Consider the following 144179-nt stretch of genomic DNA (forward strand, 5'->3'; position numbering starts at 1 on the left):
GTACAGGATCGGACTAAGAAAAAAAAATCAGTCACAGAGAACCTAAAGTATTAGAATTAATGAATTAATAAATTGTATTATTACTTCAATTTTTTGGTACGTTTGTTTTATAAAACTTATCACTTCGGCTTTCGACATCTTCGATGTCTTTCGCGACGGCATAATTATAATCGATGGTTTAACCCGTAAGACTGTTGTGTTTAATATTAATTCTTATAATAGCATTAATCTTAGCTCTAGGTTTAATATTGTACTAACCGCGGAAATCTTTTAGAACATTTTATTCGCCTCTACGGGGAGGAATTTTACCAGCTTACTAAATCATATAGCAAACTGCTGCTACGTAAGAATCGTCTTCTTTGTGATTTAACATTCCTAAAAACCTGTCGAGACCATACAGTTATTATCAAATTTGTAAAACTCAAATACCATACTTCTTTTTCTTCTCTCCCAAATTCTTAAAAAGACCAATTTTTCGCTTCTCTTTAATATCTGGCCATCTATTCATTCTTTCAATGTAAATCCTATCTTATCGGACAGTTTCGACAGTATCAACATACAGACAGCAATAAATACTTTCAAATCTAAGACTGAAACTCAGAAACACAAATTAGCGCATCTAATTGCCGAACAAATTCCAAAAATAACAACGATGAAACCCACTACACTAGTTCATAACTTTTCTGATACTCTAATTTTAGTCATTGCCACTCAAGCTTTAGCAAAAGGCGACCATCACCTGTCAAACTGAAGAAGTAGAATAACTCGACAAGACATAAAGTTTTTAGAAACTCAAAGACTCCTAATCCGCACATTAGCCAATCCGAAAAAAAAGCCCTGAAAAACCTTCAGTCAAATCCAAATCTAGTCATTCTTCTTGCCCATAAAGGCAAAGTCAACGTCATCCAACAATTCTTATATTAATAAACTCTCCAATCTCATCAATACTTTAGACTACAGACAAATTCCTAATAATCCAACAACCTAACTGGAGAAAACAATAAAAGCCATCATCAATAAAACGTCTCTTCAGTAAATATTAAAGTTAATATTAATGGTGATATTTTATATGTGTGTTATTAATGTTGAGTGTCATAGCTTTATATAAATAATCTCGACGACTAGTAAGTTGCACTGACAATTTCTGATATATTGTAAATATTTACACATTCTTCTAATTACAGTGTCTTGAAGAAGGAATAAAAACAATTCCGAAAGCTAGACCAAAAGTCAAAAGAGTGTTTCTGTAAAATCCCGGCCAAACTTTCTGACTGCAGCCCTAATAAACTGTGTTGTTTGTTTATATCGACAGTCAATAATATCCAGTATTTCTTATATATATATATATATATATATATATATATAGTATTATATAAAGTATTTACATATTTTTTCCAAACTAGTCAAAAAATTTTGGACTACTTTTTCTTATTTTTAGTATGGGTTTTTATGATGACATCAGACTCCAATACGAACCATTACTTGTGTCGTATCTAAAGGAATGGGCTAATGTGAACACCAAACTGGCAGCGTTAAGGAACAGAAAGACTTTTTTAATTAAGTGTCGAAATGCAGATTGTTTTCCGAACAATATCACGAACAGTTTGACAAATGTGAACTTACTTTGGTTTGGAAAAAATATTCTCAATTTAGAAATTAAGATTACTTTTGCTGATATTAATCATTTAGAAAATAAGTTAAAAGATCTCCAGGCCAAATCAAAATCTATACTTAATTGTATAAAAAATGTACTAATATAATCACTAACTTTCTCAACAAAGATGAAAAAGACCATTTCTCAAATAAATATTATATCAAATGCAAAACTTTTTTGAAACATCACCCTGAGATCAAGATTGTCCAGAGCGACAAAGGCAATGTCACTGTAGCAATGTACACTAGGGACTATATACAAAAATGTGAAGATTTACTCACCGACACTAAATATTATAAAAAGTTGAACAACAATCCCGTGTGTACTTTGCAACAAAATACTAATAAACTAGTTTCTGATTTGGTAAAGGAGAATCAAATAGATCAATCAGTTGGTAAAACTTTGAAAATTTACAATGCAATTGCTCCTAGATTTTAAGCTCTCCCAAAAATTCATAAACCTACTCTGTCTATGAGACCAATAGTATCCTCAATAGGTACACCTAATGGCCCCGTAGCAAGTTTTTTAACTAATATTCTCACAGAAACGTACAGTAATAATAATGAGTTTTACATTCAGGACTCTTTCAGTTTCAGTTCTTTTATTAATAATTTAAAATTACCTATCGACTATAAGCTCGTTAGTTTTGATGTAATGTCTTTGTTCACTAATTTACCACTACACACAATCTTGGTTAGTGTTGAGAAACACTGGGATGACATATCAATGCACACAACCCTTAACTTAGCTAATATCAAAAAACTCATTTCTTTTGTTTTTGACTCTAATGTTTTTATTTTTAATGATTGTTACTACAAACAAGTCTTTGGTACTCCAATGGGTTCCACTATTTCACCAATACTGTGCAATTATGTTTTGGACGACTTGATTAAAGACTGTTTGCAACAAATTAATTTTGAAATACCGTTCATAAAGAGATACGTAGATGACTTAATCTTGGCACTACCTGCAGACTCTATACAATCTACGTTAAATGTTTTCAACCAACGAAACCCACACTTGCAATTCACGTGCGAGGAGGAGCGGGAGGGATCTTTGCCTTTCCTTGACATGAGATTGCATAGATGTGAGGATAATATTGTGAAAACACAATGGTATAGAAAACCCATATGTTGCAATAGATTCATAAGCTACCATTCTTACCATCCTCCTAGTATGAAAACTAAGTCCTAGCGATGAAAGAACGTGTCAAAAGGTTATCACATCCGGATTATCTCCAACATGATATCAACCTTTTACGTAATATTTTTGTTGAAAATTCATATCCTCTAAGACTGATTAATAAATTAATTTTTAATGTTCCTTTTGTTAATAGAAATATCATTCTCACTGTATCACAATCAGTGCCCTCAGGACAAAATAATCCTGCTTCAACAAGTGTGTATTTTTATGCTCTTCCATATATTCCGAAACTAACCGTTGAACTCACTAAGATTTTCAAAGAATTTAAGAATATCAAAATAGCTAACAAGAACATCAAAACCATACGTCAGCTGTATAGTAAAATAAAACAACCCCTAACTACTTTAGAGACTACAAATGTTGTTTATTGCATTCAATGTACTGAATGTCCATCCATGTACATTGGTGAAACTGGAAGGAATCTGTCTAGTCGTATCATTTCTTGTAAGAGTGACTGTAGATTAAACAAATATACTTGTGCTTTGGCAGAGCATACTATCGATCTAGACCATAAGATAGATTTCAACAATGTAAAAATATTAGTCAGAGGGAAAAATAAATTTAAGAGAACTTTCTTAGAGATGGTACATATCAGCAAGAGTGATAATAACAATCTGAATAAAAGATCTGAGATCCAGAATCTTAGCAAAATTTACAATTGTATATTGACTTTTGACTGAGCTATTTTGCATCTCGGAGTTTTCTTTTCTCTTTTTTAAAATTTCGTTATTAATTGATTTTTTTTTTTTTGATCAAACTTAAGTTATTAATTCAGTTTTGTATTGTTTGGTTGTTTTTTCTAAACCTATTTACTAAATACTATTTTCTTTTTATTGTTTATGTTATAAATAATATTTGTAATTTCCGGCTCAATTTCAAGTTGGTAATACAGTTGGTAGTACTCAAAATTCATAAACAGTATTTTGTTAGACATTAGTTTGAATTTTTTTTTGTATTTTCTTCAAACTATTAAACAATAATTGGCCTATCACTTTCTCTTTCTGCTCGTGATATGTAACTCAAATCAAGTTTGCAACGACGACTGTTTTAACATGTTTTTCATTTTGTTTTTTAACTTTTTAACGTATGTATTAATTTTCAAAGTGTCTTTTTAAACAGTAACATTTTTAAGGTTATTTGCAATTTCAGTACATATGTTATTTAACGTTGTTATTTATGCCACGTATCTTACATTCGGGTAAGTTTTTTATAGCTTTTTTATTACATCATTCAAATTGTTACAACATAGTAATGTTCTTTGTATACCTTGATAAATGTGGCAAAAAAACCACCGAAAGCTTGGATTCAGAATAAATAGTACGCCTTAGCAAATTAGTAAAAATATAACATATATAGCAAAATATAACTTTAATTGTTTATGAACTATGGATATTGAAATGGTAGACATTTCATTGCGCCATGAAGATATTCCGGTCCTGAACCGACGTCTAGAATGGTTAATTTCGTTCAAATTCAAAGCAGATGCTAAGGAAAGTCAAGTATTGGTGAAAATTTAGAAACGACCGATATTATTTAAAAATATAATTATCCAAATGTGTATGTCCTGTATCAGATTTACTATATTTGTCGACATAATTACCAATTTGCGGTCGAAACGGTTGTGTTATAAACAATCAATGAAATTGAGTTATCATGATCTAACTTTCCTTCGACCACTTTCGATTTTTCAACATTTTATTTGGTAGATATATATTTACTGATTAATTTTTAATCAACGACCATTATAATATTATTTTTATGAACTGAAATAAACATTTGTTCTCTCTTAGATAATTAATTCTGTAGGTCAGGCGGTATGTTTTGAGTTGGTTGAGAAGTATATAAACGTAGTTTTTGCATAAATCGCTTGCAATTACAGTCCATTCGGTCAGCTTGGGAATATTCTGACAGATTCATTGTCGGAAACAAGACAAAAATTCCTAGGTCTCGTTATTAAGAATATATACCAAGAAAAGCAAAATCTTTAAAAGAGGCGTGTACTTCAGTAAAATGTCGAAATTCCAAATTAATATATTGCAATTAATTTACCAAACAGTGCAAAAGAAATATATTTAAGAAATTTTGGGGTATGATTTGGGATAAACTTAAAGTCTTTGCAGCATCTCATGTATGTAAAACTCCAACGTTTAAATCAAACAAAAAAAATCAAGAAGACAAGGTATATACACTTACTACTTCTATGACGGGAATGAAAACTTAAAAGTATGTCGTAGCATGTTCAAAAGTACATTAGATATAGGTTATAAAACCATTCACTATTGGGTGGATAATAGTTCTTGCGGTATGACTGATGAAGCATCACGTGTTTCTACCAAGAAAATGGTAAAGACTAGGTATACAGAAAGTGTTAAATACTTGGAACAATTTTTTGAGAGTTTACCTAAACTTCTAACAGACTATTATAGTAGCGAAACCCAAAAATTTTATTTAGAATATTCTTTACACAGTATGTCAGATTTGCATGGTGTGTATGTGAACTGTTTATGTCTAGAAAAGTATGTAACTCCTTTAGATCGAAACGTATTCTCAAATTAATTTAAGGTGAATACTTTTGATTTATATACACCGAAAAGAGACCAATGCAATATTTGGTTTTCATTTAAATATAAGAATACGACTGAAGAAGAATATAGAGATCATATAAAAAGAAAAGAAGACGTCAGAAAAGCTAAAACGTTGGACAAAGCCATGAGTAAAAAAAATGAAATAATAGCACTTACAATGGACCTACAAGCCATAAAGTTGTGGCCATATGTACCAGCGAACAAAATGTATTTCAAAACCACTTTGTCCTGCCATAACTTCACAGTTTACAACCTAAAAACACGCGATGTTATGTGCTATTTTTTTTTCAGAGAACGAGAATAACCAGCTCAAAGCAACCACATTTATACATTATTTAGAGCAGAACTGTGTTACCAATTCCAAAATGCCAGTCGTTATGTATTCTGATGGATGCGGATATCAAAATCGCAATAAAGAACTGGCCAACGCTTTACTAAACTTTACTATTAAGTATAATGTGTCAGTGTTCCAAAAATATCTTGTACCGGACCACTCTCAAATGGGATATGACTCGGTACATAGTGTGATAAAAAGAAGCCTTAAAAATAAGGAAATTCATCTACCCAGTGACCATGCTTTCATAACAGTTCAAACAAGGACAGGAACTAAGCTATATAGATTATTCCTCAATCCGTCTACGAAAAAAAACGTATGACTCAACCATTACTGATGTAAAATGTATCAAATACGATCCAGCTGGGACCATAGAAATAAAAACTGACCATAAAGGAGAATACTTACAAATCCCTATCAGGCCAAAGACTATGCTAACAATTTTGGACTATCCACCTATATTTCTATCGCCTCCTAAAATAAAAACGAAGAAATGGCAACATTTACAATATCTAAAATCGACCCTACTGAAAGATACGCATTTATTTTATGACGGCCTTTTACAGGAATAGATCTTTTTATTTTGTTCGTTTAGACATATTTACCTATGAATTAATTTTCATTTGTTGTTTTTTGAAGTTTAAATATTGTGTTTTATAATAATAAGTATTTTATATTACCATGAATAAAATTGTTTAATTTCAAAGAATTATTTAGTTTTATTTGGAAAAAAGGGCATTTATGCTTAATTTTAATAAACAACAACTCCTAACTTCACATTAAATGAACATCAATATCTCCTATGAGTAACATTATTTAAAACAATACCTCCTATCTAGCTTAACAAAACTAAATTCAATTAAATACTACCATTGTTCATAAGAAGTAAAAATGTCGCTTTCACACAGATCATAAAACACAAACAAAAAATTGAAATATATTAAAATTTTATACTTATAAAGTTTTTTGTCTAACCTGAAAAGTTTAGGTGAAGTCAGATAGGAGATATTGCCAGGTCACTGACGATATGATGAACTCAATGTTTTCTTTATCTACTATTCATAAGTGATTTAACTAATAATATTATAAATAATAATGGTTGAGGTCAATCTGTTAATACGCAGCAGAACAACAACGAGTTGCACGATAGCCTGGTAAGAGAAATGGCACGTGCTGTACAAGAGTTAATGGTACAAACCCACTTAGCAGACCACCGCTACCAAAAATAAACTCTTGTAAGAAACTGGGTGTGCTGTTACAAATTATGAACACTGAAGTCCTACCCAATTATATCGTGGAAGCACATACATTAGAATATTTGCATATGCTGATTTACTGTGCAGCAACAGCAATTGCTAATGTTATGGGCATTAAGATTAGAACACGACGGGGAACTAATATCGGAAGGACTGAAAACAGAATGCAACCTTGGGAAAAATACTGCTGAGGAAAATTAAATTATTGCGCAGGGATATTGGACAAATTACCAAACACATACGAAGAGTAAGAAATCGAAAAGTAATTAGTAATTAAAAGAGCTGAAGAAATAATTCTGAACACTCCAAGGCACTCACAACATGATCCAGAAAACAACACAGCTCAACACTGCCTAGACACATTAAAATAAAAACTCTCAATTTATTCAGGTCGCCTAAGGAGATACAAAATTAGTAACAACTATAGGAAACTGAATGCCACTGTAGAAAATGTTAATAAATCCTACCCAAGCCAAGAAGAAATTCATGAGTTTTGGGGAAACCAACTTTCGACGCCAGCTACTCGTAAGAACAATGCTGGATGGATTGAAGACACGACGAACAACTGTCAACACTACAAGAATATTCCTTATGAACTTTTTACCACTAAAGTAGTCTCGAACATTATCAAAGAGTTTTATAACTGGAAATCTCCTGGACCAGACGGAGTTCAAAACTTCTGGCTAAAGAAGTTTTGGAGAATTTATGAGGTATTAACAGTATTTATTAATAATATTATTATAATTCACAGGAAATACCATCATTTCTTACTCAGAAAACTATTTATCTAATACCGAAGTATCAAAATAATACCCAAGATCCAGCCAAGTATCGCCCAATTACTTGTCTTCCAACTTTGTACAAATTGGTCACATCATCTGTGGCCCGGCGTATCTACCAACACTGTGCTCTGAAAAATATCATAGAGCCTAAACAGAAAGGATACGATAAGACCATGGGCTGCAAAGAACAACTTATTATCGACTCAATCATTTCTAACCAGGCATACACCAAAAAAAAGAAACTTTTTTACTGCCTTCATTGACTACAAGAAGACTTTGGATTCAGTGCCGCATGAATGACTTATAGATATATTGAAAATATATAAAGTCGATGATAATCTCGTGACCTTTTTAAAGCATATAATGGCAGAGTTGAAGACTAAAATTCACCTTCAAATACCTGGTGAAACTAATATCGGAACTAAAGATATCCCTAGTAACCGTGGCCTTTTCCAGGGGGACTCGTTGAGTCCACTTGGGTTCTGCCTAGCGATGAACCCACTATCTCAGCTGCTGAACTCTACTGACTTAGGATTTAGCATCAAAAATAACAACACTGTTGTGGCGAAGCTTAATCATCTGTTGTATATGGATGATTTAAAATTCTCGAAACTCGAAACCACCCAGATCAGATGCTAAAGACTGGAGAAACTTTCTCAAATATAGTCAGAGGAAAGGTTCAGCCCGGAGGTTTCGATATGCAAAATGGTCAAAGCATCGATGCAATGGGTGAAAATGATTTGTACAAATATCTCGGACTATAGCAAATGCGAAAAATTGACCATAAAGTAATGAAAACCGAACTTACTTTCGAGTTCGTACGAAGAGTAAGACAACTAAATCGGTCATATCTTAATAGTAAAAATTTGTTTAAGGCATTAAATACATACATATGTTCCGCGCTGAGCTACTAATTTGGTATTATAAAGTGGTCAAAAACAGATATAAAGAGTCTTCAGCGGAAAGTAAGAACACTTCTCACAAAGGCGCAAAAACACCATCCACGCAGTGCAGTAGAGAGAACAACATTACCGCGATATCAAGAGGGAAGAGGACTTATGGACATAGGTGAGTAATTTAATAAACAGGTTGCAAATTTAAGAACTTATTTTCAGGTGCAGGCTGAGACATCTACCTTACATCGAGCAATTTGCGCAGTAGATGATACAACGCCGCTTAAACTGAGGGAAAAAGAATTGCGCATAAACCATCTGACTAAGCAAGAAAAAATGCGCACCTGAATGAGTAAACCTCTACATGAGCGACATCTCAATGAGATCAGCTAAGAATATGTCGACAATACAGCATCGAACTATTGGTTGACATCAGGAAAGATGTTTCAGGAGACTGAGGGCTTTCTACTTGCCATTCAGGATTAGGTTATTCCAACTAAAAATTATCTGAAATACATTGTTAAAGATCCTTAAGTCCAAAATGACAAATGCCGATATGGATGATAAGCCCAAGAAACCATCCAACATCTTACCGGGGGCTGCCAGGCTCTTGTCCGAACTGATTATAAAGAACGCCATGACTCACTAGGAAAGGTTATTCACCAATAACTAGCTGACAATTCTAACTTCTCCAAACCGACCATCTCCCTTGCTATCAATATGTCCCTGACAGAATGATTGAAAGTGACAACTACAAGCTATATTGGGATCGCACTGTGCTCAAAGACCAACCAGTGGCATATAATAGACCGGATCTCATACTAGTTAATAAACTTATCAGGCAAACAACACTTATTGATGTGGCGATACCTAACACTAATAATTTGCGTGTTAAATACAACGAAAAGATCGCCAAGTATAAAGATCTAGAAATACAAATCAGGAGACAGTGGAGAATGGAAAGTACCCAGACAGTACCTATTATTCTATCTACTACTGGTGTTATTCCCAAAAACCTCCTAGCGAACATAAAACGGCTGGGTCTAAATGAACATGTTTATAAGGCCATGCAGAAAGCTGTACTCCTCGCGACATCCAGATGTGTACGAAAATTTTTTTGAGATACTCCAGCAAACCAAGTCACCTAGGGCTCGATAACACGGAAAGAGTCCCACCAGAGCTCAATCCTTTTGATACCGTGGGTATCTGCAATGAGTGAATTTTCCCGTTAGAGGGAGTGTGAGCCGTATTGTTAAATCTGGATAATGGTTTTAAAGGTAAAACAATCTTTATGAATGAATACTAATATTGTATTAAGTGTTGTTAGACATTAAGAAACCAGCAATACACGATATACGAATATCGAGACTTCTTCGAATATATTATCTGTAAATTCTATTTTTCATCGTTAATCCCTTGCCATCACTAGAGATTTTGAAAATCACCTTCATTTGTTCAGAAATTGTTCCAGAAATTCCAGAGAAATTGTTCCAGAAATTCCAGAGGAATGGTTTTAGAAATTTGAAAATCACCTTCATAAATCTATACAATTTACTCTATACGACCTTCGAATTTAAATAAACTGTTTAAAAAACCATTTAAATGGTCCACCGGGATATTAATCATTTTCTAATTCTTATAGTGATGACATGGCACACTTTTGACTGAAAAAGTTGTAATTTAAATCGTGTAAATTGAATAAGGATGCATGTACCAAAATCACCAGAACAGGTATGCTGAATTGTTTGTATACAATTAAATAAAATTTATAACTATCAAATTATTTAACGCTATACTTAAAAATGGTTTTATTGTAATCCAACAAATCTACCGACCATTTGGAACTCTATGACGTCCATTTAATACCCCCCAAAGCTTTAACTTTTACCATTAAAAAGCAATAAATGATTAAAATATCTAAAGAAAAGCTGTAAATTAACTTACAAACCTTTTTATCCAGTACGATAGTAACCACAATGGTTGAATGGTAAAAATGTCATATTAGGAAAAATGTTAAAATTGTTTATTATCTAAATAATGGCCCTTAAAATTGGTTTAAGAAGGAACTACGTGGGAGTGAACAGATGATTATTTAAATAAGAGCTTTATGAAGGACGCCGCTTTATGAGCGTAACCTTCGGTTACTTTCACTATCAGCGATATTGTCTAATAGCATTTGAGGTAACAATAACCACAAATAATATTATATCGAGCCCTCAATTAACAATTTCATTATTAAAATGTTCATAATGTCAAGATGATAATCCGATAAATATGAAAAGTATAATGAATATTAAAAACACCCTTGAAAACATTTATTTATTTATTTAATTATAGAATATTTATGTAAAGTTATGTTTATATACAGTATGGTAAAAGTCCTGCATAATGCATTTATTTTTACAATCTCTGGAAATATATATACTCCGTTTGGAAATTATTGATAGCATGGGTTTCATAACATTTTATAATATATAACAATAATGTATATTGGGATTTCAAAAGAGTTGACTGGTTCGGTCAACTCTTCTACCCTGCGACCTGTAAAATCTTTTGTATATACACTACATATAACTACTGCATGTATATGCAGTTTAACAGATATATGCTTCTAAGGAAGCCTATTATCTGTTTAGAAGACATATTTCTTGAGGTCAGCCTCCTATTAGGTGTTGTCGGCGAACAATTAAAGAGTTTATTTGAAAAACGACACTTGTTCAAAAATTAAAATTTTGACATGTCAAGAAAAACTGCTTTAATTTATTTCAAATCTTACTTTTACTAAGGTATCCATTGGAAGGAATGTGGATATTAAAATAATTGTACAAATTAATTTCATATTTTTATTGATATTTTAAACAAACACCAGTAGAAGCTTAGCAAAATATATTGAAAAGTCAACATACAATATCCTCGTAGAAATAACAAAAAATTCTATGATGTCCCACCACTGCTATTATCATTGCTAAATAATTCTACGACTGGAGTATGGTCCTTTGTTTCCCCGGATTCTGGTTCTAGATTAAGATAAAAAAATCTTTATTAAGAGTATTCTTGAGATATTTATTTAACTCCATTAGATCGCGAAACTTTGAATGACTTATTTTATTTTTCGATTTATTTGGCATGGAGTTATTTGTTCTGGTGTTGTTTTTCCAGTAATGGTGTAAAACGTCCGTGGACCGTGGACCAGATAATTTTGACGTATTAAAACTTATCCAGGATACTTTTCAGATATTCGGTACATTCTTGCTAGTTTCGTCCTAATAAATCCTTAAAACTTTCGTCAATAAGAAACCAGTCAGTTTCTTTCCCAGCATTAACCACTTTAAATGGAGGTTTAGACCTTGACTGCCGAATAAGATCATTCCATTCTTCTGGAACATCAACAACTAATTTTTTTGCACGAGAAATGAGACTAAAATCACTATCGCAAGGTAGGTATGAATGTCCTTGTATTGGGTATAAGTGTGTTATCTCTGATGTTAATTTCAGTACATGTACCAGGATATATGAAAAGCGGATAAAGATGTAGTTTTTGTTCTGGCTCGGGCAACCATCAGAGAAAACCATATTTCATCCATTTTACCGAGTATATGATCTTTTAGATAATGAAATATTATGGAAGTTACTTTATTTTGACCACGTTTAGTCATTCCTTTGTGATAGGTATACATATGGACATCATTGCTTCCGATGTCGTGTACACCATATACATAGTACCAAAGTTGTGTACTGTAGAAAACTTTATTTGTAGTCAAATTGGGTAGAGGAAGATTTTGCATAAAGTCAAAGGCTATTGCAGATACATTATTATTATGCTGACATTTACGTTCATTTTTTTGTTTTATATCATAAAATGCCTTTGCTTTAGCGTGATGAAGGTTTCTCACTTGAAGCAGTTCCTATTTTGTTAATTCATTGATATTCGGTAATTTGAGTTGGCTTTCAGTTTGATCACATAATGTACAAGTGTCACATTTGGGGTAAGAAAAAGATATGCTAAATCGAGTTTGAAAAATGCTATACTAAACAAAGTAAGAAACCTTGGACTGTGGGCGAAGTCCTTTAAAGGCTCTGTACATATTTTTTACATTTAACTCTTATGGTAGATAAATTTTCTTTTTATCCAGTCTCCGTGTTTAATAAGTTTGGCTGACTTCGAATAAAAAAATTTAAGCTATTATGTTTTCTATATCAGTAGGGTGTATCTTCTTAGGCCTATTTGTATGCTTGCCCTGGGCATCTTTTGGAGAACATCCACTCATTGCTAAGCTATTTCTAATTCGACGGATCTGCATTTCAGTAACATCAAAAATATTACGAAGAGCTTTGGCACAAATACTTACGTCTTTTCCTGGTACTCGAAATTTATACATAAAAGATACTACATCTGGTGGACCTTGTTGATGTCGAAATTTGTTTTTATCTTCATTTCCACGGTCGCTAGTAGTACTGTGGTTAGGTAAAGCAGCTTGTGGAATACAACTGCGTCGTGTCTGGACAGGAGTAATGCTAATGAGGCATTTAGCTTTAAAATAGTCTACTGTAGAAGAGTCTAGGGCTAATTTCAAGCAAAACACGGTCCCTCAAAGTTTTCTATTTTTAACGATTTTTGCTGTTTACGGCAAAATGCAAAAATTGTATACGAAAGCTGCACTCTTCACTTTTAAAACCCATTTTAATTTTTGTCGAAAGGATACTCTGGTCAAAAGCTATTGAATTTTCACTGTGGAGTTAATACAAATATTAGTTAAAAAATTGATTTCGCACGCGTAACACATTTAAAATCACCGGTCGCTTCAGTCGTTTTTTCTGAGAAAACGGTTAAATATACAGAAAAAGTGCTAATATACATTTTTGTTCAGCGATATCTAAGCTACATTTCTTGTGTTAAACATTTTTTTCTCCGACGTACAGATTCTTGGCAAATCGATGTATTCCATTTCCCACCCCCCTACGAGGGGCGGTTTAGGGGAAGTACAGGTGCTACGTCAATATTTAGAAAGTTTTTTTTTGGTCTTTCTCGGTCTTGGTTTCTTTTCAATTGTCTTTGTAAGGTCTCAAATTTTGATGTTTTTTAAAAACTATAATAATTTTTAATTGTTTACTTACAAAAATAATTGATGCAGAATGAAGTACCATTACCATTATATTGGCAATATCCCTAACTTATGCCGCGTAGTGTATTTTGTAGAATATAAAAAAATATTATCTTCGTCCATCATAGTCAAATACATTAAAGTTTGGACGTATCTAAGGTAAATACCAATATTCTTTGCTTTCGGTTTCGTTTTATCACTTCCTTGTTTGATATTCTAACCTACCAAAACGACTATTTTTGCAAACGAACTCAAACAAGAGAATCAAGGATTTAAAAAATAGCAGCAAGAGATAAAAAAAATAATGTCGATTTCTGTTAACGAGCAAATGTTAAACTGTTCTCTTTGGAGTACGCTACAAAAGTACATTTAATCATAATACATTTACATTATTAAAAGTACATTTAAAAAGCGACTACGCATTCCGCGGCTGTCTAGATAATCAAATACCAGACTGAAAGTGAATTTAAATCTCTACCCCACGAACGTATTTTCTTAATCGCTCGCAGGTAGTACCTCAGCGCCCAACTCTGATGGTACCCCTATATGGGTCACCGCTATAAAACATCTTCTTAACTCTTCACAGTTTATTTGATAGCCTGAAGTCGGTATAACACTGTCAGGCGCCATTTCTTCTCTTCTGCTATTTTCCCACATCGCTTCGCGATCGTTTGGTGTTGGTGATGATGAGCTTTCACTAGCGGATTGTTTTGTGTTTGCGGATTTAAGTTGTCTATAAAGATTTAAATGCTGTTTGCTACTGGTTGCTGAAGACTAATAATTGCACTGGTCAGTGATACGCGCGTCGGACGGTGCAGCTTTATTGTTGGATTTAAAAACTTTTAGTTAATTAGTGTATAGACGTAAGTAGTAAATTGATTAATATTTTATTAAAATATTTTTAATAACAAAAACTCTACAATAAATTAATCCAGAATATGACCGTAAAAATAGTAGAAAAACTCTGAATTTTTTATATGCATCGATTTGCTTGAAATTTTGTCAAAATCTAAGCCATCGTAAAATGTGTTTTTCCTCTGGGGGTGGTCACCACCGAACCCAAAAAACGTGTTAGTCGCTAGAATAGTGAATTTTAAGATACAAATTTTCTCTTGAGTTTTTTTGAAAAGTCAATATTTTTGACTTAATTTTAGTTATTCATTATTAAAAGTTTACAAATTACACGTTTTAAACGGTTTTTTGCGAATAACTCCATACATTTAGATTATATCAGGAAAACTGTTTGGATATAAAGTGAAGCTTTATAACAAAGAGATTCGTTTTTTATTATTGTTCTGAAGCTATTTTCTTGTGGCACTCTTTCCACTTCGGAAATCGTTATCAAAATACAAACAATACCAACAAGATTTTTTGTTACTTGGTGAAAAATTCTTCTAATAATTTAATTTTATCTGACTCATTTATATTAACAATTCAGACATACATTAAACATTTTTATATTTTTTATTTTTAAAACATAATATTATTATTTTTGTTTAAATTAATCAATTTAATTAGTAAATTAAACAGTTTAATTTACTAATGTTTCTATTTTGAAAACGATTTCCGAAGTGGAAATTGAAACGTCAATAAACGTACTTTAACCTTTAATTGTGGCTTATTCCCATTTAAATAGTAATTTCGTTTTTTATTATTATCGCAAAAATTAATAAATATATAATTATATTAATAAATCGCGAAAGCATACTATTATTCATTGGTAAGTCTTTTATGGAAAACTTATACAAACTTTTTAAAAAAATTTAAATTAACCTTTAAAATGACTAGGGATAGTCGGGGCAAATCGATACACTTAACATTTGGAAATTTATAAAAACGTTAAATGACGTAATGTAGCCAAACTTAGACTACTCTTAATTATAATGATGTTGTGGACGTCTTGTCACTTAAAATGATCAAGATCAGATTTATAATAATTAAATATAAATAAGTAAAAAAAAGCTTTTTTCAAATTAAACAATTGTTTCACTTTACCTCATATGCTAAGTTTTTTTACATCTCAAATATGTATATAAAAAGATCAACTAAAACTCATATGTCGACTATTAAAAAAAAACTAAAAGTTCACTTTTAATATTAATAATAACTATTGTTGGTGAAACGAACAATATTTCTTATTTTCTACACAAAACGAATTTTTCCATTTTCCAAGTGAGTTAGGTGTATTAACACTCACAAAATCTCCTCTTTGTAAACAACAGCAAATTCCTTTTTTACTTTATTATTCTTTTTTGTATCCAATGTAAAATTTTCCATCTCGGAGTTCTCATCTTAATACCTGAAATCTTAGACTGGACTGGATAAGTCGACTCACTAGAAGATGACAGAATTTTCTCTCTTTCCTTACTTCCTTCTTACTTTTTTCGTTCTTTATTCTTTACTTTCAAAGTTTTTTTGATATGCATTTTTGAGGATAATTTCAGTTCATTTAAATATAAGAACAAAGTTATTACATATATTGTACCGGTTCTTCTTCTGGTTTTAGTTTTTTGTTTTCCAAAATCTGCTTTTGGAATAGGAATAATTTCAGCTGGTGACCAGTGTGATTTAGATTATGTCTTAGGAGGAGTTAGTTGAGAAGATGTGGATGGAAGTGTTTCATTACTTAAGTTGTTTGAAATTTGATTTTTCTTCGTTAATCGATGTAGAGGTATGCGTAATGACACCTGAAGACAGTTAATGCATATTTTGATTCTTAGTTGTTACATGATCCGCTGTAGATGGAAGACATTGGTTACTATCGTGCTTTGCAGTTCTAGATCCTGATTTGGTGTCCCGTCATTACATGTTGTTTTTCTGTTCTTCAGCTTTTCAAGTACTTTACAAACTTCCTATATATTTATACTAAGTTCTTTATTTGTGGTAACTTCTGATGTTTCCGGCTCTAGCGTCTTTTGTTCTTTCTCTGCATGGAGCTTTTTTAGGTAGGCAATCCATATATCCTTTCTATGTCTTTGGGTTCTATTTAGTGTTTCCTTTACCTCCGATCTTTGACCTCTTATAAAGCGTCCCATTTTCTTTTGTAGACTATAAAAATCATATTCCTTTTCTTTCGAAAAGCGTTTCCAGTGATCATTTTTTATTTTTCTTATGTGTTTCGTTTCTTATTGTCTTGTTGTTATAGTATGCCTCTTGTGTTTTGGTTGACATGTATTTCAGGTAAGCTTGGTTCTTTTTTTTTACATTTTCCTTTACTTCTGTACAAAACCATGAAGTTCTTCGCCTTAGGAATGATTTATTTTTATTTATATTTCTTTCACCAAGAACTTCCTTGGCCGAGGCTAAGATATTAGACTTAATTTTTGCCTAGCTTTCTTCGACTCCTTTGACACTTTCTCAAATCAAGAAAATGGTGATAAATTGGAGGGAAAGAATAAATCTGTGAAAAAGTGAAGAGGATTCTTCTACTAATAATTAGGAATATAGATATAAGTGGAAAAGCTAGTTCTCGCCTGTACAAATGTTTTAGGGCCTAAACCATTTCTCGTTTCTCAACTTCCATAATTTTTGGTCTAGCTCCTTTGCTCTTCTCCATTGCTTATTTGACATCTGTTTTTCAGCTTCTAGATAACCGACCTCGTTTCTTTCTTGTCGTATCTTTTTTTGGCCATCTAGTGCCATTAGTTTGTTCTAAATGACCGTATGACATCAGTCTTTACTGGTCTGTTCATCATTATCATTATTATCATCATCCAGCCTTTTGCGTCCAAAGTTAAACATAGGCCTCCCTTAATGTAACTTGTCTGTTGTTTCTGTTATATTAACATTTCCATTCATAATTCTTCTAGTAGTATTAATTTTTTCTGTAGCAATAAGCTGCTTGTTTTCATCGCCAATTATCATATATTTGATTTTATGTACATTTATTTTCAATTCCCATTTCTCGTATTCCTCATATAAACAGTTTCCTTACCATATAGCTTAAGTCGTGACTGTCAGGAGCTATCTACTTGATCGTTCGCGAGCAAAAAAAGTATATTGTGTCATGGTCCACTATTATTCCTTTTAGCCACATTTCCGTCACCATATTTTAAGTGCTTCTTTCAGGTTTTATTTTATTTAATAAAATAGTTGCCACTGGCTGGTTAAAAAAAGACCTCATACCTGTCGTAAGCCTTTACTAATTCGAAAATCTTCAGACGTTGCGCCGTATTGCCTACTTTGACTGCACTGGTACATACTGAGTATAAAGCGTTTACAGCTTAATATAAACTTTCAGATACAGTCACAACTTAATGGTATTTTTGGTAGTTTTAAACGTATCGATATGGAACCCCGGGGCCGTTAATGTGACTATGAATGTGAATAGACCACTAAATTATTGATAACATTAAGAAAGTACTGTTACTGCAGTCCTCAGGGACGAAAAAGCCACTGAAACTCTAAAAATTATACAAACATGCTGAATTTTGCTAAGAATACCAAGTTTGGGACCCCAAAAAGACACAAAAAAGTTCCCCCTGGCTTCCTCCTAAAACGCTACCTCGAAGGGGGGGGGGGGGAGCGAAATCGATTTATCAAGAATCTGAATGCCGCACAAAATAATATTTCAAATAAAAATGTTTATTAGCACTTTTCACTGTCCTCTCAGAAACAACGCTTGAAGCGACTGGTGATTTGGAATGTCCAGTAAAGACCAGTAATAGCCTCGAATAGTTCCTCCACAAACAATGTCAGCTCAACTAATCCGGTGATCTTATTTATGAAGACAGCTGGTTTTGTTTCAGCTTACTTGTTAGCTTTAAAGATTTTTTTCTCCACCAATATACACTCATTTGTATATGTTTTTGTTTTTTCATCGATGATTTAAATCTTCTTAACCTAGTTTAAATTCAAGTTTTTCTAATAATAATAAAAAATAATAATAAAACTTTATTCATCCTTGCAGATTATTTATAATATATGTAATATTTGTAACGTACTCTCTTCAATTAAGATAAAATACCAAAAGGGCTGTAGTTTATTGGTCAATAACCAAATAATAAATCATTCAATCAAATTAATAAAAAAAAAATTAAAAAGAAAGCTTCCAACTTGCAAATACCTTTAATACTATCATTAAACATAATTATATGGCGGAATAATTACATACATTATTAATAAAGAGCCAATTTCCAACATTAATAAGATTGAACCCGCATATGAAGGTTCAATTTTTAACCCGTTCAGATACGTACAAGTCATGTAGTCGTAATAACTCTCTCCAGGCCTTAATGCAGACATAGAGAGAGATAGTATAGAGAGTTTCGTTACGTAAAGTATTAGGTGTCATTATCACCATTACTTGCACTAGCAGTCCTTGCGACTAATTGATTCAGTTTTTCCGGTACGACCTCGACGAACAGGTTAACTGGGGCATAAGGAAAAATATTATTTTTAAATTGACTGGTTTTAGTTAATTGAAATTTGAAAGTGGAATAACCTAGTATAATAATACCTAGTAAATGGGTCACGTAATATTGAAGTATGTAAATCTAAAAAAAAAATGTGTACTTTGCGGGAAAAGGAGGCATATTTGAACTGTGGTACTTTGTATCCTCTGATACATAGGCTGTAGTTTAGATTTGTATAATAAACCTAAATAAATAATATATTTAGATATATAATAATATAATAATGTCGTATAATAAATGGCTAGCAACAAATGATCTTTACTATCGGCAACAGTACAACAGTTTAAACAAAGAAGTAAAAAAATAGGTAATTAAAGCCAAAAATGGGATGTAGCATAAAGTCTGCGATAACGTAAAACATTTTATGGGTAGCAGAAAAAGTAAAGGATCCTGGAAAATACCTTGTGGTAATAGAATAGCAAAGCATGCAGTATTTTAATTCTAATATACTATAATATACTGTACTTGGAACACAATATCTTTTTCTTCTTCTTCTTCTCCTTCTTCTTTTTATATAGAAACGGCTCTATCTGTTTTTCAATGTGCCTCCACTAAGTTCTTGTTCCATCGTTTTCGTGATCTTCCTACTGATCGTCTTCCTATTGGGGAACCGTCTCTTGCCTTCTTTACTACTCTATTTGTTGTCATTCGGCTTACATGATCCTTCCATTCTACTCTTCTATTTCTTACCCAGTTTTTGATGTTCTCTACCTTGTATCTACGTCGTAGATATTTGGGAAAATATTTGGGAACAAATATCAATAGTCAGTGTAATCCAAAAAAAGAAATCCTATCAAGAATCGAACAAGCAAGGAAAACATTCATGAGCATGAAAACATTTTTTACAAGATCAGACCTTAGTCTACAGCTTAGAATCCGAATGATCAGATGTTACGTTTTTTCTGTCTTACTGTATGGCTGTGAAAGTTGGACAATGGACTCTGAAATAGAAAAAAGAATAGATGCCTTTGAGATGTATATATACAGACGAATGTTGAGGATTCCATGGGTACAAAAAGTTACCAATGTTGGGGTACTTCATCGCATGTGTAAACAAAAAGAATTACTAAGAATAATCAAAGAGAGGAAAATGCAATACTTGGGTCATGTGTTGAGAGGCGAAAGATATGAATTACTTCAAGTTATATTGGAAGGAAAAGTACAGGGCAAAAGATCAGTAGGAAGACGCCAGAATTCGTGGCTGAAAGACCTGAGGAGATGGTTCGACCGCTCATCCGCAGAGATCTTTCGCGCAGCAGTTTCCAAAACTACAATTGCCATTTGGATCGCCAACCTTCGAAAGGAGACGGCGCAATGAGAAGAAGATCTACGTCGTATATCTGTACTTCTAGCTCTGTCCCATAGTGTCTTACCATCAATTTTTCTAAGTGTTTTCATCTCTGCTATTTCTAACATCCTTTTTGTCCTCTCTATGCCAGGTCTTGTTTCGGTCGCATATGTCATTATTGGTCTGATGACTGTTTTGTAAATTCTGCCTTTCGTTACTTTCCTGGTATTTTTATATCTCCATATTGTTTTATTCAGGCATCCTGAGGCTCTGTTTGCTCTATTCACTTGATTTCGACGACTCAGGGAATCTCCCTGTCTCATCACATTGCCAGCTTCAATAGGGTCGGTTAGTTCTTCTTCTACTTTTACTTTTATTGTGTTGTTTTGGTAGATATTTTCTATCGTTTTGATGATTCCTAGAGGTATCTCTCTTGCGTACAGTAAGTGGATAACGTCTTATAATTTAACCCGGCCAAATGCCTTCCATGTAAGGTCCACGATACATAGATATGCCGGTTTGTTGTATTCTAATGATTTTTCTTGCACTTGTATCATTATAAATATAGCGTCAGTGCATGATCTTTCCGACCTAAAACCTTGTTGTTCTCCTGCTAGTGTTATAATTTCATTCAGTTTATTTGCTATTACTTTCCTGTCTGTCTGACAAACTGTCTGTCAGTTTTAAAAACCTATTTTTTCTCAAAATTTTTAATATCCGGATTTAATAAACCTTGATGCATTTTGTTTGACTTGGTTTTCTCCATAATAGTTTACCACAATTTCATAAAAAAAATACTAAAATTTTTATGACTGAAAAAAGGTCAATCATTTTTTCAAATGTCCGCCATTTTTTTGTTAATTTTTTTGGTAAACTATCACTTCTTTTTCAAAACCCTTCTCGAATTTTATGTCTCAGATTTTCCATTCGAGAGATTAACTATCCGCCTTGGAGCAGTACATTTTAGACGAAAATTTTTTGGCACCATCTTTAAAATGCATGAACTGTGACGATTATTTTGCCTACCAGGTTAAGATCATTATAGGGGGTTGAAAATTGGAAGCAGAAATCACTGGGGTGGAGATAGGGTAAGCAAAACAAGCCAAAATGTTTGCGAACGGCTACTCAGGGTTTTTTTGGAGAGCTGGGTCGTAGATGAGTGAATGAAACAAGGTGACTGGAATGGGGTAACTACAAAAATGAATCAAAAAGGGGTATTTACATGGATCTCCTGGACAAACACAACACAAGAAGGTTCTTAAGCTATTTAAAAAATGGACGCCGATTACAAGAATCTTCCTGCTGGATGAAAGAAAGGCTTTTCTTTCCTAAAAAATATAAAAAAGGTTAGAATATTTTTAAAAGAAAATAATAACTTGGTTTAAGAAAAAAAATTACATATTTATTGTTATCTCAACACAAAAAGTTACAAATATAAATAATAATAAAACACAAAATCACAAAAATAAACTTACAATGTTGCTATCGGTTTACAAACTACAGAAGTTGGAGATACTATAAGAACTTAATTTATTATTGGCGACATTTTGTAGCAGAAATAAATTATTACAAATGAAAAATATCTTTTTAAAAAAGGAACTATGCATAGAGGTTAACCTTTTTTTTAAAAACAAAACAAAATCTCAATTTATGATTATTTATGTACCAATTGTCAAGAAAATAGTGCTAACTGTCATATGTCAATACTAAATTTTAAAACTTAGTATTAGTACTTAAGAATAATTAATATGGCAGCTAGCGACTCCCTAACATTTAGAATTCTACTTATTACAATTTCTTAACTGGTCATAAAAGCAATTATTGATGGAAAATGTCTATTCTTACTTTAAAAGTCCACCAAAAAAAATTACCTGAATTTCACTAAAATGTTATTTCTTCCTTTAAAAGTTTTGGGGTTGGAACTGGAGTCAAAATTCACTGCAACACAAATAAATGCATCTCACAAACTGCTAAAATAGTATGAATTGACCTGGGACAAACAAAATGAGGATGGAAGCAGGGCTTTGGGATGCAATCTTTAAAACTTGGCTTTAAGAACACTCAAGCCTTGGCCTGGAACCATGTGGATATTCATAAAGTTGTTTGGAACGCCGTTTTACAAATCCCTTAGGTGAGAGACGGCACGAAACAAAACAGTGATTACTCTTACGAAAATTGACACATTATATTCGAGTATAATTCACTTTTCTTCTAACAAATTTGCCGGTTGTTTTTGAAAATTACATATAACCTGTTTTTCCGTCAAGATTTCAAACCGCTACCGTCACTTTATACTATATTTCCATGACAAAAAAATGAAAACGACAAGCCATTATGAAACAATGAAACGACCACTTAGGTGATCTATTGCAGAGTGATAATCTTTAAAAATCATTCGCCTAACTCGGTATATTTGACGTGCAAAATATCTTAAAGCGGCATCTCGATCAAAAGAATACTGAAGAAATACGCATCTGTGATATATAAAAAAACTTTAAAATGTGTTTATTATCAATTCCAGCGATGCAAAAGGATTGAAAATATTTTTTCGGTGTTTTAACATATACGATAGGAAACAGAAATACATTGAAAATATTCTTTGGTGTTTTAATACATACAAGGTGATTTCAATACATAAGAAAGAAAATAAAAATGCTACAGAACAATAAAAAAACAGAAGTTGTATAATGATATTAAAGAAGTTTAATTGCAATATACAGGGTGTTTCAAAAAAAGGTAACCCCGTCTCTAGGGTAGGTAAAAAACTGAAAAATAATTTGAGGTTTGCTTAGTAAACAATTTTTTACGCATTTTTTACGATTTTGCCGAAACTACTGGCAACATTGTAATGAAATTTTATACGAATATGTTTTGGAAGCTGATACATCCCATGAATTTCTTTTATATCTGATTCTCATAGAGGGCGCTAGTTACACGGATCGTACTAAGTATTAGTCAATATAACTTTTTTAAGAGTATAATTATTAATAAAAATTTCAAGTAAACTTAAACATCATTCAATTTTACACGAAAAAGGTACTGTTGGTAAAACTCGATACTGTGTACCGTTTTCGGAATATTTTGATTTAAAAATTATGAAGTAATAATTGATGCTGGTATAAAATAGTTAGTAATTAAACAAAACTTAAAAGAATAAAATTAAATTAATGACTAAGAACATAAAATAAAATTCAATTACAGTAAGTTTTCAAAGTGCCCTCCGTTTTCGCGAATACACAAGTCTATTCTTTTTTCTAAAGATTCCATTAACCTTCTAAACGGAGGGCATCAGCTATGATGTCATTAAATTGACGTTGAATTCTTTCTCCCAATTCTTGGCGTGAATTTACCTCTGTAGCATAGACTTTTTCCTTAATATACGACCAAACTGCGTAGTCCAAAGGGTTAAAATCGCATGACCGAGGAGGCCAATGCCAATGAATCGGAGCTTCTGCACCTCTACCAATCCATCGATTCGGAAAATGATTACTCACCCAATTACGACACCTTCTATCAAAGTGTGGTGGAGCTCCATCGTGCATAAAAAATAAAGATCTTCGCTCGTTTAGCGTTAAATCTTCTAATATCTCGAATAAGGAATTGTTTAAAAAATCAAGATACATATCACCATTTAAATTTCCAGGTAGAATATGATAACCTATTAATTTGTTACCTAAAGTTGCTGCCCAAACATTAACTTTAAATGAGTGTTGGTAATGTGCCCTTTTGACTCGTGGATTCTCATCACACCAGTAGTGTACATTATGGGAGTTAAATATACCTTGTCGCGTAAAGGTGGCCTCGTCCGTAAAAAGAATGCATTTTAAAAAATTTGGATTGTGGGCTGTCCTTTGTTGCAATGTTTTACAAAAATCCACTCTAACCGGTAGATCATCCGGAAAGAGCTCTCGGACTTGTCTGTAATAATAAGGATGTAATTGCTGTTTTTTCAGTATCCGCCAAGTACTTGAAGAAGAAGTATTTGTTTGTCTTGCTATATTCCCTACGCTAACTGTTGGATCTTGATCAAGTAAATTTAAAATATTATTTTCTTTATTAATTGTTCTTGCTGTTCTTGGTCTACCAGAATTTATTTTAATTTGGTCTCACATTCGCAGTTTCTCGACAACGTCGTTCAACGGCTCTAAATGTTTTTTTACTTGGTAAGTTTCTTCTAGGAAACTTTTCTGCATAACGTGTCACAGCTGCACTGGAACATCCTAAACATTCGCCTAAGGTTAATAACATGTCAGTGTATTCAACATTTGAGTACATTTTGATTTGATTTTACAAATAACAAGGTTTCAAAACTCTAATTATTGTTGATTTATCGTCATAACAATCAATAAATGTCAAATTTCCATGGCACACTTAGAGAAAATAGAGGTATACCCATTAGAACTTTATCATTACTACCAGCATCAATTACTACTTCATAATTTTCAAATCAAATATTCCGAAAACGGTACACAGTATCGAGTTTTACCAAGAGTACCTTTTTCGTGTAAAATTGAATGATGTTTAAGTTTACTTGAAATTTTGATTATTATACTCTTAAAAAAGTTATATTGACTAATACTTAATACGATCAGTGTAACTAGTGCCCTCTATGAGAATCAGATATAAAAACAAATTCATGGGATGTATCAGCTTCCAAAACATATTCGTATAAAATTTGTTGCCCGTAGTTTCGGCAAAATCATAAAAAATACGTACACCCTGTATCTTGAAAACGGATGGCGTTACAAAAATTTTTTACTAAGCAAACCCCAATTATTTTTCAGTTTTTTACCTACCCTAGAGACGGGGTTACCTTTTTTTGGAACACCCTGTATAATAAATAAAATACAAAAAAATTGTTGAAAATGGGCCATCATTTAGCATTCCAGACGGTAATAATACCTTAAATATTTATGAAGAAAGACTAGCTCCAAATGTTCTTTTCTGAAAGATCTTAAATTAACTTTTGTTTATGGGCAATAATATTAACTTTATAAAATCCAGGTCAAAAACCTAAAAATGTAGAGAAATATGCAGATTTATTACAATATAAATTTTGTATACTGAATATGAAAATATTGTAATTTTTTAATGAATGAATTTGTTTTTTAGTAAATAAACAAACCATAAATAAAGATTTCCAAATTTTAATCTAAACGATGTGTAGGAGAATACTAATATTGCCCGCAGTGAAAAACAGACCGAGTATATCATTCTTGTGTCTTGTGAGGTCAACGAATCGTACAAAGATTTAGGTTAAGGACACATTCTTATGCTTTCAAAGAAATGCATAAGGATATTGGTTTTTTGTATATAAATCAATAACAAAGAATCGATATCCAAGTTGGGATATACTTCATTTCAGTACGTGACTTAATTATCTGCATAATTAAGCTATTACATATAAAATTGTTTAATTTTTGAAAAGTATACCTTAGCCCGGTATCCGATAGGGGAAATCTTGTAACGCAGTTTGACAAGTGGGGTGTGACAAACCCCAAGTTGAAAATATACTCGTTCCTATATCTCGTAGATTTTCATAATAATATGTAATGCTATAGCTTTACTTTAGGATGCATTAAGGTAATGAATTCCAGAAGAACTTTTGCCAATAATAGTTTACTATTGAACATATCAGGAGCTTGGAAGCGTAAAGGCGAACTGAAAAAACACGTTTCTAGAAAACTGAGTATAAAGTTTAAAAACATGTTAGAATAGTAAGGGCGGACAAGTTTTTATTTCATTAACAAAACTTAAAAGAGGATAAGTTCTGAAACTATTTATTTGTGACATTTTTTTTTAAAGAAAGAAAAATTTTGTTTAAAAAAGTGTAAATATCATTACAACCAATTGTAGCTTAATCCCATAAAACTATACTGTTTTCTTTTTGAGAGGATTTTGCAAGATTTGCAAGATTTTTATAAAATGAAAAGAAAAGGGGTTTAATATTTTTTATTCCATAAAAATAAACATAGTTTTGGTAACAAAGTATGTAGAAGCTAACAGCAGTAAAGTAATTTGAAACATTCACAAATAATGCTTCAATTAAACTCAATTTGATTTTCATCGTCTACAGTTTCTTCGAATTCAGTTGTACCAATTCCTCCACTAATAACTTCTTGTAAAGCACGCTTGTGAGGCATGGGTACATAATCAAGAAGATCTTGTAAGTCCTTTTTCTTTTCTTTTGTAAGCTTGAGAGCACCCTGGTATTTGAGAGGACGTTCTAGAGTATCTAAGTTAAAATTTATTACATCCTGAAGTTTCTTTCGTCCCTTTTGGAGTATGACATTTGTAGGAATATCCATGTTATATGTGATTTGAAGTTTAAAGCCTATCTTAAAATCTTTTGAAAATTCGAATATTTTGCCATTCTTGAAGTTATAGTTTATTTTTATGAACGAGAGAGTAATTAGCATAATTTTAACTGGTACCTCCGACCACTCCATGGGCGTGCTCAAGATTAATTGAAAAATTACTTTGAATAATTGTAAAAAATAAATGAATTATTTCAGTGTTATAAAGTGTTATGTGTATGTAAACAAAAGTGACCTCTTTTATCACACACTATATTAGAACTGACTGGCCTACATTAAAAAGGGTTTTAAAAAATTCACATTTTTTTTAATTTTTAAAAATTACAAAAGAGAAAAAGAGTTTTTAAAACCGTCTAAGGTATGTTAAATAGATGAATAAAAATATTAACATAAAACTTACAGCTACTTGTTACAAATCCAAATCAGATTCAGAAGATGAACTTTCAGAACCAAGATTTATAATAACTGGCTCGATCATTTTATCAGTAATATTGTCCAGCTTCCACATTTTTTCCTCTTCTTTAATAGTGTGATTTACTGCCTTTTTCCAGTTTTCAGGTTTTACATTATTTACGGCCTCCAAAAACAACTGTTTAACATCATGAATTTTAAAAGTGGTATTTTTTCTTGAAACTTCACTCTTTATCTGTGCCCATACCAGTTCAATCGGGTTTAATTCACAATGATATGGTGGGGATCTAAGTACTGTCATTCCACGATTTTTGGCAATTTCATCAATTTCGTATTTTTAAAATTTTTCTTTATGAAGGGCACACAACGAATAAAGTTCCTTTCTTATAGATCCGGGATGGTACGTAATATTTTTTGAACTCAGCCAATTCTGCAAGTCTTTTTTTAACCACTTGGTTGTGGGCAGTCCTTCTATAAGTCTGGAGTGATAACTTGCATTATCCATTACTATTACACAGTTCTTAGGAAGAAGATCTATCATTTGTTCGAACCATTCTTGAAAGACATCAGCGTTCATGTCTTCATGATAGTCACCGGTACGAGTTGATTCAAAAGTTAATAAACCACCTTCAACAAAACCGTCTGAACTGCCAATGTGTACTATTATCAGCCTGCGTCCCTTTCCTGATGGTGGATTTAAACCAGTAGATAAGTTATTTACAAAAGCGTGCCTTTGACTTGTAACAGTTTCATCCTGCCAAAATTTATTTGGTGTATGACCCTCGTTGATCCATGTTTCATCAAGATAAAATATTTTTCTTTTTTGGTTTCTCATTTCCTTTATGGTTCTTAGAAAATGTCTTCTCTATATGACAATATCGCTTCTTTCTAATAAAATAGACTTTCTGGGATTCTTTTTCCAGCGGAAGCCTATTTCCTTTAAAAGTTTCCATAACGTACTTCGACTCATTTCTGGGTAATCCTTATCATCTCGAACTGAGACAAGAACTTTATCCAATGTTGGAAATTCTTGTCTAAAGAAGAATTCATGCACTTTCCGTCGAAGTCCTTTGTTAAAATGATATTCTATTTGAAATTTTGGTTTCCCTGGAGCATTACGTGGCATTTGAAAACTACCACATTTCTCTTCTTTAATAACTCTGTAAATCGTAGATTTCCCAACACCAAGTGTACTGCTAACTAACTCAACGGTCTCATCAACACTTGCACATAAACGTTTGTCTGTAAATGATTTAAAACAATTAAATATTAATGTTTTTTCATTAACTGTTATAGGACCAATTTTTCGGCGTTTACACGGCACTTCCAAATTTTCCATAACACTAGTATACACAATAAACTGCACCTTGCAACTGAAGTACCTACTTTTAGTGAACTGTTAAGAATTTTGAATACGCCACTTGGACCTTCTCATATACAAAATGGAAAAACCCACTATCACATTTTCTGTGGAATAAGTTTAGAAGGTAATTATCTAGTCAATTACTGTCGTAGATTCCTGGAATTAAAGAATTAAATGTTTGATTGTTGAAACCCTTACTTCGTGGAATGCACTCATTTCAGATAAAATAAAACGTTTTATTTTATCTAAAGAATTAAAATTTATTTTGCAAATAGGTAGGTACTTATTAAACTTTTATTGGTTATATATAACCAATAAAATAAACATCTTACATTTCTTGCAAATTCATTAGTACCTGTTAACCTCCATCACTCCGACACTGGCAACCTTATTTAGGGATTAGTAATCCTCACAACTATTGTATTCTATTCTGCTCCAACCTTTATACCTGGTGGTCATAGTCAATTTAAAATTGTTTTTCTATATACTTCTGTAAACTTGTTGACAAATATCTGTTTTTCATTGAGTCACCCGTATCAACAGTTTAGGGATTTGCATACATATTTTATTGTTTTATTACTCTCTCATACATAAAAATATACTATAGCTCTCAACATTTGAGATTAAGTTACTGTTTTTTAAAGAATACTAAAATCCTTAACCATTTCCCTCATCACATTAACAACTTGGAATTTGTTCTTTTTTTTTTAATGCGTGTAATGAAATGGATACAGTGTTCTTTAGAAAATACCTCACAGTCCTTGATCTTTAATTTAATTGAACCAAAATCTCGATCACACCCCATCATCGAATGCCCTGACATTAAAAAAACGTGCTTAATTAGATCAAAGCGATTTGCATGAATATGGCGAAGGTTAGGCAAAACAACGTTTATGTTCTTATTTTGCCCGGCACAGTTATCACTAAAAATTATAACTTTTCTCACATACTTATTAACAAAGTTCTCTAAGTAGTGACTAAGAAAAATGGCTATTTCGCACGATCCGCATTTAGTGATGGTTTCATCCCATACATACATTATGGCTGCTCCTGTTTTAACGTTGTGGATTCTTAAGTTGTAAGTCCACATTTTTCTTTTGTAGTATTGTACGTTGCAGGTAAGTTTAGGCGTGGGTAATGCTTGCTGTAAATCAATACATACAACTTCAGTATTTTCATCCTGGTTGCTTTCGTAGCTTTTCATCATATTCTGAGCACCTTTCTGCTTTGCTAAATAAACCTTCGGTTCAGTATCCAATTTAGTTATTTTGGAAGAATTCGGATTGCTAGTCTTTCACCCATCAAGTTCAACTTTAAACTTAGAGCAGGTATTACAACCATCAACAGAAGGAGGCTGAACACCTATATTCAATTCGTTGACAAAGATATTCCGATAGTAAGACTCTATCACAGGCTGTTCTTCAGGATGTGTGTTTCTTACCCATTCCATATCAGCTCCATGTACAACAGTAATTGACGAACCTGGTGGCATATATTTTCGAAAAGAACTTTTGGCTCTGCTATAGTGACTGGAAGCGGTAACAAGTGAATCAATGTGATCTCTGACCAACTGCTTTCTATATCCAACCATTTTATCTCCTGAACTTAGCTTCCCTCTGTTATCACCCAGCACAGTTCCTGTGGTGGTCTGCTTGTCTAAAACAACGCGAAATCCTTTTTCGCTTATCCCATGGATGCTAATAAAAGCCTGTCCAATTGTGCGCACAGATACAGTTTTCTTTGTATTTCTTGAAACGTACGCTTCACCACATTTTCTTTTGGTTTTACACACGTTAACAAGCCAATGTTCCGTTTTCTTTTGCTTCCGCCTTGCCATTTTCTCTGCGTTCATTTCAAAAATAAATCAAAGAAAAACAAAACAACTTTAAGTAACGTCGGTTTTTTCTTGAAATACGAGTAATTAAAACTAAAAAAAGCACATTATGGTACCCAAAAACTCAAGAACAAAGCATATATCTCAGATTATCTCTCACCAACTACAGAAACACCGGCGCGTTGATACGGTTACAGAGGAGAAGGGGCGAATCTTGAACGAAAACGCAACGAAAGCCTGCGGGTTCACCCTTGCTTTTTTAGACGATTATGTAATTCAATTTCTGACTTCAATCGATTGGTATATTATTTCTTACAGAATTTTTGGAATACGAAGGGAGAAACATGCTTTTATAATATACACAAGCATTCTTTAAATGTTTGTGAGAAAGATGAGACTGTTTTTGAAACGTCCACTTTGCAAGTTCGCCCTTACTCTTCCAAGCTCCTGATATGTATAGCCAATTATATGAAATAACAATTTTTTTTTCGAGCAAAAAAAGTGTATTATGACCGCAGAATTAATATATTTCTATCGAAATGAATACTATGAAAACAAAAAAAAAGAATAGAAGGAGTATCTAGCTAATCAAAGTTAAAAACAGAATCAAATTCTACAGATTAATTATTGAGTTATCAGTTATTAAAGTTGGAACAATTTTCGCAGTATGTCACACAGTGTTCTAAACACAAAAAAACTTCACATGCCTCACAAACGTATCTAGTTTTGCTGTCTCTATTTCTGGGACATTTTGAACATCGTCCCTGCTGATTAGGTTTCCTCTTCCTTGCAGGCGGTTCGGAATTTTTACCTAAAATCTTTCGACTACTGCTTCTCAACTCTCTAGATAATCTAGGGTTACTCATTCTTTCTCTTTGATGTTCTTCGATCAATTGCAATCCCAGTTTCTTCAGGAACAGACTTCTAACAATGTGAGGACTATCGTTGTTTCGTCTGTAAATGATCTGGCTATTGATTCCTGCAGTATTCATTAGAGAGAAAAAAGACCAGCGACGACAGTTGCGTGCTACATTATAGGTTGCAGATAGCTCGTCTACTACGTCAACTCCGCCTTTGGTCGAATTATAAAAGGAAAAAATTTCAGGCAGCTTATTATGAGTATCTGTTACTGTTGTATCATGGTGGAGAGAAGATATAAGTAAAACAACTTTTCTTTTCTTTGGTATATACGAATGAATAGTGTATCCCTTCTGAAATTAAAATATTATACTGGAAAAACTTTTCTTCCTTTTCCTTGCAGGAATTCTATGGGCAAATCAGGCTTATTTTTTTCTGATAGTACCTACTGCAGTTACATTATGAGTCTCACGCAACTTCACCCAGAGATCACGACTAGTGCACCAGTTATCAAACGTTATATTGCGTTTGGTCCCAGACACGGAAGCAACCCCCGACAGCACGTGTAGCTGACACGTGCTATAACTGTCTCAATTTGGGCCTTGAAAGTAGTGTGGTGGAAAATTATTTAACTAATAGTTTTTAGTTCGGGTTCCTAGAAAATTGAAAAACAGATTTACTCATAAACTATAATAGCTTATCCAGCTTTTAAGATTTTTGTTTTGAATAAAAATTGAATTCTATTGTTGGTCAATGAAAACAAGTTTAGAAGTCGTTTTCTAATTTGTATTTAACAAATTTAAAAGAAACATTCATAAACATTAAAAAATGCATCTTTTATTCCTAGTAATGAAAATTTTTGATTGGCGGCAAGTGACTTTTGTTGGAAATGAGCTATTTAATTCTATCCTTTTGAAAGAGTTAATATGGTTAATATTTTTATTATTTTTTTATATATTAAGCTTTATTGTTGCTATTTGGTCCCTCCTTAATTTCTTTCTATATTGATTAAAATAATTTTGTATAGCCACTACAGCTTTTTATTATTTAACAAATTTCTTACTTTTATACAACATTTGTCTAATACTGTTATTTCGTTTTCCTGTTGGTCATGTGTAAGATTTTTTTATTCTTATTATAGTCTTCCTATAGTAAAACTGAATATTTTAACAGTTTTGATTGCAACTATATTTTATACTCTTTTTTTAGGATATGTAAAGGATAATGCTGGTTGAATAAGTATTAGAAGATAGATATGGTTAGGCATAGGGTGAGTATAAAACTTTTTAATAAATTTAGAGTACAAGCCATTGAACCATTACTGTATGATTTGTGACTACAATACCTACAAGTATTTTAATGAACCGAAAGAATCTATTCTTTATCTGATACTACATAATTCAAGGAAGTAAGTACTTAATTGCGTAACTGATACGATAGCATTTAAATAAACTTTGAGTAAATAAACTTTAAAAGTGAAACTTTTGACCAGTGTCGATGCGGGTTCATAGGACATTTCCTCTTCCTGATTAAGTAACCGTTACTTTTTGTTAACATACGTGTCATAGTAGGATAATATTTAAACAATTTTTACAACTATTTAGAGAGTGCGCCATTTATTTTATTAAAACTTTAAGAATAAAGTTCCTCGACTTTCAGTTGAGTCAATGAACAGACTAAATATTATTTTATACGGGATTAAACCCCAATTAATTGTGATTAGAATTACGTTTCATATTTGTTTTGGCGTTTTAATTTGTAATGCCAAATTTATGTAAAAATAAACATTTCTAAGTTGTTAAACGGAATTTAAAGGGCTATAGAAACGTTACAAAGAAATAAAAGAAGAATAACTTGAACCTAAATAGACAAACATTTGGAATAATTAGTGGTGTGCAAAAAAGTTATAATAAAATAAAGTTTATTGAAATGAAAATTCATAAAATGGCACAAGAAATAGATGCCCATGTGATTAAAAATGATAATTTTTTATTTGACTTATTGCTGGGACAATTGCTATTAAATAGTTACGATAACTACAAGATAAAAAATTTAATATTCTACATCGAAATGTACAAAGTTCAAAACATTTTCAAGAAAACTTCTGTGACTATTTAAATAAAGTAAAACTTTTAAACTTAAACTTAAAGTAAAAAAAAAACTTTATATACTTGGGATCCCTAGTCACGTCTGATAATAACGTTACGGAGGAAGTGAAGAGGCGAATATTTATTGCAAATAAATGTTATCATGGCTTAATTAGACACCTAAGATCAGATAACGTCGCAAGAAAGACAAAATGCCAAATATATAAAGCCCTAATAAGACCGGTACTCACATATGGCTCAGAAACTTGGACACTTACTAAAAGAGAGGAAACGTTGTTAGCCACCTTCGAAAGAAAAATCTTGCGACACATATATAAGGGCACAAAAGAAAACGGAATATGGCGAAGAAGATACAACTCTGAACTATACAAAATATACCAGGATCCGGATATTATACCATTCATTAAAATAGGACGGCTACGTTGGATGGGACATGTAGAAAGAATGGAAGAAGGCGAAATATCAAACAAAATATTCAAACAGATGCCAGTAGAAAAAAGAACAAGAGGAAAACCGAAACTGAGATACTTAGAACAAATAGAAAATGATATAACAACCTTAAAAATAAAAAACTTTAGAAAAAAAGCACGAAACTGATCAGAATGGAGAAGAATCCTGGAACAGGCCAAGACCCAAAAAGGGGTGTCGAGCCAGTGAGGATGATGATGAAAACTTTTAGACAACATTAAAATCAAACAAATTTCTAAAATATTAGATAAAAACTTATCGATATTTGCAAAACACAAGTACGATATCGGAGAAGTAAAAAATCAAGAAGCTTACTGTTAGAAAATAAATATATTTCAAAGAAGCCTTATCAATGTTCCATTTTGGATGATGAAATTGAAACTCAACCATTAATGTCAGGGAAATAAGTCTTCTACTCACAATCCGTAATAGGTTTTTATTAAAATTAAAAAAGGATTGGGCTACCGGTTTGGTTGTTTACAGACATTTACAGCATCTTCAGTCCCTCAAGAAACTAAGGATATTATAAATATAAATATATATATATATATATATATATATATATATATATATATATATATATACAAATATGAAATAAAATAAAATAACTTCACATTACTGAGCACATGCACGGTCGCTACCCCTTTTTGGTTTGACAGTGATAAACTTTAAAATTTATAAAAGGTTGATTTTAGATCTTATGTTTTAGGGTATAGGGTATTGTTTTTTGTTACATTGGTGCGATGATAGGACTGCCAAGTCACATTCAATTTTAATAAAAACACATTACTGATTGTGAGTAGAAGACTTGTTTCCCATGAATATGTGCTTACATAGGCAACCATTTCATCATTTTAAATATCCATGTTACTTCAAGCAGGACTGATAGAGGAATCTGAATCTCCTTTTGCTGCACACCTTGACGTATAATAAAGAAGGAGGGAAAACAATCTAGGCTTTGTGTTAATTTTCGTGAACTGAACAAAATTTTGGTACCGGAATCGCAACCGTTCCCTCGAATCGAGGACATCATAATAAAGGCTCCAAAATTTTAAAATGTCTTTTCTAGTCTTTTCTTCTGATTTTGAACAACGTCTCCATCACATAGAACAATTAGTTCGTGTACTCAGACACGAAGGGTTTCTGCTAAACCTATCAAAATGTAAATTCGCTCAGTTTGCTGTGAAGTATTTATTTATCAAAACTTATGTAAGTTTTAGCTCACAATTCTGTTGGACCACATCATGATAACTTTAAATCTATTAAACATTTTCCCAGACTTCAAAATCAGAAAAATATTCGCCAGTTCCTGGGAAAAATAAATTTTTATCATATATTCCACATGATACGAGAATTCTTGTGCCCATCCATTATCTTATATGTAATAAAACAGGACAAATGAATGCGATACAACTATCATTTAAATTACAAAATACCTCTGTCAAAGTCCAAGTTTGTCAATGTTTGACCCAAAGAAAATAACGTTTTTATTTACAGAGGTGCTTTAGGAGCAGTTTTGAAACAGATACAAGACAATGGTAAGTTGCACCAGTGGCCTATTTTTTTAAAAAAATTTACGCAATCATAAACAAAGAAAAGAACAGTTTATTTGGAGTGTCTCGCAATACGAACAGCGCTACGTTATTGGCAGCGTTAGCTAATAGCGCCAAAGTTTCAGGTAATTACAGATCATAAGCCATTAGAACATATTAAAATAAAAGTACCAATGGATGAAGAACCCTGTTTTGGAATCTTTTGACAATACCAAGGACCTACTACAAGTAGTTAATTTTATAACCATCCACTACCTAAAAGAGGATCAACAAACTAATAGCACTATCTTTTGACAAACGTACATTTAAAAAGGGTGAACTTTTTTACAAAAAACTAAAAAACAGAAAGAGTATTTTCATATCAAATGACTTTGGTATACAATTGGTAAAAAAAATCATTCTCACTATAGCCACATTGAAACTGGTCACATGATAGTAAAAAATGCGACCTTTATATTGTTTTAACCATATGGATTAACTTCATCTTTTACTAGATCACTATACTAGGTTTTTATATACGTCTTTCATATATGTCTTTCTAAAGATCTTATTAAGTTCTTACGTCCGCCCTATTTTTGAGGGGAATAAAGTGAAAGTTCTCCTTGCTGATCGTTATACAGCCAATAATTCAAACGTGTTCAAATCTTTCATACGAAGCTGTCGTATAACTTTAATTTTTACGACGGTTGACTGTCTTTTTCCAAACAACACATTAAATGAGCGCATCAATCAAACACTACCTTATTCGCATCTGCTGCGAGATTAGCGAGAAACCACGACATCCATGATCTAATTTGGCTCAGAACAGAATTCTGTCATACTAAAATTCACAGAGTTATCACAATAATAATAAAGTTAGAGTTTACCGGAAGATGCACGTCTATACATTTAAAGTCGTGTCTTAGGTTATGTCGTAAGATAAATACTATTACTGGAATTAATAATAAACTCAACAGTTCTCCGGGTTGAACCGCGTCGATTATCATTGCGCTGAGCTTTCGACATCCTCTTCGATGTCTTATTCAGAACTCTCGAGGTCTCAGTTTTCCGAGTCCCCAGACACTACTACACTGATCACTAACCGATGCATTACTCTTACTGGGAATAGAGGACGACTCATTTATACCGTCGATGGTGATGTGGTTTGGGTGGTGGTTGGCGTGGTGGTTAGCGTAAAGATTGGCGCGGGAGTTGACTGACAGGTTTGGTTCTGACAGTAGGATTTTGATTGAAGGGTGGAGCGGACGATGTTTTCTATATGAGAGCTCTCCAAGTCGAAGGTAACCGTATGCTGTCAAGTCTTTTATTGAGACAATTTGGTCTTTTTTTAATTTTAATGGCTTCTCGGATAATTCTTGGTTTATGGGGATGGAGGCTATGGTTCTAGAGTTTTCAAAGCCTATTTTGTGACTTGTATGAAGATGGTGTTGACCTAGAGCTGAAATTGGGTCGGAATTGCGAACAAAAAGGGAATGTTCATAAATTCTATTTTGGATTCTACGATTTGTTTGGCCTATATAGGATCGGGGGCAGTCTGTACAAGGAATTTCATAAACTCCGTGTTGTTCATTTGGAATGTTGTCTTTGATTGATCGGACAAGAGATAAAAGTTTTTGTTTTGGAGTAAATATTGTCTTTATTTCTCGTAATTTAAGAATTTTGTCGATTTTGTCAGTGACACCTTTGATATAGGGCAGAAAAACTTCGTATGATGAGGGTCTTAGTCTTTAGGTTGAGATTGAGTGGGAGATTGATGTCTGCGGATGCTCCTATTAATGTGATTTTCGCGGTAACCGTTTTGGATGAAGGCTTGTTTTAAACTAGAGATAAAAAGAGAACTTTTCTATATGATAACGTCGAGAAACGGTAGGGATGAATTAGTTTATACCTCCAACATGAACTGAACGTGAAATTTTCGCAAGAGTTATATGTGTTTTCTGTAGTTTTCCGGGTTTGACTCCGCATTGAATAATTTTGGTTTTGACAAAAACCATTATTTTGACGACGTTTCGGCAAGGTCGCACTTACCATTGTCAAGTCAGGTAGTAGCGCTTCTCGCTGATCAGTTAACTGACTCTTCTATAATTCATTGTCAGTTGATACTCGCTGTGGGTGTTTTCTTTGAATCTGGAGTTTTGTTGTCCTGTTTTTGTCCTGTAGGTTTTCCACCTCTTCAGAACGTGGTTTGTTTTTTTGTGTTGGCTGCTTCTTTCTGGCTTCGTAGTTCCACTGGTGTTTTGTTTTGACTTGTGGTCTGAGGAGCGTAGTTGGACAATCAGAGGCGAAAGGGGCATTGGTTAAACGGTACTTTTCAGAAATTATTGTTCTAAAAAATAAATTAGTATATATGTGAATGTATATGATTACAAATTGTAATTAATAAATGTGTTGAAATGCGATCGCGTGAGGGCAGCTGTGGCTGTATTTTTTTCAATAGACAGGTATCGTTGTGTAATAAGATCGGGAAACAAAAGAAAAAAGGATCCCCCTGTCTACGCAGGCTCGAAGTGAGCATTTAAAAGTTAATTGCGAAGACGATAATAGAGGGTTAGGTTTTCTTCTGAATACATTGCCGATGGATGAGCAGGTAGTTTTTAAGGTGCTTTTTGCTCTAACGTTTTGGCCGCGGATGGTGCTGATTGTGTAACTCCTGCTCAGAGAGGAAAGCCTCTCATTAATGGGCTGGATGTTCGACAGGTGATGTATGAGGGCGGAGGGGTAATCGTGTCGCTTGTTATTTACTCTACCCAGGATTCTCCTCTCCAATCCTAGCAGTTTTTGTATGAGATGGTCGGGCACCATAATATAGATATTAGATCTATACTCGATGACCGACCTAATAAATGTTTTTTATATGTGTATGAGTGATCGTGGATGTGTTCTTCCGAATTTACCACAAAGAGCATTGAGTAGTCCGAGTCTGCTCCTAGCCTTGTTACAGGCTATGTCCACATCGGTCCTTCAGTTCAGTGTTTGAGTAAACACTACACCGAGGTATTTGATCCGGTCACGAACCTGTAGTCGGTCTCCCCAGTGTCTAAGGTTGTGTCTTTCGGATATTATGAGTGTAATGAATCTGCTGCGATGTGAATGTCTGAACAGAATCATTTGAGTTTTATTTGGGTTGGGCGTTACTCTCCATCTCCGACACCACCTGTCGACCAGGTTAATGTGATTTCGAGCAAACTCAAGTACTACATCTACATCTCGTGATGTTGTTACGAGAGCTGTGTCATCTGCGTAGAGCTAAGTAATTGTGTTAGTGTATTAAGGGTTGGGGAAGTCACTGTTGTAGATTATGTATAATATGGGAGCCAACACAGAATTTTATGGTACTCCTGCTGTAGAAGTAAAAGAATCAGAGAAGTGACCCCGCTCCTTTACCGTGATTAGACGATGAGATACATAGAGTGGATAAGTCTAACGAATGAAAGGGACAGGCTGATGTTCAACAGTTTCTTGGCCAGTCCAGCATGCCAGACCTGGTCAAAGGCTTTTTGAACATCGAGAAAGATGCCTAAAGATACTTTTCCGTCGTTTAGACTTTGTGTGAGATTTGTTGACTCTTCTGGTTGATTCGTTTAATTTATAGAGCCGCAAGGATTCTTGAGATTGGTCGGATAGTCGGTCTTGTGGTCTGATGTATTTTTGACTTTTACTTTAAAACCATTTTTCATGATGTTGGAAACCTTTGAGCATCATCTCTTTGGTTTCGACTGCTGAGATTTTTTTCTATTATATATATATATATATATATATATATATATATATATATATATATATATATATATATATATATATATATATATATATATATATATATTAGTTTAAAATGTATGTTGCGGTCTTTATGCAAATACAGTACTCGGTATGAATATTACCAGTAATTAAATATTACTATTAGTGATTTGACAAAAGACACTCTTTCTCTTATTGACTCACACGTTAAGCAACGCAATTGTCAATAAACATTCTTCCTGCGATTTGCAATATAATTTCACTTGAATTCGTTTTCGAACTTCACGTCGCCGATGAAATCGTGAGGTGTTAACATAACCTACTAATTTGTCTCGTAACTGCAATATTTCATGTACGTGTCACAGGTAAATAAGCAAACAACATACTTTTAAAGGAATAAACAGAGTTTTCTTCGAAGTTCATTGTTATCTTTACGACTTTTTCCTGTTGTCGTTTTGTGTAGTATCAGATTTTACGATTAGGTGCACCGAAGATGCGACGAAGGAGGAAAATTCTTTAGGAAAAAGTGAAATTCATCTAGTATAACATTTCCTGTTTCTTAGTCATTATAAATACAGTCTTTAAAATGCTTTTGTAGTTATTTACGAAGATACTAAGGATTTAAAGTAACAATATATTTCTAAAGTTTCTTTATCGATATATCTTTCCTTATTTTAGATACTTTTGTAGCACTTTTTAGGATCCTAGATATAACATATATGTATATCATTATATATGTAGTTGTATGTAATAAAAACGGCAAGATCCATTTCGAAATATTTCAGAATTCAGAATTTTTCAAATATCAAAGGAAAATGACTTTGTATATAGGACATAGTGAGTTTTAAGTATGCAAAGCCTCAATTATCTCGGAAAAATCTCTCACAATTTTTATAGATGTTGGTGTGTAAGAGTCTTGTGATACGGCAAATAATATGGTGCACTAATACGTCGCTAAATAATTCTGAAAGGAACTGTTTTTTTATATAAATGCAAATGAAAAATCTAAAAATTTAAGGAATAACGCAGAAAATACAAAAAATCGTCGATATAAATTTTGAATTTTAAAATTTCATAAAGGTCATTAGTGTCAAAATGTCATAATTTAGTGTAAACTTGCCTTCGGTTGGGTCAATTACAAACAACCATTACGGCGCGGTAAATTTGAATAACTCCTTCTGGTTAAAAAACAAACCAGAGCTATAATACTTGGGATTATGAAAAGGCCTTTGACACCATAAATTAACAAAAAATGTTGCCTTAACAGAATGCCGAATTGACTATCGGTTTATAAATATAATATACCAAAACGCAACAGCAAGTGTTAGAATGGGTGATCGTCAGATCAAGAAAGTCAGAGATTCCCTATACAACGTGAAGTACGTCAGGGGAACACCATATCAAAGCTTAGCCAACTGAGGTTTGCAGATAATATTGTGCTAATAACTAATAGGGTAGAAGAGGCTAAAGAACTTTTAAATCAGCTCTATCTTCAGTCAGTGAAGATATATGCTTAGGAACAAGATCCATAGACCGGGTAATAGCCTATAAATACTTAGATCATGAGATTCGCATTGGAAAAGATAACCAAAACGTTGATCTCGTTAAAATATCTACCAAATTAATACTTTGATGGAAAAATAAAAATTATCTAGAAAACTGATAACATTAGGTATATGGAGTACTTCATAAAAGTAATATAAAATACAGGGTGTTCTATTTAAAATTACCAAGAAAATAATATACTTGTATTTTGACTTACCCTGTATTTGATTTAACGAATATTATAAAAACGAATATGTTTTATAATTTTCAACAATTATTAAAAAACTATGGTTGCAATAGATCAATGTTCCTATACTCCTTTTTAATTATACAGGGAGTTAAACTTGATACGATTTTCAGGTAATATTGGTTAGAACTTTTTAAATACCCGGTATAACATAATAAAACTTTACATTTTTGTGATGTGGAAATGAAGTACGCAACCTACGCTATGCGGACGACACAGTGATTATAACTGATAATTTGGAAGATCAGCAGTTATTACTTGATAGGGTGAATAGCATAGGTTAAAAAATATGGCCTCAAAATCAACATTTTGAAAACGAAATATATGGTCATTAGCTACAGAATGGTCAAGTGCTACATATCGTCCATCTTGCTTTATGGCATGGAAACGTGGACTTTGAAAAAAACATCTATCAACAAACTTGAAGCAATTGAAATGTGGTCATTGAGAAAAATGATGCGCATACCTTGGGTGGATAGAGTTCGAAACGATGACGTCCTTAAGAGAGCCGGCGTGGAAAGAGAACTCTTTGAATTGATTAAAAAACGCAAGATTGGTTACCTTGGTCACATATTGAGAGGAGCAAAATATGAAATATCACAGTTAATCCTACAAGGGAAGATCGAAGGTAGGAGAGGAGCCGGCCGCAAACAATTATCCTGGTTAAGGAATATTAAAGAATGGACAGGAATACACAATACAGGCGAGCTGTGTCACGCCGCCAAGAACAGAATTCTAGTAATGATATAGTCGCCTACGCACTTTGGTGTATGGCATGTTAAGAAGAAGAAGGAAATGAAGTAGATTTCAAATTTAAAATAAAATACAGGGTATTCCATTTAAAAAAACATAAGTTTGGTCTGCCACCATCTTATGGAACATCCTGTAAGATTGTAACTAATTGTTAAATGTTGAGTTTTAAGCTGCCTACAATTTTTGTCAATAACTTTTTTTTGTAAAACACTCCACCACTAAACTCTTAAAAAAACATCAACAGCTTTACAATTTTTCAATAAATTCCTAATAAGAGGGGAAAGCACGACGAAACAGCTTTTCCAACAAAAATTATCAATATTGTTTAATGGTGTCATTATCTCTACCAATCTAAAATTTTGTAGTTAAATAAAGTATTTGTATAGCATTTTTCTTCTTCTATATTTTTTCTCTTATAGTACATTTTCTAAACAAATACAGATGCTACATAACAATGATTGTTTAATCTAAGATATTTTGTTTTCCTGCGGCTAGTCCAGAAGAAATTAATCTTGATGACCGCTGTTATCACTTCTTGTTCTACTCGTAGAGATTAAAAACGACTAGTGTTGAATTTCCAATTAATTTATTTTTAATTACCATGATTTACATTAACATCATTTAATATTCCGCATCGCTATCACTTTCTGTTTATTCGGCTAATTTATGGTAGTAGTTATGGAGTGCAATTAAAGATTGACGTTTCGTATTTATTTTATGACAGATTATTATTTGCCCATCTGTCGCTATTAAAATCGGAGATAGAAACATCCATGTCGTACTTGTACTTTCAATTTCACTTTATCAGATTTCCAACTTTATTTTGAGTCATTCGTGGGAAGGATGTTTGGCCTAGATTTTATACACTTACATACTTTATCTATAAAATATGCTCTCTGAATCTCTACATAAGAATTATTTAAAAAAAGTCTTGAAAAACTATCAAAAGTAATCAAAGTTAAAAGTATGTATTTTTATATTTTATTGAAACTTTCGTTACTTTCAGCCCTTCACAATTTTACTTTTAGAGTACGTTGGAAGTCTTTTATCGTTTTAGTTTAGCGTCTTATCCATTAATTTTTCTATCCATCTTGCTTTATCAACCAGGACGTTTTATTAAGAATGCAAAAAGAAAAAGAGTTGTTAATCACAATAAGAATAGCCAAAATCGAATACCTTGGTCACATCATGAGGAACAGCGAAAGATATGGGTTGCTACAATTAATTCTGCAAGAAAACGTAGAAGGAAAACAACCGCAAATCTTTCAGAGCAACAGTTTGCAAAATACAAATTGCCATAATGGTCGCCAACATCCGAAACGGATAGGCACTACAAGAAGAAGAATCTTGCTTTGGCTGTCTCAAAGTTGTTCTTGGTATATGTCCATGTCATACATGAGGCGCATAGTGCAAGAGTGGCCTAACTGGTAAAAACTGATTTTGAGAAAAAGACGATTTAAGTTTTATTCCATTTGACCGCTCTCTGTTTCTCCAAGAATTATTAACCTTAGTTTTCAATTTCAACACCTTAAATTATGTTAGTAAAATTTTCAAAATCTTTTTGGAAAAAAAATTGTAGGCCACTCTTGCACTAACATTATATAAATACAAAAAAATAAAGTGCGTTTTTGCATAAAATATATTTTTACAATACTTGTATACAAAAAATGAACAAAAGTCAAACCAATGCCCTTAACTAATTTTTTTATAAACATTTAATCCATCATTTGCTCGGAATCTTCTATAGCGTAAAACACATTATCTTCTCCATCACCATTATTTTGTATAAGTTTATCTAAATTTTTAACATTTAGATTGTTATAAAAGTAATGTAAATACACTAACAAATCTTATAAATTGCTAAATTTAGCTGCTTTCTGCCTTTTGTGTATAAAAGAGAAACTTTTGCAATAAACGTAGATGTATTGCGCTTCGTAATGTCTATATGTTTAAAAATAACCTCTGGATTGTTAGATTCTTTATAATACAATTGTAGTGGTTCAGTTAAAGTTAAAGAGTATTGCAACCATTGCATTTTTAACCAGTTCACCGATTCACCCTCGACAGTCTTTTTTCGATTAGTAATGGTTTTCTCTAATGGAACACTACTCACGAAATCGTTGCCGGGCATTTCTACTACTGAGAACGATTTTTGTTTTTTGGCTGTCCTAATCACTCTGGTCCAATCTCCGGATACATAAATATCATTAAAATTGTTCACGGTCACAGGCTAAATATGAATGCCCCGACACCAAAAATTTTTGGTCAATTTGATGCGCTTTTGATATCTTGTTTTGTATAATTTAATTACAAAATAGAGACATTTTAATGTTCCTATTCTGCCCTCCGCATTGGTCACTATACATAACGTATACATATACTAAACATTTTGACGTGTTAACTTAGTTTTTAACATAATGCTGTATACAAGATCCAATCTCTTGATGTCCTCTAGATGCTATGGCTTCATGCCAAACGTACAGGTGGGCCTGATTACTTGAAAAGTTGTGGATACCTAAGCAGTATGTCCACAACTGTCTTTTGTAGTAACATACCCCAGTTGAAAGATGAGGTGTAGGTAATGTAGACATGAGATCAAACGCTATTACAGTGACATCCTTTTTTAGCTATTTTACCCAATTCCGAATCCAATACCATTACAGCACGTGCGCTTTCTGCCTTTCGAAGAAACAATTCTTTTTCTAACTTTAAACTTGAAAAAGTTACTTCAGAAGTTTCTGTTTTTATTTTTTGTTCAAATTCGCCACATCTTCTACAACTCTTTCTTGTTTGTACAACTCTTACACTTGTTTCTTGTTTGTGTAAGGAATGCACAGTTGACAGATTTAAAGTGGGAGCTAAATAACAAAAGATTGCGATTTTTTTTCTAGAATAATGTGACTGATATTTTGGGAACCTCGAAATAAAATAAAAAATATTGTCAAGTTTCTCCTGACTTGTTTTATTATGAGGGTCCTTTTTTCCTCTTTTATCCTTAGAAGGTGTACCATCTTGCTCTTTGTTACGCAAAGCACTTGTAGGCATGCAAAACCGACCATTTGAAACCCTCAAGACTTTTTTAAAAAACTCCTTGCAAACTGGAATATCTAGCCCTGTTTCTCTTGTCAAATAATATTGTCTTGTGTATTTTTTGGAGTCACTTTGAGCAGTATTGGTTAATTTTGAAGTAAGTTTGATTCGGCCACAAAAGTACGATGGCTGTAAATCATAATAATTGGCGAGTTCATAAAAATCTTTAAACATAGTTTCACGCTGTTGAAGAGTAATGAGTTTATGGCATTCTTTAAAACAACGACAGTCGGATACATCAAACTGTTTGGCAGCAACTACATTAACCTTAATGTTTGTATACTCACATCCACTATTTCGTAATTTTTTTCTTATATTACGTTGCCATTGACTTTTATCTGCAAATTTTTAGCAAAACCACGTTTCTTACTTATTAGCATTTCTCCAGGATTTGCAATATCGTTAGACTGAAAATTGCTTTGTAAATTCTCATCAGTCACCAATACATTTTCATTTTCACCTAAAACAAAGTATATTAGTTTCTCGCAAACGATTATAATAATAATAAAATACCTATAAAATACCTGTACTTTTTTTACTTGATGATTCTTCCATATCAGAAGGATTGTAACTGGAACCTGAATCTGCATATGGTTCATCAATACTAGAGACATAATTGTCATCAAAGGTATTATTGCTTTTGCCTGAAAGAGATAAGTTACAATAATTAATATATACTTTTTAACACCTTATTCCAAAATATCTACTTTTAATAATTACTTAAGAAAATGATATGGATAATATATTTCCCTGATGTGGATGGAATATCCATAATACAACTTACAAATAACTAAAGACAAACAATTAAAGCGTACACGAGCTGTTAAAAATCAAATAATAATTTTAAGGTTAAAAGATAGGCCACTAGTCCACACGAGAAACTGAAACACATCGACAGTCATGAACGTTGGGCTATTACTGCAAGACCATTTGTCAACAAATCCTAATACGTCAAAGCATGGTACAATGAATACTGTACCATGACGCCAAAGTGACCTTGATCATTCCTCTACCAGCATTTTAATCAAATCGATGTGGGCCACTATTGTACACGATAGATTAATACAAATACTAACGCTTGGTATTATTTTTACGCTCAAATATCATTTTTTTTTAGTTAGGCCACTCTTGCACTATGCGCCTCACATATAGGTCAGACAGGAAAAAGTTTTAAAATGCTGATAACAGAACACATTTAATTACAGAAGGTCGTGTATTCGACCAGTAGGAAAGATCCTTGTACATTACGACACTTTTCTTCAATACTACACAACTATTTTAATTAGCTTGAAATATTGATTTTTCACATATCACATCTTTATAATAATATTAATAAACAGTCATACATAAAACTACTAAAAAATACCTTTTTCAATATTAAAAAAATGAGAAATATTTTTGTGATTTTGTCCTAAGGTACAATCACGTCTTATACTTTGAGACAGTGGTGTTTATACCTATGTTTATACAAGAATTTTATTTTTTTTTACTTTTTTTTAGAATAAAGGAATAATAATTACAAAACTAAAAACATGTTTGATAAATATTCCTCATTTGTAACAATACTGATAATATAATACTCTAGCAACTAGTAATATTATATTTTTAAGTTTAAGAACATTTAGTAATCTTTGGAACACATCTTTAGTTTTAGTCGTTTTTGGACTTTTCTGACAGTAATTTCCATAACTGATGCAATCTTCATGGACCCAAAAGCGACAAATTATACATTGAATCCAGTCTTCTGTCATTATTGTAGTGTAATAATTTACTCCGCATCTTACACAATTATATTCTTCTTGTACGGGCACATCGATCATCATCGCTTTCTAAGGTTAGATTAATGTCTTCCTCAGAACTAGTCTCTCAATATTTTTTTTTACAAAATCGCTTTTTACCAGTCTCTCCATATTTCTCTACTTCGGTTTTGCTTTTTCTTTGCGGCCAGCTCATCTAATTCCTGTTTTTTAGGTGTATCGTTTAATACCATAGACTTGCCTTTTCTGTTTCGAGACTTTGGTTTTCTTGGCAGGGCCTTTAGGTAGAGTCAAACAAATTCTGGTGACAATAGAGTATCTCTTTTAGCTACAGGTGACGCATTTTCAACAGTTTTCCTATCCAGCAGAAGTCTATCTGTGACAAAAGATCTCATAAACTCGTTTTTACTAAAAGTATTATCATTAAATGGTCATTATCCCATCACTTTAAAACCAACTTGTATGTTAGAAGGCGTAAACGTCATAGGAAAAGCATTTCCAAAACATTATGCGACGTTCTAAATAGTCGGTGACGTTCCTGAGCTATAGCTTGTTCTTGTGGCTTGTATCAGAAGATAATGTAAACATGACTACGCCATTCTCTTAAGCCAAATTTATAATTTTAATAGACAATCACTCTCGTGATTGTCCATGATTATGAGCATCTTATTTTCCACATTGGGTCAGACATGTTTTATAAAAAAAAAATACATACGTGATACATTTGTACAATACGTGATATATTTGTAGGTTATCCTGGATCTGTTCATGATAGCAGGGTTTTAAGAAACTCTCCTTTATATGATTCCTTGCCCGAAAAATGCGGACGCAAATACATTCTTGGGGACAGTGGTTTTTCCTGTCTACCAAATTTATTAACACCTTTTAAGGACACTGGCCGCCTTACTACAAGACAGAGAAACTACAATTATCTTTTATCAAAAAACAGGTATGTTGTTAAACATTGCTTTGGCATTATGAAACAACGATTTAGAAAATTATATCATCTAAAACTAAGAAATATTCGAAAAGTAGTTCATTTTATAAGAGCATGTGCCGTTCTTCACAATATTGTTTTTGACGACAATTTCATAATGCCAGAGCAGCTGAACATACTTGAAGAAAATGTAGTTAGAGATGAAATTGTTGAGGATAATTTCCAAGATGATCAAAATGGTTTAGAAAAAAGAAATATTGTTATGAATGACTTACCTTTTATGCTACCTTAAATATATTTTTGTTAAAACTTGCGGTGTTTTCAATTTAGGAGAGGTTGATTTATATTATCAATTTTTATTGTTTCGTTTTTAATTTTGGGTTTTAACCTGCAGTAATAAGTATTTCCTTGGTCGCATACATTGAGTATTTAATTTGTGACTTAAATTTTATAGGCAATAAGAACCTCATCTTTTTTTTATTATCAGTTTGCTTTCATGAACAATGCTCTGTAAGGAGGTTTCAACCAACTTTGAAAATGCTTCTTTCCCATATTATGTTTAGGGGTAGAATATACAATAAATTAAAAAAAATCAAATCTTTTACTTATAAATATACTTCCATACAATTTACATAAATTTATTGATCTGGTAGGTACTAAATGAAGGGTAGATTCTTTCTGAATATTGTAGTATGAGAGAGTGTGATCATCTTCCAACTGCTTCCCAGCAAAGATTAATCTTTGTTGATCTGGCGGTACACCTTCTTTGTCTTGAATTTTGGCTTTGATAATGTCAATTGTATCTGAAGGCTCTACTTCAAGAGTAATGGTCTTACCAGTTAAGTTTTAACAAAAATTTGCATACCTCCTTTAAGACGAAATACTAAATGTAGGGTATTTTCTTTTTGAATGTTGTAGTCTAAGAGAGTACGGCCATCTTCCAACTTTCACCAGATCAACAAATGTTAATATTTGCTGGAAAGCAGTTTTTCTTGATGGACCAGTTACATTTTCGTCGGCACTATTTTCGCCTTGGGAGGGTTCCACTAATGCGTTCACCGTCTCTATGGACACAAGCACTTCTGGATAAATATTCTTCCCCCCCCCCCAAATATGTTATTCATCTCCTCTAAGTACTCGTAGTCTTTTCTGGCAGCTCCAGTTTTATTTGAATTTTCAATATATTTTTTAAAAACTCTCTCCAATACTCTCCAACGATAGTCGCAATTAGTTGTAGGCTTACATTTTTCCCAGTCTGCCTCTTCATTTCTTTTGGGATCTCTTCATACATTTTTTTCATAGATTTCATTTGTAGTGTTCTAACCATCTTCCTAAATCTTTTGTATAGATTAAGGAACAATATAGTGTCTCCATGAGACCATCTGTGGAGCTCTTCTTCAGTGGATCTCACCACTACAAATTCATGTAATTCTAAAATCAACAATTATCAGAAAGTAAATTAAGTATTTATTTTTTCTTGCCTGTTTAAATAATTTAATGATGTGTATAAAAATAAACTAAAGATAATTGACACTTATACTATAACTCTTCTTCTTCCGTCAAAGTTGTAAAGACGCTTGGTTCACTTGGGAGATCAAACACCTTTAAAAAAAACTGTCAGAAAACTGTCCGCGAACGCGCGAACTGTCGTTCGCGGAGGTCATCTTGTCGTGGATGAGTCTAACTTCAAGCATGCGCTGAAAATCTACTGATATCTTATCACTGACAAGTCCTGGAGAAGTCAGAGATAGGCTCCGCACGAACACAACTAATGTTCAGCAGTAAATGAGCTATGTTGTAAGAATATCTTACCATGCATTAAAGCATATCATCGTAAACGCACAGAATAACTTCTGCATGTACTTCTACAACAGTATACAGTTTTTGTTACAAAGTAATAAAAAAAAAATGATGGCAAGTATTTTATTTAAATACAATACTGGCAATATTCTCAATTTGTAACGGTTTATTAAAACAGTTTGTTAAAAATTGAAAAACTATAAAATTTTGGATCTTTTCTATGTAGACTATTATGATAAATAAGAAAAATGAGAAGATTTTATCTTACGAAAGTACATATTTGCTTAATTACAATTGAAGATATTACAAATACCTTCAAGCATTCTCTAAGGTCATTGGCAGAGTAATGAAACTCTCTTGACAATTATGGTTGTTTACCATTGGAATGAAATAAACTCGCTATTATTTTTTGTCTGATTCTGGTTTAGAAGTATAAGTTTACTTTTACTTTTACTTTAAAGTGATAATTCTAAGATTTCTAATCAATGTGAGCACGTATGTCGGTGGTTTTTCGTATGACAATTATTACTCGACTGTGAAATCACAATTTACACACAAACATTTTAATTTTGGTAAAAGAAAAACGAAATTTAGTAATGAATTCTACGTAGCGTTGAGTCTATATGCACAAAAATTATCAATTTAATTTAATTATGTACAAGATATTCCATAATAATATATATAAGACCACATAATAAATACATAATAAAACAATGACTAAAAAGGTAGCTACAATAAATATTTCCATAGTTGTTATTCTTACCCAAGACTAAGTGTATATCTATCATTTCAGAAAAATAATTTGACTACTCGAATAATAAACTTGGCATTTGTATTGTATTGACTTCCCACTTTTAATTAAATATTATTATACTACAAAAAAGTTGGAGGAACGGTTAGGACACCCTTCTAAATATCTAGAAAAATCGAGAAAAAGTATTTTTGCTATTTATGATTTATTGGCAATAACACAAATACAAAACATATACAGTAGAGCGTTGATGATCCGAACGTCGATCAACCAAACGACCGCTTATCAAGTATTTATCTAAGTAACTTTATGTCCCAGCTTGACTCTTCTGACGGATCCACAAGTCGTAAAACGATGAAACTTGCCTCAAACACGGATTTGGATGATGTTGTATATGAAGTGGTTTACTTAAAAAAATCACAAATATAACCTATTTCTGATCTGATTCTGTGTGAAAGCAGTTCAATTCAACAAAAAACCTAGAGAGCTATCAAAGTTTCAACCAAGCACCGGTTAGTTAAGACGATTTAAGTCGAGACATGGTATTCATGAGCTTCAAATATAAGCATAAAAACTGAGCTGATTGATCAGCAGCAAATTAAATCTAAATTAAATTAAAGTAGTTAATAAAGGAAGAAAATTACGTCCTCCAAAAGGTTTACATTGTAGACGAAACTGGGCTCAATTGGAAAGCTTTGCCACGAAAACCTCTTGCGTCACGTCGTAAATTGGCAGCATCTAGACGTAAAATAAGCGAAAATCGTACCACAATTCCTATTTATTATTAAAGATATAAATACATACATATATAGGTACGTAAATATGGCTTTAATTCACCCGATAATAAATATGTACTGCTAGATCAATACCAACACGTGCAACGTGCACGTGCCAACTTCGTGAAAATGAAAAAGATTTTATGCAGCAAAGATCTGATATTGGCGCTCAGAATCTTCTTCTTCTTCTTCTTCGTCTAGCCATTCACGTCCACATCTGAACATAAGCCTCTTCAAGTCTTCCTTTCTATTGTTTTTTATTGTACGCTACTTGTAGCCAATTTTTCCCGGCAGTCCTTTTCAGATCATCTGTCCATCTCATAGGAGGTCTGCCTTTAGGTCTTTTGTGTTGGTATGGTCTCCAGGTTAAAATTGATCTGTGCCATTTGTTTAGATCGCTCCTAGCTACATGTCCAGCGTATTCCCATTTCAACTTTAATGATTTTTGCACCACATCGGTGACTTTGGTTTTCTGTCTTACCCATGTGTTTGTTTTCTTGTCCTTAAGTGATATACCTAGCATTGCTCTTTCCATCGCGTGTTGAGTGGCTCTAAGTATATTCATATTCTTTTTTGTAATTGTCCATGTTTGTGCCGCATAAGTTATGCGGCACATAAGTATCGGAATAATGTATGCATCAAAAACTTTAGATCTAAGATGTAATTGAATTTGTTGATTTCTGAGTATATAGTTCAGTTTACCGAAAGCTGCCCAAGCTAACTTTCTTCTTCTTTTTATTTCTTCAGTTTGAATTTCCCTATTTAGTATTATTTTTTGTCCTAAGTATATATATTCTTCAACTTTTTCTATAACTTTATCGTTTATTATTGTCACGGTGTCTTCGGAGTGCATGAATTTTTTTTTGTTTAAATTCATTTTCAGTCCTATTTTAGAAGATTCGGTATGTAGTTCTAAAAGCATGGTTTGCATTTCTTGTAGGTCAGTAGCTATCAGAATAAGGATGATTAAATGCTATGTTCACAGTGTACTCTACTATGGAGCTGAATCATGGACATTAAACCGGAATACAATAAATCGACTTAACGCGTTTGAAATTTGACCATTTAGAATATTGTTAAGGATTCCATGGGTAGATAGAGTCACGAATACAGAACTGTTAAGGGGAATAAGCAGAGAGAGGTAAATGGAAAATACAATAAAAAAAGAGGAAATTGCAATATCTCGGACAACAAAACAGTAATTAGACCAATGATCACATATGGATGTGAAACGTGGACCCTCTCAACCACTAATAAAAATCAACTGAGCGCAAAATACTAAGGAAGATATTTGGATATATGGTTCGTGGAGAATTAAAATGAACCACGAGCTGGATGAATAATACAGAGCGCAGATATTGTTAGATTTGTAAAGTCATAAAGACTAAACTGGCTTGGTCACCTAGAATAAATGCCATAAAATCGAGCTGTAAAAGTAGTCCAGAGATGGAAGCCCCAAGGAAACAGAAGAGGAAGGCCCGTAAAAGCTGGATAGACGACGTAGACAGGGATCTTAAAACCATGAACATCATACAGTGGCGAAGGAATGTATCCGACAGGGCAGAATGGAAGAACATTGTTAAGCAGGCCAAGACTCACAAAGAGTTGTAGCGCCATTAGAAGAAGAAGAAGAAGACTCTAATACCTACAAGTTTTCATAAAAAAGTTCTAAACTCTTCTGGAGCTATATTAAAAAGTTCGGTTTTTATTTTGTAACTTTAACAGCTCTTACCTTTTTTGGATGTACTTTTTGATATAGGTCTTCTTCTTAGAGTGCCATATCCCTACGGAACGTCGGCGACTACCATGCTTATAATATTTTTATACTGATCTCGGTCTTGCGCTTCGTGTAGCAATTGGTCCGCTGTCAAACCTGTCCACTGCCGCAAATTCCTCAACCAAGAGAGTTTCTTCCGTCCTATCCATTTCTTTCCTTCGATTTTACCGTTGAGAATTAGCCGAAGGAACTCATATCTTGGTCTTCTGATTATATGTCCAAGATATTCTAGTTTACGCCTCTTAATAATATTTAATAGAGTTCGTTGATGTCCCATTCTTCGAAGAACTTCTTCGTTTCTGGTTCTGCTAGTCCATGGAATTTTTAGTATCCTTCGATACAACCACATCTCAAACGCCTCGATTTTATTCATGATATCGGCGTTTAAAGTCCAAGTTTCACATCCATACAAAAGTACAGACCACACGTAACATCTTGTAAACTTTTCACGGATTTCCAAATTTAATGAGTTATTGGATAATAGAGGCTTGAATTTTTGAATTTTTATATTTCATATAGGTAACTTAGGCCAAATCGACTTATTTTTATCTCTTAAAAATATGGTATAATTTATGATACTCTGACGTCATAAATATAATAAAATAGTGGTATAATTCAATTTATTATCAAACTAATTTTGAGAAAAATTTATGGGTTATCAAAGATATGCATTAATAGAAAATTAGATTTCAAATAGTTTTCCCACAAATAAACAATTAAAGCTAGGTTGCTGTGTGTCACCAAACTTGTCTATAATTTATTTCTAGACAGAGAGTACCAAAAGGAAATGCCTAATTATATCTTAAATGGATGGTTTTAATTATACAAAACAGGAATACACCTATTCTCGCAACATGAAAATCTGGTAACCTTGCAAGCATAAAATTTGAAATCTCCATAATATTACAGAATAGGGGTATTTCGGTATTTGCACAATTCGGACTATTCATTTACGAGATAATTAAGCATTTCCCACGGTTCGTAGACTTACTACGGTTGCCTCTTCCGATTGGGGTGGGGATGCTTGAGTTACGTCACCAGAGTACACAAGAATACAAAACCCATTTATTATCACAGTTTGTTCGTGGTAATTATCTTTCTGTTTAGTATTTGCTTTATTATGTATCGTTTCTTAAATATCTCAGTTTACTTTATATTTTTGTATTTGAAATTTTGGTGTTGTTTTCTATAAAAACTTATTTTGAATTATCGAAGAAACGTTATTTATTGTAGTTATACATCGTACCTATTGTCTTCGTATCTTTTTATAAGCTAGGTTAAAACTTTAAAATTTCATTGTGTATTAACGTAATAATAATGTTGATAAAATTTTAGAATGCCAGGCACAGGTTGTAGTGTGTAGGAAAGATATTAAAAAAATGGAAAAAATAGTTATGTAATTCGGTAATTCATTTAATAGTTAATCCAGTATTGATGGAAATTCAGTATACGCGACAAATTTTCGGAGTAAAATGGAGATTGAAGTCCTAGATTTACGTAAATACTGCATTAACATTGGATAAACGTTAACAACCGGTTCTGATTAATTTTTAGTACCAAACTGCCTACATATCAACAGTTTTCCATAATTAGGTATTATAATCCACTAGACATCTTTATTTCATAACTATCTTTACTATTTTCCACACATCAAAGACATAAAAACGAAGATTAACAATGTTAAGATTCAAATTACTGTACTCTCGTGACGTAATTTCGGGCTTAATGTTCATTGGTTAGTCGGAAGAGGCAACCGTAGTAAGTCTACGAACCGTGGGCATTTCCAGACTTTTGTCAGATCACGTTCTGTCAGATCCTGGTTTTAGAGATTTTGTAAGGTTTACATTTCATTATTTTGTATTTGAAATATGAGTTCCTTCGGCTAATTCTCAACGGTAAAATCGAAGGAAAGAAATGGATAGGACGGAAGAAACTCTCTTGGTTGAGAAATTTGCGGCAGTGGACAGGTTTGACAGCGGACTAATTGCTACACGTAGCGCAAGACCGAGATCAGTATAAAAATATTATAAGCATGGTAGTCGCCGACGTTCCGTAGGGATATGGCACTCTAAGAAGAAGAAGATTTTGTATTTTATGAAAAAATTTGACATAGCAACATATAGTTTTTACCACAACAAAAAGTAGAGATTTCAACGAACAAAAAGCATACCGGCTTTTTTAAAAAAGCAGATATTTTGACGTTGAAGTTTCGTTATGGTGCTTTTTGGATATTAAATCAAAATAAAAGGGAAAAAATAAATATTTCAAATCAACAAAATTACAATGTGTTTGAGACATAAAAATATAAAAAGGTTAATTTTCGCCAAATTTCACGAAAAAAAAAACAATTTTTTTCCTAAAATCTTTTTATTACTTACAAATGTGCTATTAAATTTTTTTTTTTTTTCATATGACTCATAGTTTTGTCGGAAATCGTGATAAACTGTTTTTACCGTTGAAAACTCCTCCCCTTCCACTTCCCGACATTAGATCGTCTGTAAATTGTTTTCACACATACAGATACTCAAAAAATATAGAATTTAATGTAAAAATGCCATAAGAAAGTAGCTTCAAAACATAAGAAGACAGACGTTTGAACGCATCTTCTTCTTCTTTCAGTACCCTGTCCGATTATCGAACGTTGGCGATCATATTGGCAATAATAACCTTGTTTACAGCGGCTATAAATAAATTAGCGGTGGTCTCTTAATACTATTCTAGGATTCCGAAATTTCGGAGCCGGGATGTTCTTCTTTTGTCTGGGCCTCTCCTTCCGACGATCTTACTCTGTATTATGAGGTGTAGAAGGTTATACCTCTCTTGATGTCCCATTTCATGACCGAAATATTATAACTTTCGAATTTTTATCGTTTTTGTTATTTCCGTGCTCTTTTTCATTCTGTTCCGTGCTGTTATTTCATCATAAAGTTTTAGCCCATATTCATCACATGCATTGGTTACCCTGTTTATAAGTCGTTGCGGGTCTTCTTCATCGGAGGCAATAAGTAGCGTGAACGCATAACAAGAGAAAATCCTAGATATGGGACTATCGGGGAAAACGGAGGGTAACATCAAAAATACAATGTAGCATAAACATAGCATAACTTTTGTATTATCCTTAATATGTATCCCATATTATATCTATACATGTGTTCCTATTTATACGTTACGATAAAATGCACTCAACACAAGAATTTACACGCATGTTAATTTATCTAATGACTAATTGCAACATTTTCTTGGAAGTAATAATAATAATTATAGTAATTTTTAAGAGCTTCGGTCTTGAAATGAATATAATCGGTTGATTTACTTTTTCTACTAACAAGTTTACAAGTGTATCTAGAGTACTTACTCATTGGAAACTTATGGAGTTCAGTAGCACGCAGTTTTATAACACATCATAACATATGTTTTATAGTATATAAAAGATTTGTTGTATTTAGCATTTTTTAATAAGCAAAATCAACAAAAATCATAGAAATATCTTTTACAGAAAAAACAACAACAAACAAATATAATTTGTATATAACCTAAAAAACAAAATTTTTATTGAATACAAGAAACTCTTTCCTAGAACACGGACAAACACAAATCGCAGAATATAAAGAGCTAAACAAAATTATCAAAAATATTAATGAAGCTAAAATGAGGGTGTGAAATGACAAAAATGTGCTATAGAACAACATATGAATATAGAATACTTAAAACCACAATTACGAAAAATAGGAATTAAAGTGATATTTTAAACGACAAAGATGGAATAAAAAAACGACAAAAGAAATTAATAAATTATAACGTTAACATAGGAGTATTACTTAAACCTCTATGACTCGAAATAAAAATTATTACGAGATATCTTTACAAATTTACAAATAAAAAATGTCAACTCTTGCCAATAACCGGAAAACCATCTCCATCACCACCCTTCCTCTATTTGCGTCCATAGTCACATAAGCCTCCTCAGTGGGTTTCCTATTTATTTTTATATTGTTCCGTTGCAACCTAATATTTTTGAATCTCCCTTATCCATCTTCCATCCCGCAATCGAACTACATGTCCCACCCATCTCCACTTAAGCCTTGTAATGTGTTCAAGATGATCATCCATCTTGGACTTTCTACGTATCTCCTCATTTCTTATCCTGCCTCTTAGTGTATTATGCCAAGCATTGAGCGTTGCATTATTCTTTGTATTATTTGTAAGTGTTTGTCTGTTTTTGATAAGCATTTCCGATTTAAAATTCTAATCTTTACTCCTCCGTGATATCGATTTTATTGGTGATCTCGTAAAGATTTATAGTAGCTGTTGTATGAAAATGCAACAACCTGAAATCAGTAAAATAAAACCAGAAAAACACTGAAAAAATGTCGAAAAATTTATAAACAAGTTAAAATATAGAAGAAAAATAGCAACTGATGTCTTGTATATTTTCAGGAATAAAATTTATGGTGAAAAAACCATACTCAACAACTTAAACGAAGTAGTAATAATGTGGTGATCTAAAGGAGACAGAAAAAAATTAAACAACTAAATACCCATAACCCGACTGAATATAATATATAAATTATTAATTAATATGGAAAACAATAATTACAATGAACAAAAACTTTGAATTTTAGAACGTGAAAAGTCCAAAGTTGATACCGAATAGGAGCATCCATACACGTAGTAAAACAATTAGAAAAAGTAGGAATGGACATTATGGCAATATAAGATTTAAAATGACTCGACACTAAAGATACAAAAACAGGAAAGGCGGTGATTTTCTACACTGGAATCCAGAAGTATTTGGTACAGGTTAGTGGGTCCGAGAAGAATATTTAAACAGCGTTATAAGTTTTACGGCCATCAGTGTAAGACTGTATTATATTAGACTGAAAAGAAAATGGTACAATATCTTAATTAACTAACACACGTAACTAACGTAACGTAACTAACAATCAAAACGACTTCTACGAACAACTCGAAAGAACGCTAGAATGAATTCCCCAACAAGATATTTAAATAATCTGTGAATGCTTCAACGCAAAAAGTGGTAAAAATCCTAAGCTAAGACCGACAAAGAATAACACAGCCAGCCAACAATAAAATGGAAGTAATGGTCAGGATCTAGAAAGCCTCGGTACTTCTTATAGGATGAATACCTATAGAGACAATTACCTTGTAAGAGCATAAATGAGGCTGAGAATATCATCACACAAATTTAAAACAAATGAAGCATTGGGATAATGCAACATCGAAACACTACAAAATAAAGTAAACTGAGAAAACTACCGAAACTAATTGAGAAATCAAACAACACCTAAATACAGTAGACCAGAACAATGATTTCGATAGGCTCTGGAAGCAAATAAAAAAAACAATACAGAAACAGGTGAACTAATAATAGGAAAAAGTAGGACTAATTGGAGAGAAAAAAGGAAATATGTACAAGAGTCAAACAGCCGAGCATTTAAAAAATCGGTATTAAATGAAAAGAGAAGCTTCAGACCTAACTGCGTCTGTACTCAGGATAATCAATGAAAAGGAGTGATTTCAAGCATGGTGACGGGATATATCTTGAGGGGGAGCCACAGGTAGAGTACCCAAACATACAGGAACTATTGATAGCAATTGACAAATTAAAAAATGCAAAAGCTCCAGTCTCCGACAATATTGCGGCCGAATTGCTTAAATACGGAGGGGGGGACTTTAGATATAAAGGGAAAACACCAAGAAAATAACAAGAAAGTGTAATAAGTCCTATCCATAAAAAGGGGGAGATAAAACCAAGTGCTCCAATTATAGAGGAATCTCCCTACTTAATACGGCTTAATATTCTAGTAAGTAGACTTTTACCTTTCGTATAAAATTTCATTGTGGAATACCAAGCCGGATTCAGGAAAAATACATCGACCATAGATCAGATTTTTACTCTAAGGCAGCTACTTAAAAAAAGGGTGGAATAATACAATACATATATCCATAATCTCTACTTAGACTTCTGATATGCATACGGCAGCATTAAAATTGATCAGTTGTGGAATGCAATGGCAAAACTTTATATTCTAAAAAAAACTGATCTATATTGGTAAAATCTGTGTAAATCTCAGTAGATCCAGAATACGGATACGGATCTCCAACGAACCAACTCACAGAATCGTTTAAAATAAACAGTGGCCTAAAACAAGAAGACGCTTTGTCACCTCTACGTTTTAATTTAATCCTGGAAAAGGTAGTAAGAATAGCACAAATTAGAACAGAAATATTGACAGTAAATGGACCAAAACTACTATTAAGATACGCGGTAAACATTGATATGGTCGGAAACACTATCACCAATGTAAAGGAAACTTTCAATGAAATAGGGATAGCATAGAGATGAGAAAGAATAGGGCAAAATTTAGCAATATACCCATATTACTTTGAAAAAGTGAAGGTTTATAAATATCTAAGGGTGACAATCACCGCAGATAACATTATCGCAGATGAGATAAAAAGAAGAATTCAGGCTGCAAACAGATGTATGTACAGTCGGTCCGCCGGATCTTTGCACAAGTATGACATTATTCACGAATTATTTTTTATGTTACGTCTCTTTCCTACTCACAGAAACTAAAACTATTAACTTAAACCGCCTGTCCATACACAAAACCATGCATTGAACAAAGACAGCCATAGAACAATGATCCCTGATTGATTCGTCTACTGACAATTGACATGACAATTTTGTTTTGACAGAGTTTGTAATATTTTTATAATTATTTTCGTTTGATTTAAATAATCAATTCTTTTTCATACTTTAAATATACATATTAAGGGATAAAGAAGTTGCATTTATTGGCAAAACATCTGTTAGCATTTTGTTAAAAGAATTGGGATTTAAATATGAGAAGGACAATAATCGAAGAGCATTAATTGAGCGCACCAGTATTGCTGCTTTAAGAGCCAAGTTCCTTCGTAAATATATGGAAAATATTAATACTGTGCATCCCAGAGACCTTGTTTTTTTGGACGAAACGTGGATTTATTTAAAGGGAAATAAAACAATTTCCTGGCAAGACAACAGTGTTAAAAGTGTACGTAAACCAGAAGGGTATGATGGTAAACTCTTTATAATTGTTCACGCTGGTTCTTCGAAAGGATTTGTTACTGAAGCAAGTTTATTATTTTGCTCAAAATCTAAAGTAGCTGATTATCATGGGGAAATGAACAATGAAATTTTCACTAAATGGATAAGTGAAAAATTAATTCCCAATTTAGAAGAGCCATCATTAATTGTAATAATGGATAATGCTCCAACTACAGTGTGCTTTTAGAAAAGCAACCTTCCACTATTTCAACTAGAATGGAAATTATTAGGTTGAGGTTGACAACTCACAAGATCAAGTATGAGGCAAAACTCACAAAACCTGAATTATTACAAATTGCGAAAATGAACAAAAAAGAGAATGTGTATATAATTGATGAACTACTAAGAGAACACGGTCATGAAGTGTTGAGACTACCTCCTTATCACTGTGAATTCAATGCTATTGAATTAATTTGGGGAAACTGCAAGTCATATTACATTAAGCATATTGGTAGAGATGGACATTCTGATAGTGCTGTTATAAATATGTGGAAAGAGGCACTAAACCAATGTAACACAGAAATTTGGGAAAAATATGTGAAATATACTCATGAAATTATTACAAAGTGGTATATCCGAGAAAAAAATATGGTTGACACTAACATTCAACCAATCATAATAGACACTGGTAATAAGAGTGACTCAGATTCTGAAAGTGAAGAATTCTTAAATTTATGATTGGCTACGTGGCTGTATAGTGTATGAGGCTTCAATAAATATTTACCCAGCTCAAAAGTTTTCTATTTTTTAATTTATTATGCATAGATTTCTTTATTTGAAGTTCGTTGTGTTAATTTTTGTATGACCATTTTTTAAAACAAAGTGATTACTTAAGTCTGAAAACCATATTTAACACTAAATAAACAAAATTATCAAGATAATGGAGCCCTGGAGTAGATTTATATTCAGTTTTTTAGATCTTCTTGTAGTGTCTACCCGTTTCGGATCTTGGCGACTATCATGACAATTTGTACTTTGCACACTGCTGGTCTGAAAATGTTTGTGGTTGTTGTGTTGAACCACATACATAGATTCTTCAGCCAGGAAATCCTTCGCCTTCCTTGGCCTCGTTTTCCAATCACTTTTTCCTCTAAAATTAGTTGCAACAATCCATATATTTTGCTGTTCTATTTTGGCTGTTTTTATTGGTTTTTATGGTTATCAGCTGTTTTTCAGCTGTGTACTACGGCTGAATTTTTCTTCGCACAGTCTATATTCTTTGATGTATGATTTTTAGAAATAACTTCTATTTTCTGACTGTTCTTTTTCTCTTTTTTCTATTAGATGTTCTTCTCTGATCTTTAAAAACGTCTCTTTTATTTACTTCTTAAATCTAAACCGATATTTACCAACAACAGGAACATCATCTGACGATATGTCAGCACCATATATTTGCTTATATTCAATAAAAATACTTTAATTTCTGATTGCTATGGTTTAAATATTTATTTATTGTAGATGTTATTGGACAACCTATAGGTTTCCAAAAATTGAAAAATCACGTTCATAAATGTATACGTACCCCGTTTTCCAAATGCAATAAATGAAATAAAAGAGAAGTATAACAACGTCAATTGTAATATTAGCCATTTTCTAATTTTTATAATAATTCTTATAGCCGACATACGTTTGACTCACCTGTTTTGATTTATTTCCTATAATAAGAATGATGACGATGTGCAAAAAACCGGCGGATCGACTGTATAGCCTCCACAACAATATTAAATCCAAGAGCCTAACACGAACTGTAACAATCAGGATATATAAAACTAATTAGACAATATATGAGTGTGAAACGTGGACACTAACAAAAGCAATGAAAATAAAACTCAGATGTTTTGGGAGAAAAATCCTCAAAAGGATTTTCGGATCTTATCACGATCCGAATACTTACCAATACTGAATGAGAACAAATGCCTAGGTCAAACGCCTAAAATGTGCTGCAAATGTCCAAAAGCTCCCTAATACTCGCCTTGCTAAGTTAATCTGGGAGGAGGTTCTGTCAGGCAGAAGGCCTTTAGGACGCCCAGGAATATAGAGACGTATGGTCAGATTTAAGAACAACTACCCACCAATTTAACTATCATGGACAACCGTGTAAGATGGAAACAAGTTCTGCAGCGAGCTAAGACCCATCCCGGGTTGTAATGCTACGAGTAGAAAAAGAATCAAAATTCGATAATTACCGGGCAATGATGCAAACTGCATTAAGCAAAAATAATCCTCTAATAATAATAAAATTATTTATCAAAAAGCAAAAGAATATCGTTATATACCGTTATATATTGTATATATTCGTGGAATTTGATACAGTATTACACCCTATGCAATATGGATTAGAAAAAAGTGTTTTATGTAAGCGAAAAATCGACTAACGATATCTAATCTCGAATATATAAGAAAAGGCAATAGCATGCCAAACTCTTGGATTGGATTAAACCAATTAAAATAAACCAAAGAGTCAGATAAGGTGATAATATTATCAAAACTATTTGACATAGTACCGAAAAATATTAATAACACTCTAAAATAAAGTAATAGTTAGATCGGTTTGCGATATGCTGATGCTATTTTCCTATCCAGTAAAAAACAGAACTACAAAAGTATTTGAGACCTAATAACGAATCAATAAAATAGGATTAAAGATGAACTGTGAAAAAACGAAAATCATAACTAACCAAGAAGAAAATCTTAAAACCATACTAAAACAAATAAAGAAGTAACTGAATAAATATTCTTGGGACAAATTAGAAAACTATGTTATAATGGTATGTGTTATGCTATGTTATAAGAAAATCACAATAAAGAAATAAAAAGAAGGAAAAATCTAAAATACATGTTCAAAAATGGACATTTTTGGTTGTTATGGTAATGGCTGTTAATAGAGAATCATTTTAGGACCTACCGAGTTTGTTTGTTATTCTTGTTTAAAATTTCTGAATTAGAAGTTAGCTTACAAATAAAATATTATAATTCTAAAGGAAAGAAACGTAACGAAGAGTCAAACGGTTATATTTTTTATCAAAATGCATTTACGACATATGCTTTTTGTATTTTTATACTAAAAATGTATATTGAAGATAATCGATATGTTTTGATTTCGGCGTCTTACCTCGTAAGTTAAATGAAAACTTCCAACTTAATATTTGAAAGGAGTGCAAGGTTTAGTATGTTTTGAACTCCATATTTTATTTTTTCTAATGAAAGTTTTAAGTATTTCATCTCATATTATCTCGTTACCTTTCTTTCGGAAATCTGTTATTCAATGCGATCAATTGACTCGCTATTTAACAAAATAAAAGAACAACTTCACGCTACTGTGAGTTCGCTCGAGCGATAACCGGAGTGTGATAATTTTTCTAAGCGCGAACCATTGGATTCTGTTACGCTCACTGCCCACGTAATATGCTTATGTTATTACAACAATTACGATATTTGTTACTGATACAAAGTACACGGTCAGTACAGTGTATTTATTGCAGAGCTAAAAGATAGTTAAATAAAACGTCGAATTACTATAATTGACCAAAATAACTAGCTAAAATTGAAAAGGTAAAGCTTAGTTTAAAATATAAAATTCATTATTATTTATAATAAACCCTACGACCAGTATCAGAAGTGGGATTATAAGTACATTAAAAAATAGCAGAGTTTTTGGTGATTTTATTGGTGATTCTATTTGATGAGTGTATACGAATTACACAGGCAAATAAAAACCAAATCGAAGGAAAATAAAGTGGGAAAAAATAAAGAAATGAAAAAAATGATGACATTTATCAACCTGAACACTATTATCTGGCTGTTGACTTCAATTTACTAAACTGTGAATGGTTTTAAAATGTGCTCTACAACAATTCCTCTACCAGCTACCACAGCATCTGAAGTTGAAGCCTTGCAGGTTGTGTCTGGTATTTATGCATAGCACAATTTGTTTCAGGACACTCCTGCTTCAGTACACAACACTATCTTGAATTTCACTTTTAATATTCTCGATTTGGTGCTGGTTGATGATGCTGATGTAACTGTGTCCAGGGCATCTGAAGCTCTTTTGAGGGAGGGTATGCACCACCCACACCTGGAATTTGAGTTAAAGATAACCAAAGGTTGCTCCAATAATAGTGGTTTGCTTTCTGAAGAATTGTTGTTTTATATTATTCAGACCTCTTTTTCGCATATTTATTCTATCCTTAAATAAGGGTGAATTTCCAGAATGCTGGAAAAATAGATTTTTAACACCTATTTTTAAAGCGGGAGATAATTGATTGGTGAATAAGTACAGGCTTATTAGTATAATTAGTGTAATACCAAAGATATTTGAATGTTTTGTATGTGACTATCTTAAGCTCAAGTTTCACTTGAAAAACAGCTAGTAGACCAAAAAGTTCGATTTCGGAATAGCAGATCAACTGAATATAATATACCAGTGTTTGTGGACTGTCAGAGGAAGACCATGGAGGGGGGCTATAGGGTACATGTACTATAGACTGATTTCTCCAAGGCCTTTGATCGGGTCAGCCATAATATTTTAATAGTTAATTTAAAAAAAAGGGTGTTGATGGGCCAATTCTTAGATGGCTAAGAACATATTTAATTGACCAAGTTCAGAAGACGCGTATCACGAATTTTGTTTCCAGTGAGATTAAGGTTCATTCAGGAGTACCCCAGGGTTCTCATTTGTGACTCCTGTTATTTAACATATTCATCAACGATACACACCACTGCTTCCAACACAGTTCACCTCTTCTTTTTGCGGACGATCTAAAGTTCTACACAATTATCAATAATACAGAAGATTGTGTTAATCTTCAACACGATCTCGATCGGTTAAGTAAGTGGTGTGTGTTGAATGCCATGGCCCTGAACGCATCCAAGTCTCATGCTGTTTGTTCTGGACGATCGAGAGACCCAATGGAATATAATTATAATATACAGAACATTCTTGTTGACTGGGTTACCAAAATTAGTGATCTGGAAATAAATTAAGACTCTAAACTCTTATTTGAATCGAATTATATGTCAATAATTTCCAAGTCTTTCAGAATATTGGAGCGATTAAAATTACTATAATATTATTCTTTAGTCAGACCCCATCTAGTGTATTGTTCTTGTGTATGGTCTCCATCTTGTAATATTTACATATCAAAAATTGAGACAGTTCAACACAAGTGGTTGGAATATGTAACATATAAACAGAGTATACCTTTTGAATTAAATCAAGTAAATGATAAGCCTATCACAAAAAATAGCTCACGCAAAGAAAAAGAAAACGCTCCTAGAATCAAGAGACAACTCAATATCTCGACCGTCCCATAGGGAACCTAAGAGAAAATTCGCTCGATTTATGGGAAGAAATTAAGGCAGTATACTAGTATGTTATATAAGGTAGCACAAAAACATTTTTATTGTATCCAATTCCGTTTCTAGGGAACAGTTAGTTTAGAAGGCAGGTGCAGCGAAGAACTGCTTAATAGTTTAAAAAAACCGATGCTTTTTTTAATTAAAATAATAAAGGATTTTTATATGTAAGTGGTTTATTCTTAAATTTTATAGAAAACCTTAACGTTTTATAAATTTATTCTATCATATGTTTTGATATAACAATGTAGGTATAAATTTTTTTGTCATCTTTTTTTTTTTGTAGGTCTTCTTTACACGCTTTGAGCCACTTCTTTCACGGTGGTTCTCCCCTTTTGTTTCCCTTCATCTCGCAGAAGAAATTCCTTTACTCATCTTGCATTCTTGCTACGTGGCCCACCCATCTAAGCTTTTTCAATCTAACGATCCGATTAATTCTCGTATACAGTTTACTGATATCTGCACTTTTTCGTCTCCTCCAAATGTTTTGTCCATAGCTACCTCACTCGAAAAGTTTTATTAAAACGCTTCTCTCCCAGATATTGACCACTTTTTCTGATTTTTGTTCATAATCCAGATTTCGCTGCCATAAAGGATTGTGGGTTAGATTACTGTTCTGTATAGACTTAATTTCGACAAACTCGAGTTTTTTTTTGCTTCCAGTAGTTTGTGCTGTGCTCCAACGGTTCTTCTGTCTTACGCAATCCTCTTCTCGATTTTTTGGTTTTATTTATTTGTCTGGGTAACCCCTAGGTATTCAAACTACTGCAACTGTCTGAAATTATACTCTTTACCCTCATTATTTAAGACAGTCTTCAGTTGTGTTTTCCCAGTTAGCATTTTGCTTCATTTCCATATACTTTCTGTTTTCCATCTACTTTGTAATCCTTTATTTTAAATAAAGATTGATGATATCTCGTACTAAAAGTAAGGAAATCTTGTAACAGCGACCCTTTTTATATATGTACTTTTTACGTTGAAAAACTTTATATTTCTCAATTAATTTCAAATGATATATCTCAAAATTAATTGATTTATCCACATATAGTTAAACCGAAGAATGCAAGAAGTGAAATTATTAATAAGGCATCTAAGAATCAGAGAACAAAAAAGTATATGTTCGCTTTTCCATTCACTTTCAATTTGTCTGAAAACGTTATATTTGTATATTTTAATTTGACTGCAGTGGCGGAGTTAAAGTAACAATAGCGTAAACAAATTAGAAAATCTAATTACTGGAGGAAGAATTACTATAATGTAGAAATATTTTTTTAATTTAAAAAACAAATATCATCTTGAGAATATACCACAATAAGAAAATAAAATCCTTATTTGACATTCCAGAGCAAGATTTGGAATATCTAGTTGACTAAAGAGTTTTTTTTTTATAAATGTATGAGCAAAGAATATAGACGCTAAGCGTCTATATTCTTTGGTATGAGTATATACCTTCTCACTGTAATTTACCGGCGGCCGATAGGCCCGCGGGCCGGTGCGCCTTTGTTAGCATCTGTCCATAAATTTTTATATTTACCCAAACTTTACCATTATAATACCTGCACATTCATCAAAGATGATGCAGCTACCGTTCTCGTAAAATTTTTTTAACTTGCTCACGATTTCGCCGTTTGATTGATTTATTTGTACAAACATGAATTGAGTATGGTTTTTTGCAAATTCAGTTATCAGATAATCAATGGCCAGCACACATAGCTCGAAAATAGCACCCAGGGTTTTGTGTTAATAGCTTAGATGGGACGTTTAACGCATTCATAAACCATTTGTATGGTTCGGGTGGCGTTAGTATCAATATCCGCTGATTCTGTTATAATATGAGTATTTTATCCCACAATTGGTCTAAAATGTACAGATGCAGTGTCCAGCGCTTGCTAACTTCATTATACATATAGAAGTGGGTCCTAGGATCAGTTGCGCCCTAGAAACCTACATAACGGAGCGAGTAAGTACAACAAAGCGCGTAGTTACACTTTAATTTGGGGCAAAATAATAAGGACCAACTACATTAACAAAAACTGTGGACCCAACAAATGGCACTCAAGTCTATGATACAAAACTCTCTTAAAGTCCTCATTGGATCGTGTGCTTGTATTTGCAAGATAATCACCTGGTTTGACAGTGTAACAGTAAAATCATTTTCTTCTTTTTCCTCTTCTTTTTATGTGGAATTGACTTTATCTGTTACAGTGAAATGTGTACTTTATTTTATACATTTTGTGTTCTTTACTTTTTTTATAAAAAATAATTCGCAAAATAGACGAAAGTAAAAAGAACAATGCGCTGTTCCTAGCAGTTGCAGATGCATATTCGCTGCTCTATTTTTGATGCCGCCCTTTTTGAAAGAGCTTAAACCCAATCAATTGTGGTCAAAAACATAGATAAGTAAATCAATTTTACTTATCGTGGCTCACCGTAAAACTTTTGACTATTTTTTGGGCGTCTTTAAAAAAAATACTATATTTTCACTTTAATCCCCCTTAAAAGAAAACATTCTTCAAAATATAGATGACAGTATTTTTTTCTTTGTTTTAAATAAAGATGTCAAAGAAATTGGAGAAAAGGTGTACTTTTAACAGTATATATAAGCTTTTTGAACTCCTAAGTGGAGCATGAGCTTCAGTGAAAACGCCCAAGTTTGTACTGGGAGAACTCTTTTTCTTTTTCCTTGGGGGTTCCACTCTAGGACTATTTTTGCAATACTGGAATTATTTTTTTGAGTGTGTGGTCAATTCAACTCCACTTTCTGTACTTTATTTAATGTTCTACCCTTTTTTGTTCGGTCAGTTGTAATAGATCTTCGTTTCTGATGATGTTGGGCCAGAAAATACAAACAATTTGTCGTAGATATTTATTAATAAAGACCTGCAGTTTATCTGTAAGGGTTTTTGTCACTTTCCAGGTTTCACATCCGTAGAGTAGAGCAGACATGGCATTTGACATTTGACTGGAATATGCGGATCTTTGTCCTTGTACTATACTCGCTAGATCTCCAAACAGGGTTGAGCATGCTGAATGCTTGTTGAGCTTTTCGTATCCTCATGCGAATATCGTTCTCTGTACCTCCGCTTTCTTTTATAACACTTCTAAGATACGTAGTTTTCCACATTTTCAATCTGCATGTTGGTGATAGTAAATAGCGTGTTGTTTCTTGCATTTACTCTTATGGATTTGGTTTTATTAATATTGATTTTCAAACCTACTTTATTCGCTTCAATGGAAAGTGTTTACAATTGATCAGCCACATCTTGGAACCTTTGTCCTAACAGGCAGATATCGTCGACGTATTCCAGATGGCTTAGGCGCGTGGTTAACGTCCATTGTATCCCTCTTGTGTCGGAGTCTAGTTAGGAGAGAATATAGTCTACTACTATGTTAAAAAAATGGAAAAAGCGGGCAACCCTGTCTGACTCCAGTAACTATGTAGAATTCGTCGCTGTTGATTCAATTGTGTGTCACTCTGCATTTCGCCTCAGTGTACAGTGACTTTATAATTGAAATTATTTTATGCGGGATGTTTATTAGCTCTAAAATTTGCCATAAAGCAGCATTAGATAAGCTGCCAAAGGCACGCTCGAAGTCAAAAACCATGTATAGGGGTGTGTTTCATTCAACCGATTGTTCCATTATTACCTTCACATTATTAATCTGGTCTATGCAGGAGGATTCTGGTCTAAAGCCTGCTTGACCATCTCGAAATTCAATCTTGTTTGTTAATCTTTTAAGTATGACGGTCGTGAAGATTTTATTTATTGCGGTAAGTAAGGTTATTCCTCTCCAATTTTTGCACGGTGTTTTCCTTACACCCCTTTTCCATCCCGCTGGAATGCGGTTTGTTTCCCACACCTCTCGGATTATTGGGAGCAAAAGTTCAGCAGTTAGATGCGGATCAGTTTTAAGTATTTCGGCAGCAATGTTATCGATTCCCGGAGACTTGTTATTTCTTAGAGATTTCATAGCTGTTATTATCTCCGTTTTGGAAGCGGCCTCGCAAGATATACGCAAATCTACATTCTGCGGATTTTAAACAATTTCATCTGCGCTTTCCCTGGGCGTGCCTAGGGTCTCCTGAAAATGCCCTTACCTTTTCGCTACTTGGTCATTTGTTGTAGTAAGTAATTCGCCTATCTTGGATCTTACAGTGTTTGAACAGTTCGGCCCATTTTTGTTAGTCGTCTAGTAATTTGGTAGGTATAGCTGCCTAGTTCTGTTGTGTTTTGCAGATGTTTCAGCTTGTTTTGCCAGTTTTTCAGCCCACCTTCTTTTGTCTCTTCTTGTATTTCTTTTAACTGCTTTATTTATTGTTTCATATTCTTGCTGTCGGTTCGCTCTTTTTTCTACAGTTCTTGCTTGCAAAATATCTTTCTTTTGCTGTTTTCTTTCCTCAATAAGATTCCATGTTTCATCTGACATTCATTCTTTTCTATGTTTCTCTTTTTTATCCAGTTTATCTTCAATTATTTATGTCAAAATATCTGCTAAATCTTTCCAAATATTTACTTTACGTTTTATTGTTTTGAGTTGGAGTTTCTCCCTAAACATGCGTGTGTCGTCCTGAAGCCGCTTTTAACAGTTTATTGATACCAATTCATACAAGGAAAGTTTGACGAATTGTGTTCTTTTCGCCGTTTATTTTTAAATATTCGGCGTCTCAATTGATTAAAGCCGTAACAAAGCTCTTGCTAAAATTTATAATTCTTTTACACATTTTGTATAACTTAAAACGATAGAACGACAATCGTTTTTGTTTAAAGCTACCAAAATAGGTGGCGCTTTTTGCACTTTACACTAGAATAGTGAAAATACCAGGACACATTCGCTGGCTTTCCGTGTTTGAAATTGTATCTACCCGACTGTCTGAAGACGTAGGGCATGCAGACATAACGTTATAACTGTCTATTGATACCAGTTCATACACGGAAAGCTTGACGAATTGTGTTCCTTTCGCCGTTAATTTACTTATAAAATAAATATTTCCCAAATAAATAAAATAAAAAATTAAAAAGAAAAATTTAATTATAAAATAAAGAACAACAAAACTGTTAGTCAAATGATTCGAAGAGTTGTCGACCCTTCGAATTGCGAATAGTCGTCACCACAGCATCCGGTCTAAGTGGGCGCTCACAACGGAGCGCCGACACTCGCTCCGAACATAGGATCGTACCATATTATCGATCTCCAGGTAAAATAAATGCATTATGTTAAATGCGAGCATTCGCTGTAACTTCTATGCTCTAAGCGAGGATAAGATGCGATGGTCTCCGTTATTAACGTAACCCAACCCTCCGCATTAAAAGTTTTACATCAATAAACATTTTTTCATATGCATTCCTCCTTAAAGAGAAGTAGGTAGAAATATAATGGCAAATAATTTTATAATAGTTTAATGAATAGATAACTAAATATCCATTTTTTTAATGATTAAAACTCCTAAACGTCTATAAAGCACTTCGTTAACTATTTGTAGTTTATTCTCTAGAAATATATTTGAAACATAATAAAGAGATACCATAAAAAAACTAGCAAATGATAATATTTAAAACCCAGATGTACGTCTATGTTCTTATCTCGCTCATCCTAACCGATGTAGTACCTTCTCATTAGCTACAAGGTTCCCACGTTGTTACCTACTTTTGGTACCCTAACAATGCGCGGCAGATGGGTACCAATACACAAATACACGCTATTTTCTTCTTTGTTGCTGGTATTAAAACATGAATGGAACTCTCTTTGGCCTTGATTTGTATAAACAAATAGTGTGCACTTAAAGGTGCTGCTTTCGTTTAAAACTTACACTTGTTTGAACATCGTACATTGAAGCTTTACAAGTTCAAGATTACCTAATTAAAATGCGACACAACTTTTTGTTAAATTTAAAAGTGTTAGAAGATTCGCTTTATGAGAGTGGCGGTAAATTATAATTTTGTTTGTCTTTAATACTATGCGGATTCGGTTTGGTTTCTTTGCCCTTTTTTCCAGGAACGTAAAGCTCAGGAGTTCTTCATATGGATTGATTATCGTTTGGGCTCCATCGTTTCAGTATTTGCCATAATTTTCTTTCATCGTGGCTTACTAACACCACATCATCAACATACATTATACACTAAGGAATAGTACTTTAAAATTGCTTAATTTGTTTTATTCGGTACCAATGAGAATATAATAGGACTGAGCACACAGCCCTAACGCGAAATTGAAAGATGGATGCGTTTAACTAAAGATCCTTTATAATGAAAACAAGTTTTAATATCACCACAAAAAAAACGAAAGACTAATATCCACCCTGTAGAAAGCTAGAAGTTACTTTAATAAAAGTTGATAAAATTAATTAATCTTTACTTGATTTCTGCGGTTCTGTCCAACTCAATAATGTTCCGTGAACAGTTTCGTTTGGAGATCAGTTTTTAAATGTTACCAGTTGTCCTTTGTTCTATGATGACGGAAAATCTCTGCATGACATTATTTGAAATATTCTTTGATCTTCGAACTTGCTATTTGCTGTCGAACTGGCAGCTAAACTGAAATGGTAATGGGCTGGACATAACGAACGTCTTACGAATGGCCGATGGAATAAAGAAATTGGGAATTGGCGGCCATATGAAGCCAAAAAACCACGAGGAAGACAGCAAATGCGATGGAGCGACGATATTAAAAGAACTGCAGGGCCAATGTGGAAACAACAGAGATGAATGCTTATAATAAGAAGAAGATATAATAACGGCGCCAGTTTGTTCCCCATTGACGAGTACTAAGCAAAGTGCGACATGGTTTTAAGCGACAAATAAGTAGCCTTAAGCAGTCTGAAGAATCTCCCATTGTTATCATCCAGGATAACCTGAAGTCCAGTTTTGATATTTGGAATACTTCCTTCTTTGGAAAGGACTGTCCAGCCTCCATCTTGTGTCTTTCAGGGGTCAGATTTTGATTGTCTGAAATTTGTGGAACAATCTTTGTTTGTTCAAATTTAAGGTAATGAACTTTTTTTATAATTTAAAAAGATATAACTAGCCATTGAAGCGAGTAGTTTTAATGTCTCGATATCGTCTCCCCTTCTCTCCTTGGCGCGCACTCTGCTCGCTGAAGTAACGCACTGTTGCTGGTTCTAGTAAAAAGTCTGAAATAAGGACCCAAGATGGAATCTTTAAGCGGAGCTTAACGATTCCATCTTTTGAGTAGGTAGAGCATTGTCCGACTTGAGTAAAACAAGAGAACCCTCAGATAGGCTACCATGGTTGGTTTTCGATTTGGTTCTGTATAGAAGTTCGGTTATGTATTCGAGGCTCCAATGTCGAAAAAAGTGCTGACACAATAACTGGATGTGCTGATATCTAGTAAGACGGTTTACAATTTCTTCGGTAATGTTGCGGTCTGGACATGCAACCAATGGTCGATTAAAATTAAAAAATGAGCAGGAGTTAATGGAGTATAGTCGGATGGATCGGATGATAGCGGACAGAGCGGATTTAGGATCCGCTAGTATAATATTGTTTGGGATATTCAAGGTTTCATTATCGACAAATGCTGCAGGTAGATTGCTAGTTAATTCCTTTAGAATAAAAAATGTAACATCAGCTTTAAAATAGTGATATTGTGATTCTATAAATATATTGCACTTTCTGAAAAAACAAGAAGTCTGATTGCTGATGCCAGTGATAGAAAGATTGGTAGCTTGACTCTGGAAACCTACGAGATTGAACAAGTGCTCGGTCATGAATGATTTCTGAGAACCTGAATCTAGAAGCGTACGCGCAATGTGATACTTACCCCTCGAATCTGCTATTTTTACACAGGCAGTTGATAAAATTGTTTGCTGTACAGAGGGCAATGCAGTTATGGTAGTTAGATAAGTGTTATTGTTTGCTATAGTTTGCATTTAGAACGATAATGGCCTGCTCTTAAGCAGTTGAGACATAATTTGGCTTTATTGACAAAATTGCGCCAATCAAAAATAGAAAGCTTAAGAAATTGCTCACAGGAATAAATTGGATGATCGCCCTTGCAGAAAACACAAACTTTGCTAATACCGTCAAACTTGTTTGTAGAAGTAAAACTTCGAGCATACCCTTTAGACCGTTGATTGGCATCGAATTAACCCGATTTTTCTTGTATTGAAGGCTGCTTTTTAATCTTATCCTCTATTTTTTCTAAATAGTCTACACGATCCCTTAGAAATCGCTTTAAATCGTTCCACGTTTCGTCTTGTATGTCTTTAGTATATTTTTCCAATCACGTAAAATATTATTGTCAAATTTAGATATAATCATATGAATCAAGAGTAGATCCCAATTGTCAGTAATTTTATTTAAATTCTCTAATGCCTGCAAATGATTAGAAAATTCTTGAACCATTGCTCGGATTTTGTGTGAAGTTTCTTCGCTTATTGTTTCTATGTTAAAAAGTGCCTTTACGTGATTGTGAATTAACATTTTAGTTCTATCGTATCTTTCGCATAGTGAGTTCCAAGCACTATTGTAGTAAGAAACCCCGAATTTAATTTCTTTAATGCCGCAGAACCTTCTAATGAACCTTTAAGATAATAATATTTTTTCATATCATCCAATTTTTTATTGCTGTGTATCATGGCTACGTAAGTATCGCGGAATTCGATCCAATCCTCGTAATTACCGCCAAATGTGAATATTGTTAGAATTTGAATTTTCGTGTTTGCATATCAAGTGTTTGGCTAGTGCACAGAATTGAAATAATTATTTTCAAAAGTGGATCTTACGTTATCCTGAGTTTGGTGTAATTCTGATTCTCCCTCAGCACTGATATCGATATCGCTTTGAATACTATCGAATTCCCCACACAATGGTTCTATCTTTTCTAGTCTTAATTTTAATTCTAAAATGTCCTGTTCTGAAATGTTTGCCCCATTTGCCATATTGCTAACTGTGCTCTTAAAGCTACACAGTTTAGAATTTAGCGATGTGCGACGTGAAATGAGTTTTTTTAGTTCTGCTGTCATTTTTAAGCGAGTGCAAACACCACCAAAGATCGTTTAAATATAGTGTAATGCTAGCTAGATATGTTTGAAAATAAAACTTATTTTAAGTTATAAATTATTTCAACCTATATATTGGATCTGTAGTACTTTTAACCTACTTAAATATTGTATTTGCGGTGAATGTAATATAGTTCAAACTTAAATTTATGGATTTATTTTCAAAACAAATAAATAAAATGAATGGGGCTATATAGGTATTATAAAAAATGTTATAGCTTGGAATAGATAAAAAAGGGGTCGCTCATCACTTCTGCTTTATTAACAGCTCAAATAATTGCAATTAAAAATAGGCATAAACGTTAATACCTCTAAACTCTCAAGTTTTTATTAAGTAGACATTTAAAATGCGAATTTTACAGCCATGTTTATCTAAACCAATCACGAGTCATTAATCATATTTTCAATAATCTATTGATATTAAGTTAAACTTTCAATTCAATAGTTTCATAAATACAATTAATAACCATTATATATATAATAACGGATTTATTACGGCTGTCGCCGCTTCTCCGCCCCCAATTTCCATCTTTTTCTGTCATATGCAGTTGCCTCTTCTAAGTCTCTTGCCGCCATTGCTTCATCAATATCGTTGCGCCAACTTCTCCGTGGTCGTCCTCTCTTTCTTCTTTCAGGAGGGATCCATTCCAGTACTCTTCTAGGCCATCTGTACTCTGGCATTCTTTTAACATCTCCGAACCAGATTAATTGTTTTCTTTCTATGTCATCATTGATATTTCGCTCCATTTTCATTTCGTTTCTTATTTGTTCGTTTCTAACTCTCTCCAGTTTCGATCTACCTCAGCTTCGTCTCAGATAATCCATTTCTGTCGTCATAAGTTTGTTTCTATTAGCTTTGGTGACGTCCCATACTTCCGAACCGTAAAGTGTAATACTTTGGACTATACTACCGAAAATGTGTTTTTTGGTTTCTCGTCGAATTGTTTTTGCCAGAGAAGAGAGTTTAAGGCACAGGTCGCTACTCTGCCCTTGTTTATTCTTTCCCTGATTTCATCTGCGCTATTTCCCTTCTTGTTGAAAATGACCCCCAAATATTTGCAAGATTGCATGCCTTTGATTTTGTCGTCTTCCAAGACTAGGTCATATATTTCATCTGTTCCCACTGAGAGATATTCACATTTTGTCATATTCATGTTTAGACCTGCCACCTCATATTCTTCTTGCAGTTTTCTTACCATATAGCTAAGATCGTAGCTCTCTTCGGGAATTACTACCTGGTCATCTGCAAAGAAAAGTGTACATAGCTTGTTTTCTTCCACCGTAATTCCCATGTTTCTACATTTTTTTACCCATTTCACTAAGGATCTGTCCAAATCAATTTTAAATAAGGTGGGTGACAGACAGCAGCCTTGTCTTAGTCCATTTGATGTTTGAAAAGGAGAGGTGATTTCTTGTCCCATTTTAATTCTTGCAAAGTTTTGTTCGTAATATTTTTGAGTGGCTTTAATAAGAATTGGGTTTATTTTCAAGTTACCCATTTCTATCCATAGTTGGGAGATCGGTACACTGTCATATGCTTTTTCCAAATCTATTAAAGCTATATGAGTTTCTCTATTTCTCTGCACCCGTTTTTCCATTGCAATTTTTAATGTGAAAATATTATCCAGAGTAAAGCGTCCGGCCCTAAATCCCGCTTGTTCTTCGGGTTGTTTGTCTTTAATATCATTTTCTATCAGGTTTCGTAGTACTTTTGAGTATAGTCGGCCTATAGTAGCAATTACTGCGATCCCTCTATAGTTTTTAGGATCCATCTGTGTGCCAATATGCCAATCAATAATGGATAATAACCATTATACATTATTTAATGTGTGATAATATTGAATTTGACGATTATTTTTTCTCTATTGTAATTTTTTCAAATTTACTATAATTTTAGGGCTTGGCACAATAATCCCACTCTCCGGTGTTGACAACATTGTCTTCTTCACGTCGCGTCGTTCGAACAATCCTCGTACAGAGGTTAAAATTAAACCATATATATTTAGGACCTTTGTTAGGACTAATTTATTTCCTTTAATTTTTAAGCGTCTTGGTTTTTTTCTTATAGTCAACGTCATAATTTTGGTGGAATAACACGTACTCTTTTATAAACACAGTTATTATTAAATTTGTATTATTTATTTATTGTTTTAAAGACCCGCTACCGCCAATTTTGATAGCGTGAGATATATTTAGGTAGCATTTGAAATACATACTTTCACTCATGTAATTAGACGTGAGAGAAAAAGATAAGATACCATATTTATTATACGGAAAGTAAAATCTAGTAGGCTAGTTTTTGTGTTCTAGGCCTGGCTTGTTTTTACTACAAAATAGTTATTTATATGATTGGAAATGTATTTAAAATAGTTTAATTAGACATGAAACTATATACATGGATCAGTTAAATTATTATTACAATTATCACTATGCCGGTCGGCAACTAATGCTCGGCTGGTCAATTTACATTTCTCTATAGGTACCTATGATTTTTATTCAGTCAAACCGACATTATTCCACCTCATATATGTCTCTCAAACCGTATTCCACCTTGTATTTTTTGGCTTTCCTCCCCTACTTTTTCCAGGAACTGTCGCACAGCGATTATTCGGATTCGATAATTATAACTTCGGCGTTGAACGTGTCGTAATCATTTTTAGACCGTCGGATTTCAATATGAAGTTCGACCACGATTTTATCCCTTAGACTTTTTGTGTATTGGAAATTTCATATGAGATAAGCAAAAGAAAATTTGCGACCTTTCCACAATAAAATTGTTCGTGTTCACGACCTGTCATTATGTTTTTTTGCAGGTTCGTTACCGTGAAAACTATCAAACTTTCATTACATGAAGGTGAAAATCACGGATACTAACTTAAAAACATTACGTGTTTAGGTCATAATTAACACAGGACACCAGTAGTCCTTATGCCAACATTTTTGAAAATAGAATCAATACTCCTTTATCGATTCGTAAAATCGCATAAGGAAAATATTTATTTTACAAAAGAAAAGAAACAGTTTTCACATATTTTACTCTCCTTGATTCTTGACTCTTGATCTTTCAGTACTGTCAAAGGCATATGGGATAAAATCATGGGCGAACTTAGTCGGAAATCCGACGGTCTATTTAACAAATACTTGTTTATTTGGCTTAATTTAGAAATATAATATTTATACAAATTTATAATCTCTAGTAAAAAAAATAATCACTTTTACTTTCTGCACATACATGATCTCTATATAAGAGATAAGGCCATCAGAAAGAGAGTAGAATGTCAATGTTCAGTTTAGAACCCGCTAGTTGCTCCCTTCCGCCTTGAGTATCTATATTACCATAAACAAATAATAGGCAAGAGGACTATATGAAATATGGTCCTCTTGCTCTAAACTCTATTTAAAAACAGGTAAAATCAATAAACAAATTACATACTTTTCCAATAAATACAATACAGTACAAAACAATTCCAATAAATCTTTAATATTTACAAATTAGAATATGCGTGACAAATGCTTTACCAAAGTTAAATACATTAACATGAAACAGCTGTACGGAATACGATAGTAACTTTGTAAAGCACCATAATTCTAGCAAGTGACTTATGTTTTTTTCATTTAAAAAATAAAAATATAAAACGTGCAGTAAAGCTTAATATATACAAGACCTTAATAAGAGCGGGTTTGATATATGGGGCTGAAACGTGAACCTTATCTTAAAATGATGAAAGACTTCTTGGTATTTTTGAGAGAAAAATTCTTAGAAAGATTTTTGGGGCCGTATATGAAAATGGGCTGTGGCGTCGAAGATACAACTTTGAACTATATAAGTTATACACCGATCTAGATATTGTGAAAGTGCAGAGACTTAGACGGGCTGGACACATTGCTAGGATGTCATATCACGAATACAGGAAGAAATTAACATTTTAAAAACCAGAGGGCACAAGAAACAGAGGGCGACCACGAATGAGTTTAATTGATGATGTGGAAGAAGACCTACAGATTCTAAGGGTTAGAATATGGAGGGAAGTTGCCGGGAATCGACAGGAGTGGCGACTTCTTTGTGAGCAGGCCAAGATCTACAACGGATTGTCGAGCCACTTATGTTTTAATGATTTTTTACAAGAAGGTAAAATTGAACATTTACCTTTTAAAAAAAAATATTTTTGTTCCGACAAAAGGAGAAAATTTAATTATTGTTTAATAAACAAATTAGTTGATTATTGCAGAATCTGGCTAATCTCTTAAAAATTGACAAAAATCTTCTTCTTCTGACTGTTCTTTTCAAAGAATATACGTTCAGATAGAAGATATCTCATTTTATATGAAATAAATTTCAATAATTTGACTGGTCTATTTTTAAACGGTTTTAGTACTGTAAATGTTTTAGCAATTATTTGGGTTCTAGGGAAAATGTAACGTTGTAAGCGTGCATGTTTTAAATTGAAATAATGTTGTAGTTTAAATCTTTCTCTAACGGTAGATATTGCCTGAGATCTCAACAACGTAGCCGCAAATAAAGGCGATGTAACTAGCAACAACGCCATTGTTCGGTTAACTATTTTATTATCTGTTATCTGTAAGTCGGTTTAATAAGCGCACTGACAGGGGTTACATAAAGCAGAGAACAGAATTGTTTGTAGTATTATTATAATATTATATTTAGTAGCAGTGGAAGCAGCTTTTACGTTTCTTTTTGTGAATTGTGAGTAATTTAGTTTAATTCAATTTGGTGACAAATAATTAATATGACAGACAGTAGTAATAGTGAACCGTATATTAAAATGAAACGTCACAATTTAACACCCGAAAAATGTAGTATTTTGACAAATGTTTCCTAGGCTAGTGTGTACGATAATAATACTTTGAAGGTTGAGGCAAGAGGAAGAAAACAAATAAAATTGGATGATACAACCAAACAAGCCATTTGTCGTGCAGTAAATGAATTTCATTTAAAAAAGGAATTACCAACTAAAAAAAAATTGCTTCCTCTCTTCAATCTAACGAAAATATTTCAAAAATATCAAGACATGTTTTGTTACGTACTTTACGTGAAATGAACTTTAGGTATTTAAAGAGAAAGAGGAAGATTGAAGTTTTAGAAGGATAATATTTTAAAAAAGAGTTTAATATTTAGCACTTATTTTCCTCTGGCATATTCATAACTGCTGCTATTACAAAAATCAATTGAATTATAAAAATATAGAAATCGCAAATCATACAATAACGTGTAGTAATATCTTCAAACCAAACACAGCCAAAACCTGAGAGGAATTAATACATTATTTGGGCAGGAGATATTAACAGATGACCTCACATATGACTATCTGCTTTAGGGACAAGAATCGGTTCGAAATGCTAGTTTTTGAAATTTTTATTTTGGCCAGCTTTTTATGTAAAATTCAACACTGTGCGACCTTTCCTCAGGGTCTCACTTGCCATTGTTAAATCAGGTAATAACGCTTCTTTCTTGCTTGAAGTAAACTGGCTCTTCTACTTCTGGATACTTAATAACATAGTCATCTTGCTCTTCTCTCGACCGGTCTTTGGCCGGTTTAGGAGTGAGTCGAAGAAGCGCAATTAAGGACCGGTCAAGAGAAGCGCGCAAACAGAGAATAGACAAATGGGAGAGACGTATATTCAGCATATGAATAGATTCTAGGATATAGATGGATAGAGCAATTTTTAGTATTATATTAAAAATGAGCGTAAAACTTGCAAATAGTAAACGTTGATAAAAATCTGGTGACTGTAGTAAGCGCTAATAAAGAAGGAATTAGTTGATAATATAGTTAAACAAGGCAAAAAGCTTGACTTCGTTCGGAAAAATATTCCGATAAGATTTTTTTGCATAATCACTTACATGAGATTCCCCAAAATAAGATTCAAGTGATCGCCCATGCGAAAAGTTGTTCAAATTTTTGAAGCAATTTTTTTTAAACAAATTATAACAATACATTTTTGGGTACAGATAATTTTTTTAGGTTTTTTAAATCATTATGATAAAAAAGAAATTTTTCTTGAAGTTGATCGTTTTTTGGTTATGAATAATTTAAAATTGAAAAGAAAACGCAAAATCACGATTTTCAAGGCCCAAAAACACAAGTATAAAATATTATTTTTATACTTGGGTTACTAGCAGGGAGAAGGTTGACAATTGACAGATATCTATATCGCTAACAGATGACCCCTTTAGAATAAAAACGACCTCTTTTAGCAATTGCACAAATTCCTATGAATGTTGCCAAATATCAGAGTGGACTCTTTTAAGTGGCCAAGTCTGCAAAAATGCCTTTGTACACGATTTTTCTTGTGATCGCAGTAAAAGCATCTACCTTTTTCAGGATATGCATTGACCTATTTAAACACTTCTAACTTTCCTTCTTCGATAACACATACTGTCAAAATTCTCTATTTTAAGTTTGTTGCTAAATTGAAAATTTCACGCGATCTTTCAAAAATTAAAATCTGAGATCTTGGATGAACTTGCTTAGTAATAATTTGTTATTGGTAGTTGTCTTGTGAACAACTTGTGAGTGGAGGCAAACATTCCAGAATAAAAGAATTATTAATTTATTCCTTCACACACTATTAAAAATTAAATCGCCAGTACACTAAATCATCGGATGAATAAAATTAAGTGGAAAGGAGGTTCCACAAAGTGTATCTTTATAGTTTATTCGTCTTCTGGGTTTGGACCGTGTCATTTGTGAGTGACCCAAAAGTGGGTTCATCTCGACGTTTCGCTACAATTGTATGTAGCTTTTTCAGGAGAACAAAAAAGGAAAAGAAAACAAAAGACAGGAAGATGGGTAGTTAGCAACGGTAACTCAGTTACTCAACGCAACCAGAGGCGAATACTAACTACCAAGATGGGCATTTGGTCACAGTAACTCAACTACTTAACGCAGCCAGAGGTGAAAACCAAATGCCAGGACAGGGATTCACGTCCAACAGCTCAGAACACTAACGCGGAGTAATCGTCGGATTCACTCCCCGCCTCTCGACGCGTTAGTGTTCTGAGCTGTTGGACGTGAATCCCTGTCCTGGCATTTGGTTTTCACCTCTGGCTGCGTTAAGTAGTTGAGTTACTGTGACCAAATGCCCATCTTGGTAGTTAGTATTCGCCTCTGGTTGCGTTGAGTAACTGAGTTACCGTTGCTAACTACCCATCTTCCTGTCTTTTGTTTTCTTTTTCTTTTTTGTTCTCCTGAAGAAGCTACATACAATTGTAGCGAAACGTCGAGATGAACCCACTTTTGGGTCACTCACAAATGACACGGTCCAAACCCGGAAGACGAATAAACTATAATTCTGACTCTGGCCGTGGAAGCCTACGATTTCATTTGACCAACCTCTACGGGGAGGTTATATTCCGCAAAACCTCAGAGTTCTCCAATCTTCGCTCTAAAGTTTCATCTCTACTTTCTTCGCTCACCTTCCTCTCTAGATGTCGTGATAATAACTTGGTTCCCAATTTTCTTGTTCTAAAACATCACATTTCCTCTTCATCTTCTTCCCGAATTCTACATCGAGCCAGCCTATCTCTACTTCGTGAACGGATTCAACATATTCGAAAAACTCTTAATTTTCAATCCCAAAAACTTTTTAAGCTGCATCTTGAACTCTCCAGTATTCTTAGTGTCGATGATTGGTCACTTTTGGACCGCATTTCCTATCATCAAGCCGATAAAATCCTTCTTCTAAGCAACGAAACTCACAAAAAGAAATTCCAATCCCTTGTATCTAAGAAAAAATCACATTCCACCACTTCTACTTCTCTTTCACCTCTTACTAACACCGTCGTTAATCTTTCTTCTCACCAATTAACAAGTGCAGAAAGCAGTCTTCTATCTAAAGGTCTTGATTTTGCTATCACTCCTTCCAGAATTCCTACCGAAGAAATAGTTTCAAATGTGGAAGCGGCACTCCGCACAATTCCCAAAATTCCAGCCGACCGTGTCCGCTTTGACGTCGCTAAATGTCTTGATACAGCCAAAATCCCTACTTCCAATATATCTCGTGAGGAATTCATAGCTCTCAAAAATCTCCGTTCTCTTTCTGAGATAATCATCCTTCCTGCAGACAAAGGTAATGCCACAGTCATCCTGGATACTCCTTCATACATAGAGAAAATAAACGACTTACTTAGGGATACATCCTGTTATAATACAATTTCTCGAGACCCCACTCCTAGAGTCGAACGCGAAATTTCCCATGCCATCAAACAATCCGATCTTTCCGATGATGTTAAGAAGTCCATAGTTCCGAAAAACTCCATCTGCCCCAGAATTTACGGTCTTCCCAAAATCCATAAAGACAACGTACCTCTTCGTCCCATTGTGACTACGATTAACTCCCCTACCTACAAACTCGCAAAGTACTTGTCGAATCAGTTTAAGACCTATACTGGTCGTTCCTCTTCTTATGTCCGAAATTCCACACATTTCATCACCTTAATCTCCTCCCTCACGGTCGATCCCCAAGACATTCTCGTCAGTTTCGATGTATCATCCCTATTTACCAATATCCCCATACATGACTCTCTAGTTGTTCTGCGAGATCACTTGACCAATGATAACAAGTCTTTGGTTTTGGCAGATCTTGCGGAAAAATGCCTCCTTTCAACATATTTCATTGCTTTATATTGATACTTATTTGAAACACTGTTTTCGTACTTTCTTATTAATTAGTAAAATGATTTACAAATAATATTATATCATTACGATTGCATAATATCAATTTGCAAGTTTGCATTACTCTTGTTAATTTTTAAGAGTTTAAAGATTATTAAAATTTTTGGTGGAATAAACGTTGAGTAAAAAATCTGCTACCTATTAAATTAATGGATAAACGTTCAATGATGAATGTGATGTACGAACGTTTCATTTCTAAGGCCAATACGATTAGAATCCTCACATATGTCCTACTAAATGTGATCGTTATGAGCATGTGAACATTTTCACTTTAATTCAAAAAACAATTAAATAATTATGAACATAATTTTCTCATAGCGCCAAAGGCTGATGAGACTTTAAAATAGACTGTAAATCTTATTTACTTTTAAAATGGATGAAAGTGAAGCCATTATTGCCTTGTAGCTACACATAGACTGTATTAAGATAACATTTAACAATAATTCCCATGCTACAAGAAGATAAAGAATAAAAGGGCGACAAGAAAAAGATAGGAGAAAACTTTTTATTGCTTGTTTAATTACGTACTAAATAAAATCATTTCTTTTTACAATACGAAGTACTATGACTACGGTGGAGGAGAATACATGCAAAAGCCGATAAACCCATTTTTTGAATTTTTTAACCTGAATATTGATTCATATCAATTTAGTAGCCCTCTCTGTTTCTAGAATATAAAATTCCAACAAAAACCGATATTTTCCCTTTAAAATGATGTATAAAGTTGACCAGTTCGAGCAAATGCCGATAAATCCAAATTTCAAGCAAAACCCGATATATCCCGATAAATCCATAATATCGTGCGTACTTATAGCAGGTTTCTTTGTGCTGTTTCGGGCTTCGTTTTATAGTAGTAGCATAAACAAAGCAGTATAATTCCTTTCCTATGGTAGTAATTTGTAAATTAAAAACGAGAGGACTGTGTTACCTTAATCACGTTGTCGGAATTAAGGGGGAAAGGATTTAGACTGTTTAGAGTGGGGAAAGTTATGTTACGTTGTTTATGAATTACCTATGAAGCAGTTGTTTAACATTTAACAATGAAAGCAAGTGTGTTGGAAATTAGTATAGGAAATAGGAAAAAAAAAGAAAAATGAGACCAAGAGGCAGAAATTGCAAAAGCAAAGGTAACAGGTAAAAAATAAATTACGATGTTCGTTACCTAACCATTTTTTGTTTTAGATAGCGATCCTCATTTGGAAAACTTTACAAGAGTTTGCAAACATAATGGCCCTACTTATCACTGCAATAGCATTGTTGAAAGTGACATTCGAGCCATTCGAAATAAAATTTTTGAAAATAATGTGAAGTCGGAACAGGATATCAAATTGTGTCATTACATGTCAGTAGTTCCAATTGAAAGGAAAATATCGATAACAGAACTAGCAGTTAAGGGGCATAACTTTTCCGTACACTACTTCTTGTAGAAAAGAGTCAGCAAAAAAAGTTCAGGTATGCCAGGCATTTTTCTTGAAATGTGTGAATATTAAAAAAGATCACATAAACTACGTTGCTAAAACATTGTCAGACGGAAATATCCCAAAAGAAAATCGGGGTGGAGATCACGTGTCCACAAAATCTATTGTCAAAAAGTATAAAATAAGAGAGTTTATTGATAAACTACAAGGAGTCTATACAAGTATCTTATAAACTACAAGTCGTTATAATAGAAAGAAAGCAAGACGAATTTATTTGGTCGCTGATCTAAGCATAAAGAAATTACATGGCATCTATCTCACTCAATGCAACCCTAAACATAATGTAAACTTTTCGATGTTTAGGAGGATATTCGTTAATTATTTTAACATTGGGTTTTCTACTCTAGCATCAGATGTATGCGCATAATGTACTACTGTCTGTGTCAAGTTAAGAATTCATAAAGGAGCCTTATGGGAAGCGGTGATGCCAGAACTACCGATAGACTGAGATAGGCGAGAGTAGTGGAGTTGCAGCGAAAAAGCAGGGCCGAACTGCATGTTATATTGCACATTAGACGTTTTTTCACTTAGGTAACTTTAAATTTTTTTTGTTTTTTTGAAAAATAAAAATTAAAGACATGTCTTTTTCTCACAACAGTTATTTATTAAATTTCGGCTTAGGTCATCATCAGACTCTTAAAAATATTCTTAATTGTTTAATGAACAAATTGAGTGAGTATTGTGGTAGATATTATTAGTGTCAGTAAAAAACATAAAAAAACAATAAAAACTTCTGTATATTTTAAAAAAAATACAACAGAACCATAGAAATGTAACAAATTATTTGGTTTTTTAGTTTGACATTTATATATTTACAATATTACAATTATCAAAAACTATGTACATTCTTCGTCCATATCCAAATCGGAATTGTCACTACTATCATATAAATCTATAACTATGGGAGTTACGTCTTCCATTAGACCGTCCACTTCCCAAAATTTTTTCTCCAGAGTCATTACATGTTGAATATAGTTTTTCCAGTTATCAGACGTAACATTTGAAAACGCTTTTTTTATGAGGTCCTCCATATCCTTCGCTTTGAAGGTGCTGTTATTTACGGCCACATGCCTTTTTACTTGGCTCCATACCATTTCAATTGGATTTAATTCGCAATGGTATGGAGGCAAACGAAGCACTTTGACATTATTTTGTTGTTTACAAAGTTCTTCAATTTTGTAATTATCAAAATTTTGTTTAAATTGCGCGACTACCTCCAAAAGCTCGCACTTCAGATAATTTTCTTCAAAAAATATGTCTTTTTGTCTTAACCAGTCCATAATGTTATTCTTATTCCACGATTGGTTAGGCAACAACTCGGTTTTTACACTATGATATGGAGCATTGTCCATAACAATAACCGTTTTTCGAACTAAGTTGGGCAACAGTTTGTTTTCAAACCAGTTCTCAAAACACGGACCGTCCATTTCGTCGTGATAATCAGCGCTGTTTTTTTTTGCAAGGAAAAACATTTCAGCACCGTTTACAAAACCATTTTCACTTCCGGCATGGACAAGGATGAAACGTGGTCCACGCTGAGTGGGATGCTTTAGTCCAGTACTTAGCCCTTTTATGAACGCATCTCTTGCCGAGGTGACGGTTTTGTCTTTCCATTCTCTGGAAACCGAGTGCCCCACATTGACCCATGACTCATCCAAATACACAATGTCATAGCCCTCAGCCCGATATTGTTTAATGGCCCTTAAATATCCATGCCTCCATGCAATTATATCAGGACGTTCTATTAGCACGGCACTTTTATCACGTTTTGCATAAACAAAGTTCATGTCTTTTAACAACCTGTACATTGTACTGCGGGTAAAATTTGGCAAGTTTTCGTCTTGGTTCACTTTTGGCAGAAGACGATTCAAAGTAGGAGGAATGTTTTCAAAAAAAAAACTATGCACTGTTCGACGAACGCCGATACGAACACCTTCATCGTAAGTATAGTCTCTGGAGTTGTTTCGGCAACGGGTTCTTTTTCTGTTTGTTTTTACCTCAGAAAGCTCACCTTCTTTGTCTTCCTGTACGATTTTTTGAATCGTACGAACTGACACTCCTGTCATCGCGGATACTTTGTCGAATACAATACGTTGACTTTCATCTCGAAGCAAATTAATGTGGTATCTCACTACGTTTAAGATCACTTTTTTAGCACTCAGATGTAAAATTTGACCACTTTTAAACGGCAAAACTGGATCCATTTTAACAATATAATTTTTTACACTTGAGATTTGAGTGCGCGATGGTTATGCCTTAACCCTTGTCCGGGCAGAAGAATTTAAAAACGTAATCGGGCAGTTTGGGCTTATGTATACAGACAAACATATAATCTCCACTTCACCTAATTACACTATTTTGAAAAACATACCGCTCATTTATCTATAACTCATAAATCTGTCTGCTTTCCAAATGTGCTTTCCAAATGACACTATTGTTTGGAATGACTAAGTACATAAAGAGAATTAGAAAACTATTAATAGTCAATTATAAAGTAATCAATATTGTTTACTGTTAGGGCCTGTTAGCCCGGCTTGCCCGATAATGGAAGTTTAAGCACAATATCTTAATTATTATTGCTTTCTATTTATTAACTATTGTGAAAGTAATATTTTATAAATAATTTTGAGAGTTGACACCTAAGCTGTCAGAATTACCTGTGCCATAATAATTAACCAATTGCGTAAAACCTAATATTTTAACCACTAATAAAGACATTTTTCTAATAATCTTTAAAATCACTTCCCTGAAAATGTAACCATATTTATAAGTAATTGTAGTCGTTAAGCTTATTAAATAGATACGTACCTATCTTTTTAAAATAAATTTGATTAACATTGGAAAATATAAATAAAAATTTGAATATAAATAAAGAATGGGTTATTTCGGCCGGCCCTGCATAGTCCCGTGAACTATTGGCAACATACGCCCGTAAGAAATGCACTGGCCTATCTGTTCAGTTGTGAATTCTTAACTTGAAACAGTCTGTAGACTTAAATTTAAAATAAGAACGGAAATTAACGAGGTAAAAAAAAGAGAGTTTTGTACTGAGTTGAGTATCAACCAAAAGAGGGCTAATGATTTTTATAGTCTGCTAATTGAAAATTCCATTACATTCTGCTTTGATTTTGCCCAAAACACCTATTAATGATGCGTTTTGTGCACAGCAGATTAGCATGTATGTTTTTTGCTGCGTTGATAACCAATCCAAACATCCAACTTTTGTTACATGGACTGAAGATCAGGCAGGTAGGGGATCAATTGAAATAGGTTCTGCACTTCTTTGCTTCTGCTTCTTTTGCGACGGATGCAGTGGACAAAACAAAAACTACCATATTATTCATTCGCTGTACTTTATTAGATTTAAAGCTCTAGTTCAAGTAACAGAAATATTACTTGTATTTCCAGTCAGGGGCCATTCGTATTTGCCAGCAGACAGATTGTTTAATATGAAAGAACTTCAAGTTGACTTGAAAAAAGTAAAAGCGCTTGCCGATATAAAGAAGATTGTAATAAAAAAAAAAATTAACAATGGCAAATTTATAAAAATACGATCATTCCAAAACTATTATTTTACCAGTGGGTTGGAAAATTTTGAAAAACTTTTGAAACCAAAATTTTCCGATATTGAGTTGACCATCTCAGAAAAAGAATTGAGTCGGGGTTTCCCCGAGAAGAAAAAAAAATCCCTTAAACATTTATTAAATCAACAGTTCAATAAAGAATGGGAGAAATTACAAGAACTTGACTGGTACCGGGAATTGCTTAATGGCAAAAGTTCAAATGAAAAGGCTGAGGAGATAGGGGAAGATGAGACATGTGACTGCCTGGAAGAGGAACCAACGCTTCAGATTTGATTTTACTTGTTTACTTTTTTCAAATTATTAAATAGTTATAATAAAAATAATTTTCTTTATTCTAGTTCGTTTATTTTCTTTTATTAAAAACAAAAAGATAGTGCTCTTGCAAAGTTCTTTCAGGGAAAAACCGATAAATTTCTGTTTTCAAAAAAAAACCCGATAAATTAAAAAAAAAATCAAAAATAAAAACAGTAAAAAAAAGATAATATATTAAAATTCTAAAATTGCATTACATAACTACTATTTATTTCCAATATGATGTTTCTTTAAATTGTTTTTGGGATTTTGCTTTATAAATATTTGGCTTTTATCTCAAAATTGGAAAAAGTGGATTTATTGGTTTTTGCATGTATGCTCCTCAATTAAGGTTAAAACGAAGATACGAAGATAGGTATATTCAAAAATTCTCATTGGCGGATTTCTACACTTACTAAAATAATGTTTGGTCAATTCCTTCGTCATCTGGGATGTGTTGAAAATTAAAAAGACTTTTAAAAGTGATGCTTGAAACAATAAATATCGAGGCATAAAAATAGAATTAAAGATTAATCTTATTAAAGAGAAAACTATGAGAAATATAGTCGAAATCAACTTGATAAGGGTATTACAAAAAAAATGGATATTAGGGGCAACTTATGAAAATAACAAGACAAATGAGACATTAAAAATAAAAACGTTATCAGATTGGCTTGATCAGTACTCAATAATTAAACTAAAGCAATGGTTAATATTTTAGCGAATATCAAATATAAATTTTCCCTTTCTCCCTAATCGTTTCCACTTAGCGACATGTTACTCTAGAATCCACTCTAGAAAAGGAAATAGAGCATGTCGCCCATGCCGTAGCATATTTCTGATATTTACTTACTGCATTTAGTGTATGGACATAAAATCTTCCTGATCGATAACTGCAGTAGATCGGATGTCAAAACTAACAAAATTTTTAGGAAGCACCCCCTTATCGTTACTTTGACTTTCTGAATCATTCGGCAATTGTATTTTCAGTACGATTGTACTTTTAAAAGTAAAGCTAGTTCGCGTCCGTAGTAGGATACTACACGTGCACCCTGGATAATGGTAAATGAACTAGCATAATACGCAGCCAGACAATCTAGAATATCTAGATTTCCTGGCAAGAAATCTAGATATTCCCGGCATCACGAATATAAGATATGCCTCCAACCAACAATTTAAATGGACCTTCTCAGGACCAAGCGACAAAAATACTCGGACCAAGCATCCGAATCTGCCATTTAAATATAGAAGGTATTAGTAGAAGTAAATGTGAGTACCTTCAAAAGGTACTCATTGGAAATAATAATGACGTCATAATTCAGGAAACTCATGTAGAAAACAAGAATTCATGGCTATGATTTATTTAATGCAATTTACCATCCAGCTTATGAAGTGGCGACCTATGTTCAAAACAAAATAGAAAATGCACACACATGTTCCACATTAGACATAAATAACATTCATACGGTTACTATACAAATTGGCGAAATTACTGTCAGCAATATTTATAAACCCCTGGAAGTCCTGTGGCCTCTGCATGTTATTCTCGCACACCCACACCCCTTAGTTTATGTTGGAAACTTCAATAATCATCATGAACTCTGAAAGTATAGGCACACTGATCAAAATGGCGAGGCTTTGCTAAACTGGAGCGAAAAGGCTGACACTTATTTAGTCTTTGACGCTAAAGATCGGGGAACTTTTGAGCTGTGTCTATAAACTGTTAGAACACTTTATCTACAAGAGAATTAGTAGAAACCTATTTGAATTGATACCTATTGAGCAAGTTCAGATCTAACCGCAGCTGCATAGGTCAGATCCTAACCCTAACAACACATATTGAAGCAGGGTTTCAAAGATAGCAAAAAACATCCGTTGCTTTCATTGATATATCAGCTGCGTACCATACTGTGTGGAGAAAAGGACTAATCTGCAAACTAATCCGTGCCATCCGGTGTCAAGAGTTAACTAAACTCATTGATAGCATGCTCACCGACGGGCCTTTTCAAATCACAATGGGCAATTTTAAAAGTGTCCAAATGAAACTCAGCAATAGACTGCCACAGGGATCTGTTTTGGCACCCTTACTGTTTAATTTGTACATCGTGGACCTATCTGAGACAACTTCGCAGAAATTTGGCTACGTTGACGACTGGGCCATTGCAGCAAGATGTAATAACATGGATATTACAGAAACAATACTAACGGATGACTTTGCAGTTATGGGAGAATCCTTTCGCAAATGGAGGCTACGGCCCAAGGCAACGAAAACCGAAGTGTTCCATCTAAATAATGACCAATCCAACAAAAAACTCTCCGTTCATTTTGAAAACAGACTGCTAACTCTTAACTCAACACCAAAATATCTTGAAGTGACTCTGGACAGAACATTATGTTTTAAAGAACACCTACAAAGAACGGCAGCAAAGCTGAAAATGTGAAATAATATAGTCCAAAACTATGTGGCACGATATGGGGGTCCACAGTATTCGTACTCAGATCATCCGCCTTCAGACTTATATACTCAGCGGCTGAATATGCTTCCCTAGTATGGCTCAATAGCAAACACACGAAGATTATTGACTCCCAATTAAACCAGACAATGCGAATGATCTCAGGTACAATTAGACTTACACCGAACTATTGGCTTCCCATTCTGAGTCTCATTCCACCGCCGAAACTGCGAATTCTTCTCAAAGAATATCGAAAAATCGAGGGTATCTTCTTTTTTATCACTACGATTTTATAACGTAGTGATAAACTAAGCAACAGCTGTTGGTAAAAAATCTGGCAAAAAGCGGAATTCCTGACGGGATACAAGGACTTCGGGTACCATTTTTACCAAAACCAGCAGAGTTTTGGTAAAATAACTATTCCTAGTTAAATGATGTTTTATAATCTACAATAGATACACTGCGCATTTTATAACTCAGGTTTAATGAAATAGCCTTTATTTTTATTAAATAATATCTATTCTAAAGGAATCAGAAAATAAATCGTATAATAAAGTATATATTTTTGTTTCAGTTTCTCTTCCCTCTCATTTTTTGGATCGTGGTTTGTACAAAATGCGAAGACGTCCAACAGACAGCGGAAGACAGGACCATAAGAGAATTGAAACCTCCAGATAAATTAATATTACAAAAATCGGAACCTTATTTATTCAAAAAAGAAGAGCCATCTTTTCTTTCTAAAGTAGCATCATGGATATTTCCTTTCGGAAATTCCAAACAAGATCAAACCACAGCAGAAGGAGGCTTTGCAAAGTATCAGTATTTACCCCCTCCAAATAGCCAAGATGATAAAGATTGCAGTCCCTGCAATCTAGAGCCTTGGATTCCTATTGTAGGCCATAGTAATATTCACAAAAATGTATACCATAATAGTATATCTAGTCCTAGTTTAAGTAATTTTTTACCAAGTGCTCCTTCGAGATTATATGGAGCACCCAAACCGCAATATGGTCCACCAAATCCGGAATATGGTCCACCAAAACCGGAATATGGTCCACCAAATGTAGAGTATGGACCTCCAAAAATTGAATATGGACCTCCTAAACCAGAATACGGACCCCCAAAGCACGAATACAGTCCACCAAAACCTACATATGGAGTTCCACAATCTGTATATACTCCTTCCAAACCAAATCCCACTTATGGTCTGCCTTTGCCATCAATACCACAACAAAATAATTATAATCCACAAACGGGAGACATTTTTATAGCAGATTATATGTTGCCTCCTCCTATTAACTTTAAAATGCCATCATTACTTTACGTTCCATCTAAAAATGGATTTAGTTCTCCTCCAAAAAATATTTTCAGGCCACCGCTTAAAGAATTTTATGGCCAACCTCCCAAAGGTATATCTAGGCCTAACTTCAGTGGTTGGTATCCTCCTCCACCAAAAGATATATACTCGTCTCCATTAAATCCAATCCCACCGTTTAATCCCAAACCCGAATATGGTCCTCCAAAACCCAACTACGGACCGCCCAAACCTAATTATAACGCACCTCCAGCTCAGTCATATGGTCCTCCAAATATTCCTAACGAAGCTATACCAAATGTACAGTATGGGCCACCAAATGCACAGCACGGTCCACCAAATACAGAGTATGGACCACCAAATGCACAGTATGGACCACCAAATGTTCAGTATGGTCCACCGAATACACAATATGGTCCACCTCCTGAATTTTTAGCTCCCCCAACTCAAAGTAGTCAGTCTACAATTTTACAGCCAGTCCCAAATAGTTTTTCTACTCAGGAGTCTATCAGCCAAAGTTTTGTTCCTCCTTCAAGTCAATATCAATTTTCTACAGTGGGATCAAAAGTGCCTGATGCATTTTTAAATCAACCTCATTTGCAAAATACATTTAATCCAAATCTGGTACAATCAGCACCACAAAGTACTGGCTTAAGTGATAATTTCCCTTCTGGATTTTCTAATATACCTCTTGAATCTGGACGTATTCCTCCACCTTATCCTTCTGATAGCTATGGTAACCCAGTTACTGGAGATAATATTGATGTTAACATACCATTTGATTCATTACCAGCTCCGAGTGGAGATAGTGATAATTCGCAGGCATATGTAAATCAACATTTCCCCAATTTAAGTCCACTGCCGGTCCTGCCAAGATACGAATTTAGAAATTTCCACAAAAACCAACAAAAACCTGTAGATAGTGTTCAAGTTCAACAGAGTGTAAAAGTAGCAGACTTTGTTGCCAGTATCGAGCATCCCATTAAAGTAGTACAATCACCTCTGATTGAACTTCAAGTAAATGAACAACCAAACCAAAATTATCCAGAACCAGTAACGTACAATCGAATTGCTAAAACCCATTATTCTCCAGAAAAAGATCAAGGTACAAGTCCTAATCACATTAAACCTTTTAAACTTAGCGAAAACCCAATAATTGTAGATGACACAAACACTGCTGCTAGTAATATTAACAGTACAGTAGCCAGTCCAAACGGTTTTCAAGTCAAAAGAAATAACGATAAAGATGTATTTGCGCCCACACTTAACACGTTTAATGCTGTTTCGCCTACGAGTAAAACCGAAAGCAATGAAGAATTGATTAAAAACTTTTTAATCAATAATGGACTAGTTGGAGATGACAAAACTAGAACAGAAAATCAAAATACTACATTTAAGGGCCCTACTCTGGACTATAACGACTGGGTACCTAAATTCCAGCCCCCATCAATTTCCAGTTCGATGCTACCACCACCTGTTCATTTTAAACCAACATGGCCGACTCAAAGTACGCAAAAACCGAAACAAATTATTATTCCCTATACAAATAACAAAATTGCTAATAATCAGAATGCCTACAGGAGTTTCCTTGAAAGCTATTCAACGTTAGTACCTGTTTATACACCACCTATGCCAACAGAGCAGTCCGATTGGTCCAAATATTTAAACGACATACAAACTACAAAATTAACCAAAGTTACTGGAAAGCCATTCTCTTCATCAAGTACAGCTGTATACAATATTAAAGATCTTCTAGGAGCTAACACTAGAAATCCACAGGATCCAGTCAAACTTCCGTACGATGTAATTTCCTTGCAAAAAAATATTGACCATTGGACACACCAGTCATTTTCGGCGGGGAAAAATGGGGATCAATCTGTGCCTCCAAAACAGATTCCTGGTGATTTTTTTACAACGAAAGCTAACAACGACGCCACAACTGCTTCAAATGATATATTTGATCACCATTTAGCAGAATCTTCCAGAAAAGAAACGTTTTCAACTAATACTGACATTGAAACCAACTTAATTGTAGCTGCTGAACCGGCTTCGCCTGAAAGTAGTACCGTGATTGCTACAACTGTAAAAGGAAATTTACTGACTGATTATCAAAGGTAAGAAAAATGATTTTTTATAACAAGAACTAATATGATATTATAAAGTGGGTTGTATTACTTAGGTGTTTTTTTGCTGACGTTATAACTACTTCCACAAACCAAATTTATTAAGATTTATTTTCATTGTAACCAAAATTTATACATAGTGAACCAAAAGTCTGAGAACGCCTAATTATCTCTTAAATGGATGGTTCGGATTGTACAAAAACCGGGATACGCCTATTTTGTAATTTGGAGATTTTAATTTTGGTGCTTGCGGTGTTGCCAAATTATTTTAGCAGTTTTATAATAATTAATAATTTATTAAATTTGAAAATGTAATTCTATTTGAAAATGATGTATAATTTGAAAAAATTGTTTGGTGCTGAGAAGTTTTTTTTATTTAAGACCTTCGTGACTAGAATACCGTAATAAAATACCATGGTAGTAGGGGAGACCGGGAGTAGTTGATACAATTTTTACATTTTATGTTTTTGTGCATTCAATATGTAAAATAGGCACCTCATAAAAATTGGTGTAAGAATCATTCACTTCGATATAATTATTTTAAATATTAGATTTACAAGAAACTTGCCACTTTTAGGAAAAAAATATATATTTTTGTTTAGTCTTGCAAATTGTATCAAATTACCCTCCAATTGAGTAAGTTGTTACGTGATAGGGGAAAAGTGTTATTAATTTTTTATTAAAATACAAACTATTATGCGACATTTTTAAAAATTACTTAAATCAGTTATTAGACTAATCAGACTGGCAATCTATGCATAAAAAAATTGGTGAACCGTCACTGTAAAGTTCATGGACCCTTACAGTCTACACATTGCACCCATTTATCTTATTTTGAGTTAGTGTACGAATCACAACATATCCACTTTCGTCATCCATCTAGAAGGATATCTCGTTCCTATACATCCTGGTGTTTCACTGGAAACAAATAGTTCTCGATAATTTTTCCGCGGAAAAATTAACATTGGCGGCACTGAGTTTCCACTGGTATTCATTGACATACACACTGTGACCAATGTTTCTCGTTCCCCCGAAGTGACAGCCCCCACTTGCTTCACACTTTTTGATGCTATTATTTTTGCAGGTTTTTGAACTGTAGTTAACCCGGTTTTATCTAAGTTGTAAATATCGTTTGCTCCAAGATTGTGCCTATTTAATACATTGGAGAGTTTGTCAAAGAATAAATTTACATCGTGTCTATTAAAGCTTGTGGCTCGCCCTAAGCTCGTAGCCTGAGGGGTGCGGATGGTTAACTCATTGTGGCGTTTTAAAAAATTTGTTAGACAGTCAGCAGATGCAGTCTCAAATTTGATCCAGTTATCAGGAACAGTTACGTTAATTTTTAACGGAGGTTGAAAAGCAAGCCGTTTAAGATCTTTTGGGGAGAGACCATGATATATCCTTGAACATTCAGTAACATAATAAGTCAATTCATTTTCTTGTAGATCAGAGAAGATCTTTTGATTTTTTAAATATTCTGTGGGCATGGTATATTAGCATCTGAAAAAAAAACAAATTTTAACAAGGCATGTGCTATAGAATGTGTTCAGAGAAAATTTTACAATTTTATTTACAACAAAATCTAGGTTACTAATAAACCTACGCACAAATTTCTTGAAATGGGGCAGGTTGTTACAGTAACATCCTGTCCCTTGAAAATAGTAACAACCTGCCCCAGAACGCCATATTGAAAATAAATTGTAATAATAAAGCTAACAGTCAATAAATCATGCTGTGAAACCAATAAGTTACCTTACCTTATAAAAATAGAAATAGCAAAAATTTAAAGGTCGGAAAAATTACTGAGTGCTACTAAAAACACAAAAATGGTCGGTCTATGCCAGAGCCTTAAATCACACTAACCCAAGTTAAAATGTAGTGAGATATGCACCGCATTGGCTACAAAGAGTTAAAGGTGTTGCCATCTCGTTAAGTTGATTAAAATTAAATGTAACAACCTGCCCCTTGTAATAACTAACCCCGGTCTCCCCTACAATACAGAGTATGGTGTGTAAAAAATCAAAGTGACTAATGATATCGGCAAAATGGTATTTTTGTACAATTCGGATCATTCATTTAAAAGATAATTAGGCGTTTCAAGACTTTTGATCCACTCTGTTTATTGTAAATAAGTAAATAATCCATTTAATATTAAAGTTAGAGTCAACTACTTAATATAAAACTATAGAATGTGTGGAAAATAGTGTATATGTTCAGACTAACATTTTTGCGATTAAAGGTCGTGGCATATTATCATACACGTTGCGTTTCCAGCACATAGCGTTTAGTTTCCGAAAAATATAATTTAAATGGTTTTAAATATGAACAACTCACACTGTCCGGAACGTAGCGTTTCAGACCCTTAACGTTTCCGTTCAGTATATTCCAGTATATTCGAAAACAATATTTTACTGATGCCGACGGCTACGTAACGAGTCGTAACCGGTTGGTAAGGATAATGTGAATTAGATGTCCGTCGTTTTCCCCTTGTTGTTTATTTAGGTATTTGTTTAATTTTGATACAGAGCATTTAAAAAAATTATTTTCGAGGATATTTTGTCATTTAGGCATGTGTTTTTATTGCTTTGTGACAATTAATCACGGAAGTGATAAACAATTAGGACTTTTGTACGGAAGTTATACCTCTTCTTTTTAAAAATACTTTTTGGTTTGATATGTATGGCTTCGTTAAATGTAGTATTTTGTTTTTTAACTGAAGGTGTAATTAAATTTAAAACATATTTAAACTGAATCCTATTCATTCTAAAATATCCATAATATTTTTCATCATCATTAATTAATTCTCTGTATAAAGTCCAGTATTCACCTTCCTTCTTTCTTTCTCTTAGCATTGGATGTACTTCAAACCTTCTTTTTAAAAGTTTTGCATTCTTCATCGTTAAGTAGAAGAGCAATTGCACATAATTTTTGTCGAGAAAAGCGATATCATATCTTCACCGAACCAAACTGAAACGTTCTATGTATGAAAATGTGAACGCGCAGTCCGATTGCTGGAGTGGAAGCGCTACGTTCCGGAAACTATACGAAACTATACGTGCACGATAATATGCCGCGACCTCACTGAGTGCTTGATATTTTAAACTTTCATCTGTAACCTGTTAACAGCTTCATTACTTCCAGCTATCCGCTTGGCATTTTGTAGCGTTGAATGACACTTTTAAATTTAATAATTTTTAATAAAACGTGTAAAAACTAGACACAAGCGTTCAGTTTCACTCTCATTGTTAAATATGATTTTGTGGAAGTGTAACTTGCTAATTAATTTCTTTTACCTTATTATTCTCTGAATTATGAATGCAAGCTCTATTTTTTAGATCTTCGTGGAAATCGGCTTATGTTACCGTCTCTCCATACACCAAAGAAAAAGTTTACGTAGTTACCCCCCAAGCCTACAGTTTTGTAACTGCTAGTCCAGCTATATCCTGGAGTATGGCTCCAAAAGTACAAAACGGTACCAAAAGTAATGTCACCCTAGACGCTCGTAAGTTTTCCATCAGAATAGAACCACAGAACAAAGAATCCAGAGAAAAGATGCAGAAAGACAAAAAGACTAACGTCAAAGTTGTGTACAGTGAATGGCCACATTTGAGTAAGTATTATTTACAATAGTAAATGTTTTTTGGGTTTATATAATTGAAATATATATTATTAGTACCTATATACTTTTTTCTTTTTGGCTGTTTTATTGTGTGAACTTCATTTATTTTATCTTTGGAAGCTGCCAGTTCTACAGCGACCATACTGCGTCCAATTGGATTATCATGCATCCCCTATAAACTATTATATGTACAATTTCTCAAGACTTTGCTTTATATATAAGCTCTTTGCCAACACCCGATGGACCTTTTATTTGGCACAGGTGTACTCAAGGCTCTTGTATGAAGGCGACATCCAACCCTATCATAGTAACAGTAAATTTTGCGAAAGCTGTCTTACTGTGCTGTAGTTGAAGTTTCAGCTGTAGAATCGCGGTCGGAGTCATTAAGACCTATCTGCTATAGATACAGACATCTCGAGTCTGAACTACAGAACTCTGAACTCTAAACTCTGCACGTTTCTTCATTTTTGTTTATGGATTTAGAAAAGTCATTTAATTATGAGTACTTTCTCTTTTTGTGTCATATCCATTTTATTCCCACGAATTGGAACGAAATATTGTCAGGCACGACAGTGCACCGATACTGCGCTATGGTTAAAATCCCCTTAAGTTCCCTAACTCTCTAGTGCATTGCTTAGGCAACACTTTTCGCCCTGGTAACGATGGTGTTACACCTCGGTATGAGAGAACTTCGAAGAAATTTAGATACCAGTAGATTGGCTCAAATCCGAGTTAGTACCATTGCCCAAAAAACCAGGAGCAAATGTTTGTGAAGACTATAGGACCATAAGCCTAATGAGCTATCTGCTGAAGCTGTTTTTAAAAGTCATCCACTAAAGAATTTACCAGAAATGCGAGGAACACATTGCGCCCAATCAATTTGGATTTGTGAACGCCGTTGTTACGAGGGAAGCTTTGCTTAGCGTTCGAATATTGTTTTAGAAATGTAGAGATGTCAGCTGTGATGTTTTTGCATGCCTGATTGACTACAAGAAGGCTTTCGATAGAGTCAGGCAAAAACAAATGATGAAAGTTCTCCAGAGAACAGGGATTGACGGAAGAGACCTAAAAATAATAGCTAACCTGCTCCGAATAGATGAAGAATATACAGATCAGGTCAAAATCTTAAGGGGAGTGAGACAGGGGTGCATAATTTCAACACTAATATTCAATCTGTACTCGGAGCACATTTTTGAAGAGACTCTAAAAGATATTGATGAAGGCATCTCAGTAAGTGGAGTCAAGCTCAATAACCTGCGGTATGCAGATGATACAATAGTATTTTTCAATACCATAGAAGGGCTGCAAAACTTGAGCCCTAAGAAGAAGAAGTTTATACCTAATAATCAAATCTTAGATATAGGCTAGATACTAATTACGATTATTTGTTTAATTTTTAGTTAATGATCTTCAACCTACAACAATTAAACCGACGTCTTCTCATCCCCTTTTTGGTTTGATGGGTATTTCGGCATACACACCACCAGCTAATGGTACTGTTGAAACATTTGTTGGACATTCTAGGGTAAGCATTATTTTCATAATATTCAAAAGTTATATTACAATCTGTGATTTGGAAAATAAGGCACAAAAATACATCGCTAATGTAATTTTTTTTATAAAGCAATCAATATTTATCAAAATAGACACCTTTGGTTCTGTGAGCCTAAATGTCTTTCTCCAGGTAGCAAGCTAACCTTACCTGGAGTCCCTCCTCCTTTATTCAAGCTTGAAAAAAAGCTTTTATACAAGTACAAGAAGAAGAAGAAGGAAATAGCGCGATGGAAGGAAATACTTACTTACTTACTTAATCAGTAGACCCATTTGTACCTTTCGGTGTTGGGCCGTTTAAAATACAATTCATTAAATTACAATATTTGAGTCTTCTGAGGTGTCCTAGCTCTTAACAAACTTTCTCCATTCCTTCCTATTGGATGCCATCTGTGTTGCTTCCTGCCAAGTCTTACCCTTACTCTGCAGTATCTGCGAGATGTCATTGTTCCATTCTTTAATGGGTCTTCCTTTTCTGTTCTTTCCTATTGGTTTGGCGTCCCACACTATTTTTACTTGTCTATTATTGTCCTGGAAGGAAATAATAATATAGAAAAAGGACGATGAATAAATGAAAGAAAAGCTAAAGGATTTAAAAAGAGATATAAAAGGAGCCGAGAGAACAACATTCTTCTATCAGAGCTAATAGTTGAGACACGTAATTTCGAAGATTTAACAACTGCAGTAGGCAACTTTTTAGAACAAACAGATCCAAATAGTAACAGTAAGAAAACTAAAGGAAAAAGCAGGTTAGATAGAATTAAAAACCGTGGACGGTAATAAGAGAATGATAGAAAAAAGCATATGCTTAAGTAAATCAGAAACGAATTTGTTTTATTAATCATGATTTTTCGATATATCAGATTAAAGTGATCCGAAAGTTTAGTTTTTGTAAACAAAACAAACAACTTGCATCACAGCATTGTGTAACAATATATTAGTAAATAATATTAAGTTTTGATTGCTATAATAAACATCTGTTTTTCTTTTTAATATCGAAATTGTTTAAACAATGATAATTACCGCTTATTACTCATTTATCAATAATTTAAATCGCAGTAGTTTAACCATTAATTATTTAAGCCGCACGAGGAGTAATGAAAATGTTACGGTAATTAATATTAAAGAGAAATAAACAACAATGGACATTTAAAAAAAATCCACAAGGAAAATAATTCCTGCAGCTGGCTGTATACCACGTATCACAAAAAGAGGTTAAACCTCTTCAAACGGACGTTCAAAACTTCAGACGTCTGTTTGAAGAGGTTTACTCTCCGGACACTGAAACTCACTTAAGCATGGGTGTACGTTACCTAGGGAGTTACCATGGGAGTGTAGTAAAATTTAATTAAAATATTAAACATCATATAATATTATCAACATCATGTACAATCTTTGGTAACACAATACATTTTAAAGGGTTTTTACCCAAATATTTTGGTGGCTCAGGCATGGTAACCTGTATTTTAACCTGATGATGGAACAGTTGTTCCGAAAACGTTCGTGTTTTTAATGTTGCCCTTTTAAGGGTTTTTATAAAATATACCCACATACAAAGATTAACCTCTTCTTTTAATGGACATTTAGTCTCTGTCTGTCGGACTGTCTCTCTTTATACAACCATCATTCCTTGTGGAGTACTTCACGCTTCTGTATTTTTAGGGCAGTAATGTAAGATAACGGAATGGTCAAGTGAGCACTAATTATGATTTTTTCGTGTTTGCTAGTTATGCTATCTATTTCGCTTTGGTTTTTTTTTTTCGGAAAAAATATTTAAATACTAGTTTTGCTACGTTATTTTAGTCTCTCCTCAATTTGTAGCCAATCTATATCCTTCATCATAGTCGATATGTTGTCTTGATTTGTTTTTTCCCAAAGTTCTGAATTGGTATTGGGTAATTTACTAGACCAGTATATCTTTAGGATCTTCTTCTTTTTCATCTTCTTAAAGATTTGTATTGCTCCTTAGTGTAATATTGTTTTCTCTGCAATCCGGTTAGCAACCGGCGCCTTATTGATTCCGGGTCGAATGATGTGAAATGGGCGACTGAGCAGATGATTGTGGACGACCAGGCAATATCTGCGAAATGGGATACTGGAAGATCAAACTTAACATTACGTAAAAAACACCGCATCGCAACATGGAATCTTAGGGGGCTGCTACAGCAAAGTAAATTGTATATATTAGAAAATGAACTGATCAAGAAGATAGATATTTGTGGGATATATATGACACACTGAAGAGGCCAAGGACATTGGGACGCCACTCACTACAAAGTTTTCATCCCAGGAGCTAAAAAATCAGGACAAAAAGGCGTAGTAATATTAATTCAAAAACGTTGTGCAAAATATGTACATGAATACCTTCCAGTAAATGATCGAATAATCAAAATAGCTCTAAACGCTAACCCAGCCAAAATGTATATTATGCAGGTATATATGCCAACATCCGAAGCGGCAGAAGATATAGTAGAAGAAACATACCACCTGATACATGAAACCATCTCTAACTTTCCTAAAAAAGGACCAATGATGATAATAGGAGATTGGAATGCAATTACAGAAAAAAACTAAAATAGATGACCATTTGCAAAGAACGATAGGTGAGCATGGCTTAGGCAAGCGAAATGATCGAGGTGAACGGCTCCTTCAATTTGCCATCGATATGGATTTTAGTATAGTAAACACAATGTTTAAACATCATCCGCGGAGATTAGCAACATAGTCTTTACTTGAAGGACGATACAAGAACCAAATAGATTATATTCTTGTCACTAAACGATGGAGGAGGTCAATAATCAAGTGAAAACAAAACCAGCTGCAGACTGTGGTTCCGACCACAAAATGTTCCAAGCAGAATTTCGCACAAAAATACACAGTAAAACAATCACAAATAAACGACAAAAATTGATTCCAAAACACCCGGAAAAGTTTAGAGAAGCATTAGTAGAAGCTGACCTACCAGTAACTACTGGAAACCCTGACAAAACGTGGGAATACACAAAGAAATGGATCACTGAAGCCATCAACAATACTAATCCCAAAGACAAAAGAGCTAGGAAAAAACATTGGATGACTGAAGAGACTCTCAATATCAAGAAGAAACGGCACATCAAATTCAAAATAAAAAGAAATAGAGATATGCACCATAAATACAACTATAAAACACTTGTGAAAAGGGACAAAAGTAATTTTATTAAAAACATATGCGAACAACTAGAGAAACATGCTGACCGCCAAGAATCTAGAGAACTTTTCTCAAAAGTCAAGTATATAGCGAGAGAATTCAAACCGCAGACACAGATCATCAAAGATAAGAGTGGAAATACCATAAAAAACCCAGACGGTATCGTAGAGGTGTGGAAGCAATATTGCGAAATACTATTCCGTAACAAAGACCCAGACAATAATACAGAGAAATGAAGTTATGAAAAAGAACCTCAAATATTGAAATCAGAAATTGAGGTGGCAATTAAAAAGCTAAAATTCAGAAAATCAGAAGGGGAAGATGAATAAAATAAGATGAAATGCTTAGAATTTGCAATTAGATCTGGAATACCGGAAAGTGGCAAAAGGACTTGGGTAAACTCACGTTTATTCCCATAAATAAAAAAGGTTCACCGACAGATTACACTAATTACCGTACAGTAGCATTGATTTCACACGCGAGCAAATTACTTCTAACTATTATCAATTAAAGACTAAAATTAATTCCCTTACCACAAATTCCCCAAGAACAATGCGGATTCGTCCCAGGTAGAGGAACAAGAGAACATATTCTTAATATCCGTCAAATTATCGAAAAATCTCGAAAATTTAACATACAGACTTCCAAGGTCTTCGATGCCGTAAAATGGGATAAAATGTGGCATACACTTAGAGGAGTGGGTACGCCAGAACATCTAATCTATTTATTACAAAGACTATATGTAAATAATACTGCTAATGTAAGAGTTAATAATATATATATAGTGAACATAATATGCGTTAAGTTTGTGAGGAATGGCAAGGTGGAGCAACGATAGGAGGAAAAAAATCAAAAATCTGTGTTCTGCTGATGACACTGTTATATTGGCGTCATCACCAGAAGAACTGGAACAAATTATGAGTAGGCTAGGCACGGTGAGTACGGAATATGGTTTGAAAATAAATATGCAGAAAACCAAAGTGATGATCATCAATAGAATTAGAAACAACCAGGTAGAGATCAGAATCATGGCAGGTTACGAAGTGGTCAGGCAATTTAATTACTTAGGCTCAGTTATAACTAACAGTGGAGGATGCGAAGACGAGATCCGTCGACGCATCACAATGGCCAGATCAGTAACAGCCAAACTCACAAAAATTTGGAAGAACACTGACATCACAAAAAACACAAAATTACGCCTTGTCGAGCATTGATATTTCCTATAGCCTCCAAAAAAAAAATATAAAAAAAAGCCGATTCAAAGCGTATAATGACATTTGAAATGTGGGTCTATCGTAGAATGTTGCGCATACTATGGACCGCCAATCGCACAAATAACTCAATTCTAGCAGAACTTAACATAAAAACTAGACGTATCATAACTATCAACCAAAATATACTGAGGTATTTTGGACATATAACGAGAAGAAGAGAAGACATGGAGCGAATTGGAATATAGGAACGTAGCGGGTAAAAGATCCAGAGGAAGATCTCCAGTACGATGGTCGGACCAAATAAAGGACATGACTGGTTACTCATTCTCCAAAGTAAACCAACACGCACAGGAGAGAGATAATTGAACACAAATAGTCAAACAAATTACATGACGCCACTACATCCTTACAAAGGAGAAAAGATAGAGGAGGAGAAACATATCGAGGATGCATCATTTATGTTTTTTAAGTAACAAACATATAAAATCAGAATTTGATGTTTATTGAGAGTAAACTAAATGTACAAATATTTTATAACAGAAAACACTTTAAAGGATCCTCTAGTTTCTTAGGTGGTTTCCTCTTTTTTTTTCCCAGGTGAAACTCTTTTAACTCAAGTTCAGTCAGTTCCTGAAAATCATAGACATTTCTGTTCCTTAATATTTTTTGCTCGATATTGCCATGAATTCCATCAGAAGACATGTGCGTATGGCCCTTTGTAAGATATTTTATAACGATTTCGTGTGGTCCGGCAGAACTATTGACTTCAGTTAGCAAGGAAGTATATACAGCCCAATTTTTACTCTGGGATGTACAGTTATCAGCCCAAAATATAAAATGAGAGACATCTCTTTCTTTTCTTATTACTTTTAATAAAGCGTCAACAATCGACTCAGCCTTGCGTCCACCTAAAGCTTAAAACCAAAGGTTAGAAACTTATTTTAGTTATACCTAAATAGCTTGTTTATTTTTCTCCAGTAAGACACAGTTTAGTTTCTATACGATGTGTCGAGGTCTGTGCGACCTCGGTGGGGCTAGTTGTGACGACAGGCTTGAGGCACATTGTGAAAGTGTCACAACATACCCCTACGAATTTTATTGCGTGTTTATGGGTTTGTTACAGATATTGGTGAGAAATTATAAAAGACAAGCAGAACGTGGTAGGAGTAATGGAGGGGGTAGAAATGGGTTACAAAAGGCCTCGAATGATATTTTCACCACAACAAGAAGAAGAGCTCTGTGAATATGCTGTTTCGCTGAATATGCTGATGAAAATAATTTTTCTAGGTTCTGGATAATATTTATTATTTATGACCTGTACGTTTTTATATGATGCAAACATTTATTGACCTTTTGATTTCACTAACTCATATTGATGAAGAAGTGACAACCTTCCAAATAGAGGTATTAATCCGCCAATGAACAAGCAGAATTGCTTATCATCATCATCATGCAACCTCTTCTGTCCACTGCTGGACATAGGTCTCTTCTTGGATATTCGTCCAATGTCGTCCATCCAGCGTGTTGGTGGTCGTCCTCTGCTGCGTTTGTCTTCTCTTGGGCGCCAGTCAATTAGTTGAATTGCTTATAAAGAGGAAGAAAAAGAAGAAGCTATTAATGATGAGATAAACCTGTTATTATCATCATAAGATTATCTTTTATAGATAAAGGAGTAGCTTTTAAGGTTTCTCTATATGCCTTTTTGCCTTTTCAATTTTTCAGAACGATCCTTAAATGGTATTGTTAGACCACCTCGTTTATTAAAAGCATAAAAGAAATGTAAAATCGACTCTAGTCAGACTCTAGTCAGAAAGTTTCTATAGTAACTTTTTTTAGGAGCCATTAGACAGAACCACCGTGGACTCAATGAGACTCCTTGAAAAAGCGGCGCTTTATTATTTTAACTCTTATGATTTCTGCTATAATAGGATAATGTTTTTGTTTTTGTTTTAGGTAGCGACAGTTGTTACACCCCCTACAAAAGGCTTATAAGAAAAGGTTAATTTTAAGAAACGAAAGTAGAGTGTATAAAGTCCAAACTAGGTTTTGTTGAAAGTTATACCAAAACGTCTGTAGCACATTTTTTACACAATTTTAGAAGTAAAAGAGTAAATTTTAGTAGATTACTTTAAAATTGTGATGCTGTAGGATTAGGTTTGCAAATTATAAATGTAAATAAAACATAACTTTCTTAAAGAAATGTTATTTCTTATATGTTACAGTTATGTGTCATATTGTAGTGCTAAATCATATGCGTTTTGTGCTCATCGTGGACTAGCATTGTATTTTTATTGTCTGAAATTAGTCATCAACCATATCTGAGATGAGTTTAAATGACGTATTTTAAGACATACACCAGCTCCTAAAAGTACCCAGGAGCTGCGAGATATGTGTTTGTAGAAGTGGCATATTGTCAACTAAAATGTGATCTCTTAATTTAATTGAATGTATGTTCGACGATTTCCAGAAGACTGTAACAAAAATAAAGAATGCGAGATATAATCTAAAAGTATCCAATCTTTGTTCTTGGACTCTGCAATATGATACTCCTCGTCATCCAGCTCGTGGTATTCTTCGAAGTAATCCCCATTTAATTTAATATTACAAACTTCCGTCGGTGATTTAATGCACTGAAACAATTCTAAAATTTAGTTTACGTTTATATTTTAATGCTATTATTAAAGGAAAAAGAAGAAGCATTTGTCTGTATAGCTTTGTCTTCTTGTTCTTCCAATGATGCTACAGCTTAAACTCCTATACAGCTCCTATAATTCATATTTACAACTTTGGTGCACCTGGCGTCACCCGCACTAGATCTATTTTTGCACGTCCACTGTCACTTTTCTGTTCCATCTTTCATCATTAATCAATAGAGGCCTTTGGAGTCTAGAATATAACTTTACGTTTTGTCAAAAAAACTGCATTAATTTGGTGGCGTTTTACTGTGACGAAAAACCCAAACATTTTACCGTTTTGGCTTATCACAATCTTTTTAGAACATAACCATAAAATTCTTTGTAGATTGTTTCACCTCTTGTCACGAGTAAAGTTCTTCTTAAATATATAATCATGATTGGTGACTAAGTTATATTGAGCTACTTCTAAACTTTTTTCGCTCCTGCCAGAGCAATTTTGGAATTAGTTTGGCACACACGTGGGTCATTACCAAATTCTCTGTTACTAGTCCCGAAACACAAGTATCATCATCATTGGTGCTACAGACCTATAAAAGAGCCTCGACCTTCCCAAGTCTATTACGCCAGGTAGTTCTATCCATTTCCAACTGATGCCAGTTTGCTGCGCCTATTTTTCTACCATCCTCATCTACACCACCCCTCCATCTGAGTTTTGGCCTATCCCTGCTTCTACTTCCCACATGTTTTGACATAAGGATTCTTGTAGGAGCTTTGTTCTGCTGTGATCTTGTCAGATGTCCTGCCCATCTTAGTCTTACCACCAAATATATGTTTACATCTGTGATATATCTCGTAGTTGGACCTCCTTCTCCAAACACCATTTTCACAGATGCCACCGAAAATTCTTCTCAGGATCCTTCGTTCAAATATAAGCAGGAGGTTTTCATCTGCCGATCTGCCATCTGACACTATCATAGGCCGATTTAAAATCTACGATAGATAGTATGTGTCGATATTGAATTCATTGGTTTTTACCAGTATTTGCCTTAGCACAAAGATCTGGTCTGTTGTTCGACCAGGCCTAAAACCACTTTGATATTCGCCAAGAAGCTCCTCTGAAAATGTACTCAGGCGACCATATAAAATACTCGAAAATATTTTTATTTATGCTGTATTAAGGAGGGTCATTCCCCTATAACTATAGTCTACATGTAGCGAGCACTCTTCAGGGATTTGTTCCTCATTCCAGGCTCTCAGTATGATTTTATTGATATGATTAGTCAGAGTAGCACCTCCACATTTAATAGATTCCGCGGGTATACTATCACTTCCTGGAGATTTATTATTTTTTAGGTGTTTTATTGCATCCCATACTTCTTGAATTGATGGAGGCTCCAATGGTGTATTGTTGCTTGCTCCTGGGGGTGGTTGATTTGGATCTTTTACTTCGATAGTAAGTAGTTCTTTATAGTGTTCCACCCACCTTTCCAATACTTCTTCTTTTGTATTGAGTATATGCCCCTCCTTATCCTTACATAGTCCGATCTTTGATTTAAATTCTTTTCTTGCTTTATTTAGATTTTTATAGAATTTTCTTGTGTGATTTTCCTTTTTTAATGCCTCAAGTTCTTCCAATGTTCTATTTTCATAAGTTCGCTTTTTTCTCCGATGGATCTACTTCTCTTCTCTTCTGAGATCTTTAAAAACACAAATATGCACATATAATTGCAAGCTCATACATTAGATATTTTACGATACTGTAATGCTGGAAGGTAGACTTGTGTCACTTGTTTTGCGGTTTGTCACTGTCAACAGATCTACGACCGTTTTTAAACCGGTCGACCCATTCCTTTGACTGTGTTTTGCCTATAAAATCATTTCCAAAAGTATTTTGCGTCGATGTTTTCCAGTTTAAATGTAAACTTATAAAAGTATATCTCTTATAAAGTAAACATTTTTTGTTAGTAACTGCGGTATACTGCGGAGAGTTACTGATTACGCGAATACCCCCACAGAGTTCGTACACGCTATCAATTAATAATTTTTCACACTAATGCTTTTTTATTTTATTAGTTCCTTCATAAAAAGCTGTTATTGTCTTTTTATTTTGTTCTCAAGTACACCAGTGAAATCAAAACTACGCTTTTATTAACTATTAAATTTGGGTAACAAATCAATTATATTTTTAAATATAATGTGAAGGATACGCATATGAAGTATATTATATGCTTGTAGCTGGATCAGGAATAGTTTTACACAAGTCCTTTGTCATAAAATATAATATGTTTATCGTAGATTAGCTGTATATACGAAGTTAATATTATTTATTAAGAGATGAAAGAAATTTCCCTTTCTAGAATTTTTTTTTGTGAAAGACATATGAATGTTGCACGTGTTTTTCCTGTAGCACGAACAGGAATAGTCTTAAACAAGTTCTTTGTAATTAAAAATAATATGTTTATACATATTGGTTATTATACACACTCTCGACACGCTGTAAACCCTCAAACCTAATGACTACGCGGAAAATGTTTGTATAAATCTACATAATAGATTATAAAATCGGAATGTGCCTGACAAACAAGGTCATGAATTCATCATTAAGCATAGCACAGACATCACAATAAACTCGGAATAGAAAATGACAAAAAAAATCACAATTTCAAAGTTATCTATAAATAGATTTGTTGTTCCTATGTTTATCATTAGTTCTCCAAATAATTAATAGTGCCAGTAGAGTAACTTTTTTTATAAAATAGTTTACATTTAACTGCGTTAAAAATGCAGTTGTAGTTTTTTGACATCCTAATTTTTGATTTTAAAAAGTTTATTTGTGTTGTGTTAATATTCTTCTGGAGCTATTTTTTGTAGCGTCTTATACAATTTACTTTTTTAATAGGAATAGTCCTCAATTTTGCTTTAAAAACAAGTTTATTTGACATTTCGATTTCCACTTCTGACGTGACACAACTGCTTTTTAACGTAAATTCCCTACTCACAAAACTGGAAACAGTCGCAATGTGTATAGATCAATAGATGTCTTTTTCACAGTATGTTACCTTATTTGAAACTATATACACATAACTGTCATGTAATAAAAAAATAAATTATCATTTCAAATCATAAATATACCTATCTTAACATAAAAAATGTGGTACGGAATAGTTCATTCAAAGACTGTAATATACTTACCTGAGTTATGTACTTTTCAATAAGTACGCCCCAAGTGTATTTATATTTGCTGCAACATCCAAAGAGGTGTAAATACTTTTAGGACATAATCTAAGGTGAAAATTTATTAAAACACTATAATGTTACTCTAAACTGTTCATATTCAAATAGTCAACAAACATTTTTGCAAACAATAATTTCAGTTTTAAGAGTTTCGTCTTTTAAAATTGAATCGCTTATTTATGAAAGGCCTCTTGTCACAAAATATAAATTTTGGAAAACAAGAAAAAACTGTTTAGTTTTATAAAAAACGATTTTATACTTTTCTGATTTTTCGAAACATTTTAAGGACCTTAAAAATCCAAATAAATCATGTTAGTTACACTTTTTACAATCAATATTGTATTTTTTTTATTATCGAAAATAGCTGACAAATGGCCTTTCATAAACAAAAGTGTTGTTTTACGGGGAAAGTTTTGATTGGTGGATGAATTTACACCGTGTTTATTTATAATTAATCTTACTTTATTAAAACAGTTTTAAGACAATACAATTAGCTACAATTAATTGCCATTTTATACATTTTTGCTCATTTTTTGGTTGCAACTGTAGGCCATTGGGCAAGCTCATTGTAAAACCACTTGTGTTCTTGAGGGACATACTGCAGAAGTTTCTTCAGGTCATTAATTTTTTCTTGATGAATTGGTACCTTTGATTCATGAGTTTTTCTTGCTAATGAAGAAGGGGAGGATGGCTCAGCAATAGACAGTGGATTAGATAATAATTTGAAGGTTTTGCTAATAAATCCACCTATAAAATCAGATACAACAACCACTTCTTTTTTAAATCTTTCGCAAGTAAAAAAGAAATAGTAAACATTTCCTTTTTTTGTTTTTCTCAATTTTACTTTCTTCTGAAACAGTATTTTTCTTGTAAAGTTTTGGCCACCAACTTTGAAAGTCCAAAACATTTGCATTTTCCACTAAATCCACAGTAAATCTCCTCTATTTTGTAGATGAAAGTATTATTTCTGTTATATCTTTCAAAGTTAGAATCTATCATGTTTCCTTAGGTTTCGTTTTACAAGGCCGAAGACCCTGTCACATGGCAAATAGGAGTGATCCCTTATTGGAAGTCTATAGACAACTTTTTTGAATCTTCCACTATCTGTAAGTTGCATTAAAAACCTAATCATCGTATGATTTTATTTTGTCCTGTACAGTTGTCGCTGTATAAGTACAATTCATCTACATTAGCTGAAACATTCTCGTCAATATACTTAATTATGAAAGAACAAACTTCATTACTTCCCTTTCCAGCAACTCCCTGGTGGTATAAAGAAAATGTTGCAGTATCGTTATTACTGTTGTGTAAAATAACATCTTCAGCTTCATCTTTGGTTTTAATCTTTACCTCCTCTTCTGTACGGGCTCTGCTTCTATTAAGGACTGGTAAAAAAGGTCTTGCTCATTTTTGCTTGAAAAGTTTACCCCTCTGCATAAAATTTCAACTTGGTCCTCTTCACATCACTTCTCGAAACATCTCAATCTGCATCTGCAACATTTGAAAAAGGTTACAGCTCTACTTTTTTGTCAATCTTCATACAGTTTTCTCTTACCATTTATTTTTGCTTTGACTTCGATGACCACTCTATTTCTGTTCTTTCTTACCGCTCGCTATCTGTTGTTTGTGATCCTTTCCATTATTTTGATATTAAGTATTTAAAACTGCATTTATAACTTTCTCTCCATTAATATTTTTCTCTTACTCTTCATATCAATTTCTCTTTATCTTTCTTTATCTTAATCTCTCTTTATTATTTGTTTTTTCAATTTTTCTGTTATTAGAAATTACTAATAGTTAAATATTATAGTAAACTATTTTGTCGACCTATGTTGTATTCATCGGAAACAATAAAATTAAAAATATGTTACTCAGACGATGTCAAAAGTTTTAAATTTAAGAGAAATTAACATGCCACAAGATTAGCAGGATGCCTTAATAATACCATATGGCATAACTGACACATAAATCATGGGATGAAATCCAAAAACAATAAGGCCAATATAAGAACCAATACGGTAAACACACATCACGGTTTTACATATCAAAAACAAGACAACAGAGAGAAAATACAGAAGATGCTGGAAACAACAGAAATGAGAATACTTAGAAAAATTACAGGAAACACGCTGAGAGACCGGATGAGGAGTGACTAGATCAGAACAAAATGTAATGTACTGGGTATAAACAAGTGAACAGGAAACAGAAAAAAAGATGAAACAATCACATTAGTAGAATGGCGGACACAAGAGTCGTTAAAATAGCAAACGACAAATCACCAGGTAGTAGAAGAAGTATTGACCAATCGCACAAGATATGGATTGGCAATCTTTCATAAAGGCCACAAGCTGTCAATGAACAAGCAAAATTGCTTATATAGGAAAAGAAGATGTTTTATTTGGATTTTCTGGCATAGTGTCTGGACTGACTTTTTTAGTTTTTAGTCTTCCATTTATTCTATTTATCTGTGTTTCCTCACCTATCTTCTTAAGTAATTAAATTTTTCATTATATCAGAAGACCTCAAGCTTTTGTTTCAGTTAGTTTAGTCTTTACCTTTATTTTTAATAAGTTTTTGTATAATATGATTGTAATTATACTTTGGATAACATTTTCCCTTCTTCTTCTTTGTGCCATCTCCTTTACGAACGTTGGCTAACATTACGGCTATCTTCACCTTTGATACTGCTGCTCTAAACAACTTAATAGATTGTACGATTGTCTCAAATTGTTTAGCCAGGATATACGTCGTCGATCTATGCTTCTTCTGCCCAGTTTTTTTCCCTGTATAATGATCTGCAGCAACGCATATCTCTCACCTTTCATGATGTGAGCCAGATACTGCAATTATCTAATTTTAATTGTATTTAATATATCATTTTCCTTGTTCATTTTTTTTAACGTCGTTGTTCTTAACCTTATCGACCCAACTTTTATTTTTAAAATTCTTTTATAAGCCCACATCTCAAACACTTCTATTCTGTTACTTATATCACTTTTTAGCTTCCAATTTTGGCGACATTTTCCCTATTGTGATACTACTCCATATTTTGCGCATTGATCATAATTATTTTGAGGTCGTCTGTATGTATCTATTATCAGTACACCTTTATTTTTGTGTTTTACATAAGTAAACAAAAGATAAATTCAATGTCTATGAATTTTTAAATACGTTTGTTTAAATTATTTACAACATTTAGTACATTCATAGTACATTTTATTCGTAATGTATCAGAGTGAATATACTTGTTTTTTATTGGTAGTTTTATTGTGTGTATAACTTTTGGTATACAAGGTACTTCCAAAATATACTTCCATTCTAACTCTAAAATATTGTTATATTTTTCTGTGGGTTCAAAGATTAAGTAAAGCACAACGTGGTTTAACTAACAAATATCTTCTTCTTCTTCTTCTTTTTATGTAGACATGACTCTGTCTGTATTTCAATGTGCCTCCAGTAAGTTGTCGTTCCATCGTTTTCGTTGTCTTCCTACTAATCGTCTTCCTATTGGGGAACCGTCTCTTGCCGTCTTTACTACACTATTTGATGTCATTCGGCATATATGATCTTTCCATTCTACTCTTCTATTTCTTACCCAGTTCTTGATGTTCTTCACCTTGCATATACGTCGTATATCTGCACTTCTAGCTCTGGTTGTGTTTATGCCGCGTTTGTCATTATTTGTCTGATGACTGTTTTGTAAATTTTGACTTTCATTTCTTTTCCGATATTTTTATTTCTCCATATTGTTTCATTCAGCCAGTCTGCGGCTCTGTTTGCTCTATTCATTTAATATTTCCCTTCAGTTTGGAGCTTTCCGTAGCTATATAATGTGATCCTAGATATGTAAACTTCATCACTTGTTCTATTATCTGACCTTCCAGCTCCAAATTACATCTTAGTAAATTTGCTGTTGTAACCATGCATTTTGTCATTTTTTTTTTTTGGAAACTAACATGTTAAATTTTCTGGCGGTTATATTAAATTGGTGCAGCATACATTGTAAATCGTCTTCATTTTGAGAGAGTAGAATTGCGTCATCTGCATAGCAGATTATTTTAAGTTGTTTTTCTTCCATTTGGTATACTTTTTTAGTTCTTACTTTTTTTATTATTTCATCTATAATCAGGTTGAACAATAGAGGACTCAGGGAATCTCCCTGTCTTATCCCATTGTCAGCTTTAATAGGGTCGGTTAGTTTTTTTTTCCTTCTCTTCTTCTTAACATGCCATACACCAAAGTGCGTAGGCGACTATCTCATTACTAGAATTCTGTTCTTGGCGGCGTGACACAGCTCGCCTGTATTGTGTATTCCTGTCCATTCTTTAATATTCCTTAACCAGGATAATTGTTTGCGGCCGGCTCCACTCCTACCTTCGATTTTCCCTTGTAGGATTAACTGTGGTATTTCATATTTTGCTCCTCTCAATATGTGCCCAAGGTAACCAATCTTGCGTTTTTTAATTAATTCAAAGAGTTCTCTTTCCACGCCGGCTCTCTTAAGGACGTCATCGTTTCGAACTCTATCCACCCAAGGTATGCGCATCATTCTTCTCAATGACCACATTTCAAATGCTTCAAGTTTGTTGATAGATGTTTTTTTCAAAGTCCACGTTTCCATGCCATAAAGCAAGATGGACCATATGTAGCACTTGACCATTCTGTAGCGTATTTCGAAATTTAGGTTTTGATTACATAGGAGCGGTCTGAATTTCACAAAAGCTTGTCTTGCCATTTGTATTCGGGTTTTTATCTCTTGTTGTGGATCCGATTGGTCATTTATTGTGGTGCCAAGGTATTTAAAAGTTTTCACGCGTTTTATGCGATCGTCACCTATGCATATTATCGGGTTTTCTGGAGGGTTTTTTTTTCCACTTTTACTTTTATTGTATTGTTTTGGTAAATATTTTCGGTCGTTTTGATTATTCTTTGAGGTATCTCTCTTGCGTACAATAAGTGGATAGATAACGTCTTTTAATTTGACCAGGCCAAATGCCTTTGTAAGGTCCACGAAACATAGATATGCCGGTTTGTTGTATTCTTATGATTTCTCTTGCACTTGTCTCATTATAAATATAGCGTCGGTGCATGATCTTCTTGACCTAAAACCTTCTAGTGTTATAATTTCATTCAGTTTATTTGTTATCACTTTTGGTTGTTAATTTTAGTGTTGTGTTCAATAAATTAATTCCTCTGTAATTTTCTGGGTCCAATTGGTTCCCTTTTTGAAGAGAGGTATTAGGATGCTTGATCTCCATTCTTGAGGAATTCTGTTTTATTCTATTATGTTTTGGATTAGTTTTAATAGTTGTTTGGTCGGATCTGGTTCTCCGTACTTTAGGAGTTCATTCGGTATTCTGTCCTCTCCTGGTGATTTTCTATTTTTTAATATATACTAACAAATATCACAATGACCAATTACATTAATTTTTATTGCTTACAAAAGAATTTGCACTGACATGTTAAATCGCCAATACATAATTTTCTAATCTAAGGCCACCTCGGTGAGCTTATATAATCAAAATTAAATATTCTCGAAACAGTTACCAAACAACGCACAAATCCACGCAAAAATCCGAAAGTCTAGAAGATCAAAGCATCTCGCGACTGAGAGGCTTCTCGAGTTTCGCTAACGCACAGGGCCGCAATCAGAGGTCTGTGACGCACAACATTATTTTTTAACTATTTTTCCTCATACTTTAATAGCGTTGTTAGTCCAAGTGCTGTTAAATTTAGTAAAAAAAATAGTAATCAGATTAATAGTGAAGTCACAATGTCCTATGGATAGACATTATTGATTACTGTTTTTCTTGAAGATTTTTGTAGATTTATTGAATCTTCTAAAAACTCATTTAAAGATCAAGTGCTCTTTATACTATAATCAAGATTTTATTTTTATGTTATTTATATTTTTTTGAATATCTAAATTTTCATTTGTTGGTATCTAAACTTTCATTGTATCAATAACAATTGTTATAAGTATTAAAATTAACTGACCAATATTTATGTACTGAGTGAAAATAAACTCACGGATAATTTAGAATCACATTTAGTTTTAAGATTTGTAATTATTTTGTACAAATGCTTTATTTTTAAAATAAACATAGTTCTTATATACTGTATGTTGTAAAATAATATTTATTTATAGTAGTTTAAGAATTTTTGTAATAAATAAATTGATTATTAAAGAACATATTATAAAATCAGTTTGAATTTATTTGTACCTTACTGTAAATCACTGCTGCTCGTTGCTCAAATTATTGGAATATCCAATGTTATTTAAATTTCCGGTTTGTAGAGCCCTGCGCCTTCCGTTTCTCAATCTTCTGGTCATAGATCTCTCTATGACATTGCCTTTTGGACTCCACCAATCCATGTTGTTTTCGGTTTTCCTCGTTTTTTTTTTTCGCCCAGGTGGCTGCTAATCCAATATTTATTTCGGTTGACGATGGTCTGTGATTCTCTCTGCATGTCCGTATCAAATGGTTGTTCTGTCCATAATTTGTCTTATTGTTTCATTTGTTACGTGTTTTGTGGATTCTTGTATTATTCGTTTTGTCATGAATTGCAGATCTTGTGAGATGACTAAATTAGTCTTAGTCTCTTATTTACCCCAAAATTCTCCGAGAACTGGTTGTTAATCTTTATTTTTAATCGAAGATCTTTGTATAATCGTTGTACTGCTTTCAGAAGTGTAATATTAATAGATCAGCTTTCTACTACTTTCCATAGCCTACATAGGAGGACTGCATCATAAGCTTTCATTAAGTCCTGAAATAACTGGCGTATACCCAGCCATTTTTTTACATTAAGTTCAGTTTAAGTGTAGATGTGGTTGATGCAAGATCATTTAACATGAAATTCTGCTTGATTTTCCGTCTCAAGTGGTTCATAATCGTTTTTGACTAGAGATTTCATAACTTTTCCATATAGTCTACTAAGGTACTGGCAACTGAGATGCAATGGTAGTTTTTGCAGTCTGCCTTATCTCCATTTTTATGGATCAATGTAATCCATCCTTTTTTCCAGCTTTAAGGCATATTATCTCTATTTAAGTATCTATTAAAAAGTTCTGTCAGCATACTAACAAGCGTTGGTGTTGCATTTTTCGAAAGTTCATAAGGGTTCTTTCTGTTCTATGGGCTCGTTTAGTTTTCATGGGTTTAATATGTTTGACAGTTATGTCATCCCCGATATTAATTTCTGGTTCATGGATTTGGTATCTTTTGGGTAATTGTTAAGAACTCTTGGACTCTTGTAGTTCTTTTGCGTAGTGACTTTTAAATATATTGATGTTGATGGTTTGTAGGTTTGTTGTACTTGTCTTTACTCTTTAAATTGCGTATGAATCTTCAAGCCTCCGAAAACTTGCTTCCACCTAGACATGATTCCACTTCCTTGTATTTGCGTCCCATGTTTGGTTTTTGTGTCTTATAACCATTATTTTAAAAAAATTCTGTTAAATGCAATATTAGTTTTTATCGTCTACTTCTTGGAAATTAAATCATTTGTGACTCGCTCGTTACTTTATCTATTTTCGTTGTTCGAGTTCATCACTCCATAATATGCTCTTATTTGCTCGTTTGTAGATTCGCTCTTCTTTGGCTTTATATACAGCTTCTTTTAGTGATTCTAATACGAGGTCATAAAGCACATTTGTATCGTGGTGTATACACGCATAATTAACTTGCTGGTGTAATTTGTTCTGATAGAGTTCTCGTGTACTGTCACAAAGGCAGCTTATACACTTAAGATTATAAAATCGGGGTCACCTTGAAAATTTCACGTTTCTTGAATATTTTTGCCTTTGGTGCAGTAATAACTTTTTTTAAGGTCATTTATTTTTCATTTGTTATCAATGTTTGTTTTGAAAGAAAAAAACGGTTTATTATTGTTTTTGTTGAAAAAGCAGAAAACAAACCAAAATGTTGATGAAACAGATGAAAAAAAAAGGAATATACAGAACGTGGTAAAATATCAGTTAAATTTCAATGACGAATATCGGGTATTGCCTCCTCTTGCTCTAATAACCACTTGCAGACGACGGGGCATACTGTCAATTTTTCTCCGGATTACATGTTGTGGTATGTTATTCCACTCTCTCACTAACAGATCCTTAAGCTCCTGTGTGTTGTTAGGAGGAGGTGTATGAGTTTGAATACGTTTTTTCAAATCGTCCCAGAGATGTTCGATGAGATTCAGGTCGGGAGACCTAGCTGGCCAGGGTAACCTCGTAATTCCAGCCTGCCATGATGTTGGAACTACGTAATGTACCTTCGTGCAGTTAAGGACCCAATATCGATGAAGGGTAATTCTGTGCGGAAGTCGAAAGATACACCTCCCCAAGCCATGACCGAGCCTATATCAAATGGCATTCTTGGAGCAATGCAAGCTTGTGAAAATCGTTCACCTGTTCTCCTCCAAACTCTTACACGTCCATCGGATCCAGTTAGGCAGAAACGGGATTCATCTGAGAATAACACTTTGCTCCAATCGTTAATTCCCCAAACACGGAGGAAAAATTTACATTATCTGGGCTTCCATTGCAGCTAGAAGCCTCTTTTTTTTAATCTGGGGTAGCTCGTCGAAATATGAATAACTACATAGTTTTCACTGGCCGGGAAATATAGGAAACCTAGGAAAAATTTAGTCCATTTGAAATTCACCCTAAAAACTTTCTTTATCTAATAGTTGTACGTACAAGACTGTAGCTAAAAAATGTATAAGTTATTACAATTGTTTATAAGTAAAAAACATACCCCTTTTTCAAACGTTTATTTTGTAAATAAGTTCGATGAAAATGCAATATGCATTTAACTTCTGAGATAGTTTAAGTCTTAAAGAATCCTATGAAATTTGCTAAATGTGTCTAGCATCATACATAGAGCAAGTCTAAGACTTTAAATATTTAACCTCAGGGATAAATAAATTAAATAATTTTTAAACTATTTAACCGATCGGGGGAAATTTCGCACAAATTTAAAAGACGGTAATTTCACAATGTTCAAATGTATTAATACCATTTTATTTTGTTAATAAAAAAATAAGAAAATTGATAAATTAGTGCAAAAAACTGCTTTTTTGCAAATATCTCCGTAAATTACTTATCAATTTTAATTAAAAAAAAAGGGAAAATAAAGATATTCTTAATATAAAAAAATGATATAAATATTGTTTACGTAAAATATAATGGAAAAAACTTATAGACAAAAAATCAAATTGTGACCATAAATTATTGTTTAAAAAACGCAAAATACAAGAACCTTTTCATATATTCGTCATCTAGTAACCCCCACCTATGTATTAAAAGCTTCAGATATCTGCGAAAAATTTTGCCGTGAAATCCATGATTTTTACATAACCATACTGGGCTATAAGTCGTTTGGTGTAATGTAACATTTAATTCTGTTGTCGTGTTGTTCCTGTTTCTTCCAAGAAGGTCCATAATTCACATGTAACATAGTTAACGTATTAAAATATAACATTTATTTAAAATTTTTAGGTAAATTAAAAACGTAATTACTTGCAATAAGTTATCTAAAATTATTTATCTAATGACATTTCTATAAACCTTGACCAACCTTGACCACTTTATTTTTAATTTGTTTTTTAATTAATTTGAAAACAATATGGGATAATTCTGTATAATTTAATTACATGGAATAACAATAAGAAAAGATTATCTTAAGTCTTTTTTCGATTATCGTTATAACTACCTTATCAGTTTAATATTATTTTTGTAAATCGAAACTGATTTAAAAGAAGGATTTAATCAAATGAACTAGAGGTTATTAATGAAATGATAATGCGACTACGATATGCTCATTAAGAAAAATTATACTAATCGAAAATAATTACAGAACTTCACTACGAGCGACAACGTAGCTTTTATAAAATATAAGTTTAGTAACTAAAAAAATCCTTGATTACTAGAAAATATACATTATTTTCGGTAAAGTTAATTTCGTGTCATCAATTACATTTATATAATCAGATCCTTTAGGCCAGGGCTGACAATTTTTGTGACCAAAAAAAAATATTAACAGGATGAAACTTGACAGAAACGTAACAGAAAGAAAATATGACAAAAATTAACGGAAAAGTAATTTACAGGCGACCTAAGACAGTTAAATATCAAAGTTGTAACTAACAAAAAAGATCTTCAACTTTTATAATCACACTTTTTTCACATAACCTCAAAATGTATGCGAAACATTCAAATACATTGAAATTAAAAATGGGAAAAATGAAATTTTGTAATCGCAATATTAATATAACGCTGCGGCTAAGAATGCTACGATATTACATTTTCCCCACTCGTTTACTTGGAGTTGAGAATTGGACACTGGGACGATCAAACATTAAAAACCTAGAAGCATTCGAAATGTGGTGTTACCGACGTTTCTAAAAATATCATGGACCGATCGCAAAACGAACGCACAAGTTCTCGAACATCTGAGAAAACAATGTGAAGTTTTAAACTCAATAAAAATCAGGAAGTTGGAATACTTGGGTCACATTATGAAAGGTGAAAAATACGAACTGTTAAGGAATATAACACAGGGCTAAATCAAACGTACAAGAAGAGTAAAAAGATGTAACATTTCGTGGCTATGCAATATCCGTGAATGGTTTGGATGTAGTTAAATTGAACTCTTCAGACCGTAACAAATAAAATTATAATGGACAGCCGGAGTGTGACGTCATGGCGGCCACATTGTTATTATTACTTTTCAAACAAAAGTTGAAATGCCGAATCTCAAGAGTTTTTAATTTCTTTAACATTTGGCTTCCTCTGCTGCGTTTTTTTTATGTATAGTGTTCTTTACGATAATACCATCATAATTCAGTGTTCTATTTCTATGAAATATAGTTTAAAAGTTTAAATTTAAGAAGTTCTAACCTTACTTTATTGATACATGAATTGTATTGCTATTTTTATAAAACAACATGCTTTATTATTTACACAACTTTGTAAAATTGTTGTAGTAACTATTAGAATACTTAGATATTGCAAAAAAAGAAAAGATTCTGTAAAAAAATGAAAAAATAACGAAAAATACAAATTATCCACACTAAACAAGGTTTGTTTGGAAAGTGAAACTGACAGATGTCAATAAAATCTACGTCGTCACTCCGGCAGTCCATTGCTAGAATGATTTCCAACTCCAGTATAGCCCATTTCATACTGTCTGACCAGGAATCAGCACAGTAACGGTCGCTACCCGGATCGTATTGCATCTCTACTCTTTGTATTACGCTATTTATATGTAGTGTACTCTCGGGAGAATATTCAGGTTGTTTAACCTTGCCTGTCTGATCACGGCGAGTTGAATCTTTATGTGATATCCGCCCGTGAGTGTCTATTATCAAGAGAACAGCAGAAATCATTCCGATGTAGCCTTGATTCAGTAATGAACTAGCTGCTGTCCTATATGTCATGTACTCAGTTAATCTGCGAATGCTTATTTGGATATACCTTATTCGCACCTATCCTACATATCTGTAGCAGCAGTTTCTATCAGCCATTGGGTCGTGCCGTGTCGGAGTTGAAGACATTGCCGCTCAGTCCGTGTTCCGCGTAATTTTAAAGAGCCCCTGCTGAATTCAGAACTCAGAACCTTCACGAAAGCTCAGACCGACCATGGGTTTTTTCTCTACACAATGCTTTTAACAAGAGATGCGACAATTGCAGAACGGTACTCGGAAAACATCACCAACAGGCTAAGTAATCAAAATGTAAATGAAGAAGGCCAGACAGATATGAAAAACATTGCAGCAGCAGCGAAAGATAAAATAGGAAGATAAATTTGTGCCCGTAAAAATCATGAGTTTAACGATGAATGCAAGAATGCAACAAAAGAAAAAAATGAAACTGACAGAAAGATGCTTACCCGACGAACTAGAACAACTGTAGATAATTACCAGACAAGGAGTAGAGAAGAAAAGAGAATACACAAAGGAAAAAAATAAAACCACTTAAATAAGGAACCTAAATATATAGAAAACCTCAACAGAGAGAAATAATTCAGAGCATTCTATAAGAAAGTTTACATCAACAGAAAAGAATTCAAGGCAACAAGACAATGCAGAAGTCAGAATGGCGACCTATTAACAACAAGGAAGATGTATTGAATATATGGGTGGAATACTTTTACCAGGCACTTAATATAGAGGAAGAAGAAGAAAACCAGGAAGACAAAAGAGATAAGGAAAATAGACGAGAGGAAAGAGGAATCACCAAAGATTATTCAAGTTGAAGATGCAATTAAAACTTGTCAGAAACAAATTACCGGAAATAGATAATCTCCCAGCTAAACTATATAAAGAAGGTGGCCATGATACCATAATGGCATTACAGCAGCTTATAAAAGAAATGTGGACACAGAAATCCCTCCCCAATGATTGGAGTATTGGAATACTTTGCGCCATAAACAAAAAAGGAGAGATCTTTGAATGCTCTTACCACAGAGTAATTACGCTTCTAAACACAGCGGATAAAATATTTCCCACAATATTTACAACCACTTGTTAAAGAAAACAACCTCATCTAAGCAGTGAACAAATTTGTATAGCTGGTTTAACACGTAAAAAAACCGCGAAGGTAAACCGCAGAATTTGCACGGCCAACAGATGCTATTTTGGGATTAATCTCCTCCTTAAATACACAATTATATCGAGAGATACAAAAATAATACTCTACAAAGCAATAACCGCCCAGTCCTAACATATGGTTCAGAGACAGGACATGAACAAAAAATAATGAAAAAAAATCGGTTGCCTGTAAAGTCGGTTTTACGGGCGAAGATTTTACGTGACAACGTCTTTTTCTCGGTAGAATATTTATCGATATGAATATTATTAAATTGCACAATAGGAACAAGGAATTGAATGAAAATAAGAATTGCACAAATTTTAACTATAGAAATATATTTTGTTTACTAAAACATTGTACATGTAAACTTAAACTTAACTAATTTCTATTTGAGTGATTTTGTTGAGGATAGGACGATGATAGGAGAAATATGAAATGAAAGGAAGTATTTCTGCTGTAATGTGTCTTGAACGCCAAGAACGCTCGAGAAAGACAGAGACACAAGCACGGAAGCACGCACCGATTCAACGCGCCTAATTCTCTAGTGCTGCGCGCGCAGCGGACCGATCATGTTTGAGTGGGAGAGAGACGCAAGGCATTCGCCGGTCCGGCGGGCCTCTCTCTCGTTCGGTGACTCACTGTAACAGACGTGAGCGCGCGTTACACTTTTTCATGAATGACTCCGAGCCACAACCTAATTTAAGACGTTGTCACGTCAACATGTTAGGATGTTACAAAAGAAAAATAAAAAGGTGAATCTCTGGAGAAGCGAATGACAATGGAGTGTGGAGAAGACGATATAAGTTTGAACTTTATAGAATATACCAACAACCTGATATCGTAAAACATATTAAGATCGTCGGTCGTCGGAGGTAGATGGGGAATGTAATGCAGATGTAACAAAATGATCCAGCTAGAAAAACGCTCCTTGATAGACTCATTGGTCAGAGAATGGACCCAGAACAAGGTTCCTTGATAATATTAATGAAGACATGAGAAATATGGGAATACGTGCTTGGCGGAGAAAGGCGATGGATAGGTACGACTGAAGAGAAATTCTTGAGGAGGCTAGGACCCACGCAGGATTATAAAGCCAGAATGATGATAATGCTTTTAATAAATTTGCTATGTATAAAAAGCCGACTGTCTACTGTATTGCCTTTAACTCCTATATAGTATATCAAATTACCTGCTCTTAATGCTAACTGACCTTCATCTTTTCTTCTTATTTTATTTATACCATTTTATATGGTAAAGTACGTATGTGGTGATAGTTCTGATAATATGTTAATATATACAATGGTCAATGGTTTACAGAGCAGAAAAATACAACTTCCTACGCCTTATAATGGAAGGGGAAGTGGAAGGAAGAAGAGGTCCAGGAAGAAGAAAATGCTCCTGGTTGAAGAATGTAAGAGACTGGACAGGCATGGATACACATTTGATACTAAGAACAGCTCAAGATAGAGAACAATTTGCTGTAGTTATAACCAACCTTCAGTAATGGAGAAGGCACCTTAAGAAGAAGATACAATGGTTATCGTCTTTAGTACCAGATCCAGTCCAGGGTTTTTAGCACTATTTTTGCCGTATTCGGTTCTTATTAAAATAACCAGACGCTTTGGAATTTCTGGAAATCGAGAGTCATACTTACTTATCTATTTTAAAAACTTTAGGAATTTTTGAGATTTGGATAGAGTCATATTGAGATAATAGAATAATGCTTTGGAGTCTTGTTACCTTGGGTTAAGAGTCTAAGAAGAAAAACACTAGAAACTCGAGTGGACAGGGGCTAATTCCCAAAGTATCCTTTATCGGGATCAAAAAGTAGTACCTATCCGCTACCGCCGCTGGTAACAAATATATTAAATAAACAATAATACAACAATTATACAAATGTATAAATCAATTAAGTCACTTATCTGCATCAACAATTAACACTATTTTTTGTTTTTTTTTATTCAGAGAAATAAATAATTAAATTAAATTAAATTTATAAGTTGTTTATAGTTTATCATCATCATCATCAGTGGCGTTACAGCTCTTTATGCGCCAAAGCCTTCTTCAGAACAATCCTCCATTCGCCCCTGTCTCTGGCAACTCTTCTCCATGCTCTAATTCCGATAGACTGCAAATCATTTTCTAGGTTGTCTTGGTACCTAAGTCTCGGTCTTCCTCTTCTTCGTTGTCCGATCGGCCCTCTTCGGTCAAAAACTTTTCTGACTATGGCATCTTCCTCTCGTCTGATTACATGACCTATCCATCTGAGGCGTGCTACCTTAATGAATTTTACAACGTCAGGTTCTCCAAATCTTCTATACAACTTAAAATTGTAACACCTGCGCCACAAACCTTGTTCTTTTATGCCTCCATATATTCGTCTTAGTATTTTTCGCTCAAAACGTTTGAGCAATTCTTGGTAATTCTGTGTTAGTGTCCAAGTTTCTGAACCATATGTTAGCACTGGTCTTATTAGTGTTTTGTATACAGTCAGTTTAATTTTTCTAGGCATTTTTGAGGCCATCTGTCTTCTTAAGCCATAGTAACACTTATTGGCGAGCACTATTCTTCTTTTGATTTCTTCACTGACGTTGTTATCTTTGGTTAGCAGCGACCCTAAGTATATGAAGGTGTCAACACCTTCCAGTTCTAGGTCATCAATTATTATTCGTGTAGGTGTCGGGTTGCTTGACCTAGTGCAACACATATATTTGGTCTTTTGAACATTTATATTTAGTCCCATTCTGTGTGCAGATGCTCTTAACCACCAAAATGCTTCAGTCAGAGATTCTGTGGACCTACCTATGATGTCTATGTCATCTGCGTATCCGACAATTTGTACTGATTTGTTAAAGATAGCACCATTCGTAGTAATCTGCGACTCTCGAATTATTTTTTCTAATGCCAGGTTAAATAAGAGACACGATAGTCCATCACCCTGTCTTAGTCCATTTTTGCAATGGAAGGGTCTTGAGAAATCGTTTTGGATTTTTACCATGCTCTCTGCACCTGTGAGTGTAAGTTCAGTTAACTGGACAAGATCAAGCGGAATGCGAAATTCTACCATAGCAAGTAGAAGTTTATTTCTATTAACGGAGTCGTATGCGCCTTTGAAGTCAACAAATATGTGGTGGGTGTCGACGCCGAACTCTAGGGTTTTTTCAAGGATCTGTCTCATTGTTAATATCTGGTCCGTTGTTGATTTATTAGGACGGAAACCGCACTGATATCCTCCCACTATTTGTTCGGCGTAGGGGAGGAGTCTTTTGTACAATACGTTGGACAACACTTTATATGCCATATTGAGTAGAGTGATGCCTCTATAATTATCACACAGTTTATAGTTTATTACCTCATGAAAAAATAGCCGAAAATCACATGAAACAAAAAAAAAATACAGGGCGTTATTTTTTATCTGGAATATCTGAGGAAAGTCAATAGAAAGGCCGTATCATCTCGTGGTTATCGAAACTTTTACTGCGTCATGACATAATGCAAAAAGGGACTTTTTTCATTCATTCCAATATTGAGAAAAAACTACGCATTCTAGATAAAAGCGTTCAACAGACGACTTTCTTGAAAATACTTTCTCTTTAAAATGAGATTTTCTAAATTGGAAAATGTTTATAAACAAAAAAACTTATTGCAAATTAAACCCGAAAGTAAACATGTTTTTTAATTGTATATAATTATCAAAATAATCAAATCAATAAAAACATTTAAAGCCCGTCACTCACGTTCCAACGCCGCAGTACGATTTTGTCGAGTGCTACAAAATTGAACGTACTTTGATCGTGTATTTACATCATTCGACCAAATCGGCGCGGTTTGACGGCAGACAAACAAGTCAGTCTGCAGCAGTACGACAGAGTTGGTTGGATCGTAAATTTGTTCGACAAAATCGTATAACTGCAAAAAAATCATTTGCTGGTAAATTTTTAAAACGGCTGATAGCTAGAGTATATTACATACGCATATTCTTGCTTAAGTGTAATACCTTGAAATGTTTCTACAAATTGGAGGACTTTAAACATGCATTGAGTTCATCAGCTGGCGTTGATCGTGAAATCACTGGCATTGTTTGACGATAATCTTCTGCTAATAAAATCATTGCACCACCAAATGGGTTATGATTGCTCCGTAGATCTTTCCTGTTCCCGTGTTGGAAAACCATCAGATTTGTTTGTATATTCACCAAGTAATCAAACAAAAAACATTGTATATCATAAAGAACTATAATAAAAATAAAACAGATTTTTGTTAATAATTATGATTCACTTGATTTACAATAAAGTAGTTACTGAAAATACTTATATACGTCTTATTTCATTATTCTTTATTACATCGGTTATTAACCCTATGTTAATAATAATAATAATAATAATAAATAATTAATTATCTCTATGTTTTGTCATTGAAGCACCCACTTTATAAATATTTGTCGCCTTTAGGTTCCCACTATCCCTTTAGATTATTTTTCAATTAGGTTTGAACCTTAAGTTCCCCTCTTAGTTCGAAGCCCTGTGGCAGATATCTTAGTCCGGGTTTTTAGTGGGTCCAAAAGGATGGCCAAAGTTATGGAAGCGAAGATACTTAGGTCACCCGAGCTGACCCTCACACACCGCCCTATCATCATGCTGACGGTTCTGTTCAGGAGAATTAGAGAAATAAACTGCAATATTCCAAATCTATTTGACAGAACGAAGTCTGTCGGGTCCGCAAGTTTATAATAAATATTAAGAGCAAAAAAACGTGTTATTACTGTTTTTATTTTCTGATAGTTACATAACGGTAATATTTCGTGTTGTTTACATAAGTACAACAATTAACATGCAATAAGTTTTTGAAAATATTTCCTTACCGAATCAAAACACTCTACCAAACCATGTTATGCTTTGATAAAAATTAGAATTTCCTTATGCGTCCAAATTCCAGATGAATAAACATTAAAACGAAAAACTTGTGTAATTGTATACAATAAACCTCATTCAAATTGATTTCCTATACTTGGTTAAAGACAATTAAAACTACGATAAGTAACGCGACACACAAATCTTCTATTATTGATAATTTGTAATAATAGGCCAGTAGCTCGGAAATTTTGTTTTTCAATTTTAGGGCAAAGTTGCTTGTTATTTATTACAACATTTCTTCTTATTCTTTTGCATAAGTTAGGTCTATGACCTGTATGTCATAGTTTCTATTTAGTAATATTCGCGATTTCGAAGACTAGACGTCTTCCTGGAAGCTTTCTTCAGTTTGATTTACCCTATCTTAAAATTTTTGCAATTATATCCTAAATCGTTTCTGATTTTAAGTATGTTTCAAAAGAAAATATAATTTTCCTCTAGGAGCTGATATATGATAAGTGCACAAACATTTATTGAACAACACAAAACAATGTTGACAGTTGTGATTTCATAGCAATGTCAGACGATTCGTCGAAAATTAATGCGACAAAGTTTATTCAGATTTAGCCATACGGCTCACATTCTCTCTAAGGGGAAAATTCACTCATCCCAGATACCTACGGTATCAAAAAGATTGAGCTCTGGTGAAACTTTTTCCGTATTATCGAGCCCAAGGTGACTTGGTATGTTAGGAGTATCTGCCAAAAATTTTCGTACACATCTGGACGTCGCGAGGAGTACAGCTTTCTGCATGGCCTTATAGTGATGTTCATTTAGACCCAGCTGTTTTATGTTCCCTAGGAGGTTTTTGGGAATAACACCAGTAGTAGATAGAATAATAGGTACTGTCTGGGTACTTTCCATTCTCCATTGTCTCCTGATTTGTATTTCTAGATCTCTGTACTTGGCGATCTATTCGTTATATTTAGCACATAAATTATTGGTGTTGGGTATCGCCACATCAATAAGTGTTGTTTGCCTAGTAAGTTTATTAACTAATATGAAATCCGGTCTGTTATGCGCCACTGGTTGGTCTGTAAGCACAGTACGGTCCCAGTATAGCCTGTGGTTGTCATTTTCAAGCATTCTGTCAGGGCCGTATTGATAATAAGGATGGTTTGGAGAAGTCCCAGTTTGTCATCTAGTTCTTGGTGGATAATCTTTCCTACTGGTTCATGCCGTTCTTTATAATCAGTACCGACACATGCCTGGCAGCCATCGGTAAGATCTTGGATGGTTTCTTGGGCCTGGCATCCATATCTGCATTTGTCATTTTGGACTTGAGGATCTTTAACACTATATTTCAGGTAATTTTTAGTTGGAATAACCTGATCCTGAATGGCAAGTAGAAAGCCCTCAGTCTTGGGAAACATCTTTCCTGATGTCAACCAATAGTTTGACGCTGTATTGTCTTCTTGCTTAGTCAGATGGTTTATGTGCATTTCTTGTTCCCTCAGTTTTAGCGGCGTTGTATCATCTACTGTGCAAATTGCTTGATGTAAGGTAGATGTCTCAGCCTGCACCTGAAAACAAGTTCTTAAATTAGCAACCTGTTTATCCAATTGCTCACCTATGTCCATAAGTCCCCTTCCCCTTTGATATCGCGGTAATGTTGTTCTCTCTACTGAACTGCGTGGGTGGTGTTTTTGCGCCTTTGTTAGAAGTGTTCTTACTTTCCGCTGAAGACTCTCTATATCCGTTTTTGACCACTTTATAATACCAAATGAGTAGCTCAGTTTGGAACATGCGTATGTATTTAATGCCTTAAATAAATTTTTACTATTAAGATTTGACCGATTTAGTTGTCTTACTCTTCGTGCGGACTAAGTTAGTTCGGTTTTCATTAGTTTACGGTCAATTTTTCGCGCTTGCTGTACTCCGAGATAATTGTACATATCATTTTCATCCATTGCCTCGATGTTTTGGCCATCTTGCATATCGAAACCTCCGGGCTGAACCTTTCCTCTGACTATATTTAGTATACGGCACTTGTTTAGTCCAAAATTCATACTAATATCATTTGAGAAAGTTTCTACAGTTTTTAGAATCTGATTTAAGTGGTTTCGAGTGGAAGCCATTAATTTGAAATCATCCATATACAACAGATGATTAAGCTTCGCGACAACAGTGTTGTTATTTTTGATGCTAAATCCTGAATCAGTGGAGTTCAGCAGCTGAGATAGTGGGTTCATCGCTAGGCAGAACCAAACTGGACTCAACGAGTCTCCCTGGAAAAGGCCCCGGTTAATAGGGATATCTTCAGTTTCGATATTGGTTTCACCAGGTATTTGAAGGTGAAATTTAGTCTTCCACTTTGCCATTATATGCTTCAAAAAGGTCACGAGATTATCATCGACTTTATATATTTTCACTATATCTATAAGCCATTCATGCGGTACTGAATCAAAAGCCTTCTTGTAGTCAATGAAGGTAGTAAAAAGGTTTCTTTTTTTGGTGTATGCCTGGTTAGAAATGACTGAGTCGATGATAAGTTGTTCTTTGCAGCCCATGGAACCCTTAGCGCATCCCTTCTGTTGAGACTCTATGATATTGTTCAGAGCACAGTGTTGGTAGATACGTCGGGCCATATAGGATGTGACCAATTTGTACAAAGTTGGAAGACAAGTAATTGGACGGTACTTGGCTGGATCTTGGGTGTTATTTTGATCCTTCGGTATTAGAAAAGTGGTTCCCTGAGTAAGAAATGATGGTATTTCCTGTGAATTAGAAATAATATTATTAATCAATACTGTTAAAAGCTCATGAAACACTCCAAAACTTTTTTAGTCAGAAGTTTTGAACTCCGTCTGGTCCAGGAGATTTCCAGTTATAAAGCTCTTTGATAATGTTCGAGACTTCTTCAGTGGTGAAAGGCTCATAAGGAATATTCCTGTAGTGTTGACAGTTGTTCTTCGTGTCTTCCATCCATCCAGCATTGTTGTTATGAGTAGCTGGCGTCGAAAGTTGGTTTCTGCAAAACTCATGAATTTCTTCTTGGCTTGGGTAGGATTTATTCTCAAAAAGTATATTGTCGCATTTACGGTTGTTAAACGGAGAGTTTTTGTTTTAATATGTCTAGGCATTGTTGAGCTGTGTTGTTTTCTGGATCATGTTGTGAGTGTCTTGGAGTGTTCAGAATTATTTCTTCAGTTCTTTTAATTACTTTTCGATTTCTTACTCCTCGGATGTATTCTGTAATTTGTCCAATATCCCTGTGCAATGATGCAATTTTCCGTAGCAGTCTTTTTTCCTAGGGTGCAATTCTGTTTTCAGTCCTTCCGATATTAGTTCTCCGTCGTGTTCTGATCTTAATGCCCATAACATTAGCAATTGCTGTTGCTGCACAGTAAATCGGCATATGCAAATATTCTAATATATGGGCTTCCACGATATAATTGGGTAGACCTTTAGTGTCCAATTTCAGTGTAAAAATGTCTGATACCAATGGGCTTAGAGGATTACCGATTATATGTCCTGCCTGTTATTTGTATAAATTTGATTATTAAATTCAAAGTAGTCCTGGTTTATGCAAATTATTAATTAATATATTATTAAATTAAACTCATGATTCCACATGAAAAATTAGTAACTTTTTTTCGAGAATTTTTTTCAAATGTTGATAGATTGGGCTATTATCGGAATAAGCGATTTATTATCATACTCTACAAAATAAAAAACCAAAAAACACGTGTTTAATATTTTTCAAAAATATATCAAATGACACCTGCCACTACCCTTACCCCACTTTCTCGGGGTGGATCTTTAAAATCGTAAATGGAAAGCCCCATTTTTTATTGCAGATTCGGATTTTACGTGAAAAAGTAACAGCCAGTGTTTCGCAGTGTATTTCTCGACATATTAGACCGCTTACATAATTTTCGTAGAATAGCATAATCAAGCTGGGTGAAGCAAGAAGGGTTCTAGCATCCGAAGGCAAAATAAAAGATCAGAAACTTCTTTATGAATTTTTAATAAATCACCTAGTATTAAAGGACACAGTCCAGTTGCATAACTTATTAGAAAAATTAAAAACATCTCGATAAGGTTCTCTAGAATTCTCGTTACAACCATGTTGAGACCCTTCTTCAGTTTCATTGAAAGAAGAGCTTTGTAAAGGATCACCAGAATGGTCTTCCACGTGGTCTATTTGGATTATTTTAGGTACTTAAAATAAAAAGTTTAAATCGGAAGTATTGTAACCTGAACTATTTGAACTGAAACTCTCATCAAAATGATCAGTTAGGGATTCCGAAGAAAGGTTTGAAGAAGATGGAATATCGAGGTTATTAATATTTTCAACAATATTCCCTAAATTTTTCGTAACCATCCTTTGTTAATGACGCTTAGAAACAAATCGTTTTTTTTTTAAACATAACTAATTTTAGGAAAAATTACACTTACCTTTTTGTAATAAAATAAAAACCAAACTCGGAAGTAACCTAACAAATGGTACCAAATCTTTAACAATATACTATAACCAAAGCAAGCATAAAAAAAGTTGATTATTTACACTATTTGCACTGTATACTGCTTAAATAGAATTCTTTTATTTCTTTTAAGCATTAATAATATTATAAGTAAACTGTGCCATTTATTTAACTAAGTATGACAACAATGACAATTGATATCATCCTTTTACCAGTTGCTAGTTGCCATACTTGTTTGTTCATCTTCAAGATTCATCTTGTTGATAAAAATTATATTTTTACTATTAGCAAACTTATATCATCGTGGTAACTAGAATAATAAAACAATTGTAACGAATTAGCTAGAAATAAAAGATTTTTACACTTTACCTAAAAACAAAAACATGTTTTGGATATATTAAACTATACAATTTTTAATTAATCATGATTTAACCTTTTCGTAAATAATTTATTATTCTATTGAAATATTTGCTATTTGATCCAATAATTGGTAAATGACGGACGTCCAGAAAACGTCCATATTTAATCCACGCAAAGTACGTCCTACTTCGTATGTCCAAAGTACGTCTATTTTACTTGGATATAGATGGGAGGTCATGTTTGATGTTATTCGATAGACTTTTGAGAAACATTAAACACCTATTTTTCAGTTTTTTATCCAATTTAAATTTCGCGTATTCGGCCGTCCCGCTTCTTTTGGCACACCCTGTATATTAACGTCGTTTTGGTTTCCAGGAGGAAATCATTCTCAAAATACAAATAAAACAAATTAGTTTGTTTTGTTACCTGAAAATAATGTGTTTATATAATAATTTCCATTTAGATAATGAGTTCCGATGAGGAAATCGAAACGTGAAGTAATATATTTTTAATTATCATTGTGATTTCTTTTCCTGACACAATGTAGTCATATTGCTTTGCTGGTAAACATACGGTAGTTAATTATTATTTGTTTTTCTTTTCACATACAACTGGGCTATAACGTAGAAGCCAAAATCGCGGATATCTTGTATACCTTTATCAGTACAACTGTTCCTAGTTTGCTTGTCACAATCATTTACACAGTAACTATGTCTGTGTCAGAAGTATTCGGTTGGATAGTACTTTTAACAATATGTTTTGTCTTTTTCTTAAACATTTGGTTTAAATATACTTGTATGAAATGTACGAGCAATGTGTGTTTAGTGGGGAAGACTGCTATAGTCACAGGAGGAAGTTTAGGTAAGTAATTATAAATTAATTCCTTTATTCGTTTTTTTTTAATCATTTTTTTAATAGTCGTCCCCTTAAGTAAGCATATAATTATTATAATCTCTTCTTTTTTACTTTCACGACTTAAGCTACGACCTGCTACGTCTTCAAACTGCATGTGATCTTCTACCATTTTTTGGGACTTGTTACACTTCAGCGACTAATTGGTTTGTAGTACTCAGCTACTTTTGATGCTATTTAAAGTGGCACTGAATCTAAATTTTATTTATTTTGATTTTTAATATTAAAACATTATAAAATACTTTCATTTAAAATAGAAAGTTGCACAATATTTTTTAAATTGCGGACGCTTTTAGATATTTTATGAAAATACCAAGCGCCATCTAGTGTCCTTTAAAGAAAAGTGAATGTCATAGTATTATGTATTATGCCATCATTATATTTATATGAATCGATTATTTCTTAAAGGGACTAAGTGATATTTTCAAGTTTTGAGAAAAACAGAAAAATGTTGTTTATTTTTTAACCTCTTGATATATTAAATATTTATATATAGTGACAGCATATATATATATATGCTGTCACTATTTTTCCGGGTTTGAGTCCGCGTTGTAAAATGCCGTTGTAAAATCTTGAAAACCATTGTTTTGGCGACGTTTCGGCAAGGTCTCACTTGCCATTCTCAAGCCTGGTGGATCTACTTCTCGTCGTTACTCGATTAGTACAGTACTAATCAGCATATAGCAATACAGCACTGAGTACACATAACATTCAAGGAGACTCATTTTTGTTTCTAGGGTGAGGTCATGGCTCTTGAACACAGAGCTCATAGTCAAGAATGCACGTGTTGCCTTTCAGATGCGACATTTAATCTCTTGGGTATTATCCCAAAAGATTAAATTAATAAGATTAGAAGCGTTTGAGTTATGGTGTTATCGTCGCATGCTCAGAATCCCGTGGACAGCACACACATCTAACGAACGCGTGCTAGAGACCGTGCACAAAGAGCGAGAATTGATCAACATCATCAAAATGAGAAAGGTCCAATACTTCGGTCATATAATGAGAGGACCTAAATATCGCTTACTCCGGTTAATCATTCAGGGCAAAATCGAAGGAAAACGTTGGGTTGGAAGAAAACAACTGTCCTAGCTGCGTAACATTAGACAATGGACAGGTCGAACGGTCAAGGAACTGTTGCATCTAGCTGCCAACCGAGAATCATTTCATCAGCTTGTCAATATGACGATAGCCAACGCTTGAATAAAAGCACGGCACACAAAGAAGAAGAAGTATTGTCCCACGACTCATTAATTATAGTTCCCAAGTAGTTGTATTGTGAGACACGTTCAATTCTCATTTAGTTCACATACAGATTTGCTCCAGTTATGTTTTCCTTACTGATGAGCATTAAATTAGCTTTGCTAGTGTTTATATCCAGTCCATATCTTCTACTTGTTTCCGTTATTTTGTTCATTAAGTTTTGCAGCCCTTCTATGATATTGGAAAACACTATTGTATCATCTGGATACCGCAGGTTATTGAACTTGACTCCATTTATTGAGATGCCTTCATCAATATCTTTTAGAGCCTCTTCAAAAATATGCTCTGAGTATAGATTGAATATCAGTGGTGATACACCCCTTTCTCACTCCCCTTAAGATTTTGATCTGATCTGTATATTCTCCATCTATTCGGAGCACCGCTGATTGATTCCAATACAGGTTAGCTATTATTTTTAAGTCTTTTCCGTCGATCCCTGTACTCTTCAGCACTTCCATCATTTGTTCAAGTCTGACTCTATCGAAAGCTTTCTTGAAGTCAATCAGGCATGCAAAAACATCACAGCTGGCATCTCTACATTTCTGAAACAATACCTGGACGCAAAATAAAGCTTCCCTCGTACCAACGGCGTTCACAAATCCAAACTGATTTTGCAATTTGTTCCTCGCATTTCGGGTAAATTCTTTTGTGGATGACTTTTAAAACAGCTTTAGCAGATGGCTCATTAGACTTATGGTCCTATAATCTTCACAAACTTTTGCTCGTGGGTTTTTGGGCAATGGTACGAACTCCGATTTGAGCCACTCTACTGGTATTTTTCCTGCCTTGTATATTTCATTAAATATTTCAGTTATTATTTTTATTTGTTCTGCATCTAATAGCTTCAGCAGTTCTACAGGAATTTCATCAAGTCCTGGTGCCTTTCCATCCTTCATCTGTCTGACGGCTGCCGTTATTTCTTCTGGTAGGATTTCGGGACCTGAATTTTCTTCAATGGTGGGCTCTTGTATTGTTCTAAGGTCATGGAAAAGTTTCTCCAAGTATTCTTCCCATATTTTCTTTTTATCTTCTTTGGTTATGGCAATATTGCCTTCATCATTTGTTATTTTTCCGCTGTTGCGTTTTCGAAACTTTTCAGCTATTTCCTTCACCTTTCGATGAACATTGAAGTTATCATATCGACTCTGATCCTCTATTTCTTGACATTTTTTTGTTTTTTGTTTCTCTTTGACTTCTTTAATTTTTCTTCTGACGATGGTATGTGTTCTCTTATATTCTTGGAGATTTTCTTTGTTTTTTTTTTCTCTGATCCATAAGTTCAAGTATTTTATCGGTCATCCACGATTTCATTTTCTCTGTATCTTTATTTAGGTGTTGTTCATTTTCTCTCACTGTTTCTTGTATGATCGTCAGACTTTCCTCAATAGTTCCTGTATTTCTGCATTTTAGCACATTTAATTTTGTATTGAGGTTTTCACTCACCTTCAGTCGAACATTGGGATCTTTCAGTTTTCTAACATCATACTTCTTCATCGAATGACTTGTAATCTTCTTCATTCTGACTTTGAAATTACCTACAACTGGTACATGATCAGAATTTATGTCTGCCCCGGGTATGTTTTGACAGATATATAACTGTCCCTATACCTCTTATTTGTAATTAATCTGATTTCATACAATCCTTCCCACAGAATCCTATGGAAATTTCCAGGGGTACAGTTTCCTTGGGTGTAGCTTAAACCAGATGTTCATTATTACTAATTGATTTGCTGCAGATGATGTCTTGCTGGCCACAACTTTGGAGATGAAGTCACCCATGGCAATTATTAGATCTTGCTTTTTTAACCTTCTTACGCCTTGATTAATGCTATGGTATAGTTCTTCTATATCTTCTTCTTTTCCTTCTGTAGTAGGGGCATACACTTGAATTATATTGATGTCGATTGGTCTTGCTTTTAGTTGTATGAGCATCACTCTTGCTGAGATTGGGATGAAGTTGTCAACAGATTTTGCCACTTCTTTTGTCAATATAATGCCGACACCCAATTCATGATTGCGGTTCTGTTCCAGAATAGTAAACGCGGTTTTCCCCGATATTCCCAGAATATTTAATTTCATGTGTACCATTTCTTGTATTGCATTATGGATTTTACCTTCCTGTGCCATGGTTTTCACGTTCCATGTGCCTATTCTGATGTCTTCTTTGCGTTTTAATCTTTTTGTTATACTTGTACTTTACTTGCTTACTCCGGAATTGAACGTCGCTGCAAGCATAGCCATTTGATTCTACTAGGACTTATCCAATCCGGATCTTTAATGAAGTGTCTTGTCCCAATATTTCTTCCTTATCTCTATGCCGTTGACAGTTTAAAGCCAGTTTCTTAACTCCAGGACAAAGGGGTGCCCTACCCTTTACTAGCTCCTCCACCCGAAGCTGTTGGCCAGTAAACAGGGGATTGCTTATACCGGCAATCGCTCGGTGGAATTTTCGTCATATCTGGCTACCCTCACTTAGTTCAGCCTGCAGACCAACGCAGTTGCCCGGGGTATAGCACGTGGAGCCATAAGTGAGAGTCAATTGTCTTATGAGGACCAGTTATCAAGAACCATCTCCCGTCTATGACGCTCGATGTGGTCGTTCCAATAAAAGGTGCTACCTCTATAACATAACTCTACACTCCAATATATGCCAGACTGAAGCTATCACATCACAATGGAAATTAGAAACAAGAAAGAAATGTATCAAACGAGGGCCGCAGGAAATGGATACACAATTCAGGACTAAGTTTTTATAGGGTTGAATCGTAATTTTTTATTGAATGCGTAATGTTTTCATTTCATGTTTTCGGTGAAAGAAAAACCGCTAACAGAGCAGCAAAAAACAAACCGCTTCAATTAGGCAATGTCGAAGATTTCGTGGACCGTTGATGACTGGTCCAGAGTCATAGTCAGTGACGAATTGAAATTTGATGTTGCGTGGAAGACATTCGAAAACGGGTAAGAAGTAAAAATAGTAAGAAAAAAGTAAAAATAAAGCATTCCATAAAGATTACCCCAAAAGAACTGTTAAGTTTCCGAAAGGAATTATGATTAGGGGGATGCATGTCATCAGCGGGTCTATATGAGCTGGTGGAAGGTACAATTAACACAGCAAAGTATCAAGAAATTTTGAAAAATAGTCTTGTACACTTCCCGTCATATAAAACTGGTACACTTTTTTTCCCAATGTAAACCTGTGTTCAGATTGGACACAATGGTCCGTGAATTAATTCGTTGTTGCCATCACAGATAACGGAATTGCACAAAATCTAAATATATAAAAAATAACGTTCAAAAATGTATAAAGTTTTTAGATAGGTATTATTTTTACCATTAACAACAAAAAACCGTATCTAATAAATTTAAAAACCAGAGATAGGGTTGAGTTAATATCCAAAATATTTGAAGAATCTTTAAACCTAGGGTATTGGTACACGGAACATTGGAATGCATATACTGTAATTTAATAATTTAATTACCTACCGAACACGAATTGTATTTTGTGTCAATAAGTTTAGTAACAGGCAAACTACCAAAATTTAAATTATTATTTATTACAAGAACAATAAATGTGAAAAACTTACATTATACTTTATTCTACGTATTATTAACTATAAAATCGGGACGAAAAAACGCTTTTCAAAACGTGACAGTTACGATTTACAAACCAATATCTCACTGTAATGTTTTATTATAATAATTTAAAGTTATGTCTAGATTGATTATCTATCATTATTTTTGAATTTTCATAAATTATAATAAAACACAAATCAATGTGTGAGTACTTAATTGAGATTATAGAAATTTACAATAGTAATAGGGGAATTTTTTAGGATGCATGTTTAAATAAATGTGACTAACTGATAGAGAATATTCGATAATGTTTTAGTTTTTAGTATACTCAAAACTGGCGGTCTGTCGCACAGCCCTGCTTTTAGCTGGTTTCATATAATATTTTCGTTGAACTGGCAACAGTGTCCTAGAAATTAGAATGACACATGTGACAAGACCAACGTACACAACTTAAAAAACACGGTTTTTGGTTATAAGAGTTGTACCAGTTTTTTATGACGCGAACGGTACCAAGTGCTCACGATCTATACCCGGACTTGAATTTTATATTCAGCACCATGTATGGCATACAGCACCGTCCTGCTGGAACGGTGCTGTATGACCTACAAAAACAACTGAAAAATGGTCTTTAAATGTTCAATTAAAGTTTTCTCATGGCCTTCGAACAATAATGAGACATTACTAGCATGAGATGAAACGGAAATTGCGTTATGATCCCCAGAGAACCGGCCCCGATTTGAAGAGTAAATTAGGTGAGTTTATGGGATAGTTTCGCCCCTGACTTGTGTAAATCCTTAGTACGAACAATGCCAGACAGGATTGCCGCGGTTATAAAGGCGCGTGGCGATGTAACGCCATATTAAAATAGTAATTTCTTGAATTTTCCGAACGTTAAGTTGTCACAGTATTTGAACCCGTTTTTTTTTTCAATAAGTAGTTTGTGAAGATGAACGTTTTCAATAAATTTTCGTTTGTCTGAACATTTCGTTGTTTGGACTCGTATTAATAGTTATTATTTTTTGCAGGTATTGGACATGAAACAGCACTATCGCTGTTGTCAAGAGGTTGTCGAGTTATAATAGCAGACAGAATCATAACCGAAGATATTAAAAAATCTATTATTAACGAAACAAAGAGCTCGAATTTTGTTCTTGAGTATGTAGACTTTGCCTCGTTCAAATCCGTTAGAGATTTTGTTGAGAAATTAAATAAAACCGAAGAAAAAATAGATATATTGATAAACAATGTTGGAATAGGAAGATGTGACGGTACACTTACTGAGGATGGTTTAAACAGGGTTATGCAAATAAATTATTACAGTCCATTTTTGCTGACACATTTACTTATCGGTAAGTATTGTAAAAAATGTTATCAAAATCAAAGCAATTTTCCCAGTGCCCAGTTATTTTTATATTTCATTTAATATTTAACTTTTAATAATAAAATGCATCAAACGCCCCCTTATTTATTTCACCTAGCGGAAAACATGCACAGTAAACTTTAAAAAATTGGCATCAGTTATTATATATGACAGTAGACTCGCGATTATCCGAGGTAATTGGGACCTTGACTACCTCGGATACCGAAAAAACTCGGTTAACACTGAATCTTTTGAGTAGTTATCTCATCTGTATTTTCTTCTTCTTCTTCTTCATGGGTGACGTTTAGAACTAGATTGGTAATTGCATCATCTGTCAGCTCCATTTCTTCATCTAGATTCATCCAATCGATGATGTCTTGGTTTCCGATTGTTTGTTCTACTGGTAATTGATTGGCTAGGTTGGCTATAGAATCAACTTCACAGTCATAAGTTTCATTTTGAACGTCTTGTGTTTTATTGTCTTGGATAGTGGACACTTTTACGTCGTCCCAAGCAAATGCAATCCAATAGCAAACATCTTTAACCGTGATCTTTTTCAATACCTCAATTACAGTCAGCCCTTCATCCAGCTTAGTTAGCAGTACCTGAAGAAGCTTCCGTCGATAATTCCTCTTCATTGCTTCTATAACGCCTTGATCTAGGGGTTGGATAACAGACGTCACATTGGGTGGACGGAACACAGCTCGTATGTCACTACTAATCAATTCACTCGCATCTGGGTGAGATCGTGCGTTGTTCAATAACAACAAAGCTTTCTGGGGCAGATTTTTGTTTATTAGGTAGGCATCAATGACTGACACGAAGGTATTAAAAAACCGGTCCTTAAAAGTGTTACAGTCCATTCATGCATTGCGTTGGTTGCTATAGATTGTAGGTAAGCAATTTATTTGGACATTTTTGAATGTCCTTGGATTTCTGGATTTTCCAATTAAAAGAGGTTTTAATTTTAATGAACCAAAAGAATTGTTGCAAATCATGATTGTGACTCTCTCTTTGCTTTTTTTGTAACCTGATATAGTTCCTTCATTTTTAGCAGCTAGTGTTTTCGATGGAAGTATTTTAAAGTTAGGGCCTGTCTCATCACAGTAAAATATTTGGTCTGAAGTTAGTCCATCTTTAAGAATAATGTCTTGTAATTTTAAATAAAATGTTCCAATTTCAGTTGAGTCAGTAGAAAGTTTTTCGCCGCAAATATTCAATTGTCGGATGCCATATTTCTTCTTCCATAAGTAAATCCATCCTTCACCAGCACAAAAGTTTTCTCCTCCATCCATAAACTTCTTCTGGAATTCAATAGCTTTTGCTTGGAGTATTGGACCACTTATCGGGCTGCTCACTCCTCTTATTTGTGAAAACCACAAGAACAACGCCTCAGAAGTTTGTTCATGGTCCCCTTTCTTCATAGTCTTCCGGGCCAATCCACTACCACCACTCACACTTCGGTTGACCCTTCGGCTTACGCTTCCAATCTCCAAAATTTTGATGATTGAATTTTTGTTTCCAAAGGTACAACTACTCTCTTCCGCTTTCTACTCATATTGCACAGAAAGATGCTCTCTTACACTCACAAAAATCAACTTATAAAAAACTAATTATGAAATCGAAACTAATAAACTCGAATAAGTACAAAAAACAGTAAATAAAAGAAGAAATTTTACCGTACGGTAACTTAATTTGACAATCTGAATGACAACACACAAAGCGGTAGTTCAATTCACACTGATTAACATAGAAAGGAACAGGAAGTTGTAGACAAAATACGACACAGATGGTAATAAGGCGGTGACCAATTTCTGAGAATACCGACTCGACATCAGCTTGACCTAAAGCGTACCTTACACACAATTCTCTTCTTATCAATAATCTACAATTTTCAATAGATTGCTCATATAACAGCTGCCGATATAACTTGTGACCATCGACCCTTTTTTTATTACTCAATATTGTGATTCAACAAGTACGACTATAAAAGTAAAACCGAGGCAACGTTTTGCCTCGGTTAACCGAGGGGCTCGGATAACCTAGAGTGGGATAATCGCGAGTCTACTGTATATACACACAACGCAAAAGTCTAAGGATATTTTAATAATTTGACAATACCAATGACAGAAATTTCATGACCATATAAATTTGCTTGTACTATAATTTTTGATACAGACACTCACTTCTTATCAAAAAAAAATTGTAAAACTGATAGCAATACGTGTTTTAGCATGTTTTTTATAAGGGACAAAAAAATCGACATTTTTATGTTTTGTTTATTTTTAATTTTGGTCACTTTATACCATTCTTGCTTAATAGGTGAGTTAAAGATGTTGTCTTTTTACCATGCAACGACAACATTTAACATTGGACGAGATGAATAGAACCGTGGGCCTCCTGGTATGCGACAAACTCAAGTTGCTGACCAGCTGGGTGTCTCCCAAAGCGTCGTAAGTCGTTTGTGGCGTCGCTTTAGAGACACTGGGAGTCCAACCGAGCAACATCCAGGACGTGGTCGCTCTACAACCGTCGCTCAAGACCGATATTTAATTTTAAATGCCAAAAGGCAGCCAACAATCACAGCACCCGAGCTGGTTAATGAATTAAAGCTTGAACATAATGTAACAATTAGCAGCAGTACTGTGAGGAATCGTCTCCATGAAGCCAATCTTCGTAGTCGCCGACCACTGAGATGTCCACCTCTATCTAGAGGCAATCGCGCTACAAGATTAACCTGGTGTTAAGAGTTTCAAAATTGGACTGACAATGACTGGGCCACAGTTTTGTTTACGAGACGAGTCTAGATATGGATTTCATCCAGATTCTCGTCGGACAAGAGTTTGGAGACGACCCGGAAATGGAGAACGATTACGACATCTTCAAGAAGTGTATGCATACAGAGGTGGTACATTATCAGTGGAATCATGATTGACGGAAGAACTGACCCCATTTTCCCACGTGGCTTTCTCACAAGTCAGCAATATTTGGACACTATTTTTGAACCTGTTATGCGCCCATTTGCTGCTACTGTTGGAGAAAATTTTTACGTTATGCGTGATAACGCTCGACCACATGTTGCGCATATTGTAACAAACTGGTTGGATAACGAGGGTATTGATGTATTGCCGTGGCCAGTACAATCATCGGACTTGAATTCCATTGAGCATATAGCTCCAACGAAGAATTACTCCACATATGGGCAATATCTACAATGAATTTCAATTATAAGAGCTTCTGAGAGAACAATGGACACAACTACCTCAAGCAGACGTTAACAATGTGATAAGGAGCATAAACAGTAGATGTAGAGCTGTGATAAGCCAACGTGGTGGCCATACTTTATTTTAAGTTTATATTTCGTATTTTTGACATTTTATGGTGGTATGTGAAACATGGGTGATTTGCAATATATTTTTTTTGCTCCAATTTTCTGTTTCTTTTTTGCAATTTATGGTTTTTGACATATTAAACAACAATTTAAATTACACATTTTGTATTACTTTTTTTAGGTTGATTATAGATAAACAAAATACCTGTATTTATAAAAATATCCCTAGACTTTTGCGTTGTGTGTACTAATGTTTGTCGCTCCCATTTACCAAACTCCAATATCAGGAACCGTCACCGCAAGGCGTGCTCCAATTTGTGCTGTATTTGATGGAATGCCGTTAGACAAGAGATGTACTGGAGATTATTATTAATTTGCAACAAGATAAAAATATTATCGAGTAATGCAATTTAGGAATTCGGCCTCATATAGAAATCAAGCCAAACAAACTTATGACGAAAGGATATAAAATACTACTATTTTATTAAGATAAATACTTTTTTGATTTTTTTTTAATTTAAGTTTTTTTTGTAGATTTACTAAAAAAATCCGAAGAGCCCAAAATTCTTTTTACATCATCGCTATTATCATTTTCGCATGAGTTACTTGTCGAAAATGTAACAGAGGATAACATTATTATATCAAATAGGATTACAACCTATTTTACATCAAAATTTTGTACGGTTGTTGCTTCTGATATTTTTGCAAAAAAACTACGTAAGCATAACATCAAGTGTAATAGTTACCATCCTGGGGCAGTCAAGACTAATATTTTTAATGAATCACGAAAATATATGACTTTAAATGTACTAGATATTATAACCACCTTTCTTGGTGAATTAATGATTTTTGTATCTGGACAGGTAAGGAGAGAATTTTTTATTAATTTTTTATTATCCAGGGAGTAAAAGTATGTCTGCTCCTGAAATATTAAAGAATACTCAATAGTCTTCCGGGTTAAACCGCGTCGATTATCATTACGCCGAGCTTTCTTCATCCTCTTTAATGTTTTCTTTAGGGCTTCCGAAGTCTCAGTCTCTCGAGCCCCCAGACACTACTACACTGATCTCTAATCAATGCATTAGTTAGTAATTTGATTAAATATAATATAGACTTTAGCCATCATATACATTTTAACATTATCTATACGATTATGTATAAATTATTTTTAAAATTCTTTATGATTTTATTTAATTTTATTTAATTTTTCATAATTTTTTTATAATTTTTTATATTTTTTTATAATTTTTTATATTTTATTTTTTTTATAATTTTTTATAATTTTTTATAATTTTTTATGTTTTATAATTTTTTATAATTTTTTATAATTTTTTATAATTTTTTATAATTTCTTATTATTTTTTTATAATTTTTTATAATTGTTTATAATTTTTTATTATTTTTTTTTTCATTTTTTATTATTTTATATAGTTTTAGTTAATTTTGTATAATTTTAGTTAATTTTGTTAATTTTTGTTAGTTTTGGTTAATTTTATTTAATTTCGTGGTAAATTTTATTGAATTGTTATTAATTTTACTTAATTTTGCTTAATTTTATTTAATTTTTTATAATTTTTAATAATTTCTTATAATTTTATCAGTTTTTATAATTTTAAATAATCTTTTATAATTTTTGATAAGTTTTTATAATTTTATCTAACTTTAGCTAATTTTATTTAATGTTTAGCCTGCGTGATTTTTCAGATAATCTATCCATTTTATTTGCGGTTTTTTTTAATATGGTTGTTCCATGATTTCCAGTGTATAAGTATCTGCAAAACAATTATTTGTAGGTTAATAAAAAACTAATATATTCACACGAATAGATTCGTTTATTTTAATGACTCAAAGTATATATAAACTTTGAATGTTTCTCTGTGAATATCGATACCTGAATGGGTACAAAGAACCCTTGTCTACAACCGACCTCAAAACCGACCTGATGAAAATGTACGAGTATACTGCTATGCAATAATAAACTAAAA

The 144179-nt window shown here is 33.6% G+C and overlaps 2 protein-coding genes across 2 annotated transcripts in view; both read left to right on the top strand.

Moving 5' to 3' along the window:
• The first annotated feature begins 14396 nt into the window (after positions 1 to 14396).
• Positions 14397 to 115646, top strand: LOC140432655 (uncharacterized). Its single transcript, XM_072520690.1, has 6 exons — positions 14397 to 14672; positions 32504 to 32564; positions 91159 to 94013; positions 97358 to 97632; positions 99042 to 99166; positions 105547 to 115646. The coding sequence occupies exons 2-6, from the start codon at positions 32550 to 32552 to the stop codon at positions 105583 to 105585; spliced, it is 3309 nt and encodes a 1102-aa protein (XP_072376791.1). The 5' UTR covers positions 14397 to 14672; positions 32504 to 32549; the 3' UTR covers positions 105586 to 115646.
• Positions 115647 to 132287: 16641 nt separating this feature from the next.
• The window catches only part of LOC140441524 (retinol dehydrogenase 13-like), a 17873-nt gene continuing 5981 nt past the window's right edge, over positions 132288 to 144179 (top strand). The window contains exons 1-3 of the mRNA XM_072532306.1: positions 132288 to 132616; positions 138529 to 138852; positions 142729 to 143057. Of these exons, the coding sequence (XP_072388407.1) occupies positions 132466 to 132616; positions 138529 to 138852; positions 142729 to 143057 (804 nt within the window). The 5' untranslated portion in view covers positions 132288 to 132465. The remainder of the gene's footprint in view (positions 132617 to 138528; positions 138853 to 142728; positions 143058 to 144179) is intronic.

The sequence above is a fragment of the Diabrotica undecimpunctata genome, chromosome 1, assembly GCF_040954645.1.
Source record: "Diabrotica undecimpunctata isolate CICGRU chromosome 1, icDiaUnde3, whole genome shotgun sequence".
In the NCBI taxonomy this organism is placed as follows: Eukaryota; Metazoa; Arthropoda; class Insecta; order Coleoptera; family Chrysomelidae; genus Diabrotica; species Diabrotica undecimpunctata.

Coding starts and splice junctions, on each gene's coding strand:
- LOC140432655 (XM_072520690.1), top strand. Junction 94,014..97,357: donor TTACTGACTGATTATCAAAG/GTAAGAAAAATG, acceptor TCTATTTTTTAG/ATCTTCGTGGAAATCGGCTT. Junction 97,633..99,041: donor CAGTGAATGGCCACATTTGA/GTAAGTATTATT, acceptor TTTAATTTTTAG/TTAATGATCTTCAACCTACA.